We start from the raw sequence: 133,354 nt of genomic DNA, 5'->3' as shown, positions 1-133,354 counted from the left end.
CCAGCTCTGCCAAATTCACAAATGTAACTTCAGTGTCTGTGCCTTTTCAGTTTCTTTTCCTTCACTCCTTTCTTCCTTCTTTCCTTCCTTTTCCTTCCTTCCTTCCTTATCCTTCCTTCCTGTTTCACTTCTTTCTAATTAAAAAAAAAACCATTAGGGTCATTGGAACATGTCATCTTGAACCCTACTCTATGTGTATACTTAGTAATTTATTTATTTGTAGAGCTTTAGTCCTGAGCATTCTAAAGAATTGCTCTACTACTGACTTCGCCCCAACCACTATTGTTAAATTTGTTGTTCATTTTGCTCATTTTGAAGATTTGTTTATTTTTACATTGTGTCTAGGCTGTGCTCGCACACATACGTACCATGTCAGGCAGTGCTCACAGAGGTCAGAAGAAGGCATCAGAAACTCCAGGCACTGGTGGAATGGACAGTTGTAAATTGCCATGTGGGTACCGTGACCCAAACCCTGATCTTCTCTGCAAAATCATCAGGTGCTCTAAACCTCTGAGCCGTCCATCGCCTCAACCCCTCAACACACGTTCATTCAACATTCCAGGCTGGCCTGAACTGCTTGCTATTCAAGGACAACTTTGAACTTCCTTTTAAAAAAAGTTTTATTTTATTATTTTCTGAAATTGTGTGTGTGTGTGTGTGTGTGTGTGTGTGTGTGTGTGTGTGTGTGTGCAACCAAGCATGTGAGTGCAAGTGTCTACTGAGGTCCCTTGAAGCCGGGGTTATAGGCAGTTGTGAACTGCCCAGTATGAGAGCTGGGACCTGAACTTGGATCCTCTGGAAGAGCAGTACACACTCTGGGCTTCTTGATCCTCTGGACTCTACTTCTCGAGTGCTGGGTCACAGGTTTCCCACCTTGTCCAGTATTGTGCCATTCTGGGAACCAAGCAGGGTGTTTGTAAATGCCAAGCAAACATTCTACTGACGAGCTATATCCCAGCCCTATTTTCTCTCTCTTTTTTTTTTTTTTTTTTTTTTTTTTTTTTTTTTGAGCTGGGGACCGAACCCAGGGCCTTGTGCTTGCTAGGCAAGTGCTCTACCACTGAGCCAAATCCCCAACCCCCCTATTTTCAATCTTTCCATTTTCAGTCTTTTGGCTAAAGGATAAAGCAAGCAAATACATAATTTTCACAGCTCAAACGTTTCTTAGATAATACCCTACAAAATATGCAAAGTTGAAGACTATTAAAATAATCAAGCCATATGAAGTCCACAGTGAAGGCACAGAGATGGGTAGAGAGCTGCTAGTGCAGTGTGGGTAGAGAGCTGCTAGTGCAGTGTGGGTTGGCACTAATGGGTCAAAACTGGGTCTCAGGTCTTTATTTCCACAGTTTTTATCTCCTCAGGAGCTGCTTTTTCTTCCCAGAGTTTCAGATACTGGCAGGCAATGTGGTGCGAGTATCTGTCAATTTCACATAAAAAAAATCTAGAAATAGTTTATAAGGTTAAAGTTCATCTTTTGCTACAGTGGATTATAATTTTAGTACAATGGCTGTAATTAGTTTACTTTATTGTGGTAGTTAATGCTTTAAAATTACATGTATTTATTTACTTATTTATTACGGGGCTGGATGGGAGAGTGCACATGCCTGTGAGGAGGCCAGATGACACTGTAGGGGTGTGAATAGGAATGGCCCCCAAGGACTCATGTGTTTGAACGCGTGGCCTGTAGGGGGTGGCACTATTAGGAGGTGTGGCATTGTTGGAGTAGGTGTGTCACTATGGGGGTGGGCTTTGAGGCCTCAGATGCTCAAGCTATGCCCAGTGTGGCACACGGTCTTCTGCCGACTGCTATAAAGGTGCAGAATTCTCAACTCCTTTTCTAGCACCATACCTGACTGCAGGCTGCCATACTTCCCACCATGATGATAATGGACTGAACCTCTGAAACTGTAAGCCAGCCCCAATTAAATGTTTCCCTTTTAAGAGTTGCCTTGGGGGTTGGGTATTTAGCTCAGTGGTAGAGCACTTGCCTAGCAAGTGCAAGGCCCTGGGTTCGGTCCCCAGCTCCAAAAAAAAGAAAAAAGAAAAAAAAAAAAAGAGTTGCCTTGGTCACGGTGTCTCTTACAGCAGTACAACCCTAACTAAGACCTAGTGGCCACTGAGATGTCTCTGATAAAGGCACTTGCCAGCAGGCTAGACGATCTGAGTTCTTGCTCCCAGGTCCCTACCCTAATTTCCCTGGATGGTGGATCACATGCTGTAAGACAAATAAACCCTTTCCTCCCCAACTTGCTTTTGTTCATATTTTATCCTAGCAATAGAAACCTTAACTAAGAATGAATGAATGGCTTAGGCGATCCTGTTTCAAAACAAAGAGTAAAGAGCAGGCTGGGGATAGCTTGATGGTACAGTACTCATGGGGCCTTGAGCTCAGTCTGCAGTAACATACACACATGCCACATGTACACACACATGCTCGCACATACAATATGCAATGCACACAGTACACACATACACATGCAAACACATGCATAGTGCAATATGCACATGCACACAGTACACATATGGGCATGCATGCACACATGTGTACATACAAGCACACATATACATGCACATACGTGCACACATGTGCACATATAAAAACACAAGTATACGCACGGGCACACACATGCATGTGTATGCACTCTGGTTAAGATGGGAAGGCTTATAATGCATCTATTTTATCAAATAAGTAACGACACAACCTATATATTATGAAATAACATCCAGTGACATTCCCAGTTGAAGTTGTCACTTTGGACTGTGTCCTAGATGCTCAGGCTCTGATGCCTTCCTCTGTCAGAGCAATTCTCACGAGAGAATTGAGAACATCTAACTCTACAATGTCCTGAGGAGAGCATAATGCCACCCAGGCAGGCGAGCCAGTGATTTTGTCTCTGGGGAGGTCCTGGGGCCAGATAGCCCTGGGTAGGATGAACCCTTCCTTGTATATTTATCTTCAAATACTGTTCCCATTTGTAAAATGAGGACACCTGGTCTTGGAGGCAGCTCCACTTCTGGGACATATTAATTTTAACTGCCCCATAGTTTCTGACTTCCCGGGACAAGAGGCTCTTCAGTTCAAGAGGCACAAGCATTGAAGAACCCCATTATGAATCCTCTCTTGTACTGAATGCTGTGACGTTGGCCCTGGACAAACCCAAGATGTCAGAGAAGTGTCACTGGGGAGGAATGTCCTTTGGGTCCTTGATTGTAAACAAAGGGTCCCTTAAACACATAAGGCCTGCCACTCCATAGCACAGCCTTGTAAACAAGGGTGTAAATGTTTGTTCTTAATCAAAACATGGCCTTTCCATCCCTTGTAGTGGAAATCCCCTTTGGTAGACGCCTACCCATTGCTGTACTGTTTAAACAGTTTCTCTCAACTCATAGGAGCCCAGGTTGGGTGTCCTACACCTGGGGGTCAAGACTCCCAGGAATAGGTGGCCAGCTGGCTATAAGCCATGGTCCCACCCCCACCCCACCCCCATGATTGGTGTGCATTTGCTCCCCTGTGGTTCCTTCTACAGCTCAAGGGCCTCAGAGTGACGGGAACATCATCTGTTGTCTTCCTGGTCTTGAGAGCTACACAGAGGTTGGCCTTGGTCTGGGAATGACCAGGTGGGGTAGGGAAGACCTAGGAATGTCACACCTCAGAGAAATCGAGATAAGAATCAGATCCTTGGTCTCTCTCCAGGCAGAGGCAGAAGCCTGGGCAAAGTGATCCTTAGTGGATGGGGCCTGGATGGTGAGAAAAATGTGCTGGAGATAGGTCTGTGAGGGAGGGAGAGCTAGGGCAAGGGGCTGCAGAAACATCTGCTGTCTGCTGTCCCAGGGACCAGGGCAAGGGGGCCTCCTCCCCACCACCAGGATGCCGGAGCACTGCCAGGAAACTGGGAAGCAAAAGAAAAGCCCATGGCCTTCACATAGAAGTGGCGGAGCCCAGAGCACTGGCCTTGGTGGGTCTCTGCCTCATGGGGCTCTCCTGGCAACAGTGTCACCTCATAAGAATGTTACCAATGGTATATTTTGGCTTCAGAACAAAATAAATTCATCCCCCCATTGTTTATCAAATGCCTGGAGCACCCTAAAGAATCTGAAATATCATTTTAAATCTTTACTGATGAAAGTTACATAATGGTCCCCAAAGTGCCCGAGGCTTACATATACTTACTTTTGGACAAGAGAGCAAAGGAGTGTCCACTCCTTACCATTTGGGAAAGCTGTCCCCCAAAGGATCACTTACACAAAGGGAAAGGGCAAAGAACAAGTGAGCTTCTTTGGAGCCATCTGTCATCCTAGGAATGTCCTGGCCCAGGAGGCCTGACCTCAGTTGCATGTCCCCTGGGCAGGGCAGGGGACTAGGTTAACCCTTAGGATCTCTCTGATGAAGGCCAGAGGACCTTCATTTCTACCCATGGAGTTGGCTTCTGGATGCTCTCAGAAGTGACCACAGAGAAGGAGACACCACACTTGCAAAATACGAGGTCGTGGTCCGTCCAGCCCTACCCCAGAGCAGACATGAAAGCAGGCACCAGCATCCCTGCATCCCTCAGACTAAAAGGTGAGCCAATTTGGGAAATAAGATATCATGTATTCACTTCTGTGTAGCTTGTAGGAGTTAAAGCAATCAAGTTCTCGGTTGTTTGGTAGCACACGCAGGCAATTCTGATCCACAAAAAAGTAAGTGTAGCCTAGTGGGTTACAGTTTCCAATGATACATTTGAAAGCCAGGGAACAGGATGCAGCTTCAGAAATCTCTCCTCTGGGACCTGAGACACAGTTGTCACTGTGGTAATGGCATGGTTTCGATATGAAACTCTTCCCCCCAGTGGGGGTGGGGCTGATGTTTTTGTGTTGTTTTGTTGGTGTGTGTGTGTGTGTGTGTGTGTGTGTGTGGCTGGTTTTGTTGTTCTTTTTGGAGACAGGGTTTCTCTGTGTAGTGTTCACTGTCCTAGAACTCATTCTGTAGACCAGGCTGGCCTCAAACTCAGAGACCTGCCTGCCTCTGCCTCCCAAGTGCTGGGACTAAAGGCATGCGCTGTCACCACCAGGCTCTGTTTTGTGTTTTTAAGACAGTCTCACTTTATAACCCAAACAAACTGGGGGCTCTTTGTGCAGCCAAGACTAATTAGCCTTTACCTTATAGCAATTCTCCTGTCTCAGCCTCCCAAGTGACAAAGCTATGGGTGTAAGCCCTGATACCCATCCAGGCTCATGGTTTGGATGCTTGTTCTCCAGCTAATGGAAGTCACTAGGGCTCTTGGCTCAGTTACTATTCCCCTGCCTCCTGCTCAGCCATGATGTGAGCAGACGCCACCGCGGGCTCCTATTGACATAAAGACTCTGCCATGCCTCACCTTCCCCAATACAGTGGGCTGACACCAGAAGGCCAAATGAATTGTTTTCTCCTATAAATAGTTTCTGCTAGATACTGTGGTCACAGAAACACAAAAGTAACCAACATAGAGAACTAGTAAGGGTTCAGATAGAAGCAAGGATTCCCTGGGGAGGTCAACTGGAGGTCATTCTTGTTACACTCTAGCAAAGGGCTTGTTTATGTTTTGTCCATGTCACAAAAGCTTGAGTGGTACTAAACTCAAAAGATTGATTTAGCAGAGGGCATTTCAAAAGAGCACAGCATGCGGGCCGTGACATGGTTATTGCTAGCTGCTTCTAGCCATAGTTATATTGAGAACTAAGATTAGAAAGCAGAACAGAAAGCTCTGTAAACATGCAGTTTGGGCAGAAAAGGAACACACTTGAAGTTGTAGGTAAAGAAGTATTTGTTAGAGAAATTAGTGCTAGTAATTTACAAGACTCCAAGTTGGGGCTGGAGAGATAGCTCAGTAGTTAAGAGCACTGCTGCTCTGCCAGAGACACAGTTTGGTTCCCAGCACCCACATGGCAGCCAAGACCATCTGTAACTCCAGTTCCAGGGATCAGAGGGCCTCTGTACACAACAGGCACACGAAGGATAAACAGGCATACATGCATACGTGCAGGCAAAACATCCATACACAATAAAAGTGTGTGTGTGTACTATGAATAGTTTGTCTGCATTTATGTCTATGCACCACATGTGTTCCTGGTACCCTCAGAGGCCAGAGAGGGACTCAGATTCTCTGGAGCAGGAGTTAGAGATGGCTGTAAGCCACTACGTGGGTAGGGTGGTAGGTCTTGCACCCTGGTTCTCTGGGGGAGCAACAAGTGCTCTTAACCAGTGAGCCATCTTTCCAGAACCATAACAAATATTTATTTTTAAAAAAGCATTCCCTGTACAACAGGAAATGGGCTTTGAGAGCATTTTAGGGATTTGCCAGGACTCCTGGCTCCAGGACACAAAAATTCAAACTCATTTGAAAACCTTTCTCTTAAAAAAAAAAAAGAAAAGAAAAGAAACAAAGAAACAAAGAAGGAAAAGAAAGAAAGAAAAAGAGCGGGTGCTGCTCTTACTCACCTGGGAAGTTTATTGTGTCTACTGTGAGGGGCAGGGCAGTAGCTGGGACGTAACTAGAGTAATCTGCCTCTTGGCGACTTCTTTATCTGGTAGCAGAACTTGGCATTACACATTGTGTTTGTGTTTGTGTGTGTGTGTGTGTGTGTGTGTGTGTGTGTGTGTGTGTGTGTGTGCGCGCGCACGTGCACGCGCATATCAGAGGACAACTTGCAGGAGTTGGGTCCTCCTTTCTCCATGTGGATCCCAGGGACTGAACTCAGGTCATCAGACTTGGCAGTAGGCACCTTTACCTCCTGAGCCATCTCGCAGGTCCCAGAGGTATGGTTTTGTAGGCATACAGAATGAAAGCATTATGGAACCGTGGATTTTTGTACCCAAATTTTCAAAGAAGAGCAGACAGTGTAGTGAACTGAATTCCCTGAAGAGAGCCTCATGGGCAATTCATGATGCTGGGAGAGTGAAGCCTGTATTAGTCAGGGTTCTCTAGACGAACAGAATGAACAGAATGAGTGTCTGTTTGTCTGTCTGTCCACCCATCCATCCATTCACCCATCCACCTATCTATCTATGTATCTATTTATCTATCATCTATCTATGTATCTATGTCTCTATTTATGTATGTATGTATGTATGTATGTATCTATCTATCTATCTATCTATCTATCTATCCATCTATCCATCTAGCTATCTAACTGGGATTTATAAGAATGGTTCACAGGCTATGGTCCAGTTATTCCAACAATAGCTGTTGACCAGTAGAAGTCCAGAAATCTAGTGGTTGTTCAATTCACAAGGCTGGTATCTCAGGATATGATTGACCTTCAGTATACACTGGGATTCTGAAGAAGTAGGCTCTAATACTAGTGAGAGTAAGCACGCAAAGAGAAGGCTACATTCTGATCCTCAGGCAGAGAGAGACGGGGCCTGACACAGAGTTTTGAAGCCTCAAAGCCCCCAGTGATACACTTCTTCCAATAAGACCATGCCTACTCCAACAAGGACACCCCTCCTAGCTCTTCTCAAGTAGTACCACTCCCTAGGGACAAAGCACTCAAATATGAACCTACAGGAGCCGTTCCTCCGCCCACCAACCCCCGAGACAGGGTTTCTTTGTTTAGCCTTGGCTATCCTGGAACTTGCTCTGAAGACCAGGCCGATCTCACTCAGTTGCCTGCCTCTGCCTCCTGAGTGCTGGCACTGAAGTGTGCCACCACTGCCCAGCCATTTTTATTCAAACCACCACAAAGCACACGTTACAGTGGACTTTAAGGTGCTGAAGACATTGTTCATGGAGCATGGAGAGTTTGCTGAGGTGATCTACAAGCACTGAGCAGAGAGAGCCCTGAGGGGAATAGAGAGAGCCCTTTGGGGAGTAGAGAGAGCCCTTTGAGGAGTAGAGCGAGCCCAGAGAGAACATGTGCTGTTGGCATCGGCACTGGGACTCCAGTGCTAGGCACAGCCCTGTGGGAGAAGCACAGTCTTCTCCCAGTGAGGCTCGGAGGATGCCAACGTCTTTCTCAGGGTCTGAGTGTGAATATTGACAGTGCATATAGAAACTTCCCACTGCAGCTTTCTCCCTTGACTATTTATGGCCTCAAGACAGCTTCCCTACAGAGTCAGCTCCTGCCTAGATTAGCTAAACCTGCCCGATTCATCTGTCTACCATAAACCCTGCCTCCCTGTTCTGTGTAGAATAGCACACCAAGCGTCTGGGTGCTGTGGCTTCTCCACTAGAGAGCGTGTGTTTGTCTTGTCTTCACCTCCTGGCCAGTCTCCAGTCCTTGGAGCTATGTAAGAACTCGACACTGCTCAAGAGAAATGTGTGCTACAGTCAGCAGTGCAGTAGGGGAAGAACCGGCCAAGCCAGATGGTGTCATCGCATGTCTTGAATGCTGGACATGCGTCGACAGAGCTTGGTGCTTGTCATGGGTTTGTTCTGTCTCCTTCTGTCCCCCTGCTCCTTGCCTTGCACTGGGATGTTTACGTCACGGCACTGGCTTTTTGGAAGTCTGCACCTTTTGTAGCTAAGAACACGTGTTGTGTCTCTGTGGGGGCTTTGGCATACAGCTGAACAATATTTACACTGTTTAGACCACGAGGCTTCTCAAAGGCAGAATAAACACATCATGAGATGATTGTGAGCCCTTTGGGACCCCAGAGGGATGGCTGTGGTTTAAAACCTTAAATGTTTCTGTGAAGGTTAATTTTGATTATTTACTTGATAGGATTTCGTGTCATCGTGGAGGCAAGTCTCTGAGTGTGGAAGTGAGGAGTCTTCTAGGTTAAGCTAATTAAGGTGAGATGTGTCCTGTGAATGAGTGGCACCATTCCCTGGGCTGTGGTCCCAGACTGAAGGAGAAAGGAAGCCAAGGAAGCACTCCTTGCTCTCTGCTGCTTCCTTTCGCAACAGTCTCACTTGGCATTGGCTCCCAAGGGCTGGGATCCCCTCTGCTCTGCTCTCTCGATGCTTGACTGCTGATGTAAAGCGTGTCACGGCAATAAGACAGTAGACTAATACAATCTCCACAGGCTTGGAGTTTGAAGCCTCGTCCCTGTCTGGTGGTGGTATTTTGCAAGGCTATGGGACCTTTAGAAGATGTAGCGTAGCTGGTAGGCCACTGTAGGGGCCAGCCTTCGAGGGTTATAGACTGACCTCTGTAAGCTTTCTGCTTCCTGCTTTGCTGAGATACAAGCAACCTTGTCTTCCAGGATGTGAAAGGCCATAAGCTCCTGGTGCCATGACTGTTCTGCCACACCTTCCTCCCACTTCAGTGGACTGAAACTCTGATACAAAGTAAAGTACAAGTCAGGCATACGGGACATATCTAGGCAATCCTGTCAATTGGGAAGTAAAGCGGGAGGGCCAGAAATTCAAGGTCTTCCCTGGCAACACAGAGCTCAAGGCCAACCTATGCCACGTGAGATCCCATGTCGAGATGAGAGGGCATGACAACATGTCTCAGCGGATATTGCTACAATTCCTTTCCCGGGGGAGACATGGACCCTCCTACAGTCCATCCCAGTGACAAACATGTGACAAACACTCTGAGTAGCCAAGGAGTTTAATTGTGCTTGCGTATGGAGCACGGGCGAGACATTACTTACTGAAGTGGGGGTGCGTCTCCCAACCCCACAAGCCAAACTGGAAAGTCTTTATCCCACGGTCGCAGAGATAGAGCCCCTCCCCCAATCCTCGCTGGCCTACGTACATACTCTAGCTCCTCCCCAAGGCCCCTGCTCTTACATAGGAGTGGCTGGATGCCCAGTGGAGGGTCCATGACCCTGGCTGCCTCTGTAGGGGGATAGAAACAGTCGGTGGATCCAGTCAGGATGATCATTTGCGAGCGAGCTCAGCAGAGCTCCCCAGGCCAGCGGCTGTTTGGTTCAGCAGTGGGCAAGAGCACTTGCTGCGGAGATCCCTGAGTTTGAGCCCTGCAGGCTGGGCCAGGGTCACATGTGTGTGTGTGTGTGTGTGTGTGTGTGTGCCCATATTTTAAAAATATGTATGGGTGTTTTGCCTGCAAATATGTCTCTGTACCATGCGTGTGTGTGTGTGTGTGTGGTGCCCATGGAGGCCAGAAGGCGTCATTGTATCCCCTGGAACTGGAGCTGGTTGTAAGCCCCATTTGGGTGCTGAGAATTGAACCCGGCAGCCAGCACTCTAACTGCTGAGCCATCTCTTTAGCTCCTTAAAAATTTTTTTTAAAAGGTTAACCAGTTCAAGTAGTCCAGCAGCAACCCATGCTTAGTACAAGGCCCAAGGCTCAAACCTTACACTCATCTCTCTCTCTCTCTCTCTCTCTCTCTCTCTCTCTCTCTCTCTCTCTCTCTCTTTCTCCCATTCCTTTCTCTGTCTGTCTATCTCTCTCTGTCTGCCTCTGGCTCTCTGGCTCTCTGTTTCTGTCTCTGTCTGTGTCTGTCTGTCTGTCTGTCTGTCTCTCTCTCTCTCTCTCTCTCTCTCACACACACACACACACACACACACACACCCTCAGAAATTTAAAAGTAGAATGAATAGGGTTTTCTGGCTCCAAGTGCTTTTTCCAATTAAATGTTTTCGAGGGGGCATGAGAGGGAGCACGGCAGTTAGTTACATGCTGCTCCAAGGTGGTATAGAAGCCAACATGGAGCCCAGTACGATCCTTCTTCCTCAGCTTCCAAGGTGCTGGGGTTACAGCCCCTATGCCACCATACCAAGCCTGAGGGGACGGGGCAAGGTCGCTCTATGTAACCTGTTGCTGGTCATGATGTCAGTATATAGTCCAGGCCAGTCCAGAACTTGTGGTGAACCTCCTGTCTCTGCCTCCCAGGTGCTGGATCTCAGGCAAATGTCTCCGCCATGTTTGGATTCTCTTTAAATTTAGGGGCAAAGACTGTGTAACGGCGCACACCTTTAACCCCAGCACTTGGGACTATGTATGCATATACACATATTCACATGCGCACACACACACACACACACACACACACACACACACACACACACACGAAATGTACTATTGCTAATTTCAAAACTTGCTTCGAAGCTTTTTGCCTAGACTATTCCAGCCAAGATAAGAAAACAGAGGGCCTTCTAATCTTGTAATTAATGGCTTTGCCAATCACAGCACCCTCATGGCAGCCAACAGCAGAGTCATCCCTTTTGCGAACGTAAACTTAGGTGTGTCTGGCTAACGATTGGTTAGAGCGAGGAACAGTTAATTAAAAGACGGGCGGTCTCCACTGTGAAGAACAAGACGGGTTCTTATGAAAGCCAGGCGCCCTGGGCAAACAGGGCCAAGCCTTGAACTCAGAGCGATAGTGAGAGGCCGGTGCTCCTCAGGATGGGGCCTGCTCTGTCTGCCACTCCGGCCGAACAAGGAGAACACTGCAGAGAATTCCTTATAAAACAAGCTTACAGCATTTGCTCTTGTGCCCAACAGACTTGACTAATAAGGACTAACTTGCTGCTAAAATGCAGGGGCACATGGGGAATGTGTGTTTCTTACATGGTTCTACCTGTCCTAGCCAAGGTGTGTGAGCATCTGAGAAATTAATCCCTAACTACTCACGGTGGGAGTGAGTGGTGGGGGTGGAGGTTTGTGGTGGTGGCAATTCTGGGGTACGAATGCAGGATGACAGGTACGCTAGACACATACCTTGGGGCTACACTCCCGGATTTTTTTTTTTTTTTTGTCTTTGTTTTTGTTTTTGAGAAGGCAAAAACTAGTCTCAAAGCCAGTGTGGGCAACACATTGAGACCCTGTGTCAGGAAGGAAGGTGGGGATGGCTGGAGAGACGGCTCCATAGTTAACAGCACTTGTTGTTGTTCTAGAAGATCCTGGTTCGGCTCCTAGAACCACACGGCGGCTCACAACTATTACAGCCATGAGAAACTCCAGTCTCAGGGGATCTGATGCTCTATTTTGAACTCCCTGGGCAGCAGGCATGCATGCGGTGCACATACACACGTGCAGGTTAATACTCATACGTATAAAATGAAACGAATTAGGCTAAAAATAAACTAAGTGTAAATGATATAAGCATTGTAAACACTGCTAGGCCACTTGAAATCTTATACTTACATTATGCCCACCGAAGATACTCACAAAATGTGGGGTTCTGAATACCAAAATATGTTTTTTTAAATCTCTTATTATAGAGACAAAATTCATCTAGTCTCTTAGTAACTGTGTCTTATTCCATAGTGAAAAAAAATCTATGAGAAATCATGTTTTTAAAAACTCAAAGTTGTCCCTAAATGCTGGTTTATTGCAGTTTGAAATTCATTTGTGTGTTAGGTTTCCCTTTTCCCTCTGAAAGGGCTGTTACCATGGTGTCCAGGCTGGCCCTGACTTTCAGAATTCCACTGATCTTCTCCCCTCAGCCTCCTGTGACTGCAGGATCGCCCACAAACCCAGCTGCCCTCTTGGGTCTTCGAGATATCAGGGCAACTGACATCCTCACGAGTAGAGGGAGGTGTGAAAGGTTTGTGAAGGAGTCTTGGCTTTTGAGACAGGGCCTTGTTGAATTATGAAGCCAAAGCCAGCCTTGGGCTCTGGGTCCTCCTTCCTCAGCTTCTTGAGTGCTGGAATTGAAGGCATGTGCCTCCACGCCCAGCCAAAAAATGATTTTACACGAGAGATTTTGTGTGTGGTCAAGTTGGCTGTGATCAAAAGAGAATTATTCGTATGTTTCTCCGAAAACTGAGCCTTACCAACATTCTCCAGATGAGAATTTTCTGTTACTGTTAACAGTTCAGCCATCCACTTCACAGTAGGCTGTTCTTGTCAAACATTTCAAAAGGTTTGACTTTTAATTCTGATGCCATTTTTCTTTCTCCAGCCACCTTTGGGGCTGTAGCTTTTCCCGTCCTGCAGGCTACATTTAATTTCTTTAATTCCGGGTTTTAAATGCTAGCACCTCTATTTAAGGTAGCAATTACATTTCTCAGAATGAGCTTTTCCTTTTGCAAATACGTCTTCTAGAAGTTCGACTTTTGCTGTGTCTCACAAAGGTCAGCAGGTCATGCGCAGTTCAGTGCCTTCTTCCCCTCCCCTTCCTTTCCTAGGGAAGTTCAGGTCTGCTGTTGTGGTCTGAGGCAGACGCCATTCCTTTTATGTGTGTATATATGGTTTGTGTTTATGTGGTGTGTGTGTATACGGTGTGTGTGAGATGTGTATATTGTATGTGTGTGTGATGTGTGTATATTTGGGGTGTGTGTGTGTGAGAGATGTGTGTGTATATGGTGTACATGTGTGTGTGTGTGTGTGTGTGTGAGAGAGAGAGAGAGAGAGAGGTGTATATTGTATGTGTGTGTGATGTGTGTATATTTGGTGTGTGTGTGAGAGATGTGTGTGTATATGGTATGTGTGTATATGGTATGTGTGTGTATATGGTATGTGTGTGTACATGGTATGTGTGCATGTATATGGCATACATATTGATGTGTGTGTATATGGTATGTGTGTGTGTATATATGGTATGTGTGTGTATACGGTATGTGTGCATGTATATGGCATACATATTGATGTGTGTGTATATGGTATGTATGTGTGTATATGGTATGTGTGTGTATATGGTATGTGTGCATGTATATGGCATACATATTGATGTGTGTGTATATGGTATGTGTGCATGTATATGGCATATATATTGATGTGTGTGTATATGGTGTGTGCACTGCATGTACAAGCATGTGCCATGGTGCCATGTGAAGGCCAGTGGACAACTTCAGGTGTTAGACCTTGCCTTCCATCTTGTTTTCTGAGCCAGAGTCTCTTGTCACTGCTCCACAGATGGGGCCCTCAAGCTCCCCAGAATTTCACTGTCTTTGCATCCTGTCTCACCATGGGCAACGGTGCCACATCTGGCTTTACCCAGGCTCTGGGTCTCCAAATCCCTGTTCTCGCACTTACAGAGCAACACGTTATCCACTCAGCTATCGCCTCAGCCCTGCAACACTTCCTTCAAGGTCTATGGAAACGTGTAAATGGACCCTGCCCTGTTGGCTTTTCTTCACAGGTTCGAGCCATCCAGTTTAACCAGGAAATGTGTGCCTTTACTTATCTTTTTCCCACGCTGCCCTTTGGGTTGTTTGGGACAGGGTCTTGCTATGTAGCCTGGCGAGTCTCACATGGCAATCCTCCCGCCTCAGCCTCCCAAGCACCGGGATTACAGGTGTGAGCCACCAGGCCCAACTAGGACTTCACACGCTTCAAGCAAGTAGCGATGGCTTATATCTAGGTCACTTTCTCCACCTGAGGTTTCTCTGCCCTCAGGAAGATGCTTGAGGAGAGAGGGCACCATATTGCTCTCGGAGACTTTTGCCAGGCTTTTGACTTCCTCCTCACACACGAGGACCACAAAGGACAGATAGGGCTCCTTATAACACAGTGCTTTCACTCACTCCACCCCTCTGGGTCCTTCTCCCTTGAGATCTGATGCTATCGGGAGCAGCTCATGGAGGACACCGAAACACCAACCAGCTGTATTTGTTGTCCTGGATGTCAGGGCCAACACTGGGGTTCCCCAGGTCAGAGGAGTCACCCATCTCCAGCGGGACCTTCCTGCCATTGGTTGCTCTTCCCTACTGATGCCTGCCAGGGACATGGGAGTTAGGAGGAGTATAGAGCTGGCTTGTACTTGACAATAGGTGATGAGTCCAGAGTCTGCCAATCTCAGTTGGCTGGGAACTCAGCAGGGAGCACTCCCACAGCGAACTTTCAGCAGGAAATAAACACAGGCGTCCAGAAGCAGAGCATGACAGATGATCTCCAGACCTATGCCTGGCTTCTGCCCCCAGTAAGTGACAGAAGAAAGCAGGGATGTCATTTGATGCGGGGAAAAGGCTTGGCACAGTCCCACAGCAGCCAGGGCCAGCTGGAGAGTATCGGCACCCACCTCCTTGACTCCACCAGTTCCTGGGCTACCTGAAGCACAGGCAAAACCTGGTGGCACTTGCCTCCAGCAGCAGCAGATCACTCCAGGAGCAACTTCACGGGGCAATAGCATCTGCCTCCTGCCTCCAGTCCATCCGTAGTTAGCATCTTGACAATTTCAAATTCCTATTCATCCAGAGAGAGAAGCAAAATGCTCAGTAGCTGGCTATAGTCTCTCCTCGGGGGTCGACTCCATGTTTGAGCGACTTAATTTCCAGGGTTTGTATCTTTTAGGTTTTTTTATTACTTCGGAAAACTAAGTCAAGATAAATGGTTTGTTATTTTTTTCCTGATCAAGGCTCAAGTTTAATATTCAGCACAGTGTAGTTTTGTTATTTTTTTTAAAGATTTGTTTATTTAATGTATGTGAGTATGGTATCACAGTCTTCAGACACACCAGAAAATCCCACTACAGATGGTTGCGAGCTACCATGTGGTTGCTGGGAATTGAACCCAGGACCTCCGGAAGAGCAGCCAGTACTCCCAACCTCCAGCCCATGTTTTGTTAATTTATTTTCACATCTATATATTTTTTAATTATTACTCTCGCTGAATGAGAGAATGCTATTTCACATGACCTGTTAACTCCTGGCTGGCCTGGGAACCCTGCTACCTGCTGTACCCTTTTGATGCTTCTTGGAAGCCAAAGTTTTAAGTTCAGTCTTTTTGACCTTGAGGTAATTTTGGAATTATTCCCAAACTCCCCCTCCCCAAGCTCTCTAAAGCTCATCAATGAAAAGCACTCAACTGGTGCTGGGGAGATGGCTCAGTGGGTAAAATGCTTGTGGTACAAGTTTCAGATTAAAACCGGAGCTTTGAGCCCAGAACCCTTGTCAAGAGCCCAGCAGAGTGGCATGTGCCTGTAATCTGGACCTGAAGGCTCAAGACAGAGGCTGGCCAGCCGTTCTAGTAAACTGAGCTTGTGTGTGGCGGCTCTCGGGTGTCCTGCTTTGCCACATCCTCTACCCTATTCCTTGGAAGCAGCTCGCTCGCTGACCCAGCAGCTAGGCTGGGGACCAGCACACTCAGCTATCCTTCTGTCTCTTTGCTGCTGAAGTTACAGGAGCACGTGACTGTGCCTGAGTTTTTATGTGGGTGTTGGAGATTTGAACTTAGGTCCTCATGCTTGCACAGTGCAAGCATTAATTGCAAAGACATCTTCCCAGCCTTTAGATCTTCTTTCCCTTAAGTTAATGGACTATGTTGAGATGAATGTTCAAAACCATACAGAATATTTAAAATTGTGTTGCTTGTCATAATTCTTGTTATTATGGTAAGGTATTTGTATGCCAGACATAGCCATATTTGCTAAGTACCAGCCACAACACCTAGTAAAACAAAACTTAAATCTTCCTGGATTTCTACGTAATGTATGTAAGTCAATATTATGCTGCTCTCCACCAGTTCCTTAAAATAAAAAAAATAAACACATATACATACATACATACGTTAGGCCTGACGGGCACTCTCTTTAGAAGTTTTATTTTTTTACTTTTTTTTTAAAAGATTTATTTATTTTATGTATACATTGTCACTGTCTTCAGACACACCAGGCATCGGATTCCATTACAGATGGTTGTGAGCCACCATGTGGTTGCTGGGAATTGAACTCAGGACCTCTGGAAGAGCAGTCAGCGCCCTTAACCACTAAGCCATCTCTCCAGCCCTAATTTTTTACTTTTTTTAAAAAATTTTTTCAGTGTTTCTCTGTGTAGCCCTGGCTGTTCTGGGACTCACTCTGTAGATCAGGCTGGCCTCGAACTCAGAGATCTGCCTGCCTCTGCTTTGCAGATGCTGGGATTAAAGGTGTGCACCCTCATTCCCAGCTTGCAGTCTTTTCCTAAAGTTTTCTACCACTTTACTCACTTTTTATGTGGGTAGGTGTTTTGCCCGGTGCCCATAGAGGCCAGAGGGCATTGGACTCCCTGGGACTGGAGTTAGAGATGCTTGCAGGCTGCCATTTAGGTGCTGGGAATGAAACTTGGGTCTTCTGGAAGAGCAACAAGTGTTCTTAACACCGAGAGAACTCTCCTGCACCATTTTAAGTTTTATTGTGTGTGTGTGTGTTTTGGAGGGTGGGACACTGGGATAGGGGATGCAGATGCTCACTGCGTGCATGCGACGGAGGTCAGTGGACAACTTGCTGGAATCTGCTCTCTCCTTTCACAGAGGTCCCGGGATCAAACTCAGGTTGCCCTCGAGTTCAGTGTCAGGTTCCTTTACCATTTCGCCAGCCCTAAAATCTTCAAGGAATGCCATGCATGGCTGGACGTGTCTTTATTCCACTGCCTGTGAGCTTGAAGTCAGCCTGGGCTACACAATGAGGCCATGTACGTCTCGAAAGCCAAAACCTGGTGCTGGAGACGAGACAGCTGGTAATAGATTTCATTTAGGAGATGGCAAGAGGAAGTAGTCCGTGTGTTTGGTACAAATGCAATGTTTTTCTCAAATGTTTGCTCTTTAGTTGCTGCGCTGCAGATCTACAATACAGAACCATAAATAGCGGTTCTGAGCAGACTGGGTGTTGCTCTGCTCTAACCCACGTTGCCTTGTTACCAGCAGAGAGCATCACGTTTCAAAGTGTCTTGGCATCTGTGAGCCAGTGCACAGGCCTTCACATCCCAGTGTCTCGGAAGAAAACAAGCAGGTTAGGCTCATGCATTCTTTATTCATTTGACAAATACAGGAAAATCTGCAATCATCTATCAAAATTATAGCTTCCCAAGAGTTTGAAAGGTATTTATTTAAAAAGTTGCATTCACAGTGTTATGTACAAAGTAGTACCCATGGTAGAAGCCAGGCCGTGACCATGTGAGAGTAAAGAACCCCTCAGAAGTTCTCACCCTGGCACTGCCACTCTGCAGTGGCCTTCAACAAGTCTGTATTTGAATAGAAGTGCTTTCGGGGAAATCCTTCCTGCTAGGGAGACATGTGTAAGCTCTATACTCTAGGGCCCAAGGGGACACTTGCATCCTCAAAGGCACATTGCTCCTCCAAACGCCCATTAAATGGCTTTGACAGTCAAGAAAGGGTACATTTCAGCACCAGGCTGTGCTTTGCAATATGCAGAGTAGGGGTTTCTAGCAGCCTAGTAGACCAATGAGGTGCAGAAGACCCTGAGATGGGACAGCCCACAGGTATCTGGATGGCACCATCAAGAAAGGCTGCAAAGCCTTTCCTTTGGTGTGCGTTTGTAGAACTGCCCAGGTTTGGAGAAAGACACAAGACCCCCGGGCTGCTCTTAAGACTCTAACTTATCATCAAGAAATGGCATTATTTCCATCCCAAGGGTGAATGCAAATGTCCAGTTTCCAAATTGTCTTCAAATTCAGCATTAAAGACCCACAGGGAGTGAGGAGAGGTGGCCCAGGCTGATCTGCATAGACCACTCAAGAGCTCACTTAACTAGGGGGGCTTCTGAAGGAATGAGGTCCCCTTAACAGCACTCACTCTGTAAGCCTCAGGAGTTGAGAGAAGTCAGGATGGGTGGGGCCAGGGGGTGTAGCTCAGATGGTAGAGTGCTTAGCTAGCATGCACACAGCCCCAGGTTTGATCCCCAGCATAGAATAAACTGGGCACAGGGGTGCATGTGAGTGATCTCAGAACTTGGGGTGTGGAAGTAGAAGGACAGAAGTTCAAGATCATCCTCTGCTCTAGAGTGGGTCTGGCAAGAGCCTGGGGTTTCTTTCAGAAAGGAGAAGAGGAAAGAACAAGAAACAGAAGGGAAAGGGGGGAGGGGAGGGAGGGAAAAAGGTAGGAAGAGGGCAGGTGAGACTGCAGCACCAAGCCAATCACTCAGGAGACTGAATAAACCCCTCAGCTTTTCTTCCAGGGTTAGATCACAAAGCCTGGCTCTGAGGGTCAGAGACAGAGCCTCCCATTAGAAGCCCGATCTTGGAAGACCTTATTTGGCAGTTAGCATCAATTTCACATTCAACAAGTTAGGGTCAGGAATATCCATAGGCCCAGCCAGATGGCTCAGTGGGTAGAAGCATGCACCTCCAAGCCTGAGGACCTGAGTTCAGTTCCTGGAACTCACATGATGGGAGGAGAGAACCACTTGCTGTTAACTGTCCTCTGACCTCATGTAGGCACATGCTCTGTGCAGAAATATAATATATATATGCATATGTGTATGTATGTACATAGATGTAACTTGGCATGATGGTCCATGTCTTGTGACGCCCAGCACTTGTAAGGTGAAGGCAGAAGGACCATTAAATTGAGTTCAGCCTGGGCTACACGGGAGACCCTATCTAATGTGCGTGAAACCACAGACAGAACAAGCAGTAAATGTACCCTTCACTTGGGCATCTATCACAAAAGACACTAAACTTTCAAGCGAAGTTTGCAAGCAAAAACCACAGATCTTTGCTCCTTTTGTGGTGAAGTCAATAGATTTCTTTTGGCTCTTGTCTTTTGCACACTTTCTCTAACAGATCACATTTGGCTGCTGTCCTTTGCTTGCTTGCTCTCTCTTTTCCTCTTGGAGAAATTTAGTCATCCGGTGTGAAAGCTGTGAACCTAGGATCCCTTTAACCCAGCAGAATCAAAACCAGGAAGAAGCGCCCTTCCTCTCCAGCCCCTCGATTGCAGCTGGCACTGCCCATAAATGCCCCATATCCTGTAGGCATTGGACCAAAGCCCTAAAGCTACTACATTTCTTCCCACCAAGCAGGTGGGGGCAGTGGCTTTATTCCAGATGTTGCCTGGCTTGTGGCCACTCCTCTCCTGGACTGGAACACCTGCACACAATCACAGCCCATATCTTCTTGTTACTAAACACACGTCACACTTGAGACCCTTACACACACTGCTCTACCTGAGATTGGCAAAAGTGCCTCAAACTAAAACTTCCCATCTGCTGTCTGTGTGAGAGCGGCAAGGTCTTGGGAAAAGGGGCTAGTGAGGTGGCCAGGCTGGTTAGCGGCTCTTGCCCACAGCGTACCTAGTGACCTGGTTTGCTCCTTAGAACCCATGCACCACAGGGCTGACCTCACATATGCTTGATAATAAAAATGCAGAACCTTCTAGCACAAGCCCCTCTCCTCCCTGCAAGGCTCTCTTCTTCAGCCGAGATGATTCTGTCTGGGTTCATATTCTTTAAACACAGCCTGGGAAATGAGCGCAGGGCCTTGAGGATGTTGCATGTACCAAGCTCTCCCAAAGCTCGCCCTCAGCTCCTCCGTGTGTCGTTCCTCAGGAGCTGTCCACCTTGCTCTGTGACATAGGGCTCTTCATTGGCCTAAACCTGGATGGGGCTGGGCTGACTGGCCAGTAAGCCCAGGGACCCGCCTGTCTCCGCCTCACCACAGAGGGGACTACTAGACTCCTAAGGTCAAATCCTTCCTAGGATCACTCCAGGCCTCACTTGCTAGCATGCCCAAAGCCCCCGGGCTAGATCAACAGCACAACTGTGTGACCCAAAATAAGTATCCTAACCCTCAAGTGGTTCCTAGGACAGGCTGGGAGAGAAAGCCAGCGTCCTTGGTTGAGCCACACTAGTTTCTCAAGTCTTACCAGCTGGTGTCCTGGCTGAGGTGGCTGCCACAGGTACAAGGGACTACTGCTCAGCCTGACAGGTCCACAGCACCCATGCTCACTGTAAACTCAGCACATGGCCACTGCTCGCACCACACAATGGAGCACTGAGATGAGAGAAGAGGCAGACAGACCAGAAGCGAGAGTGAGGCCACTCTTCTACGGCTCCTGAGGAAGCAGAGCCTCGTCCCTCACACGTGCCTGTGTAGCTAACTCACTCTGTCCCATGGCTGTGGGAAGCCCATCTTTCCTCTTGGCGACTGGCTTAAGTCCTGCGTCTAGGTTCTTTCACGGCTAACCAACAAACAACTTTTCTCCAAACCCTTGGTTTTTTAGACACAACTGATTCATGAACTGACCAACTACCAGCACTAGACATTAATTTAAATCTTGTGGTTTTATTTTTTTTTCCCCCAATGCTGGGGACTGGGCCGAGGGCAAGACAGGCATTGTATTTGGAGCTGTCCCCCAGCCCCTAGTTTTAAATTCTGTCCTTGACAGTGGATTGCGGTGACAAAAGAACAGTCAGGACAGAGAGCGCTTCACCAGCCACCCGTCACTTTAATTCTTTGGGCACACATCCTGTTTGCTGTCCAGGGAGCTGTGGCAGCACAGCAGCACGGCTCACTGCACTGCTTGATTGACACGGAGTATTTGCATCACATGAGGTACCCCCTGGGCTATCAGGGCCACTGGCTCCCTCCCAGAGCTGCCTTGTCTGCTGTCAGAGGGAACTGCTGTGGGACAAGAGAGAGACAGGGAGAGGAAGCATCCAGGCCAAAAGTAAACCTAAAGTATGTCTAAAAATGAGGAATTTGTGGAAAACCCAGAAGTTACTTAAGGATGACAGGGGACTGTTGAGAAATAGTTCCATCATTTCAAGAGAAGTACAGACTTTGGAACCTGAGGTTACAACTCTCAGGATAAAGCCACCCCAAATTCATCCAGACTGGCCTTGGGAAGAAATGGCAACCACAGATAATAGTGTCAGTGCTTGAGAGCAAAAATGGTCAAAGTCACTGATGTGACAGGGGTTGGGGCTTGTGTAGGGTGGCATCCTTATTTAAACTTACGAGTGGGCAGCAAAGGAGACTGCGGGGACCTGGGTCCAGTGCCACCTCTGCACAGAACCCCCTGGACAGTGCAGGATTCAGCTAGGGCATGTTTTATTTCCAACATGGCATGGAAGACGGCAGCTCTGCTTGGCTCACTTCACTTCATTTAACCTCTTGAGAGTTCCCAGTGCTGGTCAATCTCCATGTCCAAGGGTCAAAGTGCTGGTAGAGCCCAGCAGCTTCTCGGCCAGCATACTTAGTCCTTGTCTCTCAGCCTGGTAGTTTCTTCACTGAGTGACATCGTCCGATGCAATGACAAGTGTTGGAAACCGTTTTCTGTAGTTACTTCCTTCCCAAGTCCAGTAGTGCAGGTGGCTGGGGAAACCGGAAGGAAGCGGTCAAAGCCAAGCTGGAGTCGTGACTTTGTTCGCTGAGGACACAGGACAATCATCCATGCCCTGCCCAGGTTTGCTTTATGTTTTTGTTTTTCTGATAATCAAAGAAGAATCATCCATGGTCTGAGTGTGGAAATGCTAGATATAAAATTGATGGAATGCAAGTTGGTCCATGAAGGGCTGCACGAGATAATCCGTGGCAAAGTAGAAAATGAGCCCGAAGGTGATGGAGATGGGAAGGGCCGGCAACGCTTTCTTGAAAATGGCGAGCAGGAGTAACGTAAGGCACAGGCCCTGTGGAGACAGAGGCTCATTTATACACACAAAACCCAGACTGGGCAGACGAGTTACCTTCCTCCCTCAGTCTCCTAAGTGCCAGGATGTAAGAGTGTACCATGATGCCTCGCAACCAAGCTGGCTTCAAATCCCTTACACAGCTAAGGAGGACCTTGAACTTCTGACCCTCCTCCTCCTCTCCATAGTGCGGGGACATGCCACCCTGCCTGTTTCATGAGGTTGGAGGTTGACCGCAGGGCTTTGGACTATGCGGGCATTCTCACACCTGAACTGTATGCCCCAACTCTGAGCAGTAAGGAACAGTTCATGTGTTATTAGTAAGTCAGGTTTTTGTTTTTGACATAGGATCTCACTATGCAACCCAGAACTTACCAAGGTTGGCTTTGAACTCATGGGTCAACCTGCCTGTGCCTCCAGAATGCCATTAGGATTAAAAGGTGCATGCCAACACACCCAGCTTTCTAAGTCAGTTTTGAAAGCCACAGCCATCATAAGCAAGATGGAACTTGGGATTATGCCCTGGGCTAGCCCCTCTCACTCCATACCTGCCGTCCCAAGGCAAGCAGGCTACAGGTTGTGCATTAGATGTAAAACCACTGATCAGGACAGTCTTTGTTAAGTCCTAGTCATACACTGCGGATCTCTCTCTCTCTCTCTCTCTCTCTCTCTCTCTCTCTCTCTCCCCCCCCCCTCTCTCTCCAGGGTTTCTCTGTGTAGTCCTGGCTGTCCTGGAACTCACTCTGTAGACCAGGCTCACAGACTCTGCTTCCCTGGCGTTGGGATTTCAGGTGTGCGCCATCACTGCCTGGCCCACAGTGATTTCTAATGAGAAATACTCACAGTTTCCTGGAGAACTCTTAAGAACTACTCAAAACTAATTATCCAAGGGTGGGGGACAGAGATGAGCACAGGACTGAGACCCGAGCTAGTATGCAAGGAGAACACAGCAAGCCCATGGTGCTCCCATTCTTTAAGCCTCAGTGATAAACTTCACAGGAAAGACATAGCTAGGCTGGTAGCATTGGCTGATTTTAATGTGTGGCCAGAGTGGAGAGAGATCAGGCAGGCTCTGATTGTCCATTTTTAAAAAGCTTCTCAAGGGATTGGAGTTCTTAGCCTGCCTGGAGTCAGAAGAGACTTCTCGGGGCTAGACAGATGGCTGGGCAGGTAGAGGCACGTGGCCCCCTGATCCTGACCACCTGAGTTAGATCTCTGGAACTATGTAAAAAGCTGGATGTAGTGGGCCCACCTGTAATCCTAGCATTGCTTTGGAGATGGGAAACTAGAATAGGCCAGAAGCTACTTGGAGTGCACGTCTCACGGTAAAAACAGAGACCCTCCCTTAGGTGGAAGGGGAGCCCCAACTCCCAAAAGTTGTTCTCTGAGAAACCCTGCCTCAGGTAGAAGGAAAAACATTGTTCTCTGTCACACAACTTCCATAATATATGTGCACAAACACACTCAAAAGAAAATTATCATAAAGGCATGCAGAGTCAGTCAGTTCTGACAATTTTTGTCAGCATATACTTACGATCAATATGGCTACAAAGCAGGCTATGGTTGTGTTCCAGTCCCCACTGGCGGTCGCTGAGGCCTTACCAACCAGAACACTGTAGAAAATGAAATCTCCCAGCCCAAGCTTTACTCCTCCTAAAAGAAGAAAGATTAAGTTTGTCATTGTTTCCTGTGCTTTTTTTTTTTTTTTTCAGACAAGGTCTTGTTATGTAGCCTAGGCTGGCCTTGAACTTGTGAACCTCTTGCCTCAGTCACTCAAGCCCTAGGACTACAAGTGTGTACCACCACACCCAACTCTGTGACTTCATAATTCAAATATCTGATCCCAAGCTGGGCATGGTGGCACGGACCTGCACTCTGAGCTACTCAGAAGTCTGAGCAGGAGGAGAGTTTAAGACCAGGAGTGTGAGACCTAGGCAACATGGTGACACTTTGTCTGAAAAAAACAAGGCCAAATGAATCAAAAAACACAGTCCTACACTGAAGGAGAAGTCAATAAACAATATATCCAATTTAGGCCTCAGAAGGACCATCCTCTTTATCTTCTGTTCTACACCAGGAGGTTTAGATTCTGTGTGACTCCGGAGTCTCATTACCCACCTCCCTGCACAGCTGGGCATTATCTGCTTAACATCTTTTTCTTTTTTTCTTTTTTCTTTTTTTCAGAGCTGGACAGAACCCAAGGCCTTGCGCTCGCTAGACAAGCGCTCTACTGCTGAGCTAAATCCCCAACCCCTCTGCTTAACATCTTAATTCACACCTCCCTCCCTCCCTCCCTCCCTCCCTCCCTCCCTCCCTCCCTCCCTCCCTCTCTCTCTCTCTTGTGTACATGCATTCAAAGAGGGGCACTGAGGGCTCGTGTTCTGTGTGTACACAGTACAAAGAGGCCATCTGTTGATGCCTGGTATCTTCTTGAGTCATTCTGTAGCTTAGTTTTGGAGACAGCACAGCACACAGAGCAGGAATGGATTCAGTTAGACTGGCTGGTCAGCAAGCCCAGAGTCCTCCTGTCTCTACCTGCCCAGTGCTGGGATCACAGGTGTATGAGGCTGTGCTGACCTTTTCTTTTTAAATGTGAGCGTTGGAGAGGGATTAAGCTCAGGCCCTCATGCTTGTGTGGCAAACACCTGAATAAGCTATTTCCCCACAACAACTCAGTGTACTGAGAGGCAGATAATACTGCCCTTAAAGAAACCCGTGGTTTCAGACCGAGACGATGCACGTACTTTCCTCCGGGTCTTCACTAGTGAGGATGCTCCCAGAAAGTTCCTGGACAGCAGCTCTTGACTCAGGAGTGGAGCGATGAGGCCCCAGGTGACTGTCTCTTTGGGCCTCCCACTCCTCACTGAAGCCACCATCATCGCTCCCAGTGCCAGTGTCCTGTGTCTCTTCCCTCTCTGTTCCTTTAAGAGAGAAGGTTAATTAAAGCGCTAATCCTTAGCTCACCCCTCCATGTTCCAGAGGGCGGGGTCTCAGCTAAGGCAAGCATGTTGACTCTTCCATTCCTCTTCTCCATGTACACGCTACAACTGAGAAGCTGGGACGTGGCACTGTCTTGGAGGGCTGACATTTTCCCCTTCACTTCCTCTTTCTACGGAAGGAAGAAATGGCTTCCATCTTCCCTGTCTGGATATAGGCCCAGCACTGCAACTGTCAGGACCACAGGAAGTGACGGTTGCGGACAACAGTATGTCAAAGGTGGCACAGCAGGAACTGTGCAGAGCCTGCACCCTTGTGAACCAACAGGAAACATCTTGTTCAGTCCTCTATCCCCAGAGCTTAGGAAAACACTGAGCAAACACCCAGTGGTTGGGCAGCATTTGTCAACTTACCAAACATACACTTTCTCATATAACAAACAATGTGCTGGCTACTGCGCCATCACAGAGGAGGGAACGATTGAGAAAAGGCCTCCACAGACAGAGTTGGAGCTGTACGCAAGCCTAGAAGGCATATCTTAATTAGCAATCGGTGGGGAAGGCCCTGCCCACCGTGGGCGGGACATCCTGGGGCTGGCGGTACTGGTTCAAGAAATTAAGAAAGCAGGCTGAGGCAGCCGTGGGGAGCAAGCCAGTAAGCAGCACCCTTCAATGGTTCCAGTTCAGCCCCCGTCTCCAGGTCCCTGTCCTATTTGAGTTCCTGTCCTGACTTCCTTTGCTGATGAAGAGGGATGAGGAAGAGTAAACTGAATAAACCCTTCCTTCCCAAGTTTCTGATCTATGGTGTTTTTTGACCCCATAGTAACCCTGACTAAGCAAACAACCACAACTTCTCTTTAGTTTAATATGATACTTGGGGCTGGAGAGATGGCTTTTCCAAAGGACGTGGGTTTGGTTCCCAGTACCAACATGGTGGTTCACAAGCACCTAAGTCCATGGGATCTGATTTCTGCTGACCTCCAGCTACCAGCAGTACATGTGTACTACATACACATAAGGCAAAACACTCAAATACATAAATATAAACACATACGTATACACATAAATAAAAAATTTAGTGGGTTGGGGATTTAGCTCAGTGGTAGAGCGCTTGCCTATCAAGCACAACGCCCTGGGTTCAGTCCCCAGCTCCAGAAAAAAAAAATTATTTTAAATTAGGCCAATAGCCTTAATTAGGCCTGTCATCTTAATTTTCTTTTTTTTTTTTCTTTTTCAACTTTCTAAGAAAACACCTTTCTGCTTTAGTTTACAGCACACTGTTCTTCACTTGTTTCTGACTGAGCATCTGATGATGTTGTCCCACTGTCTTCTGCAGTACCCCCAGGCCTTGGTCACCAGCATTGTCAAGTCCACTGAAATACTGACTTCGTTACACGCCTCCCACCACATGTTTTCCGTTACCCTGGACATACTGGACAAGAGATGCCCTGTCCCCACTCCCACACCTTTCGGTGACAAGATCTCTCCACACAGTCAAGGCTAGCCTTGAACTCACAGTATCTTGGGGAATTTCACCTCTTTGAATAGTCCTATGTGCATTTACTGGGGATAACCAGTTTCTCTAGGAGATTCTCTGTGACAGCTTTGATTATCACCCTTCTCCCCACATCTCGGGCTTCTCAAATGGCAGGCAAACTCTGGCCCTGAGCTTTAGCAAGGAGAGTGTGACCAAAGAAGACTGAAATTATTTCTTCATCATTTCAATTATTTATCTACAAATGATAATGAACCTGAAAATAGGGCATTTACAAACGAGCACCACCTACCTTGTGTGCTATACTTGGGGTTTTTGGGTACCCTCCTTTGGGCTTCTGGGTCTCCTTCAGCCATATTCACCAACCACACCATGGTTGCTGTTGAGGAAGACAAAGCTGAGGTAAGTTCTCAAACCCACGGCACTTCTCTAGCAAGCACGAGGCCATTACTTCTCTACAGAAAACACTGGTCTTTGTGCAGAAGTAACAGGATTAAAACAACAGAAGATTGCAGGTTAAGAAACAAACACACGGGGCTGAGAGATGGCTCAGCGGTTAAGAGCACTGACTGCTCTTCCAGAGGTCCTGAGTTTAAATCCAGCAACCACATGGTGGCTCACAACCATCTGTAATGGGATCTGATGCCCTCTTCTGGTGTGTCTGAAGACAGCTACAGTGTACTCATGTATAATAAGTATATACATATAATTTATATACATAAGTATATAAATCTTAGAAAAAAAGAAACAAACACACAACTGAATGTACTGGGGCTGGAGAGATGGCTTAGGGGTGAGCCATGAATGTACTGCTCTTGTAAAGGACCTGGGTTTGATTCCCAGCACCCGCATGGTGGCTCAGAACCATCCATAAATTCAGTCCCAGGGATCCAATGCTCTCTTCTGACTTCTGACCTCTGTGGTCCAGCATACTTACAGGAATAGATAAGAGCTGGAAAGAGAGTCTCATTTCTTTCCTGAGCTGTTTCGACCAGCATACGAAGTGGACCTTTGGGGCACAGAACAGCCACCAAATCTAGAAAGAGAAAAATAAAAAAAGACACCTAGTAAAATACACTGACTAAAATGTGTAAACGGATATACACAAGGGAGCACTTCCTGAGGAAACAAATCTAATGTTTTCTTTAAAAATGTTGGGTAAAAATGAAAATATTTGCAGTTAAGCAGCTAAGAGAAAAAGCAAGCTAAACAAAGTAAAGCAGAGCCCTCAGAAGGCCGTGTAAATTATACTCTGGCCTCACGGCTATGAGCTCAGTCTACGGTATATGATTACTGGGGTCTAGACACGACTCTTCTTAGCCTGAAGGAAAGAGGCAGAGACAGCAAGACAGAACTACTCTAGAGTTCTCATTCTGGAACAAGCAGAGATGGGAGGGAGCTATTTTTTAAAAAAAATTTACCTATAAATTACAAATAGACACTTTATTCCAAATATCAAACGTTTTGAAATAACAAGAGCAGAGTGGAAGAGAGTGTCCTTTCTTCACAGACAGTGCAAATGGGGATGTGCTGTTGTAACACACGTTCACAGCACGTGTGAGGCCTGCACTCATTCCCCAGAGAAAGCTGGTTGAAACAGCTCAGGAAAGAAATGAGACTCTCTTTCCAGCTCTTAATTGCCCATAATTAAGGAATTTGCAGTAAGAGAGCAACAAATTTAAATGAAATGATAGCTCTGTGCATGATAAAGTTTAATATTTCCTTAGTTTCCAGTCAAGTAAGGTGCTTCACAGATATTTACGTCTCAGAACATATGGTGGTGCTAAACACTGACCTCAGAGAAACAGTGATATGCCTAAATTATGTCTGGTTCTAACACCATTTTCTCCAATTTTTCTTTCATTTTCTATGTTACAGAAATGCAGAAAATAACGTCAAATATTTAAACATATCCAACAGGTATAAAACAGTAAAGGGGGACTAGACAGCTGCTGTCACTCTCTGTAGAACCGTAACAATAGCACAGCGGCCCCACTCTCCGCTACACTTCCATTTATATGTTTGAGCGAAAAAAGCAAGATTTCCTGTACTAGCAACTAATGAGATCTTCAGCTGTTTTAAAGCTCCCACATCCTGTAACTATTTTGGTTCTATGACATGTTTCCCCTTATAGAATCTTGAAATGAATAGATTCAGTTATTTTTAGGGCAATTAAAATGAATAAAAATTAATTTACTTAAAAGGTTTCAGACCACTTCTGACAAAACTCCTCAAGACTTTGTAAGCAGCAGGTTGAGAGTCACTATGTAAACACTGGGTGCCCAGCTCGTCCACACTCAGAAGACCAAGGTCTTCCCTGTGCTTCGAGCAGAGGCTGAGGGTCATGGAGAGAATAACATGGGCTTGGAATTCAGACTCTAGGTCAAGCCACATGCAAGCAGCCAGGCAAACAATTTACCTCTGTAACCTTTAAGCTTCTTAGCAACCAAAACCCTATGATTACCACCTCGCTGATCGGCAGGGTGGCATTCTGAATCACACTATTTATTGTGCTTTCTCACACGAACGAGGGTGTGTGCATGCGTAACTTGCAGGAATTGGTTCTCTCCTATCATCTTGTGGCTCCTAGGGTCCCTCATGTTGTCAGGCTTGGTGCTAAGTCCTTCACTGGCTGAGCCATCTCCCTAACTCACAGCAGCATTCCTAAGCAGGCTTACATGGAGGATTTACAAAACACCAGTAAGATGACGTTACAGGAGGTGAGGGGTAGAGTACGGCTTTCTCACCCTGACTAGATGCTCAGGTATACAACAGAACTGGCTCAGTTCTAGTCCCCAGGTTTTTCTCTGTCAGTTAAAGGGAGATGAGTTTTCAGTTACAGGTCACCACACACTACAGTGTTTGAACAGTGACGAAGGAGCATGCTCTAAAACGGTGACCACTGACTAGTCTCTGACTAGTCTCTGGCTTTCATGTGGGGCGAGAGTGGAGGGTAAAGTCAGTCCCCGGTTACTATGGCTGGAGTATCACTGTGACTTTTCAGGACCCATGTCACAGCAGCTGTTAAAATGTATGTTTAATATTTTAAAATTTATTTTTGTTGTTGTTTTGTTTTATTCCAGACAGTTTCTCTGTGTAGCCCTGGCTATCCTGGAACTTGCTCTGTAGACCAGGCTGGCCTCAAACTCAGAGATCCTCCTGCCTCTGCTTTCCAAGTTCTGGGATTAAAGGCCTGTGCCACCAGCTGAAATAATGGGTTTTTACACGAGTTTTGGGCTCTGCCCACAGGTCTCCTGTAGATTTAACTTCAAATACAATAAACAAACAGACACTGGGCTTATTTTACAAATGTAAACCTCATTCTCAGAATCCAGACAGGCTCTCAAAATATAGCCTAGGCTGAACTTTTAATTCTCCTGACTTCATCTGTGATCCCAAATGTTGGGATGGGAGGTGGACATTACTACCTCTAACAGTTTACTACTTATTTAATTAAAAAAATGTTTTTTTGAAAACAGGGTTTAAAGAGGCCCAAGCTGGTCTGAAACTTACTATACTAGCCATGGATACTAGCCTTGAAACTCCTGGTCCTCCTGCCTCTACCTCCCAAGTGCTGGGATTACAGGTGTGCACACACAGCAGGACAAAGTTAATCTTTAAAGGGTGATTCCACTGAAGTTGCTGTATGATTCTGAACTTGAAAATGAATTGAGGAAATACGACACCCTCCTCTGGCCTCTGCAGGCATAAGGCGTGCATGGAGTGCACAGACACACTTACAGGCAACACACTACACATCAAGTAAAAACGTGAGAGAAGAAAATTCACTGAGGGCGGTGAGAAGGCTCAGCAATGGTGCCTGCCACCAGGCCACCCTTCTGGGTTCACGCGGTCCCAGGATCCGAGGGAGGAGAGCTCTGACTGCTGAAGCAGTCCTCTGACCCCTACACTCCAAATCCGAGCTGACGGCTGCAGGTGTCCAGCACGCTGCTGGCACATCTCAGTACACACAGGCTCACTGGACTCTCTGAAGCCTGGGGACTTGTTCCCGACTTACAAGGCCATCATAACTCGGGGGGACCGCTGGTGCGGCTGCAGCTTTGCAGCTTTGTTTACTGGGGTCCGGGGACTAAAGCCAGGGCCTCGCATATAGGACGAGGACTGAATCAGTCTTCTGAGCAGCAAAGGATGGCTCCTCCCATCAACCCAGCTCAGGGTCCTACCGAACATTTCACAAATTCTCACTCTCGGGGCTGGGATCGGGGTCACAGCACGGCCGTTGCCTAGCACCGACGAGTTGTAGGTACAATCAATCCTTAGCACTCTAACAGGGAAACCACTGAAGAGCTACGGGAGATAACCATTAAGAGTTTCCTTAAATCAAGAGAACTAGAAGAGGAAGGAAAACACACCAGTGAGTATTTCTGTGATGAACAAAGTGTCAGTCTTGAGTTTTACCATATACTGAAATCACAGCCAAGATGAGCCATGCGGTCCATTCAGGGAGGTACTTGATAAATACCAGGGCCATGAGGGCACTGATCATAATGAGATACGCCTGCTGCAGTCGGAGTGGGCCTTTCCAGTGAATGGCAATCATCCCGACCACACCAAAATTCCAGATCAGGAGTGCAACCGTAATATAGTCCACGGCGACATTGTAGGTCTTGAATACTTCCCTGGAAACAAGGATTTGAAGTGACTTATGTGCAATAACTCTCATGAACACACTGTTTAGAACCAAGATTCTGAAATGTTACCTATTCACATCCCATATTGCTTTTACTATGACCTATGCTGTACTGTTGTTCATGTAGCACCTTGTCCTTAAACATTACATTTTTCTCAAGCAGAACTTATTTTAACAGGCACTATATTATTCACATAAATGAACATATAAAAAAATCACAGGTCGTATCTGTAAAAATAAAAACAAATATTAAAAAAAGAAAATCCTATCACCTACACTATCATACTGTATTTTATGAAATTCTACTTTAAAGTATCTGAAATTAGAAAAAAATGAGCCATTAATTTTTATAGTGAAAACATAGATAATACTATTTTCATAACATTAGAATACTTTAATATCATTAGACACTGATGAGAACAGTCTTATAAAATGACTTAGAGAGTGCCTGTGTGATGCTGGATGGAACTCAGGGCCTCATGTGTACTGGGCATGCGCTCCACCATGGATTTCATGCTCCTAGCCGGCTGCCTGACACTGTGTGTGGTAGATGGGGTGAGTCTGCCTATCAAGGCTCATGTACAAGCCGTAAGTTGACATTCATGTTATTGTTTGACACGATGTCTCACTGAACTTGATGCTTGCTGTTTTGGCTAGCTTGGCTGGCCAGCAAGTCCCTGAGACCTGTCTGTCTCTGCCTCCCATTGCTAGGGTTACAGGAAATTGCTCCTGCACTGGCCTGGCTTCTATGTAGGTTCTGAGTATCCAAACTCAGGTTCTCATGCTGGACTAGCAAACACTGATATCTTAGCCACCTCCCCAGACCCTGGTGAACTTTTCTAGATGAAGAAAACTATTTTAACTTCTGGAGAACAAATCTATCTATCTAAGCGATTGTAACTATGGTAGCCATTCTAAGAGAAAAAATACATATAAGCACAAACTGTGAGCCCTGGGGTTGTCCAGGAAGATGAATTTTCTGTTTTGAAATTCTAAAATAAAGCAAGTTTTACGTTTCTGAATGAGGTTGCAATGCATATTATACAAAGCTTTTCAGGTGTTCTAAACTGAAACTAACCTCAACTCTTAGCTAGGTACATATAATTTATATAAAGATGTGTAACAAGTCTCCCTCCCTCCCGTCTGCCCCATAGTTCTCCTCTCCAGGGAAAACCCTGCCGACACACACAAGTTGTCCTCTGACTACCGCATGTGTAATGTGGCACGTGGTTCCCACCCTTATAAAATAAGTTGGAGTGTGTGTGTGTGTGTGTGTGTGTGTGTGTGTGTGTGTGTGTGTGTGTGTTTGAAGCAAGATGGCTCAGTGGGTAAATGCACTTGCCTGGCAAGTTTGACTACCTAAGTTTAATCCATAGGACCCAAAGTGGAAAGAGAAAATGGACTCCTAAATGTTGTCCTCTGACCTTCACATGGGTGCCTACACTCACATACATAATAAATTAAGTAAAAAGACAATATCCCTACCAACACTAACTCAGCTTTTTTTTTTTTTTTTTTTTTTTGGTCCTTTTTTTTGGAGCTGGGGACCGAACCCAGGGCCTTGCGCTTCCTAGGCAAGCACTCTACCACTGAGCTAAATCCCCAACCCCGCTAACTCAGCTTTTATGTACCTGTTAAGATATAGTATGCAGAAAAAACGATTACTTAGAGAATAATTCATCAGCAAGGTACATGGCTCTACGGGCAGTGGTGGATGCAATTAACGAAGAGAAGACCGAAACCTGCATTACTTACCCTAAGTAAATGAATGAAAAAAAGAACAGCAACAACAGAGATGAAACAATAAGCCAGGCATGGATGACCTAGGAGAGACACAACTCAATATAGTCAAAGGATTCCACAGTTTCTAAACAAGGAGACTTAACATGAGCAGCAGTCGGTGCCAACGCTCTGCTTTCTGGTTTTCCTTTGCAGTGGCTGGGGTGGACCAGGGCCTTACACATACTGGCAACTGCTAGATTACTGGGTTCTGTCCCATGCCCATATTCTACTTTTTCTTTCTCGGAGACAGGGTTCTTCTGCGTAGCTTTGGCTGTTCTGGGACTCACTCTGTAGACTAGGCTGGCCTCGACTCAGAGATCTGCCTGTCTCTGCCTACCAAGTGCTGTGACTAAAGGTGTGTCCACCTCTGCCCAGCTTCCACATCCTCCCTTTAAATGGCAGAACAAATGCAGCTTTGGGATCAGTGCATACTTATAGGAAGATCTTGGGTGTTAGGGTATAAAACAGAAACATAAAGATATACACACACACACACACACACACATATATATATATACACACACACACACACACACATTTTAGACAGTTAACTTTTTTTTTTCAGTTCTTTTCTAAAATAAACAAAAGATATCCCTTGGCACACACTTGTCAAAAATATGGACGAAAAGAGCAATAAAGGGGGCTGGAAAGATGGCTCAGTAGTTAAGAGCATACGCTGTTCTCTAGGTTCCCAGTGCCCACACTGAACAGCTTCCTAGAGATGTGAACTTCTGGGCTCTGTGGGCACCTGCACATTCTGACTTAACCATGTTTGTTCCATTCTTTGTATTGTGATTTGCCTGTAATAAGGCTGTAAAATTTCCCAGTTTATACTGGTCACTGAGGATTGTTAAAGCCTTTCCTGATGACCAGGAGCTCCCCTAATCTGCACAATCAATGGTAAGCAAGCCTTCTCTCCTCAAGTCCCTAGGTTAGTGGCTCCCATAACCCCATAAATGCCCCGAAAGTCAGGAGTTCTGCTCCCAACAGTGAGCATTCTCTAAACCTGAGTGATCTGTGCTAGAAATCTTACCACAGATCATCTGTCACAAATGCATCACGACCAACTGCCTTTTCTGTGTCTGTCCCTGTAAGAGACCCCCTCCCCTTCTTGCAGACACAGTACAATCAAACTACTGCTAGGAGAAATCCTCAGTTTATTTGGAAACAGGTCCCAGCAGGCTGCTTCTGAATGTCTGGCTCAAAAGCTCACTCTAATTCATGCTGGAAGTCAAAGTAAACAACATTCTTGTCTGGAATTGGCTGTGCTTCCTAAGACTCATTAAAAACCAACACGAAATAGCACAGAGGAACGAGGGTGGAAACAGAGTTGGATATCAACATTCCAGATGTTTTCAAATTTAGCATAATTAAAAGATGTACAGTACTGACCCAAACGTTAAGCTCGGGTCTAGCTGACAGAATTAAGCGCATTCCATGGTCTCTCCTCCGCACACAGCTACACCTGGAAGAACTCAAACCCCAGCACTGAGAACGGAGGTGGCAGCTAGGGAAGGGCAAGTAGCCTCCTTCAGTAGCACTTAGCCCTTCTGTTCTGTTCACTAGCAAGACAAGGGGAGATCCATTAGTCTCTTCTCCCTTTCCCTAGCCTCTTAAGCCCAGCCACCCCCATTTGTAGGAAAGAGGTGGCTGGGGCCCTACATTTAGGGAGAACAAAATCTTCCCTCTGATGGGAGCCATAGTGTGTATCAGGGTATGAGGTGAGTCTTGTTTAGCTCTCTGACTTCCCAACTTTTGGCCCTGACACCAGGAAACAGTCTCAGGGTTTGGCTGGGAGAACAAAACCAGCAAAGTGCCAAGAACCAGAGTTCATTTCTGGAAGCCGCTCATGAGCTCCCTGGTCTATCTCCCAGGAAGCATATATGACCATGACTCTTTGTCGGTTTTAAAAAATTATTTTATATGTATGTGTGTTCTATATTTATGCACTGTGTGTCTGTCAGTGGCAGAGGCCAGAAGGGGGTGTCAAATTTCCCTAAACTGTAGTTACAGAGAGTTGTGAGTCTCCATGTGAGTATTGGGGAATTGAACTCAGGACCTCAAGAAAAGCAGCCAGTGCTCTTAACTGTTGAGCCATCTCTCTAGCCTCTTGTTTTCTAGATAGAATTTCACTATGAAACTTCCTGGCCTGAACTCTTTATGTACATTGGGCTAACACACATGTACACACAGACAGAAATAATAATAAATAAAATACTTGACTTAAAAAAACTGAAAACAAAGTACCCAAGATACAACCCAAATTACACAGCATATAAATACTAGAAAAGGGGTTGGGGATTTAGCTCAATGGCAGAGGGCTTGCCTAGCAAGCGCAAGGCCCTGGGTTCGGTCCCCAGCTCCGAAAAAAAAGAAAAAAAAAAATACTAGAAAAACCTGTTTGCATGGAAAAAGACTCAATAAACACAAATAGCAAGATAACACATATGTTACAATTCTTACTTTTAATGAAGAAAAGAGACCAGGAGGGAACATCATTTCCCAACACATTCTATGAGTTCAGCATTAACTTGATAACAAAACAAAACAAAAATACATTAAAAAAACCCAACCCAAAAATCCACTGCATCAACACTCATCTCCCATTCACATATGCACCCTAACCACTGGTGGGACACTAGTGCCAAGGCAGGAGGACAACCCAGGGTCAGAAGGACACAGCAACTGGAGGACCCCACTCTGGCCAGGATAGGGATGTGTGTGCGCAAATACGCAAATACACACACACACACACACACACACACACACACACACACACACCACACACACACACACACACACACACACACACACACACACACACACACACACACACACACACACACACACACAGCAATGCCTGTCAGGTGAGGGCAGTTAAGAATGCATGCCAGTACCGCTGAGAAGTACCTTGCAGCCCACAACAATAGACAGATTGTTTTTGCTAACCCTGAAAACACTGAACTAAAATAAACCCATCTTTCCGTACTTATAAAAATACGGGGCTGGGGATTTAGCTCAGTGGTAGAGCGCTTACCTAGGAAGCGCAAGGCCCTGGGTTCGGTCCCCAGCTCCGAAAAAAAAAAAAAATATTCAGGTAAAAATACAGTGGGCAGATTCTCAAAAGTTTTCTTCCTATGTTAGGAGCAGAGAAAGAGAGAGAGAAAGAGGGAGAGGGAGAGGGAGAGGGAGAGGGAGGGAGGGAGGGAGGGAGGGAGGGAGGGAGGGAGAGAGAGAGAGAGAGAGAGAGAGAGAGAGAGAGAAGACTGCTGGCCAGGCAGAGTCAAGGCGGGTCAGGGTCTGCTGGCAGACTTCCCGGGCTGCTGAGGCACAGAACAATAAGAGGAGGTGGACTTGAGGCTCAAGGCGAGGGGCTGAAGACCCTACTGACCTTGGTGGAAGGAACAGGGAGGCTTTGGGATGGGAACAGAGGTCTTCTTATGTGTGGACTTCAGCAAATTGTTTCTGTTAACTCGTGGCTTTGCTTCCCAAGGTCCTATAGTATAAGGAGGCTATGAGAAGTACACTGGCAGCTGCTGTGGGAAGGACCTGCAGCCCTGCCGTGTCTGTCTCTTGCACAGTTTTTCTATCTTTCCTATAATCATCCTCGCTCCCCCTTTCAGAGGATTGTTTTGACTTCATACCGGCCACCCCCAGAACCTTTCTAGACATTAATCTTTTTTTTTTTTTCTCTTTCTTTTTTTCGGAGCTGGGGACCGAACCCAGGGCCTTGTGTTTGCTAGGCAAGCGCTCTACCACTGAGCTAAATCCCCAACCCCGACATTAATCTTAATACTTGAATACAAGCTCAACTACGGTTCAAAGTGACAAAGAAAAGGAGAAATTCTTAGAAGCCCTCTTTTCCCTAAAAAGCGATTTGAAAGGAAAGTGGAGAGGAGGTCAAGTGACTGACGGTCACGGGCAGTTTCTGGCCTGTGCTGACAGCTCGCCACAGCTCACGTGCATGCAAAGTGACTGTAAAAAACTCCCCAAAGATATAAACTCAAATGACTGGAAATCACTCACTCAAGGTACAAATCACCACGAGTAAAAGTCAACAGTATTATTCTTCCCCAAAACTTCAGATAGTTTAAGTGTAAGACAGTAAAGTAATAAAAAAAATTAAATATGGACAAAAAGACTACATCCAAAATGATCTAACATCTTTAAAACAGATAAATATAAATTCTACAAATTGAAAATATAACTATTAGATTTTTAAGTAAATGTATTAACAAGCCACATAAACTGGAAAGAACCTGAAAATATACCATTAAGTTAGGAAAGGGGGTTATGCAAGAGGGCATTAAAACTGTGTGGGGAGGGTGGGGGCCAGCGATTGGGATATAAAGTGAATTAAATAACTAAGTAAATAACTAAGGTTTTATAAAAAGCTACAAAGCAGACCTACTGAAGATAAGGGGTGAGGATATGTGTTTGTAGATATCAAAGCAGAATTAATAAATCAACCAACAAACCATGGGTCCAATGAGCAATGATTTCTAGACTGAAAGCACTGAATCAAAGTTGTATTCAGGATAGCAAGATGGCTTAGCTGGTGAAGGCATTTGCTGCCAGGTATGACGACTGAGTCAGATCCTCCAGGATGGCGTTTATTCTCCTCTGGCCTGAGATAATCCCTTTAAAAGGTGGGTACTATCAACCACAAAAGAAGTCAAAGGACACATATCTGAGAGAACAGAAACTCACAGGATTCTTGAGGGCCGTTCCACAACGACATATAAAGGAGCAAACAACTGCTTGGGTGGAGACTCTGATGGCCCAAGTACAGAAAGAAAGGTATCTGGGGGGCAGCCCACAGCTGTGCAGGGAGCTCCAGGGTGGCAGCTTTTGGGATCATCACCTGTGTTGGAGTGGCCTTTTCAGTGACAGCTGCTTTCAAATCATGCCTGCTCCTTGTAAGCAACCTCTCAGTATCCCCAGTAAAAACTCACTAGTTCACTAGTTGGACATTGGCCTGTTACTTTGGTATGGCATGCGTTCCCTTTCTGGGGTGAGCAGATGTGTGTGTTGCAGGAAAAGTCTGTCACACAACATGGAAGGAAAGAAATGACTCCTGCAAACTGACCGTGGACTTCTACACATGAGCCAATGGCACATACATGTTCATATATATATCTGCACATAAATGTACATATAGACATACATATATACAGTTAATTTTAAAAAATTTAAAGTTATATCTGAGGGTACAAAATTAAGCCTGAGAATAAATGGTTTTGTTTTAAAGTTTTATTTTTACCTTATGTGTATTCATGGTTTCCCTGTGTGTGTATTTGTGTACAGTAAGTACATTTGTGCCTGGCGTCCCAGAAGCCAAAAGAGGTTGTTAGATCCCCTGGGAACAGAGCCAAGATGTGGGAGTAGGAAACTGAATTCATCAGTTTCATGTCCTCTGCAAGAGCAGCCAGAGCTCCTCCTGATAAACCATTTCTCCAGCCCTAAATATGGTTCTTTAAGAAACAAAGGAGGGGAAAGATTCCAAAGCCTGGGACTGGGTTTGTGAGCCCGAGGGGAAACTGCAAGGAGGAAGGAACAAAGGCCAGAGAGCACATTAACAAGCCAATGACAAGAAGGTTCAGAAAAACTAAGTTCTAAAAAGGCAGCAGATAAAATTAGGGAAACAATGTCAGGCTGGATAAACACTTTCCTAAGGGAGAGAAAGAGAAGGCACAGTTTTTACAAATTGAGGATGAGGTTTGAGAGGATTTTACATAATGGCTGTAAGTTAATGAAGGTCAAATTCTGGACTCAAATTCCCAAACAGATTCATTAGCTTCTGACCCCGTGACCTATAGCAACTGTGACCCTGGCCGTTGCCTCAGGAGGGTGTGCACACACACTGCTTGTGAGATGTTAAAGGAAATAAGGCATGCTCACATAGTCCATACACTTGGCTTACTGTCATTAACAGATCAGTGCATGAAAACTGAAAGCAGACTAAGAAACTTCCCAAGATTAGTAGGAAAAAACTCAGGAAATTCAATGCTGAGTCCACAGCTCTATACATAATACACAGGTAATTTTAAAAAAGAAAAGCAGGAAATATGGAAATGTGGGAGAAAAAACATGGGAGAAGGCAGAATTCCACCCATAATAAAATCTGAAAAGGAGGCAAAAAACCAAGCCTAACCCCATAATCAGCCGAACTCCAGAATGTGTCCACTAAGGCCAAAAAAGGAACTGGGAGGTAAACACTGGCATGCAGACAAACACAGGCAGCAGGGAGAACACATATTTCCCATGTGGTGGTGGCACAGATCTTTAAAAGAGGAGACAGAGGCAGGTGGATCATTTGAGTTTGAGGCTAGCGTGGTCTACAGGGTGAGTTTGAGGCCAGCCAGGGCTACACAGAGAAACCCTGTCTCAAAACAAACCAAGCAAAGTAAACAAAATCCCACAATAAAATCTAGGAGGAAATAACATAGACTGCAATACAGAGAGTTAACATTTACTCTTCCTGTTACTAAGGTCGATCTAAGATTCCATGACTTGTATTCCTTTGTTGATTTTCTCAGGTTTGAGTATGAAGCATGTACTGGGTAGCTGAGATCCAGGAGGCAGTCACTTAGAGAGAGAGAGAGAGAGAGAGAGAGAGAGAGAGAGAGAGAGAGAGAGAGAGAGAGAGAGAGGGGGGGGGGGGGGGAAGGAAGAAGGGAAGAGGCTGGGAGGTTGGCCCTGCCTCTTTGCTGCAAGCTTTCTCTGTGCCCAGTGGCTAAGGCAAGAGGCACTGCTGCTCAGAAATGACGCTGGCAGTTCCCCAGTGAGGTGGCCCGTCACTAGTGATTTCAGAAGCAGCATTTGAGGGAGGCTTTACGAGCCACTTAAATCCTCTAGCACTATTTGTTAATGACGATATACACAAAAGTCTTTGTAATGCCACAGGCACATTATAAATCAAAATACTGAAAACACATGTGAAAACACATAAACACACCCGTTTCCCATGTATGTCTTCTGGTGCTTTCAACATGCTCCAGAATGAAAGGAAAGATAAAGTAGACCCAAAACACAAGACTCTTTTTTCTGGGGGCTGGAGAGATGGCTCTGCGGTTAAGAGCGCTGACTGCTCCTCCAGAGGTCCTGAGTTCAATTCCCAGCAACCACATGATGGCTCACAACCATCTGTAATGAGATCTGGTGCCCTCTTCTGGTGTGTGTGAAGACAGCAACAGTGTACTCATATATATAAAATAAATAAATATTTAAAAGAAAACAAAACTCTTTCTTCTTTGCTAGACCAAGTAAAGACTATAATAAGGCGAGAAGGCTGTGAAGTGGCTCGGAATGTGAAGCCTGCCAGCTTGAAGACTCGATGTCTAGAACCCAAGCAAAGACGGAAGGAGAGAACCCCTTCCACCAAGTTGTTGCATCAACTGCACATGTACACTCTGGCAAGCACAGGCTTGCATACACACATTCATATTCTCTCTCTCATTCTCTCTCTCTCTCTCTCTCTCTCTCTCTCTCTCTCTCTCTCTCTCTCTCTCCATCTCACACACAAAATAACAACAACCAATAAGCAGGTCGAGGCAGACAACAGTGCTGCCTGGCACTCACCTTGTAGCACCTGTACTTATACAGGACCACCAGGAGGATGGTCATAACGACGATGACACTGATCATGATGGCGGCATTCAAGATCGAGTGCAGGGCTCTCTGGCCTACAGTCTCGGTGTCTTCTGTGAATGGGGTATAGATTCTAAAGAGGGAAAAAAACCACAAGAGTGTTAATGCATATGTCAAACCACATACTCCTTCAAAACTGGAATTAATTGTGAGGGTTCTGGTTTTACTGAGTCATTCAGAATGTACCTTTTGGAGCTCATCAGTAAACTAGAAGTTTTTTATTTGGTTGGTTAGTTTTTGAGACAGAATCTAATAAGTAACCCCAAGCTAGCTTGGAACTTACCATGTAGCCCAGGCTGTACTTGAATATGTGCTCTCCCTGCCTTTGCATTCCAAGTGTGGAGATTATAGGTCTGTACCACCCTAGCTCTAGGTAATAATTTTTTAAAATGTAGACATATATACTTTTATTTAAAGTGCGTGTTTGTGTGTGTGTGCGCGCGCGCGCGCGCGTGTGTGTGTGTGTGTGTGCGTGCATGCGTGTGCATGTGAGTGCACTGTGTGCATGCGTACAGATGTCCAAGAAGGACAGACACCCAAATCTTGGAGCTGGAATTAAAAGTAGTTATGGGCTGTATGATGTGGGTGCTGTGAACCACTCAGTACGTCTGCAAGAATGGTGCACCCTCTTAACTGCTGAGCCATTTCCAACCCTCTCGCTACTAATTTTTAACTTAAGAAAAATAGCTATCCTCTGAAATAACTTCTTCAGAGTAAAAGAAAATAAGACTGTGAAAATACGAACTCACACTAGGCACTGGCTCCATCTAGTGGATGCTTTGCACTGAAATGATGATCTCACCCAAGGTTTTCTCCACAGCTTACTAAAATCTGTTAAATAACCAGGTTCTGCCACATTAACTCCAAGGCTGAACAACAGTTACTAGAGAGAGGTGGCAGGGTTTGAACACAGGTTTTCTATCTGTAGGGTGACTATAACTGGGGTTATCTTCTTGTTTTCATTTACATAAAAATACCTTAATTCCAGGTGCCAAGGCTTCCAGTGTAATGACCTTACTTCTGCCCTTATAGCAGCTGTGGCCATGAGACTGTGTAATGGCCAAGGAACTTTGAACAAGCCACAGAGGCAGTTCCTGCAGGGAGTGCCCTGGGCTACGTGATGCCTATGTCCCCTTCTCAACTCCCTCCTGCTGGTGAACGAAAGCTCAGGCTGGATCTTAAAGAAACCTAGGACAGAAGCTGAAGAGAGAAGCCACATGCTTCATAAATAAAAAACCGGTGTACCAATCTGGACTGCCTATCCCTGCACTGCTCTGAGGGAGGAAGAAAGAAAGGTGTGTCATCTGCGTTTCTATAACAGAGTCATAAACTGGGTATGGTGGCACACATCGGTAATTCTAGCACTCAGGAGGCTGAGGCAGGATCAAAAATTTGAGACTAGCCAAGACTACAAGTGAATTCCAGACTAGCCTGAGAAGCAGGGAAAACAGGCTGCTATGAGAAATACTAGCAAGGATCTAGTACCGATAGATGAAGATAGCGGTCTTTAAAGATTTAGCATATAAGCCACGATGAGGACAACAGGAGTGCTGCTTTCAGACTGTCTGTGTAGCTCAGGCTGGGCTGGAATAAATATTTGCATACAGCAGAAGATGAACTTGAGTTCCTGATTGTCCCTTCTCCACTGCCAAGTGCTTTGACAGGCATATGCCACCGTCCTTTTGTGTCTCAAACACCACATGGTGGGTCCCACACCCATGGTTCCTAAACCTCTAAACTTCTGTGAGCCATTTGCCAAGTGCTAGGATTTCAGGCCCTGCCACCCTGCCTGCTGGCTCAACAGTAAGAATTCGAAAGGTTAGAACTAAAACAACAACAAAAACAAAACATCAAATCATCAATCCCTGCCATCCCCATTGCCTCTGACCATCAGAAAAGTTGAGAGTTCACAGGCACAGAGATCTTCGAGAGGATAACAACATGCTAAGGGGGAGAGCACACCGGCCTAGAGAATGAAACACTTATACATACAGCTGCCCATCCTTCCGGGTGTAGAAGCTGACTGACTTGATGGTGGCCACCACAACGACCATGCAGAGGGTCACAGGAACAAAGAGCATGATGACGTGCTTGGCTCCATATTTCAATGTCAGCTCTTCGTCTTCCTCCTCATCTTGCTCTATCACCTGCCTGGTAAAGTTACTCTGGGGTCGGCCATTAGATATCGACTCAGGGTTGTCAAGTCTCTGTCTGTCATGATGCTGCTGCCGTTCTTGATTGTCATTCTAAAAGCAGGAGAAATGCACTCAGTAAACCAGCCTCTCAGCACACGGATTCTGTAAGAAGTACACCTGGGATTCATGGTAATGGCAACATCAATACTGAAATTCTAAAAATGTGAAGCAAGAAAAAGCCACCTAACAGCCAGTTCTAATACTAGATTATTATTTGCTGCTATGGCCCACCCTGTTACCTGGGTTCTGGCTCACTTCACCCTCCTCCTATTCTCCTCCTAAGACACTCATGCTCCTCTTTGGATGCTTGGCTTAAATACTATATTTAGAATGACTGAAAATCAAAGGATATGTATTCATAGTCCCTGTTTCATGGGAATAGTGTCTTTTTCCTCCATATATTTCTTTTTTTTTTTTTTTTTGGAGCTGAGGACCGAAGCCAGGGCCTTGCACTTGCTAGGCAAGCGCTCTACCACTGAGCTAAATCCCCAATCCCCCTCCATATATTTCTATGCACCACACATACACCTGGTGTCCACAGAGTCCAGAAGTGGGCAATGGATCCCCTGGAACTGGAGTTAAAGATGGCTGTAAGCTGCCATGTGGGTACTGCGAACTGAATGTCGGTCCTTTGGAAGAGCAAGTGCTCTTAACCAGCCACAGAGCCAACTCTCCAGCCCTCAAATTTTCTTTATGCAGCTTCAAACTTAAGTAATCTCATCTTTTCAAATTCATGAAGTAGTCCCTATCTGATTATTATTGTTGTTGCTGTTGTTTGATTTTTTCCAGACAAGGTTTCTCACGTAGCCGGAGCTTTCCTGGCAATAGTCTCACTCTGCAAAACAGACTGGCCTCAAACTCAGAGATCCACCTTCCTCTGCCTCCCAAGTGCTGGGATTCTTTATTAATAATACTTTAGAATACATATAGTGATGTTCAAGATATTCCTCCATATTCTTTCTCACAACACCATGTAAGACTACAACCATTTTTTTTTTTTTTTGGTTCTTTTTTTTCGGAGCTGGGGACCGAACCCAGGGCCTTGCGCTTCCTAGGTAAGCGCTCTACCACTGAGCTAAATCCCCAGCCCCGACTACAACCATTTTTAAAAATTGCTTAGTTTAAAAAAAATTCCCAGCCAGGCATGATGGCACGCAGCTTTAATCCTGTCACTTGGGAGCTTAAAGTCAGCCTCTTCTGTAGTGAGTTCCAGGCTAGCCAGAACTACATAGAGTAATCCTAACTCCAAAACAAACAAGCACTCTCCTGAACACACAGGGGCCTTAAATTATCCCCATGTTCCCTGTCCTCATCTTCCTGCCCTCACTAAGCCTGATAAAGAACATAAATGCTAGATGGACAGACTGAATGAATTTACAGTCTTTTCTAAGAGCCCATTTTCCTTGGTTAAACCCAGGTCTCATCATGTTAATAGTCATCCTTTGTGAATTTCACACCATGCACCTTAACCCCACTCATGTCCCTGCCTCCCCATATTTGCTCTCCAACCTTTCAAACTCCCTGGCAGAAGAAAACAAAACAAAAACTCTCCCCACGGAAGCTGCAGTGTCCCCACAGTACACCCTTTTGCCCACAGAGCTTTACTTGCAAATGTTCATTGCAGTGAGTCACTGCTCTGGTTCGAGGCCTCTGGCTTGCTATCAACACTGGACACTCACTACTGGATGCTCATTGGAAGTCATCTTGGACATCCTGTTGTCACCCTGTGTCATGAAGGTCCTACAGCTTTGGCTCTGCAGACTGACCCCTTCGTGTGCTCCCATAGCTCCCACATGAGGTGTAATGCTCATTCTCATTGTGCTTAGCTTTCTGCCCTGTCTGTCCGTTTGTTTGTGTATGGTACTATAAACTGAACCCAGGGCCTCACACATGCTCAGCAAGAGCTTTGCCATTACCAAGCTGGGTCTCAATACCTAGCTTTATTTTATTTGTGTGTGTGTGTGTGTGTGTGTGTGTGTGTGTGTGTGTGTGTGTGTGTGTACAGATACTTGGGTCATCATGCGTGAAGGTATGTGACCCTATCCAATGATCCATCTCGTTGGCCCCTGGCTTTTTCTTATTTTTTATTTATTTTGGTAATTTTTTGTTCATTTGTTAAAGATTAAATTTTTCCAAAGGTAAAATAAGTAAAAAGAACAGTAACAGAGCTGGTGAGATGGCTCAGAGGGTAAAGACATTGACAAACCTGACAATCGGTTCCCTGAAACCACATGATGGAAAGCCAACTTGCAGTGCTAACAGTCACGGTCAGTAGCTAACACTGGACTGAGCTAAGCTCTTTCAGGAAGATGACTGAAAACGAGCTACCTTCAAATCTCAGTTCCAACTACACAGTGTGACCATGACTGTGGAGTCTTACTACCATTCATTAAAAACATACGCCATGGGCAAATGGCTCAGCAAATAACAGTGCCCGCCACCCTGCAGTACAAGCCTGACAACCCATATAAAGGTGGGAAGAGAAAGGCTCCACAACACTGTCCTCTGCCCTTCACACACACACACACACACACACACACACACACACACACACACACACACACACACCCCTCCATAATGTAGCATAACACTATTCCCATGAAACAGGGACTATGAATACATATCCTTTGTTTTTCAGTCACTCTCTTGCCATTCCTTCACAGGAATGTGAAGAAATAGACACAGCTATTCACAGAGGGTGTGAACCCAGACAGCCTGCCTCCACAAAAACGTTCTCCTTAATCTGGCATTTCTGAAACAGTACGGGAACCTGGAAGACTCAGGGCGGGCTCAGGGTCTCTTGAATGTCATTTGCAACATATTCATCTTTGGGGGTGAAAGTGTTCCCCACAGGCTTAAATGTTTGAACACTCAGTCCCCAATTGATGATGCTGTTGGGAGGATTAAGAGGTGTGGTCTTGCTGGAAATAAGTCAATAGGGGCAGGCTTTGTGATTTCAAAAGCCTCTCCAGTCCCAGGGCTTGGTGTGGTATGTGTGTGTGTGTGTGTGTGTGTGTGTGTGTGTGTGTGTCTGTCTGTCTGTCTGTCTGTGTCTCTCTTACTCTCTGCTCCAGCCACTCTGCCTGTCTGCTGCCATGCTTCTCTGATATGATGATGATGAGACTCCAATGCCCCTGGACGCATGAACCCAATAAAGCCCTTCTTCCATAATTTGCCTTGGTCATGGTGTTTTATCACAGCAACAGAAACGTACCTAAGGCACCGTCCTGTCCCACAAGTAATCAGGGACTTCTATGTACCCCAGACACTCTGCAGTAACAATACCCTAATCAGTAAGCTGTGGACTCTGAGCTGGGTGTGGCAGGGCACACCTGCAATCCTCGGACTCAGGAAGCTGAGGCAAGAAAAATACAAGTTTGAAGGCAAAGTGGTAAGCCCTGGTCTCAGAATAAAATTTTAAAAAGGGAGTGTAGCTCAGTGGTAAAACATTACCTACCATGAGCAAGGCCTTGGGTTCAAACCCCAGTCCCACAGAAAGGGCGGTGGCTCTAGACATTCTGCTCTTTTAAAAAGTTCCTTTTAGAGACAGGTTATAAAAAACTTAATTTGTCCTATCAAGGACTTGAGACTTTATCCCGTGAGCAATACACACACACACACACACACACACACACACACACACACACACACACACACTCTCACACTCTCACACTCTCTCTCTCTCCCTCCTTCCTTCTCTCCTCTCCCTCTTTCTCTCTCTTTCTCCCACCCCAGAGATAAACTAGGCTTCTATTTTTCCAGAGAAGGAAGTGATCAAGTCATCAGTTACAACTGTGGCATCTGTGTTTAGCAATACAATTCTAACTAAACATGGGTTAATATTCACATGAATTAAAATAGGTGTGACTTTCTTGACATCACAGCCCTGGCATCTGTCTGTATGAATAGTTAATTAGGCCAAGATAGATCCAGCACTCACTCCTACACTGGATATTCTGGTTTGTAAAGAGCATAGCCCCACCCTGCCCTGTCCCAAACTGAAAATGGTCTAGGAGAGCATGGTATACTTAACAGTGAATGGTTTTCTCTCACACAGGTCCCACACACTCTCTCTTTCTCTTAGCCCTTAGTCTTTGTTTTCAACTTTTAGAAGGTACAACTTATTTTAAAGGTTAAATGGTTTTAAAGTAAGAAAGTATGAAAAAGTACACCCTGTTTCTCGTTTTCTTCTTTGAGTTTAGGGTCTTATAAGACCCGCTTCTGAGTGCTGCTGACCTGAGCGGAACCCAGAGCCCCTCAGTGCTGCTGACCTGAGCGGAACCCAGAGCCCCCTCTGCACACAAGGCTGTGCTTTGCTTCTGTACTCAGAAAGAGGTTCTTACTCACCAGGTCAAAGACATCTTTTCTTTATTCCAACTTGAGACAGAGTCTGCTACTCTTGTCCTCTAAGTTAGTCCTGGACTTAGGACCAATTCTCTGTCTCAACATCTGAAGGAGCTGGAACTATAGGTCCCGTGTCTCTGTACCTGTCTCTTCATGTTTCTATTTCTTAGTTTTCTAGCCACCTACACAGCCACTGTATAAATGCACTGTACTTATTTGCCTGACCCCTAACAGTGGAATTCTAATTCGCTTCCAATCTTTTGCCTTATAAACAACACTGCAAGGAAGGCTTCCCTAGTCACTTAGCAGCACACACTTAACCAACACATTCTACTACATCTGCCAACCTGCCCTCATTTCTGAGATTGTGCCAGCTTAGAGTTCAGTCAGTGTAGGAAACTGCTGATTTCACCACGCCCTTGCCAAGTCATGGGAGCAAATGTCTGGATTTCTTACCAATCTGGTAGGTGAGATACAAGGTCTCAATGTACTTTTTAATTTTTACTGAACACTTAGTGCTCTTGCATAGGATCCAGGTTTAGTTCCCAGAACTTACATAGTAGTTCAAAACTGTCTATAAACTCCAGTTCCAGGAGATCCAACACTGTCTTCTGACCTCCTACATGAATGTGGTAAACATTTACTTTCACAGGAACACACACACACACACACACACACACACACACACACTTACAAAAATAAACTATATTCCTGACTTTTGCCATTCCCCTGTTACATAAATTTGTTTCAGTTTTTAAATACTGATTACTACATTTTTTTTACAGTGTGGGGGGGATGGGGGTGCGACTGAATGTCAGCCATTTGAACACAGGGCACTGGGAGCCAGGAATAAAGCGGTGAAGCTAGAGAGACAAGGTCCTGGACTCCTGAACTACTCTGAGGCTAGGGACACAAATAAGCACAATTACTACAGTCTGGAACCATTCTGCAAAGAATAAACAGGTAGTAAGGAAAAATCTGGGATGTAATTACTTTTGGGCAGTATGGCAAAGACACCAGAAAGCCAACCCAGGTGGGTAGAAAGAGTTAAGGGCCCACTGAACAGTAAAGCTATGAATTCAGTACCTCAGGGTCTTCTAAACCGAGTACCTGCCAAGAAGACTCTGGCCTGCTCAGATCCTAGGAGGTATCTGTAAGTCCTTGGAGTATCCTATTAGGACTGTTTGTAGAGGCCTTGGGACACACTGGCAACCTAGACTGTGATCCATGTGGAGGACAGAGTCAGCTTGGTCCCTCAAGGGGGCAGACAACTAAGGCCAACCATGCTTGTATGGACCATTAACAGTAAAAGCCTGGGCCTTGAGGCCCAAGCCTGTTTTCCTGGTTGAAAATAGTGCAAGTGTGTTGTCACATGCTGTGGCCAGGAGATTAAGCACTGTCTGCGTAAATCCCCTGGAATCTCAGGCAGGTGCCCTTCTATTTCCAGTGATAATCTGTACTCTTTCACTGCAGTCAGCTGTAACAGCAAACACTATAGTTTTCCTGAGGTCTATGAGACTTTGCAGTGAATGAATTACAAAACCAAAGGTAGTCTAGGGACTCCTGCCCCAAATGTCTTACCCTTGAAATTGCAAAATGGTGCTACGAGGTATTAAAGAACAAAGGCAAAACAAACAGGGCTAACACCAACAAGAAAGGGCATCAAAGGAACTAACAGCAGAGAACAGGTAATCTACAAATGCAAGGAACTCTCAGCAAATTCTACTTTCGGAACAAAGCTTTCTCACACTGCTAGGATGCTAGCCACCAACAAAAAACACCCCATAAAAGACAGGCTGGGCGTAGCTCAGTCTACAGTGCTTGCCTAGGTAGAGACAGAGCTCTAGAAAATGAAACAGGAAATGACAAGGAGTGGTGTCGGGAAGAAACTATGACCTTCGTACTTTGTTATCTGGGAAATAATGATACAACCATTAAGGAAAGCAACGCGTGATTCCTAAGGTGGGTGGGGGTAGCCATGGTGGCACAGCCCTGTAATCCCAGCACTCAGGACATTGAAGCAGGAGGATATTAAGTTTAAAGCAAACCAAGACTCTCTCAAAATAATGAAAAATAGCATATGATCTAGCGATCCTACTCTGAGTATATTTACTAAATTACTAAATTGCAAAGAGGATCTCAAAGAGATATATGCAAAGTCATTTTCACAGAATAGTAGGGATGTGTCACTGGTACAAGAACTAACTGACCAGCAAGACAGAGCCGAGCCTAGATCTGTGAACCGGTGTGCCAGGGCGCAAAGACACTCGACTGCAAACAACCACAGTCTTCTTCAAACCTAATCCTGATCAGAACGTTCATATGCAGAGAAACGACCTCTGACCCTTACTGTGTTACACATACAAAATCAACTTAAGATAGACCACAGACCTAAATGAAGGCTGTCTCTGAGTCTGGGCTGTTTAGGCTTGCCTCAAGTGATGCTCTTGCCTCAGCTTCCCAAATGAGAAGTTGGGACTACAGTGTGTTTCATGATACCCAATAACAGATAAATTGTAAAGCATAAAACTATAAAGAAAAAAAACATTTGGAAAGAAACTTAAAAAACTTGCTACAGGATAAGATTTCATAGATAATATCACAAAAAAAACCCCCCACATTTTCGAAAGAAAAAATGACAAAAAGGACTCCATCGATATTCAAAACTGATGTGCAAGGTATATGTACTATGGTTTACATAAGGAGTTTTCACAGTTTGAAGAGGGGCAACAAACTGCACTAGAGAAGGCTCCATCAGTGTGATAAACAAAAGCATTCAACACCATTGCTCGTTGGAGGTATGCACATTAGAGCCACAAGGAGATGCTAGGACATACATTCTACAAGGTCTGTAAAGCTCAGGGCTGATGCTGAGGGCTGACAAGTAAGGACTGATTCGACTTTCATACAGCGCTCTAAGAGCACAGTTACGCAGCCGGTTTGGAAAACTGGGAGTATCCTGAGAAGCTAAAACAACCTGCAGTACTGGGTTACGTTCTACTCTTAGGCATTTACCCAAAATGAACGTGTACATGGCCGTTTAAGGTTTTGTAACTGAATTCCGCAGTGCCTTACTTGTAATGTCATATTGGAAACCCCCCAATACTGAAACAAGGAACTGGCCAAAGAACAATGGCCAGCACACAGTGGGCTCCCAGTCAGGAGTGAAAAGGAAGAGACTACTGACCCATCAACTCAAGGCAACCATGCCAAATGAAAGGAGGCAGACAGGAAAGTCCGCAGGGCTCTATTTAGTTTTGATTGTGAGCCTAGCCTTGAACAGCTGAGCCATCTCTCCAGCCAGCATGATTCTATTTATATAAACTTTCTGGAAGAGCAACAGCAGAGGGAGGTAACAGAAAAACCTGAGAGTGGTTGCTAGGGGTGCGGAAAGGCATGAGGACAGCACACAGGGAACATGGGCAACTTGGGGGTAATGAGGTCTGTTCTCTCTACTCCGAAATCTGATGAGTACTTATTCGTGTTATAAGTCATCACATTGAGCCAGAGGGATGGTGCACACCTTTAATCCCAGTGCTTGGGAGGCAGAGGCAGGTGAGTCTCTGTGAGTCTAAGGCCAGCCTGATCTACAGAGGAAGTTTCAGGACAGGTAGGGCTATACAGAGAAACCTTTTTTTGAAAAAATTAAAAAAAAAAAAAAAGGCCATCACAGTGAGTACTCTATGTGTAGTTATGGCGATTAGCCCACAATGATGCCTTCTTAAAGACTGCCGGTGAGGTCCAGTAGCACATGCTTATACTTCCTGGCTGAAGCAGGTATATCTTGAAACTGAGGTCAGTCTGGGCTATTCGCCAAGGGCTGATAAACTAAACTGGGCACAGCAGCAGTCAACTCTAACTCCAGCACTTGAGAAACCAAAGCACAAGAACTCTGAGTCCAGTCTAAGCTACACAGGAGAATGGACTCTCTTTTAAAATAAATGAAAGAATGTCTAAGCATCTTTTTTTTTTGTTCTTTTTTTCAGAGCTGGGGACCGAACCCAGGGCCTTGCGCTTCCTAGGCAAGCGCTCTACCACTGAGCTAAATCCCCAACCCCCTAAGCATCTTTTAAAATGAGTTTTAAAATACACTTCGAGTTCTAGTATAGCCAGGGCTACATAAAGAGACCCTATCTCATCAAAAAAAAAAAAAAAAAAAGAAAGAAAGAAAGAAAGAAAAGTGTTAAAAACCATTAAAATGAGAGGATACTGAAAATACTTTTGGGGTTTCCAGAATTAAAAATCTAGTTAAATAGACATAGTGTTATTTTAAGAGAAATTAAACCCAGAAGTTTTCCACAGGCATGGTGGTACATGCCTATATCTGAACACAGGGGAGACTGAGGTAAGAGGGTGATGGAAAGTTAAGGGCCAACCTGGGCTCCATGGCAGTTTCCAGGACAGCCGTGGTTACCAGAAAAATAAAATGAGAGCCAGCAGTAAGTGTTTTATGAAGGAAGAAGCTCCAACAGTGTCGGTGACACACACTGAAGTCCTAAGTATAATTACCTCTAGGCAGACACTCATGTCCCTGTGACTCCTAAGGAGTTTTATCATTGTGGCTAGAGAGATAGCTCCGAGGGAAAACACTTACCAGGGTTCAGGTCCCAGAACCCACATCATGTGACACTCTCTTCTGTCGTACAGACAACCATGTGAGCTGGCCTCAAACTCATAGAAATCTACCTGCCTGTCGCCCAAGTATAAGGATAAAGTCATGCACCACTTCCTTTCCTGATTAAAAATTCTTCAAAAAAAAAAAAAACAGAAATGTAAATAAATTTAACAAAGAAGAAAACTGAATCATTATAAGCTTTCATTTTAATTTATCTTTTGACTTTGTTCATGGAAATTTTGTGACAGATTTTGTATCTTTGTGTAACTAAATATGAACTTAGGATTTTACAAACAAAAACTTACCCCAAATTCTGTTTTTCAATATATATGAATACATATATATTTATAATGAATGTCTACAAAGAATTCTATTGCATGGTAAGTCTACACATGAGGCTGGGTTGTATCTTTAAGAGAAGGAAAGAGTCTCCAGTCTCCTAAGACCTCATGCTCATGGCGTAGATTTCTACAGTTAGAAATATGGAATCCTAGGCCTACCCTGGGGGGCTTAGAAGAGTAGTGTAGCTCAATGATTGAATGGGAAACTCGAAAGCATTTACTAATTATCGGCAATGTTTCCAACAGGAGGAACTGCAGCCGCACCTGCCCAGCCTCCCTGATCCCCACGGTGGAAGCGTCACTCTAACGTGTCAACGGCAGTGGTCACTTCTCTCAACAATTGACATTAAGTGCTTGGAGATTATAGTTAACATTTATGGGGCTGTTAGTCTTGAGCCTAGAGTTTCTTCAAAGTATTAAGATGAAGGTTTCCAACTTTACTGGCATGTTCTAGACATCAGAGATTTTCAGTTTTTTCTTACTTCACGTTGATCTAATTGGGAAAACAAATTTATTATGATAAATAGTACAAATGTCACAGGCTGATTTGGCCTGTAGGTCTGACTCGGTTCACACTAAGATAACTCTTTTACAAACTTTCTCCTTACTTTAAATCACAGCTTATACAGAATTCCCTTTACTCCCTTCCCCCTTTTTTATTCTTTGACATTTCATATATGTATATACTAACAAGGAATTTTCATTCATGAGGTTAATTTTGTTTGCTTGTTTGAGGCAAAGTTTCTTTGTTTAAACCTGGCTATCCTAAAACTCACTCTATAGACCAGGCTGGCTTCAAACTCATAAAGATCTGACTGCCTCTGCTGGGACTAAAGGTGTGCATCTACAGAAAAGGGGTGGGCTAGCTAGGGCTATATATCATAAGATCCTGTCTCAAATAAATTAAAAATAATGTTTTAAAGTGATCCGGCACCATTCAGAAAATGAAACCATTCTACAACTTGCTAACAAATTATTAAAACTCTCTCAAGTTAATGTTTTAAAATCTAGGAAGATTACAGGTGATTTTCTTTCCTAAGGGTCAGTTATCTACATCTAAATCTGGCAGCCAAAGGCTGTAGACATACACATGTTCTTCAGCAACTGCTTTTTATTTCCCTTTGGTGGTGGTACTGAAGAATGAACTCAGTGCCTCCCGCATGCTAGGCAAGCACAACACTGCTATGTCACATGCCCAGGGAGCCCTCAACAATGCTTTATACAGAGAACCGTTTGGGTCTTTCGCTTATTTTTATTTTAAGGCTTCTTTTCAGCTAACAAATTACTGATTGTAAATAATCAGTTGAAAACTTTTCTTAAGGACTAGAACATGTGAGTCAAAACACTCTCAGCCTTCCTTCTCTTTTACCACCTTTTACTTCCTTGTGCTCACAGAGTTGTTGCCAAATTATGGTCCCTGAAGGAGGACTGGCAAGATAGGATAATTGCGAATTCTAGCCCCAATCCAGACTTACAACCTTAGAAACTGTCAGAAGCCATCTAGGAAAGGCTATGGCAAGCAAGTGAATTTTCTAGAGATGGCCACCATTTTGCATGGCTGTGATAGTGTACTGAGAAGCAGGGTCCCCAGAGACTTCACCCCACGATTGCTGCTTCTCACTGCCAATATGCCTTTCCTGCCCCTACTATATAGCCTAGTGGTTCCTGGACATCAGACTACCAGACAGAGCAGATCTCTGGCAGACTCATTATGAATATGCACTTTCATGTAATGCTATGCTGATAATTTCATAATTCCTGATCATGATTTTATAGAACTCCTAAACTGATATGGGTAATCTCAAGACCCCTATAGAATAAAAGCTGCAAATAGAGCTCTGTAAACCTCCATGTGTCATGGGCTAATTGCACTAGGAAGAGAAAGCAGGCTTGGAACAAATTCACAATCTACTAAAACATTTCTTCTAGGTTGGGGATGAGGCCACTATCTGGTAACTAAAGGCCATAAACTGGAAATGGACAATTTATTATAGGTGCAAGGACAGAAAATAAATGATGGACTAGTTTATCTATTCAAGACTTCAAAATAATATGACTCAAGGCAGATGACTTATCTCTCGACAAAGCCATGCTAACTTGTAACATAAAAATGATTGCTTTAAACTTAACTTACAGAGCTATTAATAAGGTACTAGTTAATGGAAAGACATGTAAACAATTCTGCTGTAACTCCTTAAGTCTTAGAAACCTAGGACATGAACTATTGCCATAAACTTACTATGAATGTGTGGAAGGTGATGCTTAAAATGCTTAAAGAAACCACGTGATCAATTATCTTGAGAAGATAATAAATCATGGTGTAGCCTTATCTGCTTCACCAATATACATGTATCTCTATGTGCCTTTCTTCCTTTCTGTTTCTTTTCTCTCTGGCTTGTGAAGAGTTAACAAATCTGAGCCTCTCAATGGCCAGTGAGGGGTTCCTGAGTAAAAGATAAAAGAACCCAAGTAACTAAGTTTCTTTTTCCCTGCAGCTGTCATCAGGAGTTAATTGCCAGAAGACATCCGCTTTGGGCCCTAATCACCAACACCACCCTCTCTGCCTGCCTTGGTTTACCCTGTGATGTCAAACTGGCCTTTGACCAGAAACCTTAAGGTTGGCGGTCAGAGAATTTGACAGATTAAGGGAGACCAGGGTTAGTAATTTATACTCTAGAAGGCTTGAGTAACAACATAACGTGGTTAGCTTTAGGTTCAGAAATTGCTTTAGAAAAGTAAAAGACAAGAGGCAGGTGTGGGGGTGCATATCTAACCCTGCACTTATGAAGCTGCAGCAAGACAACTGCAAGCCTGACACCAACCTGGACTACATCGCAGGACCAAACTTCAGGGAACAACAAGATAATTACCTACTTTTCCTCCAAACTGCAGCCAAATAGCCAGAGTTCTTACTAGAGCTCTCTTAATACCATGTTTATATGATAATTTGGGACACAAAGACTTCAGTTATTTATAGCTTTGAAAACTTTTCTTTTTTCAGAAATAGACAAACCATTATTACACTGAACTATCTTCTCGTCTCCAGTGCATATATACACAGTAGCCAACCAATGGCATCCACACACGTGGACATGGAGGAAGTGCTGGGTGAGTGGATGGCGGGCAATAAACCTTCAACTGAATGCAGTCTCTAAGGAAGCAGGACACGGGGTGAGGGCTTTGGGTGGTGTGTGTGAGTGTGTGAGTGTGTGTGTGTACGTGTGTGTGATGCACATGAAAAGTGGGGAAAACCATACAATCTCCACTGAACTCTGAGACAGACAGGTCATGCTATCCACTGTTAGTTCTTCTTCTAAAAATGGCAGATCCGAGGTAGGCTACACAGGCATAGGACACAGGACAAAAGGACGGACAAAGCGCATTATGGCTTACAGACAACCACAGGGCCACAGGGCCAACATGTTTTATCTATCGAATCACTGGCCAACCTGGTTGAGAGTACATGGCCAACCCAGATTTGCTTTTTACAATGGATTTCCATTTAGTTAGCCTTACAAGACTGGATGTTCCCATCATGCATCTATTGCCATGCCATATCTAAAAACTTGATAAACACAAAAAGGGTAAGAAACCCTACCGAGGAGAGAACCCCAACCTACTAGGATTCCTATCTGGACAAATCTCCCAGGAATCCCTTCTATTAAGGCTTACCTATAAACTATCCAAAATTCCAATATGGCTCTCCTGAGAAGCCCGAACATTCTGAGTATGTACCTTTGTTCTAGAATAAACTATCCTTCCAGTTCCTTACTTTGTCTCATGTCTGAGAAACACTGGGCAGAGATCTCCATCTGGTCTCTAACTCTGAGACCGCTCCAGGCCTCACCACTGGCAACAGATCTGCTCAGTGTGCGAGAAACTGGCAGATACCAAATATCTGTGAACAAACAATTTTATATATTCGCCAAAGAAGGGAGCATACATGCGTACAGCTCTGAAAGTCTGTGTAATGTTGCATGATTATAGTAAACATGTTAAGAACATGTCAGAGAGTAACTCCAGAGAACAAGGGGTAAAGACAAGGAAGAGGCTCTTCAGCTGTAAGTTTGTTGTTTTCACAAAACAAGATTCTCTTTCCAAAACAAAGATTTATTTTATTTGCTTGTGATTTCACTGAGTTTAGGATCAATAAATAGAAACAGGGACTGGAGAGAGCTCTGTTTTTGAACTATGGTATCACAGAAAAATAATGAATAGTTCTTTTTAAGAGCCACAGAAATAGAAAAATCATAATAAAAATGGCCTTATATGCCAAACCAAAGGTTTTTTAACCTTTCCTTTATCTGCATTTATTCTATGTTGAATTTATTCCCGTGCAGGAACGGCACACACGGCTTCTTTAGCATGACATCCTTCCGATACTTACTTGGGGGCTTTGTGGACACGCATACCCTTGATGGCCTGAGCAGTTTCCTAGGTGTTCTTAAAGTGAACCTCTTGATTTGCATGATTTTGTGGGGTTTTATGGGTCAAGAGAGAAGTAAACAATCTTCACAGGTCACCTTTGGCGGATTACAGGAAGAGGAAGTACAAAGGCTACCGGAAGAATTCCACGCAACCTTTAATAAAGCTGGGTATTTGTTTGTCTAGATCAGTGGTTCTCAAGCTGTGGGTCACAATCTCTTTGGGGGTTGAACAACCTTTTCACAGGGGTCACATATCAGATATCTTGCATATCAGATGTTTATATGATTCACAACGGCAGCAGAATTATGGTTATGAAGTAGTGATGAAAATGATTGTATGGCTGGAGTCACCACATGAGGAACTGTATATATTAAAAGGGCTGCAGCATTAGGAAGGTTGAGAACTGCTGCTTTAGATTTTTAGAAATCTTTGGGTTTTAAAAAAACATCAGCTATCAAACATCAAGTCCCTTTACCGTCAGTAAGATTAATACACAGCAGCCCAAGATGACTGTTTTCTGGACTCCTGCAGTCTATGGCTGCATCTGTTCAAGAGGTTAAGAGGATATGGTAAAGCCAAGTGCTCTGTGGAACAAGAGCCGCTTTACATGTTCTTCTTCGTTCATTCACCTAACAACACATGATGGTGCTTAACTTACACGAGACTGTCGACTAAGTACCACTCGGCTCGTCTTCCCAAAGTCACTTCAGTGTTAGTACAGCTGTAGTAGTAGGAGTAGCCCCTTTACTCTTGATCCTACTTGTTCAGGACTGTAAGGGTTTTAAAACTCCTACATCCTAGTTGCAGGCTCCCCCAAACTCCTGGGAAAGTGAGGAACCCTAAATCTTCAAAGTACAAAAAAAGTCTTAAGGCTCAATCTTGAGAGACAGACAGACAGACAGACAGACAGACAGACACACACACACACACACACACACACACACCCTTAGAGACCAGAAGAGACCTTCTGGAGCTGGAGTTAACAGGCAGCTGTGAACCACTTCATATAGATGTATCTTGGGTCCTCTGGAAGAGCAGAATTGTTCTGATGCCCTTAACCATCTCTCCAGGCCCCTAATCCTTATCTGTGACTTGCCTTTAATAACAGCTTTTACTAGCCAGTACACACTATCCTCCAAGGCAGACTTGCAGACCTGAGACTGGCCTTTATCAAGGTTTCCCTCCATCCTGGTTGTACTCAGAAAATTCTACCAATTCCTAGACAGCTCAGGCCTGCTGTGGAGTCTACCTCCAGTCTGCAGTGCTTAGCTACTGTGGCTATAACAGACAGGTTTCGTGAGTGTGGTCTGTGACGAGAATGTGTCCATACCATGTATCCCACCCCTCTCCTGAACTCACAACAGTTCTTGCACTGTATAGTCACTGTCACTAAATACTTACTGAACACTGTCGGAAACTGGCTGGCACTAGAAACAGTAATCAAATGTAGTCACTTCTTCCGATAGAAGAGTAGAATCAAGACAGATACTGTGGGGCATGAGATCCTTACACATCGGGAAGATGGAGAAAGTTTCAGCTGGGGTGGTATGAGGGTAAGTTCCCGGCAGAACAGAGGCAAACAAAAGCAGTTTGGGGTCCCCTAGCAGCAAGCATTTCCCCTCAGCTTAATGTTCAACAAGAAAAGACATTCAGCAAAGTAGAGAGACCTGCCCTAGACTCAGCAGCAGACATGGACACTGTACCTGGCTACGGACGCTGCTGGAGTGGCTGTCCTCAGACATCTGTGCATTCTGGAAGTAGGACAAAGGTGCAGGTATCTCTGTCATTGGAGCAACTGTACAGAAATACCTTTTCAAAGAAAACAAAGCCTCTGGGGATTCTGAAAAGGGAAAAACAAAACAAAATCTTATGCTTTAAGATGACCCAGTTGTTTTTAAACTCTCTCACGAATTTCATTCTGGAAGAACAAACCTTTCTCTCATGTGTTCTCCTCCAGGCCAAGCTGCCTAAGGACCTCGAAGGGCTGCTGTCTTGTATTGGTTCCTGGATTAAATATAAAACAGGATTTTACCAAGCCATGCATAATTAGTCAAATCCACTAGTAGCCGTTGGGATTTAGACCCAGCACAAACAGCTGAGGTGCATATTTTACATACCAAGATAGGAACTGACCTCCAGGTTCTCCCAGCATCCCTCAGTCCCTACACTGGCTTCCTGTCCCCAAGAGGCTCTTTCCTATATTTGCAAACATTTTGGTCTCTTTCTGCCCCCTCTCCATTTTCTCTCTCCCTGTGTATACATGATCTCTCTCTTTCCCTCTCTCCCCCCTCTCTCCCTCCCCACCTTGAGACCAGTGAGCCCACCTGAGAGCTGCTTCCCAAGAAACCTGCCTTAATATACTTTAACCTGGCTTGAACTGGCTCATTTCACCAGTGGAGAAATAACTTATCATCTGGTGTCCTGACTTGGGAGGAGTTGAGCCCCTAGTCACATGGCAATAGGGGACCTCTCCTTTCCCCATCTTTCTCTGCATCTGATGCGACAGACTTTGGGCTCAGACAAGTAACCACCTCCCAGCAGCCTTGGAGCACTGAGTGCCAGAAGCCAGCCTGGGAGCCTTGGGTTCAAAGACATTTGACCTGAAGCTAACCCCCCAACTCCCACTGTACGACCCCAGGCTTATGTACAGAATGCTGTACATTTGAGCCTTTGGTCCTCGGCAAAGCTTAGAATGGGTGTCACCAGATCTAAAATTGAAAAATTTACCCAAATTGGGCGGAATTTCATATGTCAAATTTTTGGGAACTGCATTCTCGCCCGCCCCCTTTTCACCACAACAGCTTCAGCAGCTGACCACCTCCCCACACACCCCTCCAGGTGCCACCTACCCCACCTCCCCCAGGGCCATGCACTGCCTCGGTGGCAACAGTGATGGTGAGGGAGCAGACTGCTACTTTTAAATCACCTGCTGCCAGAAAGAATACGACATGGCTGCCATCTTTACCACAGGATAAAGAGGGTGAAACCATGGCTTCACCAACATCTTGGTTAAGGGCAGCAACATGGCTGGCAGACACCCCTGCTATGGGTTCAAGAAAACAAAACAAAAACAACCAAACCAACCTAACACACACACACACACACACACACACACACACACACACACCCCTTGCTGGGTGGCCCTGACAACCAAACCTTGTAACACAATAGTAACACACTCGGTATTAATCTTGGAGACATTAACTTGTTTATACTTACTAAAACTTGGTTTTTGTATTCTGAAATTTATGCTCTATGTCTTCACTCTTTTTTTTTTTTTCAGCTGGGGACCGAACCCAGGGCCTTGCGCTTGCTAGGCAAGCGCTCTACCACTGAGCTAAATCCCCAACCGTCTTCACTCTTTAAAAGATACTTTACTGGGGCTGGAGGGATGGCTCAGCGGTTAAGAGCACTGACTGCTCTTCCAGAGGTCCTGAGTTCAATTCCCAGCAACCACATGGTGGTTCACAACCATCTGTAATGAGATCTGATGCCCTCTTCTGGTGTGTCTGAAGACATATGCAGTGTACTTATATAAATAAAATAATCTTCAAACATTTTTAAAAAGGTACTTTATTTTAATATTACAGATACAGTTTAGAGCAGACAACCTCAAACTTTATTTACCCACCTGTACATGCTTTCAAGGCTAAACCTAGGATGGATAACTAGAAACAAGCAAAGTTTGTCTATTCAGATATACTTTGATATACAGGTGGTCCTCGGGCACTTCAGAGACCTGCTGAATTTGGCATTTAAGATGCTTAAATATACCATGACAGACAGAGATTTCCAAAATGTAGCAGTGCCAGGCTCCAAGGTCTCCAAGAAGATATGGGCACAACAACAGAGGACTCCACCTGGGTTGTGGATACACTACCCCTAATTGCTCCAGTACCTTGACCCCTGTCAGGACACCACCGGAACTGTGGACAAATGACACCAGGGCTAATTGTCCTATGTTGTCGAACACAAGGTTAGGTTGGTCTCTCCCAAAGCAGACCTGGCCTCCAGATTCTCCCAGCATCCCTCCTCCATCCCTACCTGGCACACCCCACTCTCTACCCTGAACTTTCCAGCCAAAGGGCTGGACTTTCCCTCCCCCAGAAGTTCTTTCCTATATAATCCAGATATTTTGTTCTCTCCCCACAACCCCACATCTTCCCCTCCCTGCATCTTCTCTCTCCCTGCCTGCACATATGCTTTTTCTCTTGCCCCTCCCCATGGTGACTTCCTTGCCTTGTTCTTTGGGACCAGTGACTCAGCCCAAGAGTGGCTTCCCAATAAACCTTTCTTTACATACTTTAATTCCGCTTGAATTGGCTCATTTCACTGGCACAGTACCAATCAAATATTTGCAAGCCAGAAGACATGGGTTAACTTGCCATACCTGACCTCTGGATGACAGGTTTACTTTGTTAAGGGTAAGGCAACGAGACCTCAAGCTCTGAGAATGCTTTAACTTCAGACAATGGACTCACATGATTTTAAGAAATGTTCTCTAACTTCTTTTTCTTTTTTCTTTTGTTTCTTTCGAGACAGGGTTTCTCTGTGTAGCCCTGACTGACCTAGAACTCACTCTGTAGACCAGGCTCAGAGACCCACCTGCCTCTGCTCCCTTAGTGTTGAGATTACAGGTGTGCACCACCAATGCCTGGTTCACAGTAGTTTCTAATGAGAAATACTCACAGTTTCCTGGAGAACTCTTAAGAACTACTCAAAACTAATTACCCAAGGGGGGGACAGAGATGAGCACAGGACAGACCACTGTAAACTGTCTTTCACATTATATTCATCTTTCTTTCTTCCATGCAACATTTAAACAGAAAGTGAGAATGCCTCTCTCTCTCATGCCCATGCAGCCTGTTGAGCCAATATGAGGACACACACTGGAGCTGTCTGGGGCAAACCTGTAAGAGCCATCAATCACACAGCCGCCACCTGAGCATGCTCCCAATGCCATTTTCAAAGTTCTTTTCATAATCATGACTCTCTTTGACTCTTTAAAAGCTCCCATGAGAGCCGAGCACTCAGTGGCAGAGGCAGACAGATTTTGAGTTTGAGGCCAGCCTAGTCTATGGAGTGAGTTCCAGGACAGCCAGGGCTACACAGAGAAACCCTGCCCAAAAACAACAACAAAAATAACAAACACCCCACCCCCCCAGTTCCTGTACTGGCTGGTTTTTTTGTGTCAACTTAACACAAGCCAGAGTCATCAGGGAAGAAGGAGACTTAGTTGAGGAAATGTCTCCATGAGACCCAGCTGTAAGACATTTTCTCAATTATAAACAGGGGAGGTCCCAACACAAGGTGGGTGGTCTCATCCCTGGGCTTGTAGTTCTGGTAGTTTCTATAAGAAAGCAGGCTAGCAAGCCATGAAAATTAAAGCAAGCCAGTAAGCAGCACCATTCTTGGCCTCTGCATCAGCTCCTGCCTCCAGGTTCCAGCCATGCCTGAGTTCCTGTCCTGACTTCCTCTAATGATGGACTAAGAGCTGGAAGTGAGAGCCAAAAAGAAACACATTCTCCCCAACTTGCCTTTTGGTCATTGTGTCTTTGTCTGCAGCAGTAGAAACCCTTGGGGGCTGCAGCTGGCTCGGTGTCTGACAAAGGGCATTTGCTGTTCTGGCAAAGGAATCCAGGTTTGTTACTCAGCACCCACATGGTGGTTCGTAATCATTTATAACTCCTGTTTCAGGGCATCTGATGTCTTCTGTGATCTCCACAGTCACCAGGCACACAGATGTGCACATATACGCACACAGACAAAACACTTAACACATAAAATAAATCTACAAAAATGTCTGAAAATAAATAAAATTTCTCACGAAGGGACAACCCTCTTTTGAATCCCCTATCTCCCGTCCCAGGGAGTTCTTTCTTCACCTTTCTAAAAAAAAAAAATAAATAAAAAAAAAAAAAATAATAATAATAATAATAAAATAAAAACCCAACAACTTCCTTGCTTGCTCCTGTCCCCCCCAAAAACTTCTCAGGAAGACTCTGCATTCATGTGTCACAAACGTCAAGAGAGGGCAAATTGTCCTGTGTAGGTTAAGGAGTAACACCACCAATCCAGAGCCCAGGTGGCTAGGACACTCAGCCCAGGGCTCCTCTGATCACCCAGAGAAATCACAGGCCTCCCAGGAAGAGCCTCCCTGATAGAAGTAGCACAGAGGCAGAAGCAGGCCATGGCCAGGTCATGGAACACACACACACACTCCTGGTACAAAAAAAGGGGTAGCCCAAAACAGAGTTGATTGGGATCCGGTAACAGGCGAAAACATCGATGGAAAATGTCAATGGTCCCACTGCTCAGGCAGCATGGCAGAAGTCCCTTGTAAATTTGCTAAACTAACATTCTCAGCCCAGAGGCCAGTACCCGAGAAGAGACCCGGATTGCAGAGGGTGGAAAAGGGATGTAGGTCTTGGTGTTTTCCTTTCTGCCCAGCTACTGAAGACAGACAGACACACTGCATGCTTTCCTGTCATCTATCTTCTTCCTCTCAGACACTTGTGTGGAGATGAAGAGGTCAAAGGGCAACAGTAAAAAGCGACATTGCTCACTAACAGTCAGAGCCTAACTATGCAGTGTGTGCTGCTGACCCTCTGTATACAAGACGGGTTCCTAATGACCAGAGTGCCTTACCTGACATGGCCAGTCTACATGGCCAAGACAATGAACAGGTTTCCTCTCATTCAGATTGGACCCCATACAAATGGCTCAGAAGGTAAAGCCAGGCAATTTGTCTCTTGACTGCTATAAACAGACCCTAGTCCCTTTTAGGAACACCACCTGTTTCTGTCCACAACGTTTTTTTTTTTTTTTTTCACTAGAACTTTCCTGTCAGTTCTGATCTGATAAATGCTTCTTTACCCGCTGCTTTGGGCTTGTTCCAAGCACGACAACTTGGGCAGTCGGACAAAGGAAAAAGAAGTCATTGTTTTGATGAGCAACTACAATTTCTATGAGGCAAAGACTAGGAACTGTGGTCCATCCTTAGTATTGGGGAAGGCTGCAGCCTATGAATAACCTCAAAGCTTTCTGCTCCACAGAAAAGCCTACGCAGGGTCTAGGGAGATGGCTTAGTGGTTAAAGTGCTTACTATGCAATGTGAGGACTGGATATGCGATTCCTCAGAATGTACCTAAATACTGGTTGAGTCTGGTAGCTTGTCTCTAATTCTGGAACACAGAGGCAGAAGCTGGAAATTCCCCAGAGCAAGCTGGCCAGCCAGACAAGCTCTATCAGTGAGCTCTGGGTTTGACTAAGACCATAGCTCAGTGAAGGAAGTGGAGAGTGATCCAGAGACTCCACAAGTCAGCCTCCGTCAAACACCCATGTATACACACCCATGAAGATGAGGAAAAAAGTACGGAAACCTATCCAACTAGAATACCTTCTCTGTACATCAGAACTTCTAAAACATCTCAGGAGCAATGCTTAAGTTTCAGAATAGATTCCTAAGAGAAATTCCACTTCACCGAAGCACCCACGGCACTGGGGTGTATCTTGGTTCACAGAGTACTTGTCTAACACTCACCAAACCCCGGGGTCAATCCCCATATACATAAACGAGGAATTTTAATTCCAACATTTGGAAGAACGTAGGCAAGAGAATCAGAAGTTCAAAATCATCCTTGGCTAGAGTGAATCTGAAGCCAGCCTGAGCTACAAGGGACACTAATTAAAAATTAAAAAATCTTAAAGGAAAAAAATAAACACAAAAAAGATACTTTCTCCCATTTTACTGTACTCGAAGATCACACCTGAACTCATTTTCTAACTCTTGGGACAAATGTAAACAAAACTGGTACACTACAAAAACATCAGTGAGATGTTCAGTGAGACACAATCATGGCTTTACCACCACAAAGGGCTTGTGGTTTAATGTTCCTAAGCCACTTACCCAGCTTCTATCACTAAAAAAAAAAAAAGAAACTACTACAATTATTTTTTGCTAGACACAAATGGCTGTAGTGCTAAAAAGTTTTAAAAGAGTGGAAATAAATAAATAAATAAATAGTTTTCAAGCTCGTGATTTATTTTCCTCCAACAGTGGCTGGTGTTGCCAGGGACTAAAGTATGTGTGTAGAGGAGGGAGAATCAGACTAGACACAGTCTGAGCAAAAGTTTACTTAGCAATGCATATACTCCAAACAGAGAGTGGCCTACAAGAAAAAGCAGGAGGAGCAGAACAGTAGGTTCTGTTCTGAGCTACAGATTTTAAAGACTTTATGATGGACTCTGAGGTGAGTGGCATTTTCATGGTAACTTGGCTCTTTATCCCACGAAGTGATGTTCTGACGTATTAGGACCGGAGTTATCAAGATCCAGCCTTTCTTTTTATATTACCTCATATCTACTCTCTTTGAGACTGCTGAAAGCCCCACGATTTCAAGGTTGCCTGCTTCAAAACTAAAGCTTTATCACAAAAGTTGGGGCCAGGTTATCACAACTGACTGGCAGACTGCACAAACAGGCTGTTTGTCTGTTTTTTAGGATCATCCACACCCTCCCCCCGCCCCCAGTTTTTCCAATTCATATCTCCGTGATAAGGAGCCCAAATTCTCATTAGAGTGTGAATTTTGATTTACTCATTTTGGTTAGTGGGAAGCAAATGCTAGGAAAGTGTTCTGTCACTGAGTCCCACCCTTGGCTCTCTCTCTCTCTCCTTGGTTATTTGTTTGTTTGTTTGTTTGTTTGTGTCAGGGTCTCAGTTCTGTAACCCTGGCTGGGCAGGAATTTGCTATGAAGATCACACTGGCCTCAAACTGAGAGATCCTCCAACTTCTGCCTCCCAAATGCTGGGATTAAAGTGGTGCCATAGAATTTCTCTTTTATTTAGACAGGGTCTTGCTCAAGATGCTTGAACTTGAGGTCCTTCTGCTTCCAACCCGAGTGCTAGGATTACACATGTGGACCACCAAACCTGGTTCTACTCGGGTTTCTAAAGACCACAGCAAATGTAAGCAAGCCCTAAACTGTATTCTAGAACGTGACTTAGGAATACCCAAGACAGGCTTGTGATTTGTGAGGCAGAAAGAGTGAATCATTTCCCCAGCCCCACAAGACATCTTTTGAAATAGAACTAAAAAGAGCAAGGGCAGTTCTGCATCTTATTGAGGGAGGGTGGTGTTTTTCCCTCTTTCCATCCCACTCCACCTCTGTGAACCATCTGTGGTAGATAAAATTATTATTCAGGAAATAGTCTCTCCTTCCCCCTGTATTCCCAAGGGAAGAATGGTTAGTCTTCATGTGTCTAATTCAGGATCCTTGGATTCGATCAATTGTAGACTGAAAACATCTGGCATGTAGTCCTTACTGTTCTTCATAACCAACAAATGTAATGATTATTTATGCAGCATTTAAAATAGTAGGCATTAGGATGGCGAGATGATTTAAAGTACTCAGGAGGAACAGGAAAGTATATAGGAGGATCTATAAATAATAAATATATTTTAGTTCAGATTTCTTTCTTCAGTGTTAGGGATCAAGCAAGGTCTCTGAATATGACTACATTCTCACTCCCAAATACTACTGTTTAATATAAGGGCTGGAGCATCCTCAGATTTTGGAAACTAGGAGTCCTAAAACCAATCCCCTGAGATTGCTCTTTGGCCTCTTTATGGGTGACATCCATTACCTAGTCTAAGTCTTTATGTGAGCTCCTATAATGTGCCTTTGTCAATGCTCTCTTAGCTGCACTGTTTGTGCAGCTGGCCTTGCCTTCTCATGCATCTGACACTGCCTTGGGAAGAGAGCAGCTTGGATTGGTAGTCCTTGCCACCTCAACCTGGGCCCCCTAATAAGATGCTCAAATCAAAATGGTCCCAGCTGACCCACACATCCCACCTTGAAGCAGAGCCCTGAGTGAACTTAAGTGCTCTCAGTTGTTAGGGCTGGGGGAGGTCTGCTATGGAGACTTACTTACTGCTGCAACTTATTCTAAAACAATGGGAAAGCCAGCTGGCTCATAAGATCCAATGAACATGGGCTAAAATCAGCTCAGAATTGATTTCAAACCTTCAGGATTAGACATACTTAGAATATGGACTCTCTTTTGGGTTTTGTTAAGGCGGCATAACGCAAATGAATATGCTAATAGTACATCCAGGAGCCTTAGACTAACAAAAGTGAAATCCATCCAGGTCTACAGTGAAGAACAACAGTCTCAAAGTGTATCAAGACAGTAGGATCTAGGGAGTTAGCTCGGAGGGCAAAAGCGCTCACTGTTCAAATCGAAGGAGCAGAGCTCAGATTCCCAGCAGCACATCAGAGTCAGGCATAGCTACTGCTCCCAACACGGGGAGGTGGGAAGAAGAGGATCCCAGGAGACTGATGGACGGCGGCCCAACTAGCTGAGATAGCTTCAGGTTCAATAGAGACCTCGCCTTACAAAATAAGTTTGTGTTCAAGAGCATGTGGCACTCATGTCTGACAACCAGAAATAAATCCCCAGCGCCCACATAACCGTACATAAGAATGATTCCATAAAATGATCCTTTGAATTATGACATCTGTGTATCACGGCACACATGCTTCCCCACCACACAATTAAGGTTTTAAAAATTTAAGCTGGGTGTGCTGGCAGATCTCTGTGAGCTTGAGGTCAGCCTGGTCTACATAGTGAGTTCCAGGAAAGCCCGGGCTACATAGAGACCCTGCCTCAAAAGACCAAGCAAAACAAAACAAAACAAAACAAAATTAAAAGGGGTGGGGGAGGCTATCAAGATGGCTCAGGCAGTAAAGGTACTGGTCCCACATACCTGGAAACCTATGTTCAGTCCCCAGTACTAACATAAAGGTGGGAAGAGAGAGCTAACTTCAGACTTCTGAATATGACCATGGAAGCCCCCAACCTTGCACACAAAATAACATTTTTGTTACAGCAAAGTGATAAACAATGGAGAAAAACACCCACTGTCCTCCTCTGGCCTCTGCATTTGCAAGCATATAGACAAAGACTAGCTTTGCACATAAAGTAGAGGCACACACACACACACACACACGCACGCACGCACGCACGCACACACACAGAATAAGATTCTCCATAGTCTTTATCTATTCTATCTACCCTGACAGCATATAAACAGACTATAGGCTATAGGTTCAGATCAGATAGAATGAATTTCCTCTACCTCACATCATTCACGATCTCTGTTAGCAAGGCTGGCCTCGACTTTCTGGCTCAGCTTTCCACGTAGCTGGGACCAAATGCATGCCACCATACCTGGAAACTATAGAGATATCCCCCCAAAGTTCTTTTAATTTTAACAATTCTGCAATGAAATTATTTTTATTGTGAGTCAGTGTCTCAACCTTCTGTGGAAATGGATATTATGCAAATATTTTTAATTAAAAATAAACCTTTGCATCTAATTAACCTGCATACATTCTTTCTGCTTTCACTCAAAACAAGGAACTGGACAAGACATCTGCAAACCAAATAGGAATTCTTGGGAGCAGCAAACAGGAACCAGGTTTCTCTTACACAAGGAAACACTGTGACAGGTGCTGGGGATACTGTAGAATCAGGAATTGCTTCTGTTCACTTAAGAGCCTACTATCTAGAGGGGAACACAAGTTAATTTGACACTGAGTATCTGTTAAACTGAAACTGTTAGCTATACTGGATTAACAAACCGTTAAAACTAATTTCACCTGCTTCTTGTTACCTTTAAAAACCTGTTTGTGGGAAGGTTTAAAACTAGTATTTGTGGTTCACATTCATCTTTCAAGGGTACAATGGTACAGGATCCTTCTAAAACAACACCGGGCCTTTCATTCCTAATCGCTGACAATGCTCCCTGAAGCTTCCCTGTCTTCCTCAGCTTCTGTGACACCGCACTATTATGGTTCTCCTGCATTCATCCTCCTCAGCGACCTTGTTGCCTCCTTCTACCTGGCTCTTGGTGCGTTTCCTAAGTCTCCACCCAGTTCGCTGCTCCAACATCAAACAGTAAATCTACTTAAGTGACCCATATTTACAGTTTACAGCTCTGACCTCAGGCCATCTTTACCCACTGTCAGTTCAAAAGTGGTATTTCCAAACCACTTTCTAACTTCCTTATTTTTCTCTCTTATTCTCCGAGCTTGAACCCTGTCAATCTTAAGCGTTAGTTGAACAGATCGCCTGTCCTACTCACGTTTCTTCTACGTTTCTGTTACTGGAACTCTCATTTCTCCTAGTTATGTAAAAAGTTACCTCAATTGTCTTATGCACTCGGTCCTCCACTACCAGGCGGATGTGCTTGAAGCAAACCTCTGTTCACCGCAGTGCCACATTTGAGAACGTGAAAAGGAAGAAAAAGCAAACACTAAAGGCATCTACAAGCTTCAGACACATGCATGTGACAGTTCCGAAGAAAGAACAAGCGCCATACGACTCTTCGCCTGTCACTGAGAAGTTAGCCCTGAGTGCCACTCACTCACTTCTGGACTATGACACACTCGGGACACGAGAGGCAGAGTTTCACCAGTTGCTCAAGCCGACCCAGCCTAGGGCGCTTCCTCTATATCTTGCTCCACTCCGATCCGTGAGGCCACCCCGACGCCAGCCAGCCACCTGCTCCGGGCCGCCCGGGAAGCCAGCACTTCCGGGGTACCAAAGCTCGGAGAGGTGATACCTCAGCCTGGCCGCACCCGCCCGGGCCGAGAAACCGGCCTCACCCCGTTTCCCACGCGGGGTTCCTCGATCTCCGCCCGACCGGACCCCGCCCCTCATCCCCGGAGACGCCAGCTGCGCGGCCCACAGAGACACAGGCCCGGACCACCCGGCAGACGACGGTGAACATAACCCGCAGAGACACCGTCCGCACCACACATCCTGGGCACGCACCTTCGCTCTCCGCGCCCGGGCAGCCGGCTCGCAGCTAGGTTTCCGCCTCAGCTGCCGCTGTTTTGTTTCCGACGAATACTCGCGGCCCACTGAGCAGGTCGTCCTAGGCCCCGCCCTAGAGGTCTCACTCGTGTCGCAATTTCCGGTCTCGGCGACGTTGGCCCCTAGACCCGGGAGGGGACGGAGCTTCCGGCGGCGCGCGCAGGCCCCGAGGGTTGGGGGGCTGCAGCTGGCCTCCTTCTTCTGAATAGGTCGTGCGCGACCTGAGGACTCTCTAAGGCTTGAGGAGAGTCTAGCGTTCTCCGTCTACAAGTGATATTTTCCCTTTATTTTTGATCGAGGCTGCGATTTGTGCGTTCCCTGTCCATACCTTGTAGGAAAAGATGGCCTTGAACCTATTTGGTCTCCATTTGTGTGGGAACAAATATTTTTGTGCAAAGTTGGAATACTGGTATATAAAAATAAAGTTAGGGACTGGAGAGATGGCTCAGTGGTTAAGAGCATTGGCTGGGGGTTGGGAATTTAGCTCAGTGGTAGAGCACTTGCCTAGCAAGCGCAAGGCCCTGGGTTTGGTCCCCAGCTCCCAAAAAAAGAAAAAAAAAAAAGCATTGGCTGCTCTTCCAGAGGTCCTGAGTTCAATTCCCAACAACCACATAGTGGCTCACAACCATCTGTAATGGGATCTGATGCCCTCTTCTGTCTTAAGACAGCAACAATGTACTTACATAAATAAGTAAATATTTAAAAAAAAAAAGTTAAACATCCTACAACAAATCATAGTCCACCGAGGTTATAAAACTCGTGAATGAAAGCTATGTGCAAGGGAATTGTCCAGTGGACAAAGATGGCAGCTGTATTTGTGTTTGAGTAGATTCTTGCAAAAAGTAAACAAACCCGAAAAAACAAGTAAACAGGAACTGAATAGACTACAGATACTTCTCCTGTTTTTTATATTCCTTGTTAGGAATATGAACACCTTATACACATTACATAAAAGAAATGGGAAGACTGACACTAGGGAAGGGCAGCGGTGATTAAACATTACCCACCAGTGAACAGCAAGGACACACAATGTTCTAGAGTGCCAAGACAAGCTATGTATCCCATTCAAGCACCCATGGAAATACAGAGGCACCCACACTTCTAACCACTTGAATGAGCTGAGACATTTAAAAGGCACATTAAATAACTTTCTATTTTTCAATGTAATGTAGCATTGAGGATCTGGAAACAGTAAGACCGAAGAACGACCCAACAGTACCAAAGAATACTAAGACTCTCTGCAACGTGGCATTTATTTTCCCCATTATTCAAAACTTGGCGACAGGGACAGTGGTGTGAGTAACAATGTGCAGATGAGAAAACCCAATGAAGTGACCCAGGAAATGTCTTGGACCTGAAAGATATCCTGGATTTAGGAAGAGGGTTCTGCAAGACAAGGCTAGGAATGAAGTCACTAAAGCCAGGACCTTAATGAAGCCAGGTCTTACTACCAATGACTCCAAGGTGACATTTGCATATGATAATTTGCTTTTAATCACAGAAGCACTTATGATTTCCTACAGAAATGTCTTTCAATGACAAATATGCTTTTATTTAGAATATCACATACAAACATACTTATCCAAGAGATTGAAGTATGTTTCTTCATTAATTCTAATTTCCTTATTTTCTTTAACTGGGTACAACTATCAACAATGTAAAGCTGCCAGGAAAAGGAAAAGCTGTTGAACTATACATTTTTCCTTTTGTAATCAAAAAAAGGAATCTGAGGGGGCTAGAGAGGTAGCCCAGTGGTTTAGAGCACTGATCACGTCCAGGCAACCTTGTGGTGGCTCACAACCATCTGTAATGGGATCCAATGACTGCTTCTGGTGTGCTGTTTTCAAATACATAATATACACCTTAAAAAAAAAAAAAAAAAAAAAAAAAGGAGGGTTGGGGATTTAGCTCAGTGGTAGAGCGCTTGCCTAGCAAGCCCAAGGCCCTGGGTTCGGTCCCCAGGACCAAAAAAAAAAAGGAATCTGAGTATTGTCTGACTTCTTTCTCGGTATTTCAGAAGTAGAGGCAAATGATTAACGTGAATTCTACAATTGGGCTCCAAGGCCAGACAGGCACCTAAAGACCAGGAGAGACAGAAAGAAGTGGGGAGGAAATGGGGATGAAGGACTTCAAAAAGTGAATCTACAAGAGAAGTACAGACTTAAAATGGCAAGGTTTCTAGCTGTGCTAGTGCACACCTCTAATCCTAGGATCTCTCTGCGAGGTAGGTCACGCTGCTCTAGCAGGATGTTCCAAAACTGACAGAGCAATACTTTCCCTTACAAATAAAGAGAAAAAAGAGGCTTTGGCTACTGCACAATTCCACTCCCTCATAAAAACCATCAACCCAATTAAGTAATGGAGGATATAAAAACACTGCTTGAGAAAAAAATTCTTCATTCTTGTTTTTAATCATTTATCCTGTGGCTATTTCTAACTATTTCTAAATTGGTCATTTCAGAACTCACATAGGGGAGGGCAAGAAAGTAGGCTGGTCTCTCAAAAACAAAAGCAAATAAAAAAGGGAAGTTAAATATTTGAATTAAAAAAGGCATGCTCTCAAATGCAAACAGATAAAGCTGAACTAAAAACCAGAAAAACCTCTATCTATTCTGACATAAAAACCTTTATTCTACAGTCATAGACCTGCATACCAAGTTGAATAAACAAACCTCATAAACACTGGGTGCCTACTTACATGCGTTTGCAATTGTATTTTCTTCATGGTAGGTGAAAAAACATATAGGTATCTATTTTGGCTCAAGCCTGTGTTTATCTACCGGTGCTGATATTAGTACCAGATTACTTAAAATTTTACTCTGAATAAAATATTACTTACTATTACATAATTCATAGTACATAAAGAACTACATAGAACACTATGATAGTTCAAATGAACTTTTAAAGAACCACCTCAGGGACTAGCTGGGATGTATCTGCAGTGTTCTGGAGCACTGTTTTGGAGGGTTACTTTGTGCACAGCTAACTCTTTTTCTCAAGCATCACCATAGTTGTACCGTAACCTTTGGACTGCAATGGAAGGAAGGAGTCTGTGATATAGGAAGTTCCAGGACAGCCTGAACTAGATTATAAAACTGTCTCAAAAAAAAGGTAACGGAAACACTATTCTCTTTAAAACTTGGCAGTTATAAAATTTAAGGTATTACCTACCCTCCTGAATCACTTAGTCATTTTAACAAGACACAGCAGCTGACAAAGGTACCCAGTAAAATGTGAGAAAAAAAAGTCATAAATATTTTAACTACTCTTTTTCCTAACATACTTGAAATTTATTTTGATGTCAAATGAGGAGAAATCATTTTAGTTTTAAGACATTCATGTGTTTTTATCACTTGAATAAGCAATATCAACCAATATAAAACCTAACAGGAAAGAATGCATAAATCTATGATAAAAACTAAGAAGTATATACAAGAGATCAGTGACAAAATCTAGTTGAAAGTATACAGAACTATTAATTTTACCATCTTTTCTCCAACATAAATGACCATCCCCAGCTCTGCTGAAATGGTGTATGATTTGAGGGACAACATAAATGACCATAAAAGATAACATCATCTCTAGAGTTTGTATAAGTATCTGAGAGACTAGTAAGGTAAAGTAAATCTGCTTGAATTAATAATAATAATAATAATAATAATAATAATAAGCTAATGAAAAAACTAGCATGGGCACAGGAGTTGGTGACACATAATTTTAATTCCACCTCTTGGGACCAGAGGTAAATGGCTCTTTATAAGTTCCAGGCCATCCTGCTCTACAGAGGGAGCTCCAGGACAGCCAGGGCTCTGTTACACACAGAAACCCTGTTTCAAAAAACAAAATCAAAACTAACCAAAAACAAACAAATGAACAAAGAAATCCTTGCATAAGGTCAAAGCAAATGTTCAATGTTTAAAAATACAGAAAAAACAAACTGTTTAAAATATAATCTATCTATATAGTAGCCTCATCCAAAGTAAGGTTGTCGCTTTGCTCCTCTGATACCACAAAAACTCATCTAGAAACTTGAGCTCATATTTTCAGGTTGTTTTCTAGTATATGCACTACACAATTATAACATAATGTCATTTATTTACAAGACTCAAAGAAAGCATCTCCAAGATCAAATATATACATTTTTAATAACTGAAATATTTACATAATGAAGCCATGTCAAGGTTCAACATTAAGAACAGTGTTTTGGATGTCCTCTCGAATGTTTAAAAAAAAATACAAAACAAAAAACAAAACAACCTAGTAACTCAAGCTCACAGTTACATTATTCTAACAATCCAGTCTTTATCTTATTAATAAGCAAACATGGCAACAGCCACACCTACTCTGTTGGCAGAGCTGTTTAGAACTTAGTAATTTTCAAATAAATTTTGCCCCTGGTGATCTTCTGAATTACTAATAAAGCCGATTTGTCATCAATACAGCTAAAGCTTGATGACCAGTAATAAAACGTTGTGAGCAGAAACCTGTCTTTAATGGTGTATCTTTGGAAGAAAGATGTAAACATTTAACTACCACGGTGAATTACTACTGTGTTCGGTCAAATCTCTTTTGTAAACTTACCTTAGTTACTCGTTTATTGTTGCTGGGAACAGACCCCAGGCCCTTACATGCTAAGCATAAGCTCGCCCACTGAGGTAATCCCTGGTCATTTGCTTTAAAAAGAAGGTGAGCTCCTCCCCTCCCTTATACTTTTGGAATTGTTTTATTAAAATGAATACACCAAAATTAAATAAAGATTTAGAGTTAGTTGAAAATGTATTGAGTAAAATGCTCCAGACTTTTAGCCTTTGCTTCAATTGTGAGCCATCAAATTAAGGGAGGGTTAAGATTATGATGTATCATCCTATTCACAGAAGAACACAAAGCTGGTTGCTCACTGCAGAATACCAGCCTCTGGGAAACACACCATAATTATCCTAGTTATTTGGGTTGGCACAATAATTACTTTTCTTTTATGAGTATATTGATGAATTACGAAATGTTTAAGGGAGCCCACCAAAAAAATTTTAAAAAAGACTTTTATACATACATTCACATAAACACATTAATACAGAGATACATTAGGAATGAACTGTCTGCTAGGTTTTGCAATCTAATTTTAAACTCCATGCCTTTACAAGAGCTTGCTTGTCATTTCTGATGAGGGACGTGGGGATGAGACTGTAATGGGTGTGACTAGTATTCAACTTATTCATGTTGGCGCCTATACAATACAGTTTTAATATTAAGTAGAATTCTGCAAAAGAATTGGGGAGCCATTTTAATATTTACAGGGAACGAATCAGCAGAACAAGATTCTATCAAATAGGCTGTGTACAGTAGCTGCAGCTTACAAAACACACCAGTAATCTGTGCCTGGTGTATAAAGAGAACCAAGGACACAGATGGCTTTACAACCAAGTGAGTACACAGCATCAACAAATTAGAGGACAAAAGAATTCACATTTTCTACATTAAAAAAATTACAGATCTCACAAATGTCTTTGAAGACACAGAAAATTCCAAGTCCTTTGAAGGGTGTGAAAGAAGAAATCTGAAATGTAACTCTGAGTGTAAAAAGTTTACTTCACAAGACCAATTTTCTTGGCTTCTGTTTCATATATCAATAATCGCCACATTTTGACTATAAAAACTTCTGCTTCTTCATCTAGTACCTAGAAGACAAAGACAGAAACCCACATGAAGATGGCTATTAGTATATTAAACAGCAGCAACACACGATTGTCCCCAAACATTATTAATATAATGACTTAAAAGAACAATTGTCCAGCATGAAAATATTTTAAACACAACATTTAAGGAACAAAGAAAGACAATGATTCAGATAAATTCGATGACTTACTAAATACTAATTTCAATATACTCCGGTTTTTTACTAAGGTGATTTTGGGACACACAGTGTAGGCCTGACTTAAATGAAAGTGAAGATAACCATGAACTCCTGCTTCCACCTTATATATAGGATTGTCCTACAAATCCTGCCTTCACATTATTTGAATACAACTTTTTTTATTTTGATGCTACTTTTATAGCATTACGTTTATATTTTTAAAGAATAAAATTAAATATACAACTATTGTTTTTAAAACGATTTATGTATATAAGTACACTCTTCAGATACATCAGAAGAGAGCATCAGATTCCACTACAAATGCTTGTGAGCCTCCATGTAGTTGATTGCTGGAAATCTTTAAAAGAACAGTTGGTGCTCTTATTCGCTGAGCCATCTCTCCAGCCCAAGAACTACATGTACCTTAATATAGTCACTTTAGTTAGTCCAAATCAGACTTGGCTATCATCTTATGTAATATTCAGCAAATGCTGATCATGTGGTAGAACATTAAGCACTATGTGAGAATTTACTACAGTGTCTAGGAGGCAGTAAACAGTATGAAGTGAACACCACTACCACAGGGTACAGATACTGAACAACGCTATCTTTCTTTACTGTCAAATGAATGAACCAGATTATTTTCCTATCGTGTGTGGATGTGCGTGTGGGGTATGTTCACGGAGGACGGAAGTCAACCTGAGTTGTTGACATCCAAGGTGCTGTCTACGTTGCTTTTCCAGACAATGTCTTTTACTAGGACAGAGAGGAGGAAAGGGTAGACAGAAAGCTCCAATAATCTGTCCCTAATGCTGGGATTGGAAGAGCATTTTAAGTAGGTTTGGGGCACAGACTCATGCTTAAACAAGTGAGCACTTTGACAAAACTATTATATGCACAAGACTTTATTTTTTACACGTTATCTCTGTGGATGCCTGGTGTTAGAAAGGGTGTACATCTGCTCGATCACACTTCTATTAAGTTGGTTGCAAAACATAATTTACCACAAGAAGTTTAATCCACACGTACCTCATCCCCATAAAAGCTTTTTTATAAAAAGCAATTTTTTAAAATTACCTAGGTTTGCTTGGGGTAAGAACACATGCTTGGGCTGGAGAGATGGCGCAGTGGTTAAGAACACTGACTGTTCTTCCTGAAGTCCTGAGTTCAATTCCCAGCAACTATATGGTAGCTCACAACCATCTGTAATGGGATCTGATGCCCTGTTCTGGTGTGTCTGAAGACAGCGACAGTGCGCTCATATATATTAAATAAAAAATTTTTAAAAAAGAAGAAAGCATATGCCATTGACACCTGGCTCTGGTATTTTTCTCCACTCCATGTCTCAATGCTCTTCAGAATTCCCAAGGCTGTGATACACATTGGTTATCATTAGAACTAACAAACTAATTTTGTGTTATGTTTATTTTCTTTTCCTGAGATAGGGTCTTACTAAGTAGAACATATGCTTACCCCTGATTCCTAAATTCTGGTACTAAGGTGTACAACTTCATGCCCATCTCTACTTTCTTACCATTTTACTCTGTAATAACCTTTTTCCAATTGCTTAACTCTAACCTCTAACAACTTTGTTGGCTTACCAGTCCTTAATTCATTCCGATTACCAGTTCTAGTCAAATTTATTTCTTTTCTTCATAACTACCCTTGTATTTTATGTAATAATTTTCTTATTTAAAATGCAAATTCATTTCCCTCTACTTATAAAATCACAATGTTAAATAGAAGTAACCAGGCCATAATATAAAAATCAAATGTAATTAGGAATTTGATTTTCCAGCACTGTTGACCCCCAAAATTAAAGTTTTGCAATGTAAATGTCTCAGAGGAATTCCTTACAACCAGTAGATGCCACATTCCTCTGCAATGACAGCACACTCTTTAATAGCACAGTGTGGTTTCATATGGTTTCCACTTCCCAGTTTTGTATAGGCCTACTGCCTTTATCAGTAGTGTTACCAAATATATAATAGAAATACATGATTTAATCTATATAAATAAAGGTAGGAGGGGGATCAAAATGGTTTAAGGAAAGAAATCAAGATCAAGTTTTAAATGTTTGACATCTCCAGAAACAACAAGGGTATACGCCTGTAATCCCAAGAGGCTCAGTCTGGAGGTCTGCTTTGAGTTCTAGGCTAGCCTGGGATACAGAATGAGATCAAGTCTAAAATAAATTGATATATAGTAATTAAAATCTTTCTGTTGCTGTATTTACTAGCATATTCAAATTTTACTTCAAATCATTAACACCAGAAAATGCATTAAATTTATAGTGATTTATTCACATAGATATTAAAGTAATAATGTTCTTTTAACTTACCATGGCAACATCATCTAAAATGCTCTGTGGTGAACTATGTGCCATAACCTAAAAATAGTAAAATAAAATAACTTACGTTATAAAGAAACAAAACAAAGATGCAAAATCTCTAAACGGTAGGGATATATTTTTGTGACTGGGGTTAGTCTGCTTTACTTTGAGACAGGATTTTACTGTGTAGCTCTGGCTGGCTTGGAACTTAAGAGAGATTTGTCTGCCTCCCTAATGCTAAGGCAAGTAACATCATGTTTGGCTCTATTAGCTTTTAATCCTGGGACATTAATCACTAAAGGCAGGTCAATCATTATTTCCAGGTTGCATTTTTTATTTTTTTTAAATTGAATTTTCAAGACAAGGTTTCTCTGTGTCTGTATAGCTCTGGCTGTCTTGTAACTCATTCTGTAGACCAGACTGGCCTACACCAACCTCTGCCTGAGTGCTGGGATAAAGGCGTGTGGGACACCACACCTCGTTACAAGTTGCTTCTCACCCAACCCTCTCATGCCATGTAACCTAGGGTGACCTTAAACTTCTAATCTTTTGCCTCAGATGCTCAAGTGCTAGGATTACTGAAATCTGCCACACTTGGGTTCCACTCTGTAGCATTGGCTGTCCTAAAACTCACTCTGTGGAGCACAGTAGTCTCAAACTCACTGAGATTTACCTGTCTCAGTCTCCCCAGGACTAGAATTAAAGTTGTTAAAGGGCTGAAAATAAAAGCCCAGCCTAGCTGCCTATGACTTAATGCTCTAATCATTATAAATGAAGAAGTCAACCAATATTTGCTCTCCAAAATGAAGAATGGCACCATTACAAGCACTTCTTTCTGTTCTTCAAAGTGAAAGAATGGCAACAGGAATATGGTGGCCCCACTCTAACAACCATCTTATTAATAAAAAGAAACTCTGCTTTGAAAACACACTACAGTATACACATCTTGTCAGATGATGGTCTTATGTACTGGTGCACGCCATTAAAAATGACCCAGCATTCAGGAAATGGATGAAAGTTGCAGATTAGCCTGGGCCATAGGAAACTGTCACCTAAAGAAATCTTACACATTGTACAATAATGACCAAGATACAACATTTCCATAAGGTTCAATTTCTTCATGTATAAATGTAGTAAGGATGATAATGATGATGATGATGATGATGATGATGATGATGATGATAGTGACTTTTCTAGCCTAAGACTGTTATAAGGTTAAAAGGAGAAAAACTGCCATGAAACACAAACGGTGTCTGCCAAGAACTCTAATCAATCAGTATATGCAGGCTGGAGAGATGGCTCAGCGGTTAAGAGCACTGACTGCTCTTCCAGAGGTCCTGAGTTCAATTCCCAGCAACCACATGGTGGCTCACAACCATCTGTAATGGGATCCAATGCCCTCTTCTGGTGTGTCTGAGTACAGTGTACTCATATACATGAATTAATTAATTAAAAAAATCAGTACATGCTAAACACTTAATGACAGGACAGCTGCAGAGATAGGTGATTACCTATGAAACTGACTAATCCCACCCTCAAAATCCAAATCCAAGACAAAATGGTAGCATGGCATTTGCAATGGAAAAAGAGAAAATATAATTAACAGACACCAATTCTATCCTTCCTATGAATCAAAGCTCTGGTACGGCAGGTCTGACATTGAGCTAGATTTACTTTGTATAGATGGAGGAGAAAAAAGACCAACCTTAGAACAAACAAAATCAACTAAAGTAGCTTCTTCTTCACCTATGTATTCTATGATTTTCTTATTGATCCATGGCCGGATTCTGCGTTCCATCAGTATCTGCAAAACAAAGCTTAGCTGAAGAACTAAAGAACTGAAACATTCTATTATAATCACAAAGAGTTATTCATTTTTAAGACTAAAATCAGCCAAGTGTAGGCACACAGACTTCCAATCTAGAACTCAGGAAAGACAGAGAACAGCAGATCTCTGAGTTCTAGGTCAGTTACATTTTGAGAAACTGCTGGAAAATAAACAAATAAACTGAATTATCATATGACATAGTATTCAATACCTAGGATATACCCAGAAAACTATATTCTACCAAACGGGCATTTGAAGTTACATGGTTTTGCTGCTCTATTTACTACAGAAAGAATGATGAACGAACAAGATATCTACCAACGGGGTTAGGGATTTAGCTCAGTGGTAGAGCGCTTGCCTAGTAAGCACAAGGCCCTGGGTTCGGTCCCCAGCTCCGGAAAAAAAGAAAAAAGAAAAAAAAAAAAAAGATATCTACCAACAGTTGAATGAATAATGAAAATTTGGTACACATATAAAAACTGTATAAAGAAAAATAAAATCATAAAACTTGCAGGAAAACAGATGAATTTAGCCATGAAACGTGGACACACAAATTCAGAAAGAAAAAATTCACATTTTCTTCATCATAAGTCACTTATTGTGTGTGTAAAGAATTAAGTTGTACAGTGTAGGGAACATATAAAAAAGGTAGTATTAGATAATGAAGGACAGAATGCAGAAAAGTATATATACACTGTCAAAAGAATATATAATCAACTACATAGTGTTTTTGCTTTTATTATTCTGTGTGTAATGAATAAGCACATCTTATTTGCTATTACAAAAGTCAAGTAAGACTGTTACACTGAAAGCACAAACATTTTGACAAGCAGCGTGCTACTCACAGAATCCACAATAGACCAATCCAAAGGATAAGCAAAGAGCTCAGGCTTGGCTGTGGGAATTTTCTCAATGAGACTCTTAATGTGTTTGCGCTTTTCTTCAGTGTTTACAGTGCCTTTGGCGGCATTTTTATCATCTTCGCCATAATCCAGGGGAACCAGTTTCCTTTTTCGGGGCACATCATCACTGTCTTCATCCTCAAATTTGTTAAAGACACTATCTACAGGTAGTTTCTTTCTCTTCACTGAATTAGGTTGGCCAGGACTATTGGAAGCACCTATAGTTAAAAACACTATCTTAGTATGAAAACAACATTTTTAAATGCTAAATCTGACAACCCACCATCCCTCAAAAAGTACAAACATATTTCCATAATCCTCCGAGAAAGATCCCAACTGTAAAAACAAAAAAAGTAATAGCTCTCTACTCACAAGTGCTAGAAAATTAACTTTTCACTTCTTCTCAGAACTGGAGGCAGCTGGAGATATAGGAGCACTAGTAGAACTATGAAAACAATCGTGAGCTAGAAAGGCATGGTTGAACACTTTGCTACCTACCTACCATGGACCATGTGTGTGTACGGATTATTATGTTCCTACAGTGGAACTTACTGGGACGTGGGCGGGAAGGAAAACAAAGGGCAGGGCTGACATACCCAATTTAAGACTTAGTCCTATTTTTGGCCTATGTTCCTCAGGCTGCTGTTGATCTGGTGAGTTTTCATGAGGAATAATAATACCACAAGGAGACTCGTCCCCGGGAGTGTTAGGTGTTGCATTGCCGCTGGCAGAGGACACAGATGGAGCGGAGCTGATGGGTCTCAAGGTGGGTTTGAGACAAGGCTTTTGCTCTGGTTCTTCTTCCTCTTCCACAGGCTCCTCTCGTTTTTCTTCTTTTTCTTGCTTTTCTTCTTCTTCTTCCTCTGACTCTGGCTCTTGCTTTATTTGAGGTTGCCTGCGCCTCTCAGCCTCTTGTTCCATCTACAACCAAAAACCACACTTGGTTAACTTTAGAAAAGACTATTACTGGAATTCTTCCCATTGCTTACATATTGGTTTTTGTTCTGTTTTCTTTCTTTCTGAAACAGGGTCTCTCTGTGTACCCCTCGCTGTCCTGGAATGTACTCTGAATTCTCAGAAACTCGCCTACCTCTGTCTCTGGAATGCTGGCATTAAAGGCAGGGCCCCCACTGCGGGGCTTGCTCTACACATATCCTACGTAAAGTCCTGGATCAACTTGAGCAGTGGGCTCAACCTCAAATAAAATGAAGAACTAAGCACTGGGAGTAAGGGAGATAGTTCAGAGGTTAAAAGCATTGGTTGCTCTGCCAAAGGATGTGAACCCACATAGCTACAGCTGATAATTGTCACTCCTCTCCCAGGGATTCAACACCCAGTATAACAAAAAGGAACATGAAAAGACATGGCTTATTTTTGCCAAGGCATAGAACATGTAGAAAAACGTTAAGTTCCTAGAAGACAGAAGAAAATGTTTTTAAAATAACAGTTAAGAATGCAAAATAAGAGCACTGTACAATCTATTGTTTACACATGACAAGCTATTGGGTTGAAAAGACAGCTCAGTGATAAAGAGCATTTGCTGTTCTTGAAGAGAACCCAGGTACAGTTCCCAAACCATCTGTCACTCCAGTTTCAGAAGATCTGACCTTTGAAGGCATGAAGCACAACTGTGACATATATTTACATATAAGCCAACCCATATCCATGAAAAATGACAAATCTTTTTAAAAATGATATTAGGAAATGAGAACATCTTTTAATAATAAAATACTTCAAAGGACAAAATAGAAATCAAACAAAATTTTAAATACAGCTTTCTGTCTAAATTATATTAAAAGATAGTCACCAATAGTCAAAGACTTATTTGATATGTGAGATATTTACAAATGAGGTATGGATTGAAGGTGCTGGAAAATAATTCAGTTGGTTAACTGACAGCTATGCAAACCTGAGGACATGCATCTGATTCCTAGTGCCTACTACACTCAACACAGCAAATGCTCAAGTAATGACAACTGGAGCAATGTGGTGACAGGCATATCACTAGCTTGCCAGCGTAACACTGAGAAAGTCTGTCTCAAATAAAGCACAGGGAACTGCTTCTGTGGAATGCATCGATAACTGGGACTAACTTCTGGTTTGTACATATGCACCACCACTGAAGTGTTCCCCAAACACACATATACAAAGTTGTGAGTTCACATAAGATTGATGATTTCTGTACTAAAAATAACAAAGACTAATAGCATGACCAAGTCCAAAAGCTCATATGGTGTATTTCCTTTATCTACAAACAAAAATATATCACAACTGACTTTGAAATGGTAAAGTAATTTAAAACAAAACACTGTCAGATGTTACAATAGCTCACCCTCTGGAGCTCTGCATCTGGATCTGGATGCCCCTCTGCCAGTAAACGTTGCCTGATTTCCTCAAGTTCTTCCTTCTCTCTCTTCCTGTCTCGTTCATCGGCTTCCATTTCTTTCTCCCTATCACGCAACCGTTTCTGAAGAGCACTACCCCTGTAAAGTTAATAGGATGCATTTAATAATCAGATCATTGCCTAGTACACAGATTCCCCAACAGAGCCTTTCCTCAATACTAGAAATCAAATAAGTGAATGGTAAGACTCAGATAAACATCCAAGGCAGTGTGCTGTCAACATTAATGTGTAAGAAATAACTACAAACATGTTATTTTCTTCTGGGAAAAAAACAAAAAACAAAACAAAACAAAAATAACTACACACGAATGTGTCTAAAAGCCCAAAGGCAACTTTCAAGAGGAAGAGAGCTGTTTTGTACCTATTCCAAACTGAAGACTCCACACTTTTTTTCCAGATGGTAAAGTATGAACATTATGCACAAACTGTTAATAGACTTTAGGGGATAAAGGTATAACTCAGACAATAGAGTGAATGCTTAACACTGTGTGAGGTTGACCGTCCTACCAAAACAACTGGCTGTGATGTGCATGACTTTAATCCAAGCAGTCAAAAGACAACAGGCAGCCTGAACTATACAGTAAAACAGATCATCGAGTACAATAAAGTGATTCAGTAAGTTCACACTTGTTTGTCAATATGGAGATGGTAGGTGTGGATCAGATGGAACAATCATAAAAACACTGAAGACAAATTCCTGAGCAATATAAATAATTAAAAAAGGTATAAATTGCTATAAAATGACCCTCCATCATGGGATCTCCTCTCAAGACACTTGAAATTACTGATTCTAATAGCTAAGCACACCTGATATGCTCACATTCACAAATAGCCCATCAGTTCATGCCTACTTACCTGTAGTACTTTGGGTCATCTCTGTCATCGTCATAATCTTCTAGGAATTCTTTTAATCGTTTAGCCTCTTTAGCCTTTGCAGAGATGAAGAATGACATATATAAACCTCAGGTAAGAGTCAGTTACTACCTCCCCTTTTCTTAGGAAAATACTTTCCTCCATATTCATAGGAATTAAAATGTTATACTTCTCATTACTTCATATATGAAATGGGTGTCATATAAAACTTTTAAACAAGTCAGCTTTAGGGTTTACATTTGAGGCATGAAAAACATCGACATATGCAGTATGCTAAATAAATACCCCTGAATAAAATTCCCAAAATAATTCTTTTCCAATAAAAACGACACAGTGGGAAACAAAATGTTACCATGTTAAATGTATACAGTAGACAAAAGCAACTTAATTATCATTGGGTATTTCATGTTAAATCTAAGTAATATTCAGGACTCAGATTTGAATAATGTTCATATGTTCTAAAGGTAAAGCTACCATTTGTGAGAAACCACCTTCTGTATCCAGAACTCTTATCTGCTTTAAGTTAATGGCTAATAAACCTGAAGAAACACAAAACCTTAGTTTTGGAATTTCACATCAACCTGGTATATTTAAAAACTGTGTCTAATTTTTTTATGGCTTATATCTAAACACTTTCAATAGATTTCCTATCTATCTGTAAAGCAGATAATGGTTCTGACTTACAACCTTTTAACACCTTTCAAGTCCCTCAATAGAAATACTTGTAAAAGACATCCAAAGAAACAATCTATTCCTTAGTAATTGCTCCCTGAAGCACAGCAAATACTCTTATGTAGTACTTCCAAAACATTATGAATGTAACTCTAACACAGAATACATTCACAAATGTCTTTACACTAATTGCCTTATAAGCTTGTATTGTTCATGTTTAAAAATTATGCAATCACTTTTCTATGGCCCATCCCAAGGTACTAAGCTGGGATATGATAACACTCAAATAAATGAAAGGTTTGTTGAGTATTCATTCTATGGATCTTCAATGTTCAGAGTACAGATGTACAAGCCAGACTATGTACATACTAGCCCCAATGCATTTAGTACTCTGGGAAACTTTAACTTTATACTGAACGTATCTGTTACCTAGACACGAGAAAATGCTTACATAACTGAAATTTCCAAAAGTTCACAAATAAATTTCATTGTAAAGAAACTACTCCTTGGGCTGGAGAGATGGCTCAGTGGTTAAGTGCTCTGGCAGAGGTCCTGAGTTCAAATCCCAGCAACCACATGGTGGCTCACAACCATTTGTAATGGGATCCGATGCCCTCTTCTGGTGTGTCTGAAGACAGCAATAGTGTACTCACATACAGTAAATAAATACTTTTTAAAAGAATCGGGCTTTTATTCATTAGATACACTGTTGTGTGACCTTTCTATTAATACATAATTATATATTTGTACCTATTCTTCTCCTGATATCATTGCTGACTCACTCTTATTATGGCCATTCCGGGGTTTGTTGTCAGTAGGCAGATCTAAAAGAATCACATCTGAAATGGGATCTGACGCCCTCTACTGGTGTGTCAGAAGACAGCTACAGTGTACTTATATATATAATAAATAAATATCTTTTAAAAAAAGAAACTACTTCTTAACTGTAGTAAGCCTTTAATCCCAGCACGTAGGAAGCAATGGTATGTAAATCTCAGGGTCAAGGCTGGCCTGGTCTACAAGTGAGGTCTAAAAAGCCAGGGCAACACAGAGAAACCCTGCCTCCATATGTAGAAAGGTTTTAGACTGCTCACAGGAAGCACAACATTGTCTAATTCTAATGCTAATTCTCTATTATTCTCTTAAAATTTTCTCATGGAGGAAAAAAATTAAATTCCAAAATAGATCCTTTCATCCTATATTAATTTTTTCAAATAAAACCATTTAATACAATTCTACTAACAAGAAGGATCTATGATTCAGAGACTACATATTATCTAGTGGTTATATACACTAGATAATGCAACCTTTGTTTACTTCTCAAAAGTCCTAATGTCTTTGTTCTTATCTTGAAGTGTTTTGAATGGATAATCTATAAACTGAAGATAAAATAAACTTTACATTTTGCCCCCCACCCCAAAAACCACTTTTTTGATTATTTATTTTGTTTTCTTGAGACAGGGTCTCACCATGTCAGGCTGGCCTCAAATTCAGAGATCTCACTGTTTCTTCTGCTAGGAGTGTTGGGATTAAAGACATGAGCCATACACAGGGCTCTACAGAAAACATGGAACATATCGTTGAAGCAATCTTTATCACTATGTTTACAAACTAAGCCAAGTGGTTCATGCTTACACAAACCTAATTTTACGACAATATGAAGAGAATATGGTAGCATAAGAAAACTACCTGATAAGTGCTAAATATACTTCTGCTTACAACACTGCCAAGAAGGGATGAAAAAACTTGCTCAGCAGTTGAGAGCAATGGCTGTTCTTCCAGAGGACCCAGGTTCAATTCCCAGCTCCTATGTTTCAGTTCACAACTGTTCCTAATTTCAGTTTCATAGGATCTGCCTCCCCCACACATACATATATGCAGTCAATACACCAAGCACATAAAATAAAAATGAATAAAGCTTAAAACCCAAAATAAACCAAGGGGTAATGGGGTGTACCTTTAATCTCATTGGGTCACATAGACAGGTAGATCTCTATGAATTCAAAGAACGCCTGGTCTATCAAATTCCACAAGTTACACAGAAAAACTGTGTCAAAAAACCCAAAGACTAAAAAATAAAAAACCAATAGCTCCCCGCAAAAGAACAACTTCCACACAATTATACTGTCTAACTAAACAAATTTCCATAGCTATTTTAAAGAAAAACTTTAAGATTTTATTTGTGAATGTGCCTATGGATATCACAAGACACATGTGGAAGTCAGGGTACAACTTGAGAGTATCAATATTCCCTCTCAACCAAGTGATTGGTTAATTGAATTCACAATGTAGGGGTGGGGATTGAACAATAACATGGTTGTAGCTGCAGGAAACTCTCCCAGCTCAACAAGTTTTTAGAATCTTATCCAAATGATGTCACATTAATTCTAAGTTTCTATAATTCACTAGGGTAGATTGATACCATGAAAACATTCATTAATGGGGAGCAAATATTTGAAAAATAGGAAGACATATGTAATAAGTCTATCTCAAAGTTATTTGGAATAAGAAATCCAAGCCAGGGGCTGGAGAGATGGCTCAGCAGTTAAGAGCACTGATTGATGGGGGTTGGGGATTTAGCTCAGTGGTAGAGCGCTTGCCTAGCAAGCGCAAGGCCCTGGGTTCGCTCCCCAGCTCGGGGGGGGGGGGGGGGGGGGACTGATTGCTCTTCCAGGGGTCCTAAGTTCAATTCCCAGCAATCACATGGTGACTCTCAACCATCTGTAATGGGATCTCATGCCCTCTTCTGGTATGTCTGCATACAGCAACAGTGTACTCATACAAATAAAATAAATATTAAAAAAAAAAAAAAATAGCAGCAGAAGAAATCCAGGCTATCACTCTGAGTTCAGGACTAACTAGTCTACATTGTTGATTCCAGGACAGTCTGAGCCACACAGTGAGACCACCTCAAAAAAAAACAAAAACAAAAACAAACAAACAAACAAAAAAAAAAACAACCCCACGAGCTGACATATTTCATTTGTAAGGTTTTCTGTTTGACAGTAAAACTGAACGTTTCTTACTTGACAATACACCTTTTTTTTTTCCTTTTCTTTTTTTCAGAGCTGGGGACCAAACCCAGGGCTTTGCGCTTGCACTGAGCTAAATCCCCAACCCGACAATACACCTTTTTAAACCTAAAATCTCACCATTTCTCTTCTTCTTTCTTCTTCTCTTTCCGCCTCCTTCTCATATTCCCTAGTTTTCTTTCGTTCTCTGATTTCCCAATTCTTAAGGCGCTAAGAAAAAAAATTTCAGAAATTTAAAACTCAACACAGGATTCTGTAAAACCTGCCTCACCATCGTAAGTGAAACTATGACTTTTTAGAAAGAGAATTTCCTCAGTTTACCTCTTGATACGCAGCCTCTTTCTCTCGCAGTTTTCTTTCAAGTTTTCTTCGTTCATATGCATCTTCTTCATCCTCTTCTCTGTCTCTTTTCTTGTCTTTCTCTCTTTCACGCTCCCGTTCTCTCTCCCGTTCTCTCTCTCTCTCCCGTTCTCTCTCCCGTTCTCTCTCTCGCTCCCGTTCCCGTTCCCTTTCACGATCTCTACTTTTTTCTCTATGGAAATAGGACATTAAATATGTCATATATTTTACACCATTCTATTCTTTTTCTTTAGGAAACAAGGGAAACTCTAATATGTATGATAAATCAATATATAAACAAGTCAAAATTTAGTGTTAACTTCTCTATACTCAAAGAGACATAGACTAGGGAATCAAAAGTCAGGCATTTTTTCTAAAATGAACAAGGCCTTGCATTCTAATCCCAATGTAGGAATTAAAATCTTGCTTTTTGTTTAATGTGCTTTTTGTTTAATGTAGGAATTAAACATCAACAGGATTTTAATTCTATCAACAAGTTCTAAATTGCATTCTGAAGTCAATGATAATTATATACCTTACAAAAAGTAAACATAAAACCCAAATTTATATAAAAGACTGAAAAATTACTAACTGTGCCTAGTCATAAACTGAATACACAATTTTGTACAAAAAAATGTTGCCAAGCATGGTGGAAGACAATTTTAATCCCAAATGTCTGGGAAGCAATAGCAAGCTGATCTCTGCGTTTGAGATCATCCCGGTCCTCTGCAGGTCTCTAGAGAACCTGCCTTTAAAAAAAAGGGTAAAAGCACATTGCTCTTTCCCAAAGAAATATAAATATAAAAGCCTAATAAAGCATGGTGAAAAGACACTTCTAGGGGGGTTGGAGAAATAGCTTATCAGCTTCGAGAACTGGCTGCTCCTCCAGAAGACCCAGGTTCAATTCCCAGCACCTACATGGCAGCCCACAGATGTCTTTAACTCCAATTCCAGAGGATACGGCACCCTCACAATGCACATAAAAATAAATCTTAGAGACAGAGAGAGAGAGAGAAAAGGCAATCTAGAGCTAAGCAAGAGAATTCTCTTTCTCTCTCTCTCTCTCTCTCTCTCTCTCTCTCTCTCTCTGTGTGTGTGTGTGTGTGTGTGTGTGTGTGTGTCTAGAAGGTCTCAGATCTCCTGGAGCTGAGCTAGAGGCTAAGATAAATTTTAAATTAAAGAAATTAGAGATAGCTCAACAACTATAACCCCAGGTACTTATGAGGCTAAGGTAAGAGAATCAAGAGCCCACCTAGACTACATAAAACCCAAACATCCCTCCTCCCCAAATACACATAAACAAACTGAATATTTAACTTAGAACAAAACTATGCTACAAGAACTAGACAGATTGTTTTATAGTTAAGAATACTTACTACTTGCAGAGGACAGAGTTTAGTTACTGATACCCACACTATACAACCTACACCTACAGCTGCCTATAATTTCAGCTCAGGGAATCCACTCCAACCCATCTAGCCTCTACCTGCACGCATATAGACAAACACATATACAATTAAAAATGAGTATTTGAGAAAAAATACCCTTAGTACAGCACGTTAGGCCAATGATAAAATAAATCAATGCAGATATGAGACAATATGCTAAGATGGACATTTGTACTTGTGCATGGTTTTCTTGAGACAGGGTCTCACTTATGCACAGTCTCAACTGGCCTAGAATTTGCTAGACACCAGTGTTCAAACTCTGTCTGCTTCCGCCTCCAAAGTACTAGGATTAAAGGTATGTACCACCAGCCCCGGCTTTGAAGCATACCTTTTAAAAGGAATTGCTTGCTTTCATAGAATGCCAAAGTCTCACCAAGGGCTGCATCAAGAAAGGGAGAAAGATGGAGATAATATATACTAAGCATGCAATTCCATCAACATGGTGCAGGTATAATGCTGGTTGGATTTTTTTGTCAACATAACACAAATCTAAACGTATCTAGGAATACTCAGAAAATGCCTCCATCAGTCTGGCAAGTCTGCATGCAGGGACTGTCATGACTAAAGATTGATGAGAGAGGATCCAGCTCACTTAGGGCTGGGGAGCACCATCCTGGGGCAGGTGGTCCTATGCTATGTAACACATTTGGCCCGTTTCTACTTCACCAACAAACTCAGGCTACTGCTCTGGCTTCCCTGAATGGTAGACTGTTATACAGAACACTAAACTGAAATAAACTTGTTCATTCCCAAGATAGTTTTGGTTATAATGCTTATCTCATCAATAATTCCAAAGTATCAAAGTAGGTCTTCATGAAGCTACATTGCAACAAGTCATGTATTTTCAAAGTTTTTGATGAGTTTTCCTATCTTTTCAATCACTGTTCTTTTCTTATCTTTGCTTATTATTACAAATAAACAACCAAAAAAATTTACAATACCTTCTAAAAAGGTAAAATTACTACAAATCAAGAAAAACAGATGGGCACAGGGACACAGACAGACATATACTTTGAAAAATACTGGTAGGTCTCAATACAAAAAAGAAAAATAGCGTACCAATTTAAGGAAATAATTAAATTGTCTTCCCTAACACTGAAGGAACAACTGGTTCTAAGTTTACAAAAACTAGCCTCAGATAGAGAGTAACTACAGAAAAGAAAAGCACATTGTTTTTCTCACCACTATCACCCCACCTTCTTCTACCCTCAGGACTGAAAACTGAAAACAAACTATCTTTTTCGTCTTGTTTTTAAAGACACATGTTTCCACTAGGCTGTTTTGAATTCAGAGATTCCTCTGCCTCTAGCTCTTGTGTGCTGGGATTAAAGGTGTGTGCCACCACACCCAGCACATTATTATTTTATGTCTGTGAGTGACTTGCTTGCATGTACACATGTGCTCCACATGTTAGATCTCCTGGACTACAGTAGTGAGCCATCATACTGGTCCTGGATACTGATTCTGCAAGAGTAGCTAGCAAGTGCTCAATGTAACTAATGTAACGTAACGCTCCAGTCCTAGGAATGCTTTTGAGATGCACTAACTGTAAATCCAGTTAGCCTGGAACTTAATACCCAAACCCCGATTGTGAATTCATTCCTTTGCCTCAACTTCATCTGTAGTAGCAGTGGTAGCTGCTTTAGTCCCAGCACTCAGAGGCAGAGGCAGGCATATCTCTGTGAATTTGAGGCCAGCCTATTCTACAGAGCTAGGTCTAGGACAACCAAGGCTAAATAGAAAGACCCTGTCTCAAAGAAACAAAGACAAAACTAAAAATTGTTACTTCCATCAATAACGTCCTTGTATAATATAGCCAATCTATGGAAAACTTTATCACTCAAATACAAATAGTTCCTCAGAGGAATCCTATAATGTAATTACACTATCAGAAACAGCCATCTGTATGAAGTTTTACCTTGATCGACTCCGATCCTTATTTCGATCTGAGCTCCTTTCTCGGTCCCGGTCCCGATCTCTCTCTCGGTCTCGGTCTCGCTCTTTTGTGCGGTCACGATCCCTATCCCGTTCTCGTTCCCGCTCCCGTTCTTTTTCCTTTTCTCGTTCACGTTCTCTTTCCCTTTCTCGTTCCCGTTCTCGCCTTTCTCGTTCCCTTTCACGTTCCCTCTCTCTTTCTCTCCGTTCTTTCTCAATTTCCTGTCTTTCTTTTTCTTTTTTGCCTTTCTCTTCTTCCAGTTTCTAGAAACCAACAAAAGTACTTTTAGAGTTAATTCTGTGCCTCCAGTATTCAGACATTCCCCGGCGCAATGCCCAATACTGGTAAGAAAAGCATCAAACCACCAGGATTTGTGGCTTTTTTTAAAAACACATTAAAGTGAAACAATTGCAAAGCTAGATTTCGTGCAAAACCAATACTCTAAACATAACAGGAATCTCCAATCTTGGGTGGGGAAATCTGTGCTAAGAGTGGCAGGCTACTGACTAAAATCCAAAATAACCATGAAGAATGTAGTGATTCGTAGTAATTTCTAGAAAGAAAATCAATTAAACTAAAACTTAATTCTGCCCATTGTAAATGTCTGTAAGTCAGTGGGAACAGTGAAAGTATTTATGACTCTACATTACTCAATATTGAAGGTAACTAGATGAGGGTTTTAAAGTACAGGGAGAAGACAGTCAAGTCATGGTAACAACAATCTTCTGCCCTCCAGGTTGCCCACCCTCCAAAAGCAAAAGCTAAATTTAGCCAAGATCTTTTGCCTTAATTATGGAAATACTTATTCCTATCATTATAAGATGGAGACGCCACCAAATGCAGAAACTCTGACAACCACTCACTTCAAACAACATATACACAATTGCAGTTATTTTAATTTACAATAGTTAAAAGCAGAATAGTTATGCCCACCATTATGCCTGTAAAACAATAAAAGATATATTTACAATGATAAATCCATCCTTGCAAGGATCTTGTATTAACTTACAGATGTTGTACTAGGACATGGCTCGCCAACACTGGATTAACCTTGCCTACAAGCTATGTTTCTGGGAAGAGCAAGTACACGGTTCACAGATAGACAGTTAGACCAGTGTGTATCCTCAAAGATTACCAGTGTACCACAAGATCTCTATACAAACTAAGATGGGGAAAAGAAAGCACAACAAAAACCCAAACAAATAAAACAAAAACAAAACACATTTATCCCTGAAGTTCTGTGTTTAATTTCACTGAAATGAAATTTAAACTGCAACAATAAAATGTGCATTTTTCTTTTTCTCAGTAATGTAAAGCATTTAAAACTTTAAAAAGCAGTCTTACCTGTTAGATACTTTTTTTCTTGCTCACGGACCAAAGAACTGAGAGAGGATTATGAAAGAAAAGCTAGTGTATGAGAAGCATCAATATATTCAGCTGCTGGCCTAAGTTAGCATACAGGCAAAGCCAATACTGAATACATTGAAATTAGAAAGGAAAGATAGGAGACATGGAGAGAGGCTAGAAACGGAAAGCTATTACAGGGAGAAAATCTAATTTCTGAAATACTCCTGATGGATTTAAATTCATATTTTAAGATGAATCTACACTACATAAAACTTACCTCAGTGTCATACACTTAAGAAATTTATTTTGGAGATAATCTCTTTTGTCCTCAATTTTTAACTCCTGTTATTTAATATGCTACCTTTTCTCTGATGTAAATACAATTTCTTTCAGAACTCATTTTATGTTTACTTGTTCTATATACACAAAACTGAGAATCTACTCCATACTATATGCTTCTAAGAAGCTATTTATATATGCAATATGTGTATGTATACAAGCAGATATCGCATATATATGCATATTTTAAGAAAGAATAAAGAAATGAAATGATTCCTTAAAACAATAAACAAAGTTATGAAGAGAAAAGGAAAGAATTTACAAAAAAAAAATCAAAAATCTTACCTTATTCTCTCTTCAGACTCATCCGTGCTGTAAATGGACGCCCCCTGCCACGCTGATACCCTGACAGTCTATGGTTATTTAATAATCTCATACCAAAACATGCAAAGGTTCACTGAGCTCATTTTTTATTGCTAAGAATTCAAATTTCCCTTAACCACACCACCCAAAGAGAACTGGTTTTTATTTTTTTGTTTTGATATCTTTTATTTCTAAATCACATTTTGGAAATTCAGAACATTGCCATCAGTAAAAATAATACTAAGGCAGTGAAATGCCTGACACCCCTAAGTGCTGAAGTAGTACCTCGTGAGTTAAAAGTTTTTACCAACCTCATTTCCTCATAATTCACCAATAACATGACAGGGTTTAAAACAAATAAATAAAAACAGAAGGGGGTAAACCACACACACAACTGTATACCATTTTTAAGCTTACTCGGCCTTCAACTGGAATAGTGAACATACATGGAGTATTCTACAATGACTTTCCACAGACCAGCACTGTAACTCTCAACCTTCTGGGAGTTACATTTGTGCTTTTATACACATTTACTTCCTGGAAAAGCACTGTATGTGAGCTATGGTTGGGTATCTGGACATTAAGTGTTCAGCAGCACTGATAATCAGCATTAATTGTCAACTTGGGATTTTGAAAGCAGTAAGAAAAAATAAGTATCGATATAGAGAAAGTGAACACTTAACCCCACTGAGTTATGTTATGTACTTCTCAGTCTAGTCAGAACCAGTAATGGCTTACTTATTACCTCTAATATCAAAATACATCATGCACTTTCCATTTCACCATCCGAAAGCATCACCTTCAATATCAGCGAACATTCACAGATGCACTGTCATTGAGAGAAGCTTTAAATAGGCAAAACTCGTGAGTGGGATTTACTATATACAAATACCCATTTCCAAGCCAGTTACCCCTTTGCATATTTTTCTGAGGGGGCATCCATAAATATAATAAAAAACAGAAGCTCATACTTACATCCTATTCCTTGTTACTTTCCAAGCTGAGAGTTTCATCTTGCATTAGTCACCATATGATCTCTATCATAATGGTGGGGGTCAATGAATAGATTAGCTTTATGGGAATTTACAGTTCTTCCATGCATCTATAATTTGGTAAGTCTGGTAATCACTGGCCTACTTTTTAAAATCTCCCCCACTCAAACTTATTCCACACAAATATAAATCTTAAATTTTAATCTCCGCTCTTTAAAAGTTTTCCTAAGATTAAAGACCTGCCCACAAAATAAACTGAACTGTATGTATGTTATCCTTCTACCCCCTGAATATAGTTTAATCTGACCTTGATGTTTATGTTGAAATCTATATTAACTTTTGTTATATTAAAGTGAGATGACTGTAGTAGTCAGTGACTGAGAAAAATTAGCAATGACCACTTTTAAATATGGTATTAGTCTTCTGTTCTTTTGTTTCTACCTCAGTATCAATTAAGCCTATTAAAGGCAATAAGTTATATTCTAATGTAAAGTTGATTTTCTTGTCTGTTTGCTTTGGATTCTGTAAAAAGTCTAGATTGGTATCAAGTGAAAAACCAAGAATACTACCTTGTGTGTGTCTCTGAACTTGCTGATCTCTCGGGATATCAAATCTCTTTTGTCTTCTTCCATTTCTATAGCATTTATATCCTCCTAAATTAAGGGAACAGAAAGGAATAGAGATTTACATATATTAATATAAAAAGTGACACAATTCAATATTTCGTGCAAGTATTACAAATACATCTAAGCAAAAACCAACTTTGAAGTAAGATCTAACGTAAAGTTATGACGATAATACTGGTAAAAACCACATATCTGGCAGTTAGTAGTGCACACATAAAAGTCAAAGCCTACAGTTCAAACGAACCTTGGTGATGAGTGGGTAAGGGATCAATGGGGCCACTGGAAATCTACGGAAAATCTGCAGAGAAACCCACAAAGATTTTTTTAAAAACAGCTCACATTACACTATAATAAAACTGACTACACACTTATCCAGGCAACAATACACTACTTGTGATACTTTCTTGATTTCAAATTACAGTAAGAATGATTTATCTTTAAATCCCTCTATCACCCATCACATGCTTTCTTTTCAATAGTCAGAATACTCTTAAGAGTATCAGGACTGATTCCTTAGATAAGGAATTCTAAATTATCACTTGATATATATTTGCATGCACAAAATAAAATTTCTATACCTTAAGAAAATATTTGCCTATAATTCTTGCCAAAAAATAGTATGTCTGTAACTTACCCTCTTAATTACTATCAATTAGTTATCTTTATCCTTCCATATCAGTGGAGGGAGAAATTTTCAATTTTACCTAATATCTGACTAACTCTTTTATTTCCAATAATAACAAATTTCCAATAATAACACTCTTGGACCAAATAACGATTATAGTAATACAATTGTATCTGGTCAATGATAAAACTAAAATGCCCAAAAGACACTGAAAATCAAAATGGAACTTTCACTATCCCTTAATGTGTATTTTATAGCATTTTTCATAACATAGACAATTCCTGAGTTTCTAGAGGAACACAGTGTTTTAAAGAAGAATAAATTATATAAATTATTATATTGTCAAACACATACGTCCTCCTTCTTTTCCTTTTTCTTCTTCCTGGGGTGAGAGTCAGACTCCTGTGAGGGGGCATTTAGCTCACTGGAATATTCTCGGATTAAAACTTCAATGGCCCCTTTAATCATCTGGTCTCTTCGCTTTGTTTCTTCATCTAAGGCTTCTTCATCATCATTAGTGACAGTTTCTGGTCTTGCGTTCTTAAAGACCAACACAAATTTGAAGAGAATAGAAAAAAATTATTCCAAAAAAATATAAATGGGCTAACCAAGGAAAACACTAGACAGCTGTATCTACAAAACCTAATCACCAGAAAAGGTTACGGGCTGTAAACAATGGCTTTTCCCCCACATGTTTTTCCCCCCACACATGTTTTTTAATCTTTTAAAAAATTACTTCTAAGTTTGAATATATGTGTGTGCTACAGCATACATGTGGAAGTCAAGAAGACAACTTGAGTACTCCTTCCACCACAAGCATCTTAGGAAAGAAACTTCGGTGGTCAGGCTAGCAGCAACATTCCTTATTAGAAAATAAGTCAATTCAACCAGCCCAGCTTCTATAATTTCTGTGTGCAGCAAGAGCTGCTTATAATAACCATATACCTGGCAAGGAATGGGGGTATACTCTTTTAAACCCAGAAGGATGCAGAGGCCAGTGGATCTGCCTATTTACATAGGCCCAGAACAATCTGAGAGCTCTGGAGCAAAACTGTGTCTCCACCATATGCTATATGTCCATCTTTCCATCTGACTGGCACGTGCAGTAGGTCAAAACTTAGCCAGGAATGGTGATGTACACCTTTAATCTCAGCACTCAGGAGACAGAGCCACAGATATCTCTTGAGTTTATGGCCAGCCTGGACTGCAGAGCAAGTTCCAGAACGACCAGGGCTCAAAAAGAAAAAAGAAAAAGAAAAAAGAAAAAAAAAAAAAAAAACAAAACCCCACAAAGATCAAATACATAAATATATTTTTTAGACTTTAGTAATAATTATTTAAGAGTAACCTTCTGATTGGGCAATGATGGTTGACATCTGTATTCCCAGCACTGGGGAGGCAGAGATAAGATTTGGAATTTGTGGGCAACTGGAATTACATGAGACTTTACCTTCCCTTCCAACTAGATGCAATAACCTCAAAGAATAGTTAGCATGAATCTATGAATCTGCAAATACCACAAGTGAAAGGTAGAGTTTAATTTCCACTCAAAGCCAGCAGTAGTGACAAATAAAAATAGCCCTTAGGCAGGATGGTAATTATTAGGTAAACTTCCCTCACCTAAGAGAACCCTATCTCAAAAAGAAAATCTGTCTCAGAAAAACACAACCTTCTAGCATACAGCTGTTGCTTCTAATCATGCCTAAGCAACCCTAAATATAGAATTCATAGTTAAAACTAAAAATAGAGTTTATACTATAACCTGAAAACTTTTGACTTCCCCTCACTTTCAACTCAACTATTTACTCAAAACATGGGGAAAAATAATGACATAGAAGGGAAAAAACATGGAAAATTGTACATACAAAACCATTTTTCTAAACTAAAATTATAAAGTGTATGTTCCAAAATAGCAACTTACTTGATAAATATATACTGATTCCATCAGCATGTAACAAAAATCATGCTCGTAGAACCAGGGGTATAGCTATCCTGGATTCAACCCTCAATATAGCAAGAGAAAAGAACTATAATCTTCCATATAAATGCCAGTTCACATTGAACTCTACACATAGAATTTCATGCTATGTGAGTACTAACAATTATAACTTACCAGGTATTTGATAACAAGCATCATTAGTTTCTATCATTTGAAATAATTTCATATGTATTCAATAAGCCTTACATTAATTAACATTTAATTTAAACTCTTATTCAGAGCATACTCTATGATACTGTGAGAAAGCATAAAGCACAATTTTTTTCTTTTTTTTAAAAGGAAGTGGTTATTTCATTTACATTTCAAAAGTTATCCCCCTTCCCGGTTTCCCCTCCATAAACCCCCATCCCATTCTCCCTCCCCGCTGCTTCTAGGAGGGAGCTTTCTCCCACCTACCCACCCAGCCTCACTGCCCTAGCATTCTCCTACAATGGGGCATCGAACCTTCACAGGACCAAGGCCTCTCCTCCCATTGATGTCTGACAAGGCCATCCTCTGCTACATATGCAGCTGGAGTCATGGGTCCTTCCATGTGTACTCTTTGGTGGTTTAGTCCTTGGGAGCTCTGGGGGATCTGGTTGGTTGATATTGTTCTTCCTATGGGGTTGCAAACCCCTTCAGCTCCTTCAGTCCTTTCCCTAATTCCTCCATTGGGGTCCCCAAAGCACAAATTTTTAAATTGAATTTTTGATCATAAATGTTTATTAATATATAGTAAGAAATAGAAGTATATCAAAGATAAACACCCACTCTATTAAGAGTTTCTTACTTTCTCAAACCTGCTTCTTCATCCAATCTTCTTGTTGCCAATTTTCTACTTGGCATCTTAGATAAGGACAAGATGCTTTACACAGTACTGTAATTAAACTATTAAGATTATTTATTAAACAATATAAGTAAACTATAATTGTGGTGACTGTATTTTAAATTGGTAAATACACCTGTCACTAAAATCCTCAATGATTTGACTTTGGCTTTCTGAACCTTTTGTATGAAAGAGAATGCTCTAGTAACATGGCTATGGACAATTCAAATTTAGTGTTTAGAGTGTTATTGTTTTTGCTCACATAAACACCAACATGCAGCCCAAGCTGGCCTGAAACCTGATAGACTGTTCTCACCCTCCTGCTGAAACTATGTAGCACCAAACCCAGGTCCTTGGAACTTGACTTTTGATATCTAAATTCTACACTATCAAAATATTCACTAGAAAGCTGGACTATGTGTGGTACTGAAGGCCTTTAATCCCACCACTTTGAGAGACAGAGGCAGGTGGTTCCAGGCCAACCAGGGCTTCACAATTAAACAGTCAAAAAAATAAATAAAATAAAATAAAATCCAGAAGAAAAATATGTTCTGTATGACATTTCCTACGCTCTGGTTTCTTCTCCCTTGGCAGACTCTCCATAGGATTTTAACTATAGGAATGGGAATTGAGTTGTAATTCAATGGCTTATATAAAAATAACCCGTAGACCCTAAATTATCATCCCTACAAACTGAAATTTAAGGACCAATATAGCTATTTGCCACAATTATAATCATGAAGGAAAAAAAACAAAACAAAAAAAAAGCCAAATTCAAGTCTGTTTCAAATGGCTGACTGCCTCTCAATCTACATTTTTAGAAAGAAAGCTTATGAGTCTGCCTCTTAACTGATTGCTAATTATCAGAAAAACAAATTATGTTGAAAGATCACAGAAGGAAGGAGAAAATTATTTTAGATTGTTAAAAAGATTAGACAAGCTGCCAAATATAATCCAAAGCTCACAATTCCCAAACAATTTCCCAATTTCAACTTCTACCTCTCCAAATCCAAAATGACAGGAAACAGAGCTTCTAGAGACATTCTCCAGACTAACTTCCATAATCTATCAAAAAAGCAAGCAGTTTTGGGGGAAACCCAAAGCAAATGCAGTTCTTTCAGAAAACATTGGCTCACTAAAAGAACTTGGAAGCAATAATGTGAAGCACCTGAAGCACCATTATCTACTAGATTGTAATGCACATGGCTTTCCAGAGACTATCTGTCCTCCAAAAATTACCAATTCATTCTTATTGTTTTTTTTTCTTCCTAAGACACATGATAGAGTCCTGGCTAGCCCGACTAAGGTGGATGGGGTTGGCCTCAGAGATCAACCTGCCTCTCCCTCCAAAATGCTGGGATTAAAGGTATGCACCAACCCCAGCTCACCAATCCATTTTTCTTTTACTTGTATGGGTGTTTTGCCTGTATGTATACCACTTGCATGCCTGTTGCCCATGGAGGCAAGGCCAGAAGAGGATGTCACACCCCATGGAACTGGACTTATGGGCAATTGTAAGCTGCCATGTGTACTGGTAATAAAACTTGGGTCACCTCGAAGAGTAGCCAGTGCTAGTAACCACTGAACCAGCTTTCCCACCCACTGCTTTATTCTTGTACACAGAGTGAACAGAGTCTGAAACAATCACACAAGTGTCTCTATAGACACTGCTGAGTAGGCAGACAAAAAGCAGCAAGAACATGCTGGATATTTACCTCCAATAAAATTTACAATTTTACTAAACACTAGTTAAAGAAAATGAAAAGGGAAAAAAAAAACGAATCTACAGATTTAAATATTTTAAATCAAGTTATTTTTTAATTAGGTGTTTTTTATTTACATTTCAAATGTTATCCTCTTTCCCAGTTTCCCATAAATCCTCTATCCCATCCCCCTCCCCCTTCTTCAATGAGGGTGCTCCCCCACCCACCTCCCCACTTTGACACTCCCCTACACTGGGGGATCCAGCCTTGGCAGGACCAAGGGCTTAAATCAAGTTAACTTAGTTAACAAAAAAAACTTTTCTTAGAATTCAAAATCAGGAAATATTATCTTATTTCACAGGGAATTATTGTTTCTAACTCATGATCTTTCCTTTTGCCTCAGAGTCAGAGGAAACTAAAAGTCAACAACAAAATTACTACTGTTATTCAGTAAATAGTTACACTATTATTAATGAGGACGTTTTTTCTAGGTAATAGGAAAGGTATCTACTGAAAATCATAGATGTCGGAGGTATATAAAATGTGAGACTCAGACAGGGTGATGGGGGTTGGGCTGAGAGAAAGAGACTGTAAATAATAAGAGCACATTCGAGGGGGGGGTGGATTCAGGACAGGATTTAGTGATACAGGTTATTGTGTGAAAGTTTTTCCAAACTCAAACATTCCATCCTGTAGTTCTCTGAACAGGAAGGTTAAGAACCGAAGATAACTTTAGGAAGTCCCTGAAGCTAATCAGATTCCCCTGCTAGAATAAACAATAAAAGCTATGAGACCATCTCAGGTGGAAGAAAGCTGAGCTGCAAACAAGTGTCTCAGAGATAATTCTTAAGAGCAGACAGAAGAAACCAGCTGAGCTGCCACGAGGTTTAGACCAGTTCCTTGGAAAGGACATTCTCTACGCTACTGACCTGCATATAGGCCGTGCAGTGTGTGCCAAGTTTCCCAGTTTTATAAGCTGTCACCTATACTTGATTGGGCCTTCATGTGGCTATCGAGTCATTTCTGCTCCTGTAACTCCTCACCCATATTCCTGTACACCAGTAAAACTAATTTAATTGGCTCACCAAGTTGAACTTTTGTCATGAGTTCCCTATCTAGGAGAATTGTGTCTCTCCAGGATGTTTTATCACAGCTATTTGAACCAAAAGCACGTTAATTATAATTAGACAAATTTTTAATGATGAGCTTGGATGGGCAATAAGGCAAGGAGAATAATGATAAAAAACAGTTTGTGGATTGGTGCCAGTAGATGGCTCAATGTGTGAAGGGGCCTCGCCACAACTTAACAAACTCAGTTTGATCCCTGGGACCCTCATGGTAGAAAAGAACTTCCATGACTGGTCCTCTAATTTCCACATATATATACATTCACAACCTACAAACACAAATAAAACAAATTCCTTTAAAGATCCAATGAATGACATAAAATCTAACTAATCCCATGAAGGGAATGGGGGAACGAGTTCAAGGTCATACTACAAAGAGTAGTAAGAAGCCAACCTGGATGGACTACATGAGGTCCTGTCTCAAAAAAGGCCAGAACACCAGCTGGAGAGGACTAAGCAGTTAGCAGTACTTGCTGCTCTTGACGATATGGTTCAGTTCCCTCAACACACATGGTAGCTCACAACTACTTTTAACTAGTTCCAGGAAACATAATAACCTCCTATCGTTTCCAGAGGAAATACGTGTACATGGTGAACATAAACATATATGCTCACTCACACATAAATAAATCTCTAAAAAAATCCAATAAATTAAAACAAAAACCAAGAGATAATAGTAATAGTAATAGTAATTCAACTAACCTGAACACTAATTCCAACATAGATGGAAATACAGACAGAAATCCTAACCATGAAGACTAGATCTGACAATTAAGCAAGTTTACCTTGTGAAGATATGTAGCATGTGTCAGTGAAATTATCTAAACACTAGCAATCCAAAGGAAACAAGAATCATGCAGGGGGAAAGCTGCTGGTAAAATAAAACTTATTTGGTCTTTAAGTCTCATGTCATCCAGGCTGGCCTCAAATTCCCTGTAGAACTGATGAGCTTAAACTCCTGTCTCAACTGCCTTTATTTCCCAAGTGCTGGGATTGTACCATTGCAGATGACTTTAGTCTTGTTTTTATGAAATAAAAATATTCCAATTAAAGCTATACTCATGGGGTAGGAATGTGACTCAGTTATAGCATGCTTATCTGTAACACAGGAGCCCTGGGCTCTACCCTCAGCACTGGAAAAAAAAACAAAGAACAGAGAACTACATTCAGTTAGAAAAGAAAATGTCTTCAAGAGCATGAGAGTAAATAGTCTATAGTAAAGTACTTATGGTGTCATGAAATTAACTTCCTTTTATTCTTGGGTTAAATGTGAGTTTTAAAAAAATTCTTAAGGGGCTGGAGATGGCTCAGCAGTTAAGAGCACTGACTGCTCTTCCTGAGGCCCTGAGTTCAATTCCCAGCAACCACATGGTGGCTCACAACCATCTGTAATGGGATCCGATGCCCTCTTCTGGTGTGTCTGAAGACAGCTACAGTGTACTTATATGAATAAAATAAATCTTAAAAAGAGTCCTGAGTTCAATTCCCAGCAACCACATGGTGGCTCGCAATCATCTGTAATGAGATCTGATGCTTTCTTTTGGTGTGTCTGAAGACAGCAACAGTATGCTCACATATAATTTAAAAAAGTTAAAAAATTTCTTTTAAAAAAAAGTAATACATAGAGGTAGTATAAGGGAGAAGAAAAGGCTATATCTGGGGTTGGGGATTTAGCTCAGTGGTAGAGCGCTTGCCTAGCAAGTGCAAGGCCCTGGGTTCGGTCCCCAGCTCCGAAAAAAAAAAAAAAATTTTTTTTTCTTTTGCTTTGTTTGTGAAGACAAGGGATACATTATCACACTAGACACAAAAATCTCATGTAACATAACAGAATTAAAATGAAAAATAAAAATCCTGAATAAGGTTACTCATACATGAATAATAAAGTAGTAAGACTTATTTTCACCCATTTCAGAATCCAATCTGTGTGCATCTAAAAGAGAGAGGGTAACTAATAAACATTGTGTAGGTTGAAATATATTTTATACTTACTTACAAAGCTGCCTTAATGAATTAGCTCTGATTGGAATAGTCTGTACAAGTGTTTTCTCTGGCAAGTTAACCTTGTCCAGCCTCCCTTACTACCTTCATCCCAACCTGGAACAAGCAAACCAACAGTCATCCACCCACTGTGGGTAGATAAAACACTTATCTACAAACTATAAAACACTCCTGCATAAGGCACAAGCATGTACTACAGTAACAATCATCTTGTGAGTCTCATGTTAGATTTATTTACAGGATGAAGTAGTCACACTGACTTGGCACACATAGGTAGAAACAGTATTACATACCCCATTAGCTTTCTTCTTTGCTTTCCATTCATCCAACTGCGCCTTTGTCTTTGCATCAACTTTAACAAGTAGCTTCTTCTCTCCAATCTGAAGGTCATGCAATAATCTGAGGGCTCGGAGGGTAGATTCAGGCTCTTTATACTCACAAAATCCAAACGCTAACAATAAAAAAGAAGAATTTGTGAGATATTAAAGTATAAAAACATGAAAAACAATACAGCAAAGCAAAATGATTAAAGACAAAACTTAGGAGGGCACCGAAATCATCACTACAACCCTGGTCTTTTTTTTTCCTTTTTTTCCGGAGCTGGGGACCGAACACAGGGCCTTGCGCGCAAGCGCTCTACCACTGAGCTAAATCCCCAACCCCTCAACCTGGGTCTTTAACCTTCTAATAACCATTTCACTTTAACATCCATAAACCAACAGGGGAGGGAGAGTTTTAAAAAAAGACCAGGAGAAAAAAAAAAGTTAAAATCCAGTAAATCATTATTTACTAAGAGCTAAAAATAATAATAAAATTTAAAAATTAAAAAAATAACAGTCAAAAAAAAAAAAACCAACAACAACAAAGAACAGGATATAGCATTAACCATGTAGATTTTTGCAGGGGGAGTGGCAAGACACTTATAATCCAGTACTCAAAGGCCAGAAGCAAATGAGGACTGGAACAGCTTTAAACTCAGAATAAATCCCCAATGAATTTCACTATAGAAAACGTCTAAATATCCTGAATGAAATGAACATTTACATTTGAGTTTTCGGGAAAAATAAACATTTCAGTATTAACTAGACAACATGGCTATTTTGGGTATTTTTTCCTTCAGCCTCCCCCACAAAAAGATAAAATGTTAAGTTTCAGAGTATATACAAAATATAGAGACAAAAATCCCAATGCTTGGGGAGTACTTAAAAAATAACACGAACGGCCAGGCATGGATGGTGGCACACACCTCTGATCTAAGATTTGTGAGGCAGAGGCTTGCAGGAGCAATTAGAGGCTAAGCTGCTCTACAAAGTGAGGACAGGATAGCCAGGGCTATGCAGAGAAAAGGGGGGGAAGGGGGAGAAGGAAAGAGAAAGAAAATGGGGGGGGGGGTCACATGGATGAATGAATAAAAGAAACAAAAGGAAATCTGTAGATCTGTAGGATACTGGTAATAAGATGAGTGACCATAAACTGATAATTATGAATGCTTGAGTAGTAACCATGGAATTGTCACACCATCACATTTTATACCATTTTTTCCATAATAAAGGTTTTTTTTTTTTTTTGGAGCTGGGGACCGAACCCAGGGCCTTGCGCTTCCTAGGTAAGCGCTCTACCACTGAGCTAAATCCCCAGCCCCAATAAAGGTATTTTTAAATCAAAACTAGGTATAGCTTAGTGATAAATAAGTGCTCACATATATGAAACACTACACTTAACTGATAACACCAAGAAGAGAAAAAGAGCAAAGAATTTAGCAGTGTTTGTATACAATGAAAAGTAGTTTGTTGACTTTCAAAACTAATAGGCCATGTGCAGCTGGGAAGCACTTTGCCATAGAAGTGTGAGGACCAGAAGATCCCAAGTACCCACAGTACCCACATAAAAGTGCACATAACATGGCAATCACTAGTAATCACATCCCTCCAGAAGCAAACATGGGAGAAACTCCCTGATCATTGGCTAGCTATATGATCTTAAGTTCAGCAAAAGAGATTCTTAAATAAAGTGAGGAGCATTTGAAGAAGACACAGAAACCAAACAACCATATTACATATACATAACTACAAGAGCAGCTAAAGACGGCTTCATACTAAAGAGCACTTGTTTTTATAGGGGACCCAGATTCTATTCCCACCACCCACAAGTCAGGGAAAGCAACTCCCTCTTCTGGCCTTTGCAGAACTGAACACACGAGGTGCACAAGCACACAGATAAGCATGAGGCACACATTCACATACACAAAGTAAAAAATAAGTAAGTCTCAAAAAAAAAAAACAAAAAAAACCCAAAAAAACAGTCCGCCTAATTATCCTTCCCTGTTCCTGAGTTCTAATTATTGCATCTGGGTCAGACAGTCTTACTTTCAGACAGAAGAACCTTAAAAATCTATGAAATTAGTGGGAAAGCTGAAGAAACAGCACAGCAGGTAAGAACACATACTACCCTTACAGAAGACAGATTCTCAAGACTCCTGAAGGCAGGTGGAAACCAGCTCTAACTGCAGTTCCAAGGGAGCAACACCCTCTTCCAGCTTAGATAGGCACTGCATTCACACACAGAAACCTCTACACAAATTACAAGCCATCGGGACTGGAGAGATGGCTCAGTGCTCTTCCAGAGGTCCTGAGTTCAATTCCCAACAATCACACGGTGGCTCACAACTCTATTTAATGAGAACAGATGCCTTCTTTTGGAGCACATGAAGACAACATACTCATATACAAAAAATATATGTATACAGATAGATAGATAAAGACAGATATAAAGTAAATCTTTAAAAAAAAAAGTACAGGCCATTAAGAAACTACTAGATTTGACAAGTCTAGTAATTAAGAGGGAAGGAAGAAAAAACTATTGAATAATGCTCAATATTTCCTCCTCTACCTCCTTTTCTGCTTCAACTTTTGAATCTTCTAACCTCAAATTTCAGCCAAAACCTTCTCAATTGCCTTCTTATACATTCTATTAGGAAAATTAAAATAAAACATGCTGAGTTTTATACAAACTTATACAAACGGGTTAAAATAGCAAAACAAAGTAAGGAAAATGAGTACCTTGAAGTTTTCCAGAAGCGCCTTGCACTCTCTTCCAGCTCAACACCAAACCACATTTCTTAAAAAGAAATTTAAGAATTAACCCTTAACAAACAAAAGTTTTAAGACAAGATCACAATTATATTATGGGTAGCTCACACCAGTAATACAAGAGGCTGAGGTAGTTAATGCTACAAGTTTGAGGGCAGCCGGGGTCACAAACCCTGTCTCAAAATAATACCATCAATGCAGGAGAACAGGTAACAGAATGCTCAGCAAGATCATACTAGCAACTGAGCTTGTTAAAATTACTCCAAGTCTCTCGTAAACCTGAAAAATGTAACAAGCTGCTTGAATACACAAAGCCTTCGCAATTAGGGGCAACGCACACCTTTGAGCCCAGCACTAGGTGGCAACTGTAGGCAGATCTGAGTATGAGGCCAGCCTGGTCTACAGAAGGACTCCCAGGGCAACAAGGCTACATAAAGAAACATGATCTCAAAAAAAAACAAACAACCCCCCCCCCAAAAAAAACCAAATTTTTAAAAAATCTGTAACTACTTATAAAAATCACAACATATAGGCTGGAGAAATGGCTCAGTGGTTAAGAGCACTGACTGCTCTTCCAGAGGTCCTGAGTTCAAATCCCAGCAACCATCACAACCATCTATAATGAGATCTGATGTCCTCTTCTGTGTCTGAATACAGCTACAGTGTATTCATTTCTTTATTATAAAGAAATCTTAAAAAAAAAAAATCGCAACATATCAGCCCAAAGATTACTAGTAAGGCATATGCACTCTTACTATGGTTGATTTTTTTTTTAAGATTTATTTATTTTATGTATATAAGTACACTATCACTGTCTTCAGACACACCAGAAGAAGGCATCAGATCCCATTTCAGATGGTTGTGAGCCACCATGTGGTTGCTGGGAATTGAACTCAAAACTTCTGGAAGAGCAGTCAGTGCTCTTAACTACTAAGCCATCTCTCCAGCCCTCTTTTCTTTTTTGTAAGTTTGAAACTTATTAACAGTTTTAAAAAGTGAAAAATAAACACTTTAACTTACAGCTAAGAGCTGTCTTATAAGCATGTCTGAGGCCTTCTCAGAAATGTTGCCAACAAAAACTGTAGTAGTAGGGCCACAATTTTCATCATTTTCTTTTAATTTTAAGCCTGGATGATCCTTTCTTGCTCCCAAATGCTTTCCAACCATGGACACGGTAGGCACTAGGACCTATGGTAAAGAAAAGCAAGAAATTTGATCTGGCAAGTATGACATTATACTAAAAACACCAACTTTAAAAGTATAAATATATAGTATATCATTAAAGGCCCTACATACCTAATCTAAAACTTCTAAAGCATGTAGTATGTTTTATTAATACAAATTTACTCTTCACAATTAAATTTCTACTTTTAATTACTTTTAAAAGGAAACAAAAATATCAAGCTTTTACATTTGAGTGTTTTTAAGTGTTCAAAAGAGAAGCCATTTGAGATTAAAAAAAAAAAAAACCAGCTAGTAATTTCATCACAATTATACTCAGTACCAAGATAAAAACAAATTCATTACTCTTGCTATTCTTATAGCACAATATTGAAACACTGCAAAACTGTCAACACTTTTGCTTTTTATAAGGTCCTTGTGTTTATTAGCTTATTTTCACTTTAAACTTGCAACCTACCACATATAGGAGCAAAAATCTATGTACTTGACAATGAATTCATTACAAACTAAGTAGGCCCAGGGTAAACTAAGAACTGGTGGAGCTGCTCCAAACCCTAATTCCCCATTTCCCTATTCTATAATATAAAGGGGAGTGACATTTGAAATGTTCTAAAGATCTAACTTGGGCAGGTATGGTAGTGCACACCTTTAGTCTAGCACTAGGGAGGCAAGAGGCATGGACTTCTAGTGCATTAAAGTGAACCTGGTTTACACAGTGAGTTCTACTATGAGACACTGTCCCCCAAAACAAAAGCAATTAAACAAAAAACAAATAGCCCAACTACTTGGGAGGTTTAGGAAACATGGCCTTGTAGGAAGTTTGTCACTGGAGGCAGGAGGGCTTTGAGAGTTTAAAATTCCCACCATTTTAAACTCACTCTCTCCTCGTTTGTAGTTTCAGATTTGAGCTCTCAGTTCTTCCTTCCATCATTCAATCTGGTGCCACGGTTTCTTGCATTATGGACCCTAATCAAGCTAGAACAGTAAGCCCAAGTCACCTTCATCCCTGTGTTTTGTCACAGCAGAGAAAAGTAACTAATACACTGATATTTCGGAGGATTCAGTTCAGAACTACATCAGATGCTCACAATCACCTGTAACTAGTTCCAGGAAAACCAAACCATCTAGTCAATTAGGATAGTATACACAGACACATGGTTTTGGTTTTTCTTGTTTGTTTGTTTTGTCTTTTTTACATTATCTAAGCTTACCGAAGTTTTATATTTCAAGAAATGCTAGCCTTATCCTAAATCTTAATTTTCCCTTTATATTTACAGGGTTGAGGTAGAGTACTCAACTTGACAGAATACTTCCCTGAGGCCTGAGGTTTAATCCCCAGCACAAAACTCAGGCATGTTTAGTGTATGTCTATAATTCTAGCACTTAAGAGGTAGAGGCAGGGCTGGAGAGATGGCTCAGTGGTTAAGAGCACCCGACTGCTCTTCCAGAGGTCATGAGTTCAATTCCCAGCAACCACATGGTGGCTCACAACCATCTGTAAAGAAATCTGATGCCCTCTTCTGGTGTATCTGAAGACAGCCACAGTGTACTTATATATAATAAATAAATAAATCTTTAAAAAAAAAAAAAGAGGTAGAGGCAATAGAATCAAAGTTCAAAGTCATCCTCAGCTACAAATTCCAAGGCTAGCTAAGGGGAGGGGTGAGACTTTGGTCTTTAAAAAAAAAAGAAAGAAAAAGACAAATTGTACTTACAGTTGGAGCAGGAGCCATAATACTCATTGGTACAGGAATCATTGGTGTCCCTAAGGTGGAAAAAAACATACTGTATTTTAAGAATAATTAAAAATAGCTACAGGGGGGTTGGAGATTTGGCTCAGTGGTAAGGTCCTGGGTTTCGTTCGTCCCCAGCTCCGAACAAAAAGAAAAAAAGAAAAAGAAAAAATAGCTGCAAGGCTGGAGAGATGTCTCACATACTAAGGTGTTTGCTTCACAAGCATGAGGACAATCCTGAGCATCCACATAAAAATAAAGGTATAGGATCAGTGCTTAGAATCCCAGCAAGGGGATAATAGAGAAATAGGTGGATTCCCAGAGATCACTGGTATGCTATAGCAGCCCAAAAAGGAGCCCTGAGTTCCAGTAAAAGATCCTGCATCACTTGAACAGAGGAGGCTAGAAAGATGGTTCAGTACATCCAAGTACCTGCTGACAAGACTGACAACATGAGTTCATTCCCTGGTACCCACATGGTAGAGAGAGCCAACTATTAGCTATATTTTGACCTCCATACCTACACCAAGGCATATCCTTGTGTTTACACGTGAACACAAAATAGTAATAATGAAAAAAATCAGAAGGCTCAATGTTTGATGGCCAAGACTAGACTACAAAGAAAAGAACTTACAAAAAAAAAAAAAAATACTTAGAACTAGGCATGCTGGCGAACACATATTTACTCCCAAACTTGGGACGCATGGAAAGAAGATCAGTCATGCCTGGTTACACAGCAAGGACTAGGCCATGCTAGGCCAAGTGAAAGCCTGCCTTGATCCTTCCTGTCCCCATTAAAAGGAGGCAGGGGGGCTGGGGATTTAGCTCAGTGGTAGAGCGCTTACCTAGGAAGCGCAAGGCCCTGGGTTCGGTCCCCAGCTCCGAAAAAAAAAAAGAACCAAAAAAAAAAAGGAGGCAGGGGGCTATTCATAAACTAAGCAGTGAAATGTAACAATCACCTGTAATCTCATTGCCTGTGAGGCTGAGGCAAGAGAATGACCATGTGCTCAAGATTGATCTGGGCTACATAGCTCTAGGCCAGCTAAGGATATATGGCATACCCTGTTCTCAAAACAAAATAATAATAATAATAATAATAATAATAATAATAATAATTTATAAAAATGTACACCTTACTTTTTAACATGCATTTTTAAATATCTGCAAAGATAAATCAACTATTTTGTTTCCTTACAGTAATAGGGACAACACTGTTGTTATATTAATTTATGTAGGTTTTTTTGAGGGAAATTTCACTGCTTACTTTATTTTTCAAATTTTTGAACCTTATGAACATGAATATAGCACCTTCAGACACTTATTATTTTTACGGAATTTCCAAGATGATTCTGAAACTCAGCCACAAACACAAATCTACTGGCAAACCAAGCACTGTGAGTCACAACTGCAATCCCAGCCTCTGGGAACCTGAAAGGTGGTGGGAACCTGGGATAACACATATTCTGTCAACGCTACAGAAAAAAATCAGACAGTGGTGGCAGTGGTGGCTCATGCCTTTGATCCCAGCACTCGGGGTACAGAGAAAGGCAGATTCCTATGGGTTCAAAGCCATCTTGGTCTACAAAGCAAGTTCCAGGACACCCATACTATACAGAAAAACTGTCAAAAACCCCAAACCCCAGAAAGAAAAATCAGACAACCATTTTCACAGTAAGACTATGATGTATTTACTAGTAAATCACAAATGTACCATGAGCCAAAGGAATTATCACGACAACAAAGATAATGGTTTTTTTAATTAAAAAAAAAAAAAATGGGCCAGGCGTGATGGAGCATGCCTTTAAACCAAGTACTTGGGAGGCAGAGGCAGATGGATCTTTGTAGTTCAAAGATGGACAGCTAGGGCTCTACAGAGAAACAATGTCTTCAAAAAACAAGAAAAAAAAAAAGGAACAAATAAATGAATGAATTAATGATAATAAGAAAAAAATGTGCTCAAACTTACCTGGAGGTACTGGTGGAGGAAAGCCAGGAAACTGTGGGGGTGGGATCCCCGGAGGGAGAGCTGGGATTCCCATGGGAGGGCGATTCAAATGAGGGGGAAAAGACATTCTGACTGCACCAGTCTAAAGAAAGAAATGACAGATCATTTTATTTGAAACCTTTCCAATCTGATATGCCTACATTGTTGACCTTCATTTTTAGAGTATCTGCAAAATTCTAAAGTTTTCTTACCCAAAGGAGTTGGCAAAGACCCTCTTTTCTCTGTCTGTCCATTGAGAATTTTTTAAAACTTAGATCTTTTCTAAAATAAGTTCCCAAAATGTACACGAACTAAGTTCAGGATAGACTCCTACAATCATGTGGGAATACATATAAAGGAAGAAAAAAATTTTGAGGTTCAGTTAATATCAAAAAATTAAATGCCAAACATCAATGAATCTTTTAAAACAAACTCAGAATCCAGGAGGGTAGCTAATTTTAAGTATTCTGATACAATCATTTTTCACCCAAAAACTAGCAAGGTTAACAGTATTTGATGACTCAGCATTAGCTAGTTCTTCAAAGACAATATGCCATTAAATTACAAAGGGAGGGGGAGGGGGCTTCTATCAGGTCAGAAATAACTGCTCTAACATAAAGAGCCCACAATTTGCAATAAGGTAACAGTTTGGTTTGTTTGTTTTTTGATGATAAGGATCTCAAGTAATCAAAGCTGACCTTAAATACTATATAGTTGATGACAACTGTGAACACTTGACCCTCCTGACTCTATTATTTCAAGTACTGAGATTACTGGTGTATACTATCATACCTAGTGTAAGACATTTTTCTTTTAACAAACCTCTAGCCAGGCCTGGTGGCACAAGCCTGTAATCCCAATCTCAAAAGTAGAAGCAGATGAATTTTGAGTTAGGGTTTGTCTCAAAAATCCAAGGTCTGGGGTGGACAAGGAGGCAAGACAGCATTATCTACAGAGTCAAGCCAGCCAGCTACATGGTGTAGCCCTGTCTCAAAAACAAAACAAAACAAAACAAAACAAAAAAAAAAAGCTGAAATAAATTGGTAATTGATTCTAGTAGAATTAGTTTGGGTTTTGCTTTTTTTTTCCACCTAAGCAGGAAGCCACTGTCAAATCACTAGTAAAAATTCTTCAACCTATAACAGAAAATCCCACATTCTGGAATAGAGAAAGCCTAGACATTTTTCAAGCAGGGCATGGTGGCACAGGACTGTAATCTCTGACATTGGGAGGTGGAAGCAGGAGGATCAGTTAAAGGCCAGACTGCTATGAAGCAATGTGATGTTGGGTTTGAGACCAGTCTGGCTACATGAGACCTTACCTCAAAAGTATGTTGTTTTACTCTTAGTGGCTGAGTGTACATATTTATTTGGTTTCCAGTTTAAAACACTACATGACCCAAGCTGACCTCAAACCCAACATCCTTAGCCTCTGAGTACCAGATTTATAAGAATGTACCACCATGCCTGGCTCCTTTATTTTTCTTACTCACCCTTTAGTAGCCAAAGTTTAAAAAGTATGATGTCTTTTACTTTCTCTCACTCATCAATTCCCACCAGTTTACCATGTTATGTTTTCTATATATCTTTTTATATACAAATATTTAATAATTTGTGCTTTCTTATACTCATACTACACTGTTATCTGCATTTCCCTTCAATGTCACTGACATCTCCTCACGTCCATTCCTGTCTTTGTAACTCAGTAAATTATAATACAGAAACACCAGTTGTCTCAGCTTTTTATCCCTTGAGTAACATTGAACATTCTTGGACATTTAATTTTATCTTTTGAAACTATTTAGGGTTTTCTTTAATTATATTTATTGATTTCTGAGAGTTTATGTATGCTTGTGTATGTGTGTGGCATGTATGGAAGTCAAGAAATCACAGGAGTCTACTCTCTCCATCACCTGGGTCTTGAAATTGAGCTTGGGTTGTCAGGCACAGCGGCAAGCTCACCCTTACCTACTGAGCCATTTTGTGAGCCTATAAATATTTCTGTAATATAGGTTATCACTTTGCATCGAAACTCTAGTACTAAATCATTCCCCCCAAATTAATGTGTAATTTGTTTTACCAGCGTATAAAATATATTCTTTCCTTGTGCATTAGAATAAATCACTTAACTTGTAAGAACCTGAGTTCAAACAAAAAAACAAACAAAAACCCTTTTATTTCAGTTTAGCTCCCAATCCCTGAAAGCTGACTATCCTTTTACCTGTTATTAAGCATTTCTTTGAAATAGGGAAGCATGTGCTACATGCTCACAACTGTTCCTCCTTACACTGCACCTCTGACTTTTTAAATAGTCTCCAGAGCTGATGAGATGGATCAGCAGGTAAGGTACATGCCACCAAGCCTGATAGTCTAAATCCTATACCTAGAACCCACAAAGTGGAAGAAGAGAACTGACTCCCACAAGTTGTCCTCTGACTTCCACACATTTTGGGCCATTGAACATATGCCCAAAAATAAGTACATAAAAATGTAACTTTAAAAATATTTTAAAAAAATACTTTGCCAGATGGTAGTGATACACCCTTTAATCCCAGTACTCAGGAGGCAGAGGCAGGTGGATCTCTGTGAGTTTTACGGCAGTTTGGTCTGCAGAGTAAGTTCTAAGACAGCCAAGACTACCCAGAGAAACCCTGCCCTAAAAAATAGTAATAACAATAACTTTAAAAAATATTCTATAAAACTTGGTTTTATAAGCCAGTTCTTATTCACAAATAAAAGAATTGTCAGAATGATTCCTATATTAGCAAAAAGGTGCTAGAAAAGCCTTAAAAAACTTAGGCAAGCTTCAGCATATCTAACAAAGTAAAGACACAAGTTTATAAGACATTATATATTCAGTGTTTGTATGTTGCTTGCTTTGTCTTTTCTTTTTTGTAATTACCTTTAAAATGACCACATTAAGTAATGGGTTTCAATTATGACATCTTCAAAAATGTTATTACACTATGTTCTTTTTGTTCCCCTTTCCCGTTGAGTTTTTTTAATCATCTGTGTTACAAATGTTCTGCATGGAAAGGAGCAGGAAGGTGTGTCTGTTAAAACAGAAGGCTACTGTCCTACTTACAGAAGCTCTTGTATTATAATAATACTCTATCTCAGCACTTTCTTAGGAAGGCAGTTGGTATAGTACCTGTTGAATAAATAAATTAATTAATGAACAGTAAACAATGTCTGAGGACTCAATAGATTTATTAAACAGTTACTACATATCAGAAACAGCTCAGTGCCCAGTTTCACGATGGTGTAAACTTGGGCCATGAATTCACTTTTAGAGCCATTTCTCTCCCACCAGTGTTAGATAAAAACAGTACTTTTAAAGTAAAGCTATATTCTTAAGGATTATATTTTATAGTTTTTAATATTAAAAGTTAATTAACCAGATACATTTTTGTTTCACCAATATAATTATTGCAACATTACTAATTTTCCTATGAAATACCTCCATCTTATTTAAAGCTGCTCAAAACTTAAAATGGGCTGGACTTCAAGGTGAAAAATATTATATATAGTCAATAACAACATTTGCGAATAGTCCCCATTTCCTTTAAGATAATAGCCTCCTCATTGGGAGATTTGAAAAACAGACATTCCTGATGTTAACAGAATAAATGTTTAAACATTGAGTATTAACAGCTTTATGATTTGTTACATGAAATGAAAATACAACCATAGCAAAGTATACCAGATTAATTTTTAAAATAAATTTAAATTTAATAATAAATTATACTTTCTCCTAAGTTTTAGAGACTTTGAAGGTTGGTAGGTTTTATAGGAATATAATCAAGGAAAAGAGGTGGGGAGTGGGGTTTACTCTCTGTTCAATGACCAGGCCTCACTAAGTAAAGATTTGAACACAGAGCTGAAAGAGGCTGAGGCAGGAAGGCCTATTTATATCAGACACAAAAGCTTTCCAAGCAAAGGAAATAAATACGAAGAAGACCAGCAAGGTCAACTATATATGCCTAGAGAAGAATAAACTGCTAAGAGTTAGATAAAAACTGAGCATTAACTGGGAAGACAAGTGTTCAAAGAGAATAGGGCTTTGTAATACATTGTAAAGGTCTGGGCTACTACTTAAAATGGGGTAGAACACATTTTGAAAGGTTTCTGATTTAACAATCACCCCCCCCCCTTTTTTTTCTCCCGGAGCTGAGGACAGAACCCAGGGCCTTGCGATTGCAAGCGCTCTACCACTGAGCTAAATCCCCAGCCCCCATTGTCACCCTTTTAAACGTGGAAAGAAACAAACAGAATGGAAGCAAGAAACTACTTCAATAATTACAAACTGTGCCCTGAAGGAGGTAAGGGTGGTCAAAGTAGTAGTTATCAAGTTGGTGGGTTCTGGATAACCAAAAGGATTTGTTTGGGTTATGTGAGGGTTATGTTAAATATGAGACACAGTTATTAATACTGAATTTATTTCAATACTATATATAAAAATAGCTTTTGTATGTGTTTTTCTTTTTCATTCTGTGGGATTTGGGGGCTGTTTTTTGTTTTTTCAAAACAGGGTCTCTTTTATGCAGTTCTAACTGTCCGGGGGCCCCATGTATTCTGGCTTCAATGGTCCCGCTAGGATTAAAGGCATGTGCCACCATGCCTGCTCTAAGATGTTTTAAATTTTAAAATGTTCAAAATACATACATATACATGTGTATATATATAAACATATATACACACACATATATGTAGATATGCACACGCATTTTGCTTGTTTTCTTTTGTTTTTCAAGACAGAGTTTTTCTCTATGGAGACTTGGCTGTCCGGGAACTCACTCTGGAGACCAGGCTGGCCTCTGCCTCCCAAGTGCTAGGATTAAAGGTGTGTGCCACCACCACCTGGCTGGTTCAAAGTATTTATATTTGTTAAGTATGTAGCTTTCTGTGCCAAAATAACAACTGTCTGTGATGTAAGTGTTCCCAATCTCTATCTAGTTTGGTGGTGGCCACACAATTCTATTTTTCAAGACTCACTGGAATTAAAAATGGATGGCGTAGCTAGAGAGATAGCTCAGTGGCCAAAAGCACTGTCTGCTCTTCCAGAGGTCCTGAATTCAACTCCCAGCAACCTCATGGTGGTTCACAACCATCTATAATGGGAACTGATTCCCTCTTCTGGCCTGCAAGCATACACGTAAAAATGGATGGATTTTATTATATATAATTTATGTGTATTTAATCTAAAAAAGAAAACAGACCTAAAATATATTTATACTGTTCAATTTTACTCTCTTTTTTTTTTCAGTCCATTCTTTTTCTTAGTCCTGTGAATACCATGGGTATACAAACTATAATCAATACTAATTATGCACACTCCTCCATTGCATACTTATCCAGACAACTGAATGCCACTGGGGAGAGTGACACTAAGCTCTCTAGAGATACTATACATCAAATTTCTCAAACAGTAAGGATGAACCAAAAGATTTCTCTCAGCAAATACTCCTAAGTACCTATCTCCAATTACTTCAAATGTTCTCCTCTAGAAACCATTTGTACTTGTTATGAAAGGGTGAGATTTTAAGTTACACAACTAGTCCAGTGGCTCCACGATGAACATGACTATTAATTTACCAATGTCTCCCGAACTACTTACAGCCTGCACAACACTAGAGACTAATGACTGCACTACCTTAAGCAAATATAGCTTTAGAAAAATTACTTCACTGATTCAGAGAACTAGATTCTGCAGGAACCACAGCTTTAAAAAAGGTTCTGTTGCCAAATAATGAAAATGTTGAAAAAAAAATTATTTTACAGCATAACTTTTCAGAAGGTTGGGGACATAGCTTAGGCACAGAGTTTTGTGTCTACCAACATAGTCAAAGCCTTGTCACCAGTACTGCACAGAAACACTGGATGACAAGAAGCAGTGAAGGGAATACTGAAGGATTCTGGATCTCCAACATAAGATTTTTTCCTAAGAAGCTTTGACTTTCAATGAGAAGAAAAGCAGCATTACATTACCTGTTTTCAGTATTATTTCACCATTTTCAATGAAAAAAAGGCAGCAGCTATATAGACACATTGGTGATTGCTACAAATTAAGGTAGAATACACAGTGCTTCCCAAGTAGGCTAGAGGAGATACTTCTGGGGCAATAGTTATACAACTGTATATTTACTTTAAAAAAAAAAAATCACTGAGCTTTCTAAAGCTACTACTTTAAAAGACTTCAATTCAGGACAACTACCAAAATCTAAGGCCTGAAGGTTGGTTAAACAGTACTGTACCAATGCTAATTTCCTGATTCTGATCACTGTACTAGTTTTAAATGATAAAAAAGGAATTTCCCAGAGCTTTCAGGAAATGTATTTGTGAGTATAGTGGCATCACATCTAAAATTTACTAGCAAAATATGTCAAAAGAAAACTATGGAGAGGAGAAAAGAACAAAAGTAAATTGGCAGAAACATTGTCTAAGGGACCTGAGTTAGAATGGCTGAGAATTCACTGTACTTTGGGTAACTTTTAAATTATGTCAAAGTAAAAAGATAAAACTGCAGAATGCTATGAACTCTGGGTCAGCCTAGACTACATAATGTGTTCAAGGCAGCCTGAACTAGAATATGAGGTGCTGTTTCAAAATGTTAAGAAAAGAAAAACAGCAATACTAATAATTCTTAGTAATATTTTCTCCAAACTAAAAAACTAAACTAAAAAAATGTTTTAAGTACAAAAGAAGCTAAACTTGGGTGCATGCCTATAACCCCAGCATTGGAGAGGCCAGGGCAGGAGAAGCCTGAGTTTGATACCAGCACGGGCTACTTAATGAAACTATCAAACACCAGAACAAAGTTATTCAAGAAGGCTTTAAGAAGGAATCAAAATCTTTTTGAGGAATGTGAATGATAGCTGTAAAATAAGAGAAAAGAACTGAAGCTCTAACTCAAGGGAACAGAACTTGCCTAACAAGTCCACTGCCCTGGATTTGCTCCCTAGCACCACACAGTAAATAAGGAACTCTACATTAACCCTCACAACATTTAAAGACCAGGTATAGTAGCACACATCTTTAAACCCAGCACTTATGAGGCAGAAGCAGGTGGATCTCTGAATTGGAGGCCAGCCTGGTCTACAGAGTGAGTTCCAGGACAGCCAGGGCTAACATAGAGAGGTCCTGTCTTAAAAAGCTTTTTGTTAAGATTAAAGAATACAAAGAAGAGTTTTTCAAGATGGTGACTACCCAACAGCGCTAATAATTTAATGTTAACGTCTCTCAAAGCCATAAAACAACAAATTTCCTCCTAATCAGACATAAATAAGGAAAATAAACTGAACATTTTTCTGTGGCTAAAAAATTAACTTGGGGGGTTGGGGATTTAGCTCAGTGGTAGAGCGTTTGCCTAGCAAGCGCAAGGCCCTGCATTCAGTCCCCAGCTCCGAAAAAAAGAAAAGAAAAAAAAAGTTAAAAAAAAAAAAATTAACTTGAAAAGTCCAACTCTGAAGTCGTTACTCAACATGTACAAGTGTGAATATCTTCATCCAAACTCAACATTAAAATAAAGATAATCACAGAAAACATTTAGCCAAAATTATTAATACACAATGGCTAAATGCAAAACAATAATGCAATTTTTTTTCCTAGAAGTTTTTGGTTTTCTAACAAAAGAAAGGAAGATAGCTCAGCAGTTACATACAAGCATTTATTACTCTTCCGGAGGACCTGGGTTTGATTCCCAGAATCCATATGGTGTTTCACAGCCATTTTTTTTTTCTTTTTTTCAGAGCTGGGGAATGAACCCAGGGCCTTGCAAGCGCTCACAGCCATTTTTAAATTCCAGTTCTAGGATATCCTTTCCTGGCCTCTGGCCTCACCAGGCACAAATACAGTGTACAAACAAACAAGAAGGCAAAACATCCATTCAACCCATACACACGAAATATATAAAAAAATTTAACAGAAAATATATTTGTGACACTTTCCTCATACACAAAAAAGATAATCCCAAAATGATTCAATGTCAACATTTTCATTTATTTTTATTTGCAAAAGTCCTCAGTATTCTTTAAATTTCCAAAATTACTTGGAGTACAACTGTTACTGTCTTTATTGGAGAAGCTAAATTGTTCAGTGGAACACAAATTACTTATGGTGTAAGACTCCAAAGTTCCTCACTAAGAAATTACCAATGCAAAAGTGCCACAAAGTCTCAATTCCCAACAAATGGAGAAAGTAAGGAACTTAAATGTTAAAGTCTACTCTGAGTACACAGGAAGAAATGTAAAAAGTCTCTGAAACGTCTGACTGTTCATTCTTAGGTAGCGTCATTTATTAGTATAAACCAACATGTTATAAAATTATTTTAGTAAGCATTTTACATACTTTTTTTCAGTCCCCAAGTCCAATCTGTGAAGTGAATCTAAATATAACTCATTTTACTGATGAAGAAAATCAAGACTTAAAGTTAAATAAAAGCACATTGCTTGAAATCACAAGAACTGAGCAACTGAATGCTTTATGATACCACTGAATGTTTTTGAAATATTTTTATTAAAAAAAATTAATGTTCTCACAAATCAAATTCATGGTATGAATACCCCCCGTTAAACTATAAACCTTTCTCCTAATTCTATATACAAGCTTACCAGTACCAATGTCATACAGTTACCCTCTTGTGAAATTCTTTGTTTCCAAAAAAAGAAAAATCAAGAGATTTTTAAACTGAAGGGAAACTGCAAGTGAGGGTGCTCACAGACAACACAAAAAACTGTTTATACAATAATGCCAGCTACCTGATACACATTATTTCAATTCTAAAGCACTAGGATACAAGAGAAACCCAATCTTTTTCCTCCTTTTGGTAGACTTTACTCAGATCTGTACCAAAATGGCATTTCCACGTCAATATAAATCCATTATTACATAACTTCAAGATAACCTTCATACTCTATTTCGAAAACCGTATTTAAAAATCAATACTGAAAACAAAAGGATGGTAGCATATTTTAATGTGAAGCCTGGCGCTGCCTAGAATGAATGGAAATATCGCTTACAGCATCCTTCTCAGTCGGAAAGGGGACGACGAGATGGTGAAACTCATCACTATCTCCAACAGGCTGGAAAGGTGCTTTAAAAAGCAAAAAGTGGACACTTGCTCAACTCAAGGAGGGGTGGGGCCCGTTCTTTTTTTGGCGGCTGGCACTAGACTACCAGAGAGAAAGAAATCCGTTGGTGGCCAGCACCTCGCTGAAAAGAGTGGGCGCAGGCTACTCTTAAAGGCTCAGCCTTGAGGCACTTTAGTCCTCGGCCCCGGAAATCTACTGAGAGGCGGATCTTGAGGCCGGATAAAACAAGGGCCTCCAGGACCCGACCTACAGGCCGACCGATCCTATCCCTGGCTAAGATGGAGCCCCGTAAGGGACGAGGCGATTCACTCCCAAACGGAATCTGAAGCAATAGAGAAAGTGGGCGACAAAAATTCACGAAGGAACGCTCTGGACGTAGGCCCGGCCTCCATGGGCTCCCAGTCCACTGGTTTTTCGAGGCCTTGGAGGGGGTAGAGAAGCCCAAGCCTCGTGCCCGTCCCCTCCCCCACACCACCCCCTCACCCTCGCCCCCACCCCACTCGGCCCTCCGCAGCCACCCTGGCTTTTCCTCCTCCTCCTCCTCCTCCTCCTTCTCCTCCTCCCGCAGCTGAGGTACCAGGTCGACCGGTTTCCTCACGCGTTCGGAAGCGTGAACTCACCCGCCGCTAAGAAAACGGTACTGTCTTCGCGGCCTCTGGGCGTCAGGTTATGAGTAGGCTCCACCGGTTGGAGGTTTCTGCGCGCCGCCCGACTCAGAGACTGGTTCCGAAGCGCCTACTCGAATAGGCCGCAAACACAGCCGCGCTGCGCGGGGAGCTACTGGAGGTCTTCCTCTTGCCCGGCGTGCACTGCGCCAGGAGGCGTGGAAAATGAAAACCATAGAGAAGATTATACATAGATAGTCTCCGCTGTCTCCTCGGCCTCACTAAGTATAGAAGGGTAACCATAGAGTAGGATTGTCTAGTGAGACCTAGAGAGGCTCAAGCTCTAAATTACGACCCACCCTGCCATTTTTGATTGGAGCTGATTGAATCTTATGACTGTGGGACGCCATCTTGAGGTCAAGGTTCCGGCTGGTTACCCGCGCGGGGCTTGTTAGAGGTTTTCTCACTTTTTGGTAGTTCGTTTTCCAGGAATTAGAACCTTGGTCTCCTGATTCTTTGAAGTTCGATGAACTGATACCTGGGCGGGACTAAGAACCTCAATAGAAAGCCCAAATGTCATTTGTCCTTCGAAAAAAACTGCTCACATCAAGAAATAATTGGCAACGGCTATATTGGGTTTTTTGGACTTTTTGTGTGTATACTCACTACAACTTAGGCGAAGTAACAGGGTCAAAGAGGTAACTAGATAGCTTCAGAAACCTGTAAGCATATTTAATACAATTTTCTGCAGTGCGAATGAGTAAAAAATATATACTAAAATAGTGGAAATGAATATTCACAAATTACTGGCTATTCAATTTATGGAATTTATAAGTAGTATCTACTGCTTTTGTTTTCTGTTACTCAGAAGGATTATAATTTGTTCATAAGGATCTTGCTTCCCTGAAGGTAGAGAGTGAGATTTATTCTTGTCCTGGGAGAGCTGGGGTCCTGGAGTAACAAATAGCAAACTTTGGTTGGTTAGTTTGGTTTTCAAGACAGGGTTTCTGTGTATCCTTTTATGTCCTGAAACTCCAAACTAGCCTCAGAGATTGGCCTGCCTCTGCCTTCCGAGTACTGGCATCGAAGGCCTGCTCCACCACACCCATCTTTTGTCTAATAGTTTTATTATAGTACATAATCATCATTTATCATATATTAGTATGTCTCGTTTAATAGTCGACCTCTTCCTCCCACACTGGGATGTAAACATAAAGAGAGCCTCCGGGTCTTTCCTCTCCTGGTGCTCCAGTGCTTAGAATAGTGACTGACGATTCAGCGAGTGCTCAGTATTTGGTGAATAAAAGAAACGATTGTCTGGGTGTGGTATGGCATCTATTGGTTGAATTCCAGAGCTTTGGGAGGCCCGGGAAGGTGGATTCAAAGATAGCTTCTTTGGTCCAGGATCCCTAGAGAGCTATCTAATGAGATCCTGTCTCAAAAAACAAAGCAACAAAAAAGGAAATATAACGTGTTGCTTACCAAAGCAAAAGCAATGCAAGGACAGTGGGAATGGGAATTCCAATATGACACAATGGCCATCCTAAATTTTACATTCACATCTATTTCTTTTTACTAGGTTCCTTGTAAAAGGATGAACATTACCTACTTCCCAAGACTACTGTAAGGATTAAATTAACAAATATATGAAGGTACTTTCTACAATAAAATGCACATTAAATATTCTTTACATTTTGTAAATAATTATTTTTACAACCACAAACATAAAAATCCTCTCAACTTATTGCGTATCTTCTTTTTTTGTTTTTAAAGGTTTTTAATTTTTTAAAAAATTTATTGGGGTTGGGGATTTAGCTCAGTGGTAGAGCGCTTGCCTAGGAAGCGCAAGGCCTGGGTTCGGTCCCCAGCTCTGAAAAAATGAACCAAAAAAAAAAAAAAGATGTATTTATTTTATGAATATGATCACAATGTAGCTATCTTCAGACACACAAGAAGAGGGCATCGTTGGATCCCATTACAGATGATTGTGAGCCAACCATGGGAATTGAACTCAGGACCTTTGGAAGAACAGTCAGTGCTCTTAACCATCTCTCCAGCCTGTTTTTTTTTTTTTTTTAATTCTTTTATGTGTATAAACTTGACCACATATAAGTGTGTCCATCACATCCATGCCTGGTGCCAGGTGCATAGGACAGAAGATGAAATTAGATCCCTTGGAACTGGAGTTACAGATAAACTATGAGTCATCTTGTGGACTCAGAACTGAACCAGGGTCCTCTGCAAAAACAGCAAGTGTCTGTAACCAAGCCATTTCTCAATTATTTGTGTAATATCACTTGTTTACTAAAACGTTGGGTACTAGTGAGATGGCTTAGCAGATACAGGTGCCTACTACCAGAACTGACAAGCTGAGTTCAGTCCCTGAACTCACATAAAAGAAGGGGAGATCAAACTTGCTCACAAGCTGACCATTACAGGACACACACACTCGAGTGGATGAATGTGCACACATATTAAGCAATAAATAAATGTAAAATACAATAGCCCAAAACTAAATAAGCCGGACAGTGGTGGCACAGACTTTTATTTCCATCACTCAGGAGGCAGAGGCAAGTGGATCTCTGAATTTGAGGCCAGCCTGGTCTAGAGAATGAGTTCTAAGACAGCCAGGATTACACAGAGAAATCCATCTTAAAAAGATAGATAGATAGATAGATAGATAGATAGATAGATAGATAGATAGATGGATGGATGGATGGATGGATGGATGGATGGATGGATGGATGGATGGATAGATAGATAGATAGATGGATGGATACATAGATAGACAGATCGTTGCAGCTGGAGACAGTTGAGCAGTTCTCGTTGCTTTTGCACTGGGGCTGGGCTCTGTTTCAGGATATTTGATCACGTTGTGAACCCTAAGATTGTGTTACTAATTGGAAAAATCTGCTTTTACTGGGGGTGTGGCTCATCCTTAGCACACATCTTTAATCCAAGAGCTCTGCTTTAATATTGAAAACAGGATTAAGAGGCAGGTCAAGAGGCAGAAGAAGCAACCAGCTGACAGGAAGTGAACATAGAATTCTTAAAAACAAAAAAAAAATAGCAAAAAAAAAAAAAAAACCCAAGAGTATGAGGGAGTTGGGAGGACAGACAGATATACAGAAAGTAGAAGGGAAGGACATTCAGTCTGAAGGAAGTTTTTTGAGATCCATGAGAAAGAAGGGCATTGCATCTGGAACTTGAGCTGAGGAGGAAGGTCAGTTGGGTGCGTTCTCTGCCTCTCTGACCTAGCAGGCTTTCACCCAGCACCTGGCTCCCGACTCTTGGTAAAAATTATTTAGATTTTGTTAAAAAACAACAGGTTTCAGTTCCCAGAACCTAGATGTTGGCTCCAGATCCACTGTAATTCCAGTCCCGGGGATCCAGTGCCTCCTCCTGACCTCTGCAAGCAGCAGTGCACATGCATATACATGAGGCAAGATATTCATACACATAAGTGGAAAAATTTTCCCTAAGAAGTCTCTAACAATTGTCTAACTTTTGTGTAATAGACATCAGTTTCTACATTTACCAAAGATGGATATTTATAGTGTAACTAGGATCAAGATTTACCTAGGATACAAGCTTCAGAGCATGCCTGGAAAGGATTACTTAGATTGGCTGTCTGAGGTGAGAAGATCACATACAAATGTTGGTGGCACCATCCATGGGCCCAAGTCCTGGACTTAGTAAAAAGCTGAGGGCTTTTATTTGTGGTTTTCTGCTTCCTGACTGGATGGAGTATAACCAGCAGGGTTGTTCCTGCAGCGAGGATTTCCCTGCTATGACGGACTGTACTCACCAACACGGGCTAAAATAAGCTCTTTCTTCCATCTGTTTCTTTTCTTTTTGAAGTGGGGGATGGGCAGGGGGCTGGGGTGTGTGTGTCAGGGGAGGAGCCAGTCTATTTTATCATAGTAACCAGAAAAGTAAACAACGCACCCACAGAATCCTTGCTGCTCTTACAGTGAACTTGGGTTTGACTTCTAGCACCCACATGGCAGCTCACAACTGGCTCTAACTCCAGTTACAGGGGAATCAGATCACCTCTTCTGGCCTCCAAGGGCAAAGGCATACATGTGGTATACAGACATACATGTAGGCCAAACATCCATACACATAGAAAATAATAAAATACTTCAAAAAGGAAAAACCAATGGACCAGGTCTTAAGAGGGCAGCTGAGTGGCAGCTATCTGACCAAAGAAAGGTTGTTTTCTCTTAACATAAGTCAAAATGGTGGTGAACAGAATTGTCAATGAAGCCACCTTGCATAAAACCCTAGTTTACAGAAAAATAAAAAGAAAGGAACTGTTAGAAAAACAAAAACCAGGTGGAACATGGTGGCCTTTAATCAAGAGGCAGAAGAAGGATCTCTTGAGTTGGAGACCAGCCTGGTCTACAGAGAGAGTTCTAGGACAGCTGGGGATACACAGAGAAACCCCAGAAGAAGAAAAAAGGAAAAACAAGAAGCCCAGATGGATCAAAATCTAAAAGGCAATGTACATGTATATGAAGAGTGACCTGGAATTTTCTTAAATATATAGAACAAATTTCAAGAACTGTATAAGGACATTCTCAACAGAAAAGCTGAGCCCAGCTGGGCATGGTAATACATACCTGTTAATTCCGCCACTGGAAAGTGGAGACAAAAGGCTCAGGAATTCAAGGCCAGACTAACAACAGAGCAAGCACAGCAAGTCTGAGATTCTGTTAAGGGGGGAAAAGAAGGAAAGAGATAAAATCCGAATGTCAAGGTCCAGAGAAGAGGAGGAGAAGGAAAGAAAGAAAGAAGGAAAGAAAGGAAGGAAGGAAGGAAGGAAGGAAGGAAGAAAAACAGACAGACTACTTCAGAAGAGATGAAGACTTTAAAAAAAAAAAAAGCTCCTTATGAACTGTCAATTCTTTTTTTTTTTTTTTCCTTCTCAGAACTGTCAATTCTTTTTTTTTTTTTTTTTTGGTTCTTTTTTTTCGGAGCTGGGGACCGAACCCAGGGCCTTGCGCTTCCTAGGTAAGCGCTCTACCACTGAGCTAAATCCCCAGCCCCAGAACTGTCAATTCTTAAAACGTAGCTGAGATTCAAAATGTGTCTGAGTTTGAGGCCAGTCTGATCTATAGAGTGAGATCCAACACAGTCAGGGCTACATAGAGAAACCCTGTCTTGGAGAAAAAACAAAAACAAAAAGGATGGGGATAACAAAATATTAAAAAGAGTGCAGAGCTCAGCTACCTACCCAGACCTAAGGGCAAACCTGCCAAATTAATTCATAGCTTTGAAAAGGATAAAGGACGATAAAACCTCTTGGGCTACCCAGAGAGAAGAAATTCGCATAGACTTTGTAACTTTGCAGAGTCCTTTAAGACATTTGTACACTCTCTTAACCTGTTTTAGTTTTGAGAAAAGGTCTCACTGTAGTATTGGCTGGCCTACACCCCACTAAATAGATCAGGCTGCTTTGATCTCACAAAGACCTACCTGTCTCCTGATTAAAGTCCAGCACCACCACACATAAACTCAATTTACTGGAGATGTTTTCCTGCTGACTTATTTAGCTCAGTGAATAGAGGGCTTACCTAGTATGCATGAGGCCTTGGATTTGTCACCAGCACAACATAAACACCAGTGTTGGTGCTCACTCTTTATTCCCTGCACTTGGGAGGTAGAGGCAAGAGGATCAGTTCAAGGTTATCATTGGAATTTGAGGCCAGCTGGGAATACGTAAGACTCTCAAGAATTAACTGCTTCTTTGGGCTGATGAGATGGCTCAGCTAACTGAGCATTCTTTGGCTGCTCTTCTTTCTGGAGGACCCAAGTGCAATTCCCAGCAACCACATGGTTGCTCACGATCATGTATAAAAGAGTCTGATGCCCTCTCCTGGCACGCAGGTGTACATGCAGAAAAAGCACTCATACATTAGAAAGTGAGAGAGAAAGAGAGACAGAAGGGAGGGAGGAAAGAAAGGAGTGAAGAAAGAAAGACTATCTTGAAGAAAGAAAGACTATCTTTAAAAAAATCAGGATGAATTGCTTATGGAGGACGTGCTAAGCCATCCACTTGAAGTTTTAGAGAACTGCCCTAGGCATTTGCTAGGAAGACAGCTGTAGTTAAATAACCCATGTGTATTCTGATCCTGTCCCCATGGACACATTTGACACAAGTGTTCTGCAGCCTATTGGGTGAATTACCAGGAAAACTGCCTAAACATGAAAAGCATTATTTAGCAGAATCAAACAGATATCAAGAATTTAACCTGGGGCTGGAGAGATGGCTCAGTGGTTAAGAGCATTGACTGCTCTTCCAGAGCTTCTGAGTTCAAATCCCAGCAACCACATGGTGGCTCACAACCATCTGTAATGGGATCTGATGCCCTCTTCTGGTAGCTGAAGACAGCTACAGTGTACTTCTATACAATAAATATAATAAATAAATCTTTAAAAAAAAAAAAAAAAAAAAGAGCACTGACTGCTCTTCCAGAGGTCCTGAGTTCAATTCCCAGCAACCACATGGTGGCTCACAACCATCTCTAATGGGATCTGATGCCCTCTCTGGTGTGTCTGAAGACAGCTACAGTGTACTTGCTTAGATAAAATAAATAAATCTTTAAAAAAGAAAGAATTTAACGTGGAAACACTGGAGAGATAATAAATTGAGAGCGGAAGGTCCCTAGGTCGTGGAGGACGGGCTGCAGCTCAGCAGTAGTGTTTACGAACGTGTATGAGATCCAGGATTGATCCAGGATCGATCCCCAGTCACTGGGGAAAAGTGACTACAAAATTAGTCAACACTCCTGCTGATAGACAGCACTAACTGCACTCTTACACTGAGCCATCTCTCCAGGCCCACCAAATTAATGTTGAATAGGAAAAAAAAAATCACAATATGGGGTTGGAGAGGTGGCTCAGTGGTTAAGATGAGTGTCTACTCTTCCAGAGGTCCTGAGTTCAATTCTCAAGAACCACATGGTGGCTCACAACCATCTCTGATGGGATCTGATGTCCTCTCTGGCATGCAGGTGTACATGCAGATAGAGTACTCATACATTAAATAAATAAATCTTAAAAAAAAAAGAAATCGCAATATGTGATCACAAAATAGGAAGAAAAAGCAATTTTAAGCAACTATATATAGGTTTTTTCTCTACATTTTTGCTTTGAGTTCTGTCATTCAAGATTCAGGCTTCATGTGATGTCCAGACCATTGTGACTTTATGAAATTAAAATGTGCGGCTGAAGGCTTTCTTCTGCCCAATGTGGAAGCTTGCAGTGTATGCGCACAAGGGCACTGAGTGCTTACTCACTGGCAAATGTGACAGGCGCTGGCTCAGGAAGTTCTGCACATGCATGTGTGTGTAAACACTTGGCTTATGAAACCTAGAGGACTTAGCTCCATGTAAAAGACTAGACTGCTGTTTTGGTTAACTAGGCCACTTAATGGGTAGGAACAGCCACCAGTCTTAATCTATTCTTCCATAGATTGGAATGGTAGGAAGATGAAAGGAAAAGAAAGAGTGGTTACTCGTCTTTCTTTTCTCTTATTTAATTTAATTTAATTTTTTTTTTTTTGGTTTTTTTTTTTTTTTTTTTCGGAGCTGGGGACCGAACCCAGGGCCTTGCGCTTCCTAGGTAAGCGCTCTACCACTGAGCTAAATCCCCAGCCCCTAATTTTATTTTTTATAATAAGATCTAGGGGTTGGGGATTTAGCTCAGTGGTAGAGCGCTTGCCTAGGAAGCGCAAGGCCCTGGGTTCGGTCCCCAGCTCCGAAAAAAAGAACCGGGGGGGGGGGGGGGGGGGGGAGATCTAATCGTGTGTGTGTGTGTGTGTGTGTGTGTGTGTGTGCGCGCGCGCGCGCGCGCGCGCGCGTGCGCTAGAGTTCCCAGCAGTTTAGAGCTGCCTGATGTGGGTGCAGGGAATCAAACCTGGGTCTTCTAATGTGGGTGCAGAGGCTCAAACTTGGGTCTTCTAATGTGGGTGCGGGGAATCAAACTTGGGTCTTCTAGCAAAACAGTACATGTTCCTAACCACGGAGCCACCACCCCAGTGCCTACTGCCTAGTTTTATAGAAAAGAAGAGTTACCAGGGAGATGGTCTGCCCCCAGCACGCAGGGGTGGAGCCAGCATCAGATCACCATTCCAGTAGGTCAGCAGGTACATGTGCACAGGGAGCAGGGATGAGTCTAGCATCCTTTGTCACACTCTGCCCATTCCACCACCTTTGAGACAGCACCTTCTCCCCTTCCTCCTCCCCCTTCCCTTATCCTTCCTCCCTCCCTCCCCACCTCTCTCCACCTGGGGCTTAGGTCTTCTTAGCTAGGCTAGAAGCCAGCTATCTTATCTTCCGGTCTCTGCCCACCTCAGAGCTGGGACTACAGGCATTTGCATGGATAGCTGGTGTGTTAAGCAAGCGCTGGGATCCAAACTGCAGTCCTCATGATTCCAGATTTCAGCCTTCTGTAAGTCCCACACACCAGTCCTTTTTTTTTTTTTTTTTTTCTTTCCGGAGCTGGGGACTGAACCCAGGGCCTTGCGCTTGCTAGGCAAGCGCTCTACCACTGAGCTAAATCCCTAACCCCTGTAGTCAATGCTCTTAACCACTGAGTCATTTCTCCGGCCCTATAACTTATGCTTTCCATGTTCTCTGAAAGTCTGCCTCGAATATTGCAGCCATTTCCACCACTATTTGGCTCCTTGCTACTTTGAGGAAGTTTTCTTTTTCTGGGGGAGGAGGCTAAGAGAGATGGATCCGTGGGTGCGGCGCTTGCCCTGCCAGTGTGAGAAGCTGAGTTCAGATCCCTAGAACCTGCATAAAACTGGGCACAGGGCACACACCTGTATTCCCAGTGCTCCTGAGCAAAATGCGAGGTGGAGACAGAACCCCTGGAAGCCCCAGGGCTGAGAACAACAAGAGAGACCCCGTTTCAAAGAAGACTGAACATGAGGACTGGCACTGAAGGTTTCCTATGACCCCCACACATATTCATATTCCTACCCTGTACCTCCAGACATAATAAAAAACATGAATATTTTTGTTTCAACATGGGGCCCTCATGTAGCTCAGGCTGACTGCAAATTCTTTATGTACTCGAGGATACTCTTGCATTTACTTCTTAAATGCTAGAGTTCCAGGAGTTTACACCCCACCCAGGACTGAACACAGCTTTTGTGCATAGTAGACAGCCACTGAGCTAAATCCCCAAGCCCACACCAGTCCTTTTTAAGCTGTGTTAGATCTCCTGAAGTCATTGAAGAGCAAGTAGCAATATCGAGTGAAGGAGAAGGCTTCATCTCAGTGTAGTGGTGTACACCTATAAACCCGGCACTCCAGAAGCAAAGACAAGTTCAGGCCCAGACACAGCTAGTTCCGGGCTATCTAGTGCAATGTATCAAATTCCAAGCCAGCAGCAGCTACAAAGCAAGACTCTAGGGCTGGGGAGATGGCTCAGCGGTTAAGAGCACCCAACTGCTCTTCCAGAGGTCATGAGTTCAATTCCCAGCAACCACATGGTGGCTCACAACCATCTATAAAGAGATCCGATGCCCTCTTCTGGTGTGTCTGAAGACAGCTACAGTGTACTTATATAAATAAATGAATAAATCTTTAAAAAAAAAAAAAGCAAGACTCTAGCTCAAATTTATTTTTAAAAAGTAAATCAAATGAAAAGTAAATGAATGCTTCAAAATTCACAATCATCTTCAATGAAGATTAAATTAAACTATATTCTTTGGGTTGAGAGAAAGAGAAACTAGGATAGCCCTGAAAAAATAAAGGTTCTGTAGAACATTGTGAGTGACATTCACTCCATGCTGGAGGTGTGTGAGGACCAGGGAAGGCTTGCTAGAGAGATAGTCTCCTGAGATGTGTCTTAGCCAGAACTGCAGAGACAGCAGTAATAGCAGAGTTATTACATAGATAATAAGCAGCACAGGTACTTACACAGACCCTGGAGATCAAGGCTGGAGCTGCCCACTCGGGAGAATGTCTGAGGTCTGCCGACTGAAGTCAGGACTCTGAAAGGAGGGTTAAGTGGTGTTATAAAGTGGATATGAGGGAAATATCACCCTAAAGGCTCATTTGTTGAAAGTTTGACCAAGTGCACAAGTAGTGCTCAGAGATATACTTTAGAAAGTGATTGGAGGCTGGAGAGATGGCTCAGCGGTCAAGAGTGCTGGCTGCTCTTCCAGAGATCCTGAGTTCACATGGTGGCTCACAACCATCTATAATGGGATCCGATGCCCTCTTCTGGTGTGTCTGATGACAGCTACAGTGTACTCATATATAATAAATAAATCTTTTAAAAAAAGAAAGTGATTGAACTCTAAGGACTCTTGTTAATTAATTAACTAACTAATGGGGTCATCGTTGAAATGGTTGTAATGGGCCAGGCAGTGGTAATGAAGTCAAGAGACCAAGGCAGATGGATCTCTGTGGGCTAGAGGCCAGCCTGGTCTATAAAGTGAGTTCCAGGACAGCCAGGACTACACAGAGAAACCCTGTTCCAACAACAGCAAAGGTAACTCAGTGGCTGTCTACTATGCACAAAAGCTGTGTTCAGTCCTGGGTGGGGTGTAAACTCCTGGAACTCTAGCATTTAAGAAGTAAATGCAAGAGTATCCTCGAGTACATAAAGAATTTGCAGTCAGCCTGAGCTACATGAGGGCCCCATGTTGAAACAAAAATATTCATGTTTTTTATTATGTCTGGAGGTACAGGGTAGGAATGTGAATATGTGTGGGGGTCATAGGAAACCTTCAGTGCCAGTCCTCATGTTCAGTCTTCTTTGAAACGGGGTCTCTCTTGTTGTTCTCAGCCCTGGGGCTTCCAGGGGTTCTGTCTCCACCTCGCATTTTGCTCAGGAGCACTGGGAATACAGGTGTGTGCCCTGTGCCCAGTTTTATGCAGGTTCTAGGGATCTGAACTCAGCTTCTCACACTGGCAGGGCAAGCGCCGCACCCACGGATCCATCTCTCTTAGCCTCCTCCCCCAGAAAAAGAAAACTTCCTCAAAGTAGCAAGGAGCCAAATAGTGGTGGAAATGGCTGCAATATTCGAGGCAGACTTTCAGAGAACATGGAAAGCATAAGTTATAGGGCCGGAGAAATGACTCAGTGGTTAAGAGCATTGACTACAGGGGTTAGGGATTTAGCTCAGTGGTAGAGCGCTTGCCTAGCAAGCGCAAGGCCCTGGGTTCGGTCCCCAGCTCCGAAAAAAAGAAAAAAGAAAAAAGAAAAGCATTGACTACTCTTCCAGAAGTCCTGAGTTCAATTCCCAGCATCCACATGGTGGCTCACAACCATCTGTAATGGATCTGATGCCCTCTTCTGGTGTGTCTGAAGACAGCTACAGTGTACTTATATATAATAAATAAATCTTTAAAAAATTTATATATTGTCGAGCAGGACATGTAGAAAGACAGAATGCTGAAATGACAGAAATTAGTGATCAAAAAGATTAAACTGGGCTGGAGAGATGGCTTAGTGGTTCAGACCACTGTCTCCTCTTCCAGAGGTTCTGAGTTCAATCCCCAGCAACCACATGGTGGCTCACAACCATCTGTAATGGGATCTGATACCCTCTTCTGGTGTGGGTGAAGACAGGATGGTGTACTCATACACATAAGTAAATAATTCTTTTAAAAAAACCAAACAGGCTAAGTGGAAAGACAGACCATGTACACATAAATTACTCTTAGGCTAATATAAAATTATCAGTAATATAACTTCAAAACTACCCAAGAAGGGCTGGCAAGATAGCTGAGGATAAAGGAGCCCATCACCAAGCCTGATAAAGCTGAGTTCAATCCCAGGGACGCACAAGGTGGAAAGAGAGCCAATTTCTGTAAGGTCTTTGACTTACACACACATACAAGTGTGAAAAAAAGCAAAAAGAACCACTAAAATAACACCAGTTACTAAGTTGTATAATTTACAAACAAATAGAAAGCCCACAGGACTGGGCTGGAGAGATGGCTCAGTGGTTAAGAGCACTGACTGCTCTTCCAGAGGTCCTGAGTTCAAATCCCAGCAACCACATGGTGGCTCACAACCATCTGTAATGAGATCTGATGCCCTCTTCTGGTGTGTCTGAAGACAGCGACAGTGTACTTATATATAATAAATAAATATTTAAAAAAAAAAGAAAGCCCACAGGACAGATAAATACTTAAAATAAAAGAAAAATAAAATGAGAGAGAAATGTGCTTTTACTGCCAAGAACCTGAAACTCTGAGCTCTAGTTATGACCAGAGTTAATGACTTAGCTCCACACTAATTTTACAACCACCATGATTAGGACAGTGCGGTGAGCCTGACAAGGTGGTACACATTTTTTAAGCCAGCACCTAGAGGCAGCGGCAGGTGACAATTTGATGTTTGTGACTTTAAGGCCAGCCTGGGCTATATAGTAATTTCATAAACCAACAAAAAATAGTGAAACAATTCAGTGATTAAAATTATTAATCTGGGGGTTGGGGATTTAGCTCAGTGGTAGAGCGCTTGCCTAGCAAGCACAAGGCCCTGGGTTCAGTCCCCAGCTCCGAAAAAAAGAACCAAAAAAAAAGTGTTTCCTCCTTCTCTGTTTTATGGAGGAATCTGTATATAACTGATGTTCTTTTTCCTCCTTATGTATTTGGTGGAATTCACCAGCAAATTCATGTGGGCTTTGAGTCATCCCTGTGAGAATATTCTAAGTAATATTCAATGTCCCT

The 133,354-nt window shown here is 41.9% G+C and overlaps 2 protein-coding genes and 1 long non-coding RNA gene across 15 annotated transcripts; 1 reads left to right on the top strand and 2 right to left on the bottom strand.

Moving 5' to 3' along the window:
• Positions 1 to 17,528: 17,528 nt before the first annotated feature.
• Psen1 (presenilin 1) lies at positions 17,529 to 69,560 on the bottom strand. Of its 3 annotated transcripts, none has more exons than NM_019163.4 (12): positions 69,444 to 69,560; positions 58,535 to 58,606; positions 58,306 to 58,442; positions 42,672 to 42,925; positions 40,611 to 40,752; positions 33,003 to 33,070; positions 31,016 to 31,236; positions 27,534 to 27,632; positions 26,889 to 26,975; positions 24,910 to 25,086; positions 23,700 to 23,818; positions 17,529 to 22,165 (listed from the first exon to the last, which is right to left on the bottom strand). In NM_019163.4, the coding sequence occupies exons 3-12, from the start codon at positions 58,387 to 58,389 to the stop codon at positions 22,010 to 22,012; spliced, it is 1,407 nt and encodes a 468-aa protein (NP_062036.2). In that variant the 5' UTR covers positions 58,390 to 58,442; positions 58,535 to 58,606; positions 69,444 to 69,560; the 3' UTR covers positions 17,529 to 22,009. The 3 variants fall into 3 exon arrangements, with proteins under 3 accessions (NP_062036.2, XP_006240384.1, XP_063117645.1); XM_006240322.5 differs by lacking the exon at positions 69,444 to 69,560 and adding an exon at positions 69,038 to 69,335; XM_063261575.1 differs by lacking the exon at positions 69,444 to 69,560 and adding an exon at positions 62,140 to 62,407.
• Positions 69,561 to 73,560: 4,000 nt separating this feature from the next.
• On the bottom strand, positions 73,561 to 130,601 carry Rbm25 (RNA binding motif protein 25). Of its 11 annotated transcripts, none has more exons than XM_063262223.1 (21): positions 119,971 to 122,231; positions 114,039 to 114,104; positions 111,167 to 111,284; positions 110,937 to 111,057; positions 108,953 to 109,002; positions 107,076 to 107,243; positions 106,026 to 106,083; positions 103,260 to 103,417; positions 95,689 to 95,874; positions 94,954 to 95,007; positions 94,653 to 94,736; positions 91,085 to 91,365; positions 87,701 to 87,911; positions 87,500 to 87,589; positions 83,658 to 83,731; positions 82,731 to 82,881; positions 80,995 to 81,319; positions 80,342 to 80,616; positions 79,374 to 79,472; positions 77,678 to 77,725; positions 73,612 to 75,160 (listed from the first exon to the last, which is right to left on the bottom strand). In XM_063262223.1, exons 3-21 carry the CDS (start codon positions 111,206 to 111,208, stop codon positions 75,068 to 75,070), a joined length of 2,568 nt encoding a protein of 855 aa, XP_063118293.1. In that variant the 5' UTR covers positions 111,209 to 111,284; positions 114,039 to 114,104; positions 119,971 to 122,231; the 3' UTR covers positions 73,612 to 75,067. The 11 variants fall into 11 exon arrangements, with proteins under 11 accessions (NP_001382060.1, XP_063118293.1, XP_038968572.1 ...); XM_039112644.2 differs by having other exon boundaries at positions 120,663 to 122,231; XM_063262225.1 differs by lacking the exon at positions 111,167 to 111,284.
• Positions 121,214 to 122,337, top strand: LOC102547293 (uncharacterized). The gene is made up of 2 exons (XR_593119.4): positions 121,214 to 121,345; positions 122,227 to 122,337. It is a non-coding gene; the product is annotated as an uncharacterized LOC102547293 (long non-coding RNA).
• Positions 130,602 to 133,354: the final 2,753 nt, after the last annotated feature.

The sequence above is a fragment of the Rattus norvegicus genome, chromosome 6 (genome assembly GCF_036323735.1).
Source record: "Rattus norvegicus strain BN/NHsdMcwi chromosome 6, GRCr8, whole genome shotgun sequence".
Lineage (NCBI taxonomy): Eukaryota > Metazoa > Chordata > Mammalia > Rodentia > Muridae > Rattus > Rattus norvegicus.
Note: the sequence above shows the minus strand (reverse complement) of the source record. Positions and strands in the feature narration are given on the sequence as shown.

Excerpts from the sequence above, each read along its gene's own strand:
- Rbm25 (XM_063262223.1), bottom strand. The coding sequence starts at position 111,208 with ATGGACAGACAGAGAAAAGAGGGTCTTTGCCAACTCCTTTGG. Across the intron at positions 94,737-94,953 it reads CTTACCCACTCATCACCAAG|GAGGATATAAATGCTATAGA; the intron begins GTTCGTTTGAAC and ends CCCTTAATTTAG. Across the intron at positions 77,726-79,373 it reads TTGATTTTGTTTGTTCTAAG|GTTATGGCACATAGTTCACC; the intron begins GTTGGTCTTTTT and ends TACTATTTTTAG.
- Psen1 (NM_019163.4), bottom strand. The coding sequence starts at position 58,389 with ATGACAGAGATACCTGCACCTTTGTCCTACTTCCAGAATGCACAGATG. Across the intron at positions 31,237-33,002 it reads TTTTCATTCATTTACTTAGG|GGAAGTATTCAAGACCTACA; the intron begins GTAAGTAATGCA and ends CCTTGTTTCCAG. Across the intron at positions 23,819-24,909 it reads TAGTGAAGACCCGGAGGAAA|GAGGAGTAAAGCTTGGGCTG; the intron begins GTACGTGCATCG and ends TTCTTCTTTTAG.